This window comes from Podarcis gaigeae, assembly GCF_964106915.1.
Source record: "Podarcis gaigeae genome assembly, chromosome: 15".
Lineage (NCBI taxonomy): Eukaryota > Metazoa > Chordata > Lepidosauria > Squamata > Lacertidae > Podarcis > Podarcis gaigeae.
In genome coordinates this window covers 44943683-45077925 of record NC_139692.1, presented here as the reverse complement: position 1 = coordinate 45077925, position 134243 = coordinate 44943683, and the positions used below count along the sequence as shown (strand labels likewise).

The 134243-nt window shown below is 53.7% G+C and overlaps 3 protein-coding genes and 2 long non-coding RNA genes across 5 annotated transcripts; 1 reads left to right on the top strand and 4 right to left on the bottom strand.

Moving 5' to 3' along the window:
* Window positions 1–590: 590 nt before the first annotated feature.
* LOC310832965 lies at window positions 591–6548 on the bottom strand. Its single transcript, XR_014558486.1, has 2 exons — window positions 6010–6548; window positions 591–1889 (listed from the first exon to the last, which is right to left on the bottom strand). It is a non-coding gene; the product is annotated as an uncharacterized lncRNA (long non-coding RNA).
* A 5107-nt stretch (window positions 6549–11655) lies between these two features.
* OVCA2 (OVCA2 serine hydrolase domain containing) lies at window positions 11656–15120 on the bottom strand. The gene is made up of 2 exons (XM_083714220.1): window positions 14728–15120; window positions 11656–12792 (listed from the first exon to the last, which is right to left on the bottom strand). Exons 1-2 carry the CDS (start codon window positions 14894–14896, stop codon window positions 12290–12292), a joined length of 672 nt encoding a protein of 223 aa, XP_083570346.1. The 5' UTR covers window positions 14897–15120; the 3' UTR covers window positions 11656–12289.
* Window positions 15121–16212: 1092 nt separating this feature from the next.
* LOC310832456 lies at window positions 16213–18791 on the bottom strand. The gene is made up of 2 exons (XR_014558311.1): window positions 18664–18791; window positions 16213–16541 (listed from the first exon to the last, which is right to left on the bottom strand). It is a non-coding gene; the product is annotated as an uncharacterized lncRNA (long non-coding RNA).
* A 3716-nt stretch (window positions 18792–22507) lies between these two features.
* DPH1 (diphthamide biosynthesis 1) lies at window positions 22508–59629 on the bottom strand. The gene is made up of 12 exons (XM_083715214.1): window positions 59532–59629; window positions 55596–55748; window positions 53155–53218; window positions 47148–47269; window positions 44098–44252; window positions 39503–39624; window positions 33666–33734; window positions 30432–30588; window positions 28498–28598; window positions 27546–27624; window positions 26790–26924; window positions 22508–23441 (listed from the first exon to the last, which is right to left on the bottom strand). Exons 1-12 carry the CDS (start codon window positions 59587–59589, stop codon window positions 23328–23330), a joined length of 1329 nt encoding a protein of 442 aa, XP_083571340.1. The 5' UTR covers window positions 59590–59629; the 3' UTR covers window positions 22508–23327.
* Window positions 59630–72382: 12753 nt separating this feature from the next.
* On the top strand, window positions 72383–133778 carry RTN4RL1 (reticulon 4 receptor like 1). Its single transcript, XM_083715213.1, has 2 exons — window positions 72383–72854; window positions 130568–133778. The coding sequence occupies exons 1-2, from the start codon at window positions 72842–72844 to the stop codon at window positions 131884–131886; spliced, it is 1332 nt and encodes a 443-aa protein (XP_083571339.1). The 5' UTR covers window positions 72383–72841; the 3' UTR covers window positions 131887–133778.
* The last annotated feature ends 465 nt before the right edge of the window (window positions 133779–134243 follow it).

Below are 134243 nucleotides of genomic sequence, written 5' to 3'. Positions count from 1 at the left end.
TTGGCCCGATCTGGCAGCAGCAACTGGTGCCCTGCATGTGTGTATGGGCTGTCAAACAGGTCAAGTGCTGCAGGCACAACTTCCAAATGCACTGCTTTTAATGTACACATTAAAAGATGTGTGGGAATGTTCAGGGAGGCAGGAGAGGATATATTGTTTATTAATATCCTTCCTAACTTTGTGCTAGCAAGTTCCTTTACTTAGCAGAGTTTACATTCCTCTTTTACATACACAGCAGATAGCTGGTTGCAGGCTCGTGTGAGCCTCTCACTATTTTATACAATTCAGTATTGAACTGTATATTCCTGAACAAAAAAATTCCTTCCAGTAGCACCTTAAAGACCAACTAAGTTAGTTCTTGGTATGAGCTTTCGTGTGCATGCACACTTCTTCAGATACACACTTCTTCAGATAAGTGTGCATGCACACGAAAGCTCATGCCAAGAACTAACTTAGTTGGTCTTTAAGGTGCTACTGGAAGGAATTTTTTTGTTTTGACTATGGCAGACCAACACAGCTACCTATCTGTAACTGTATATTCCTGGTAAGTTCGCTTTTACCCCTCTTAAAAGAATAAAGACACGACAATCTTATTTAAAGTCAATAAAAGATGTTTACTCACATCAGTTCACGGTTGAATTCCTGAAGGCAGGCTTGGTTACAAATATATACATGTGCATCTACCCCATATGGGAGATTTGATCCCAATGCTTCTGCTAGCTGAGAAGCTGGTCCAGCGACAGAGGAAGTGAAAAAGAGAGAGAGTGGCAGCATGCCTTGTCCTTCTGTTACCTGGACAGGTAAGGTCACGCCCACCTCTAGCAACATGCAAGGGAAGGATGCTCCAGCCAGGAGGAAACAGGAAGTTTTCGACTGGCTGGACCAAACATTCCCCTGCATGTCTTCTCTAGGAAAACAAGGAATGTTGTGTTTGACTGCTCTCAGTGGATTACTGCTCACAAGATGCGCATGTGTGGACAAGGCCCTGCAGGACCAGAGCAGAGGCTCATCTCACCCAGAGAGAGGGATAAAGTTTTCCTCCTAACACTAGAACTTGCAGACACCTAGTGGAGCTGAATGTTGGATGGATAAAAGACAGTCCTTCAAGCAGCGCTGGAACTGGCTCCCATGAGAGGGAGGCATGGCCTGGTCTCCCCACACAGGAGGAGCTTGTGTGCAGATTCTGGATGACACTGCACATAAACTCTTACTGTTTGGGGAATGCCAGGGGCTTCTGGGTGGCTGCTCCCTCCGGTGCCAGGCAGAAATCCACAAGAGGCAGGGAAGGTGCCCATGTGCTCCCTGCCAGGGGCAGGACGGATCCAGAACATCCTAGAATCTGCAGGCTGCTGCAGGAGGGAGGCAACGCCCCTCAACCCACGAACAGCAAATCTATTTTTTTTAAAAATATTTTTATTGAGTTTTCCATATTTAATTACATCTAATTACACAAATCAATAACATAAAGCATTGCTCAGACAGAGCATCGACTTCCTTCCCTCACTCTTTCTGACTTCCAAGCATCTTTTAATAAATTCTTGCATTTCTATAACTACTTTTCTACCTTAAATCTTCTTCTTTTTTATAAAAATTACCACCTTATATGTAAATTGGTTCCTTATTTTCACATTACAAGGAATTTCAATTCAAACCTACAAACGTTTTCAAATGTTTACAGTTTTCTTTCCTATAGAATATAAATTTGCTCCAGTCCTTCTGAAACAGTTCATCTTGCCAATTCCGGATCTTCCCCGTCAGCTTTGCCATCTCCACATATTCTACCATCTTTATTTGCCAATCTTCCAGTGTAGGAAGTTCCTGCTGCTTCCATTTCATCCTTCCATCAGTTGGTACCCTTGACCCTCAGGCCCCTGGGCAGGTTGCAACAACTAAAACACAACAGTTTCAAACAACTTACATTCACAGAAAGGAGGTGGATCAAGAATGAGGATTCGGGACAGATAAAATAAAGGACTTCTTCACACAAGGCTTAGTTAAACTGTGGAACTCTCTTGTGCAGGAGGCAGTGATGCCCACCAACCTAGATGGCTTTAGCAGAGAATTAGACAAAGTTTACTAGCCACAATGGCTCAGCTTTGCCTCCACAGTCAGAGGCAGCGATGTTTCTGAATGGCACTTGCTGGAAATCACGGGATGGGAGAGGGCTCTTGTGTTCAAATCCTGTTTGCTGGTTTCCCATTGGGGCACCTTTTTGGCCGCTGTGAGAAGAGGCAACCGGACTGAATGGGCCACTGGCCTAATCCAGCAAGGTCTCATTATGTTCGGATGGTACTAATGCGCAAGTTGGGTGGCCCTCTGTCACGGATGCTTTAGCTGAGATTCCGACATTGCAGGGGGCTGGACCCCCTTCCAACGCTGCAATTCCAATATTCTAAGTTGCTCTTCTAATAGCTCACTGAGAGGGAGCCCCGCAAAGGACCTTAAGGTCTACAAATGACAACATTTTGGAGGTCCCAAGGTGGTTAGATTGGTCGCAACTAGGGCCAGGGCCTTTTCAGTACTGGCCCTGACTTGGTGGAATGCTCTGCCACAAAAGACTAGGGCCCTGTGCATAGGGCCCCTCAACATTTCCCTTTTTGTAAGGGAAATTCCCTTATTCCAAATAGGATTCCTCACAAGAAAAGGGAAAAGTTGACAGCTATGGGCCCTGTGGGACTTGACGGCTTTGCGCAGGGCCTGCGAGACAGAGCTGTTCCACCTGGCCTTTGGTTTGGACTCAGTCTGACCCTTATGTTTCCCTCCCTTTATGGTTTTGATGAGGCTGCATTTTAAATTGCATTTTAACCTGTGTTTTAAATTGGGTTTCCCACCCACCCCATTATGTTTCTACTCTAATTTTACTGTTGTTAGCAACCCTGAGCCCGGCTCTGGCCGGGGAGGGCAGGGTATAAATAAATTTATTTTTATTATTAAACCCAGGAGCCAGAATCAGCCCTCCACTCCACTCTACCTGGCCCTCAGCAAAAGAACACTCTCCCCATCTGAGATTCAAAGCAGCTGGTATTCAGAAGCATTGCTGCCCCCCAGCCACGCCCCCTCCCTCCATGACACGCCCCTTGCTGGCCTCACTCTGCACCTTCCTGGCCAAAAGCCTTTCCTTGACCTCTGACCCTGCCTCTTTTCATGCCTGGAAGGAGGATGGAAAGAGGAAGGGGTGAGTATAATTGCTCCAGCTCCTTTTGCCTCTGGCATGCGGCCCCAGAAGGGAATGCTGCCCTCGATTCGGGGCCTTTAAGAGATCAAGGAAGTGTAGGAGGGAAAGGGCTAGCCAGCAATTTGGTCCTGGGAAGTGGAGAGCCCTGGCACAGCTGGACACATCTTTGGACATGGGCAGGCAGCCATCCAACAGGTAGGCTTCCTCTTCGCCAGGCTGCTTCCATCCTGAGAACTCTGTTTAGTTTCAGGAGGGCAAATCTTTCTTTCCGTTTAATCCAGCGCAGCATTCTGCCTCCGACAGGGGACAGCTGATGAAAACATGAAAGGGACGTGTCTCAGAGTCATCGGGCCCTAAATTTATGATTCTGTTGACTTATCATGAGCCTGGAGTAGAGGAGACGGCAGGTGACCCGAGAGCCACCTGAAGGGAGAAGGAAGGGAGCTTGTATTCTGTTGCTCCAGAGGGCAGGACCCCAAACCAAGGGATTCAAATGGCAAGAAAAGCGATTCCGACCAAACGTTAGGAAGAACTGTCTAAGAGCTGTTTTGGCAGTGGAACGGTCTACGTACCTGGAGAGAGAGTCTGGAAGGCCACCTGCAATGGATCCTTCCTTTGTGATTCCTGCATTGCAGGGGGTGGGACTAGATCTGACCCCTAGGGTCCCAAATCTATTATCACATTGGCGGGTGCAAACACACATGCCTGCCCTCTCCCTTGCTTTGGAGGGAAGGGGTGCCCCAGGGGAGAACCCTAGCCTGAGAATCCCAATTCCCTGGGTTTGAGGAACTCACCCCTGCCCTCATGTTCCTGCAGAAGGCCCCTTGGCCCGTAGGGTTAAGACACACAAATCCCACTGGCTTGCCTTTTTCAGGGGTTTCAGAAAGAACCCAGCCAAACAACAACAACACTGGAAGTGTGTGTGTGTGTGTGTCAGGGCGCATGTGCTGAACTCAACCCCAACTCTCCCCCACTGGACTAAGCTTCCCTTCTATCCGTGATGGAGGAATTATCCTGCATGGTGGTTTAAACTGGGACAAGCGTCAAGTCTCGCCAATGAGTGGGCCGGCCGAGGAAGATGCTTGTCAAGTTGTGAGTTGTCCTGTTCTCTGGGGCAGACGGTGATGGGGTGAGTGTTGGGGGGTGGGGAGTGAGAAGGGAGTCAAAACGCTCCCCGCCACCTCCCTTCTCTTCTTCCCTCTCTCTCTCTCTCTCTCTCTGTGTTTGAGTGACACATCCAGCCTCAGCATCTGGAAGCGATTTCTCCATCCTGCGGATTGTGCCAGCTCTGGGCTGCACAAGAGGGTCTGGCCTGGCCCTGGGAACACGCTGTTCCCGGAGCAGGAAGTGCCTTTGACTCTCAGTCACTGAACTGAGCCGCCGCCAGGAAGCCGAGGGGGCTGCTGCTGCAGCAGCGTTGCACAGTCTGAGTCAGGGCAGATCCTCTCTTCAAGTGGCGGCAAGACTGCTACCAAGGCACGCTTCCTGGGGCCGCCCCCTGGCTGCTGTTCCAGCCACCCTAGGAAGGGCTGGGGCAACCTGCCTCCCCCTTTCCCCACTGAGCCAGGCCCAAGGGGAGCTATCCCTATCGAATCATAGAATTGTAGAATTGGAAGGGACCCCCAAGGATCATCTATTCCAACCCCTTGCGATGCAGGAATCCCTCGTCTCCTGCAAGGAAGGGGGTGCAAGAGAGACACAGTTTGCTCTCGGTTTATGCTCTGTGGGACTTTGACGTTGTGAAATCACAACGTGGCAACAGGGGCATTGGAAGAGCAGATGACTGCTGCTGGATTGGGTGGGGGGCATCTCCTAGGACTAACCAGATGCCCCCCAAAATAAGCTCATATGCCAACCCACCCCCCTGCCACTAATCTTCAACTCCCCCGCCAAAACTTATGCCACCTGTTAGTCACTTTATTTCATTTATTGTTGACTTTAAGACATTCCCAGTTTCTGACTAAGCTTCTTCCAACCAAAACAAAGTCCAGTCATCAGCCTGTGCTGCCCCACCCCCCGCTGCCCCCTGTCCCTGTGGAGAATCAGTGCTGAATCAGCCTCTGAATCTGAAATCTTCAGTTCAGCTCAGGCTCCTTGGTTCTTGAAAGGCACTCTGCACATGCCTCAAAACCATTCAGAGCACCCCAAAGGGAGAGAGCTTCTGTGTTTTAACCAGGACAGGGGAGATCTGGGTTCGAATCTCCGTTCTTGTCACAAAGCTTCCTGGGTAAGATGATGCTCCCGCCCCCCAGCCTAGCCTACTTTGCATGGGTGGTTTTTTTTGGGGGGGGGGTAAATAGCTTGGGAGAGAATCATGAAAACTGCCTTGAGATGCTTGAGAGAAAGACAGGATATAAAGGCAGTAGGATTAAAGAACCCAGAAAGTTACAAGAGGATTAAAATTGGGTCCTACCGTCAGTTGAAATGAAGGCCCAATGAGGATGGGGGGTCCTGCCCTCTCCCCAACGGCAGCCTCAAGAGGACCCTCCCCGCTGGATTATTCACCCCCTCCCATGTCTCACTGATCCCACACCTCCTTTTTCTGCTACTCACGCAAGGGATTTTTTTGCGGGGATTGAGAAAGAGGGACCCACATATTTGTGGGGAGCGATGCGCCCTCTCCTTTCCCGTACTGGCTGAGTTTTGATGGTGGCGGGTCGGGAGGGACGGGGGTGTTTGAAGTGAACCCTAGAAGTTCTTTCGGAAGTAGAGGAAGGACCCCGTCCAGGCTGCGCCTCTGAGCATGTGCAGAGGGGCCCTCCACGGGGAGCCCAGCCCACCCGGCAAAGTGGAATGTGGGGGGGTGTTCCAAGAGAGCTGCACCCCGTTTTTACCTGGCACGGCGCGCTCCTCTCTCCCTCGACGGCTCCCGGGAGGACTGCGCGCCCGACGGCACCGCCAGCTGGGGCTGCTGGGGCCTCTCGCGGGGCGGGCGGAGGCGTCAGCCACTTGCGCAAGCCGGGCTTGGCTTGGCCGGGACGACCCGGGGCTGATCCTGACGCCGAGCAGCGGCGCCAGCCAAGCTTCAGGGCCGGCCGCCCCGTCGGTGGCCGCTCACCGCGCCAGCAGGGGGCGCCCTTGGCACGGCCGCCGCCGCTCCACCCACATCCCTTCACAGGCGCGGGTGGGAGGTTGCCTGCATGGGCTGCCCAAGAAGGAGGCGCTCTGCACATGCCCAGGGGGCGCGGGAACATCGGCCCAGAATTCCAAACCGGAAGGGTTGGGCAGAGCCGGGTGGTATCACCTGGGGCCTTTTCTGCGCTCAACACGTGTCGTGATGGTGGCGTGCAGACGACGCTCTCCGCGTGCGCGGCGAAGCCCGAGAGGCCAGATCCTTCGTGTCTCCCTTCCTAGCCAGTCCTGCCTCAATGTGAACTAGACTAACTCCGCCCCGCCAACATAAGGGGGGGTAGGAAAACGGCGCCCCGCTCCGCTCTGTCTGGAGATGATATGGCGCATGGAATCTGGGAACTAACCCTGCCCCTAAAAAGAAAGTAATATTCTTATGGTGAAAGGGACTGGTTTTAAATAGAAAGGTCGGAAGCAGCCTTAAAATCAGGCCCTTGATCCAGCGGGTTTGTATTGCCTGCACTGACCGGCAGCGACTCTCCAGGGGGTTCTGAAGAGCTCCTTAGTTTAGCTTTAATGAAGGCATTAAAGAAAATAAAAAATGGGAATCAAATACAGGGGTCAGCAAACTTTTTCAGCAGGGGGCCGGTCCACTGTTCCTCATACCTTGTGGGGGGCCGGACTATATTTTTTGGGGGGTGGGGGAATGAACGAATTCCTATGCCCCACAAATAACCCAGAGATGCATGTTAAATAAAAGGACACATTCTACTCATGTAAAAACACGCTGATTCCAGAACCGTCCGCGGGCCAGATTGAGAAGGCGATTGGGCCGGATCCGGCCCTCGGGCCTTAGTTTGCCTACCCATAGACACTGTGAACTCCTTGGTGGACCGGAGAGGTGGGTACAAAGTTAAATGCACGGAGGAAGACACTCCCCCCAATATACCTCGTTGTCGCCCCTGTCCCTGGATTTACAACCTGATTTTTATTTGTTTTCCAATCACAGGAGCCCAGCCAGGGAGAGGATTCCTCTGCCAGGGGCAGCTGGGAGCAAGAGCTGCCTGTTTATGCCACGGACTCCACCCTGCTGGGCTCCGGGGACTCAAAGGGAACGCGGTCCGCTTTTTCTTTTTGCAAGCGGCAAAAGGGCAGCCAATTTCTCTCTTTGCAGCTGGCTGGCTGCAGCGCGTGTCAGTTATGGGTGGGGTGGGGGGTTACACAGCCCTGTAGCCCCACACTGCTTATGGGGCATCTGGTCGGCCACTGCAAGAACAGGACGCTAGACTGGATGGGCCCCCTTTTGGCCTGATCCAGCAGCCAGGCTCTTCCTATGTTCTCATGGAGCCTCCAGGTCCAGAGACAGTCTATCTGGACCCCCAGGTTCTTTGGGGCATTTGGCTGCTGTGGGAGCAGGAGGCTGGGCTAAGTGTGTTCCCTGTGACCTGCTCCGGCTGCTGGGCTTTTCTTCCGGGTAGGGAAATGGGCAAGAAGGAAGCCCCTCAAGTCTTGGGCTACTGAAAGGCCAGCTCTGGAGCCCCAGCCCCACTTGACAGTCCCTCCCTCTCTCCCAGGTTTTATGAACCAGATTGTGGCGACTGCTCCTCCTGGTCTAGCAGGGGTTTCTGTGGAAAGCCTCCCTCAAAAGCAGCTGGCGTGACTCCAGAGATCTGGATGAGGCTGTCCCACCTGAGGCTGCCGGGAGCTCGGGGCCACCATTGGGGCCTTGCAGAGCTCACTGCCAGCCAAGAGGCTTTAAGTTGCCACGGCAAAAGGTCCTCTTCTTTGCTGTGGCCGCCCACAGATTGTGCTCATCCCAGGAGGCCTCTCTCCTGTTTACGAGGAAAAAGCCGAGGATGAGTAAGAGGAGCGAAGCACAGCGGCTGGGGAGGGGAAAAGCAAAGGCAGCTTGGCTCCGGGAGAGGAGGGCTGGGAGCCAAGGCAGCCTCACCAAGCAGGCCGCAAACTGATCGCCCACAGCCACGGAGACAGGCTGCAGGTGCCCGAGGGGAGGAGGCCGCAGCTCAACTAGGGAACTCCCTGCCACAGGAGGCAGGGGCGGGTGGACCACTTCACGGTGGGGGTGAAGGTTATCAACAGCAACCGGCCAAGATGGCTGTGCTCTGCCTTTGGTGGGGACAGAACTCTGCTGAATGGGCTAATGATCTGATTAGGTATAAGGGAGCTTCCCAAGCTATTTATCTCTGCCCCTTTATTTGGAACAATGAGGACTAGAATCTTGCTTTCTTTTTAGGGAGAGACCATAGCTCAATGGCAGAGCACCTGTTTGGCATGCAGAAGGCACCAGGTTCAATCCCCAACAGCATGTCCAGGTAGGGCTGGGACTAGGAGACTCCCTATATGAAACCCTGGAAAGGTGCTGCCAGTCAGTGTAAACAACAGTGAGCTAGATGGCCCCAAGGTCTGACTCGGTACAAAGGCAGCTTCGCTCAGGGGCAGAGCACCTGCTTGGCATGCAGAAGGTTATGGGTTCTGTTCCTAGTGCCATTTCCAGGCAGGGCTGGGAAGTGTTCCCTTCCTGAAACCCTGGAGAGCTGCTGCCAGCCAGTGTGGAGAACAATGAGATGGCCTAAGGCAGTTTCCGCTGTTTCTATGAAGCTGCCCAGCTGTAATTTCAGGTGGGGAAGCAGCAGCTTCTCAGCCGGCAGAGTAAGTGCTCCCAATAGGAACAAAGAAAGGTGCCTTACAGCTAAGTCAGGTCACTGGCCCATCTAGCTCAGTATTGTCGACACTGACTTACAGCAGCTCTTACAGGCAGGGAACATTTCCCCAGCCCCACCTGGGGGTGCCACTGGGCCCTGGGCCTTGTTCCTTCTGCATGCAAAGCAGGAGTTCAGCTGCCCTGGAGCCTTTGCTCCTTAGAAGAAAGCAGGATTCCAGTCCTCATGAAGGAAGGGCTAATTGAAATCGGAAGCTGCCTTCCAGAGTCAGGCAGCTGGCCCATCTGGATCACACTCCTTCACACTGACCGGCAGTGACTTTTCAGGGTCTCCTGATGGTATTCCTTCCGGGAGACGTGGGAAAGTGAACCTGGGGGCCTTCTGCATGCCAGGCAGGTGCTCTCCGTCTGGGCTACAGGCCTTCCTCATACCCTCATCAGTGCCCAAATGCTCCATGCCCACAAAAGGACCCCCTCCCCAAAAGGAACACCTCACTGTCGAGTAATCTGCTCTTCCTTCTTTCCTCCCTTCTTTCTGCACTGGGGACCCCTTTCCCCTTCTCACGCCCCCCCCCCCACTTGCCCTAGTCAAGACAGCAAGTCGGTCCCAGGGCAATGGCACCCCACCCTCCTCCCACAAAGACAGGGCCCTTCTGCTGGCAACCCCCCCCCCCCAGCACCATCGCAGAAGCCCAGCGCCATCCCAGCGCCTCTCGACCAAAGCCTGTCGCCATGGAGAGGAAGAGGAGCCCCCTGCGGAGTAGCAGAGCGGGTGAGTCAGGCTCTGCAGAGCAGCAGCAGCAACAGCAGCAGCCTTTTCGCAAACAGAAAAACAGCTGCCAAGCGCCTGGCAGTGAGGCGGCCTGCAGCCCTCCTCTTCCTCCTGGGTCCCTCGGAGCGCCTCCCCCACCCCCACTCCAGACCAAGACCCAGCCGTGAGATGGGGGGCTCACAAGACAGAGCCCTTTCCTAGCCCTGTCCAGCTTTTCCTGCCGTCTTCACTAGCCAAGTTGACTCCAGCAGGTGCTCCAAGGAAGGAGCCCTCAGCGGCTGGTTCCTTGCAGCTTGGCTGCCTTCTCATCCCTGCCTGTGGAGAGCAAGTCAGATGGAAAGAGAGAGAGATCTGCAGGGAAGCAGGCAGGGAAAGGCCTTCGCGGGGGACATGGCTGCCCTCTAGCGCCTAAGGAAAAATTACAAAATGCTTCCTGGAGCCTTGATGGTCCTTAAACCGTCAGGCCAGGGGCCTGCGCCACCCAGCATCCTGTTCTCCCATCAGCCAGCCAGTTGCGGGACTGAGTGCAAGAGCAAGTCTCCACACTTGAGGTTTGCAGGAAGTGGCTGAGAGAGGCATTTATGGCCACCAGCAGTGGAAGGGGCCATCGTGGCGAGGAACCTCCTCCATGAATTTCTCTGATCCTTTATCAGAACAGCAGAAAAAGCCCTGCTGCAGCAGGTGGACCAGGCCAAAGTAGAGCCTTCTAGTCCAGCACCTTCTTCTCACAGGGACCAAGCAGATGCCCCCGTGGGAAGCGGCAAGCAGGGCTCTTTGTTGCTGTTGTTGAGTCGTTTAGTCATGTCTGTAACATGGTGTAACATGGGGATTGTTGTTGTTTAGTCATGTCCGACTCTTCGTGACCCCCTGGACCAGAGCACGCCAGGCACTCCTGTCTTCCACTGCCTCCCGCAGTTTGGTCAAACTCATGCTGGTAGCTTCAAGAACACTGTCCCACCACCTCGTCCTCTGTCGTCCCCTTCTCCTTCTGCCCTCCATCTTTCCCAACATCAGGGTCTTTTCCAGGGAGTCTTCTCTTCTCATGAGGTGGCCAAAGTCTTGGAGTCTCAGCTTCAGGATCTGTCCGTTCAGGGAGCACTCAGGGCTGATTTCCTTCAGAATGGATGTGTTTGATCTTCTTGCAGTCCATGGGACTCTCAAGAGTCTCCTCCAGCACCATAATTCAAAAGCATCAATTCTTTGGCAATCAGCCTTCTTTATAGTTCAGCTCTCACTTCCATACATCACTACTGGGAAAACCAGAGCTTTAACTATACGGACCTTTGTCGGCAAGGTGATGTCTCTGCTGGGCTCTTTAATGCAGGCCAAACTGGTCGCCACAACGGCCTCTGTGTGCGTGGGAATTAATGACACACTATGGGAAGAGAGCACTGCCCAGGCTCCAACGCCTCCCTGTCCATCCTGTGGCTCAGAGGCTTCCACTGGGCAGCTGCAGGGGGACTAGGGCGCAAAGAAAAGATGACAGCTATTTAAACTCTAATCCCTGCTCCAAGGCCCAGAAAAGTAGCTCGGAGCAAAAGCCCCTGCAGTCTAAAAGACGCCAAAGGTTGAAGAAAGGAGAGGGGGACGCCAAAGGATTCGGAAAAGCTGGAAATAAAAGACCTCACTCAATTATTCCTGTCCTGAGAGGGAAGGCTCACTTCAGCAAGGACACCAATGCAGGCCACAGCCAAGATGGTGCCACCCTCAAAAGAGGCCTCTTCCTCACTGGAGAAAGAAAAAACGGGGACAATATCTTAAGGTAAGAATTTTCTTAACAACAAGAAGCTGCAAAGGAGCACTTTCAAAACACTTTGGAAGAACTAAGGCTTCCAATGGAAACTGACAGAGCTTAACGCAAGGCCTGACTCTTTAACAGAAAACACAACCGCAACAAAATAACCCATGACAAAAAGATCAAAGAATTACAACAAGAAAATACAGATATACACAACAAGCTTGGAGATGCAGAAAATTAAAACAGGAGAATTTATGTTTTTGGTTTTCTGAAGAGGGAGTGGAAGAAAACGATCCTGCACCATTTATTGCCATGTGGCTTAAATCGTTGCTTCTAGAACTCACAATCTCCGATGGTTTTGAACGGCCACATTGAATGCTTTGCCCATTTCAGGAAGAAGGAGGGAGTGTGGAACAAACTGAGGAACCTAATATCCATAACTTCTAACTTACAGGGGGCAGCTGCAGGCGGACCCAGGGGGATGCCCTCAGGACAGTGCTTAGTTGAAGAGGCCTCAGCAATTCTTGCCCACCCCACTGATGTCCTGCATGCTTTAACTGCCAGCCTCAAGGGCAGCTGACGCTCTCTCCCATGAAAACCCCAGAAAACCCCTGTAGGGGAAGAATAAAGAGCTCTTTTTTAATAATTTTCAACACAGGGACAGACAAGATTTTCAGATCTGACAAGTCCCAGTTTACCCATCCCTCAAGGCAGTGGTTGCAAAACTAATAGGATTATCGGGCCATCACGCTGCAGTGACCAAGCAGGCCAAGAGCTGCCCCTTAAACCTTCATCCGCCGGAAGTCCCACTCCGGCCAAGCCCCAAAGCAGCCTGGGCACTGGACCCCATTGCAGTCACTTTACAAACTGATCCAAGAATTCCAGATAGGCTTTCTTTTGGGGTGCGGAGGCTGGGACAAAGTGGCCCCCTGTGTGAATGAGGGTGACGGGCTCCACAAAGCAGGAGGCAAGCTGCCTGCTCATCTCAGCTGAGATGACCCGATCCGTCTCGCCCAGGACGTGCAGGCTGGGCACCGCAATGGGTTCCTGGTAGTAGCCCTGGTGGGGGGTGGCCTGGCTCTTGAAGCCAGCCACCACGATGGCGAAGTCAAAGGGAAAGCGGGGGTCTCCGCGCTGCTTCAGGGCACAAATGATGCCCACCAACGCTGCTCCCTGGCTGAAGCCCAGGAGGCCGTCGATGGGGCCCTGCTCCGCAAAGGCCTTGGCAATGCTGTCTAGGGACTCCTCCAGCCCTTTGCAGGAAGACGCTTCTTCCAGGGCGCTGAATGTCCCTTCCTGGGGGTTGGAGAACCACCAGCCCTTTGAGTCAGCTTCTAGAGCACCTGAGGCAGCTTCCCCTGCAATGGAAAGGGGTTGGGGTTAGCAAGAATGTCAAGAGAGACCAGCAGCCCTGCAGATGAGGGACAACTCATCGGAACACTCTTCATTAATTCCCTCTCTTGCAGCATAACAAATCTTAACCTTAGATGTTGTGGCTATCCCATGAATCTCAAAATATTGGAAGATTCCAGACGGATAAAATTAAGGACTGTACACAGCGCAGACTGTGGAACTCGATCACAAAGGAGGCAGCAATGGCCGGCCACCGACAAAGTTGGTTTTGAAAGAGGATTAGACACATTAAAGGAGGAGGGGACTGCTGATGACTGCTAGCCACAGTGGTCTCCATAGTCAGAGGCAGTGATGCTTCTGAATGCCAGTTTTCTGGAAACAGAGGAGGGAAGAGTTGCTCTTGTGCTTGAATCCTGCTGGAGGGTTTCCCTTTGGGGCAGGAACAGCAGGCTGGGCAAGATGGGCCATGGGCCTGATCCAGCAGGCCTTTCTTAGGCTCCTAGAGCCTAATAAATCTGCAAGTCTTTAACCTGGCGCCCTCCAGGGGTTGTTGGACTACAAATCCCATCAGCCTCTAAACCAGCAGAGGACAGGCAAAGGCTTCATGCAGGTGTAATTGCAAGACTTGTTTTTTACTGCAACTGTCTCCATTTTTTCTCACTGGTCCCTGACCTTTCTGCTAACAATCACTCATGAAGTGTTGTTGCTTTCAGAGGGTGAGAAATATGAGTATGTACAAATGTTCATGATCAAACCATACAGTGACTAATGTGTTTTTGTACAGGGATAGGAAACGAGGGCCCACGCCACAGACCTGCCACTCAAATGCAAACCATAACTTGTTCCTCCCACCTCAGAACAGATTTTCTCTCAGTAATTCTTACAATCAGCCTGTGGGTAGACCACTAATGGTAGGGTCTCCATCCCTGCCGGGGAAACAGAAAGGACTCGCTTAAGGCAACAAGGACTTTACCAACCGCAATGTATTTTACAGGCTTCACTGGGATTTTTGCCATGGGTTTGGAAACCAGGGTTTTGCTGGAGCTTTTTCTTAACCGGAGAGGCCAGGGATTCAACCTGGGACTTTCTTCCAGCAAAGCAGCTGATCTGCCCCTACACTCCAGTTCCTTCCCCTAACAAACACACCTGAGCCTGCTCAATGCGGGATCTGTGGCTGAGAACAGATGGAGAAACCGAAGAAGAGCCCTACAGCAGCTGGATTAGGCGGGGGGGGGGCATCTAGTGCAGCCTCCTGTTGCCACAGTGGCCAACCAGATGCCCCCAAGGGAAGCCCACAAAGCAGCAGGACGGGGGGGGGGGAGCAGCTGCTGCACACCACATCAACATCGTCATTAAACTAGAGAAGGGTTTCCCAAACTTGGGTCTCCAGCTGTTTGGGGACTACAGTTCCCACCATCCCTGAGCACTGGTTCCGCTAGCTGGGGGGGTGGGAGATGTAGTCCAAAAACTGCTGGAGAAAGCCTGTTTGGGAAACTCAAAGGTCTCCTTCCTGGCAGGTCAGGAGGACACCCTAAGAGGCTGCAGGGTCCGGCCCAAGAGGGGCCCATCCTGCCCAGCCTCCTCTTCTCACGGTGGCCGATGCACCCCCGGCAAACGGGATACGAGCCCCAGAGCCAGCCTCCCCTCCTGGGGTTCCCAGTCCCTGGCCTTGGGAGCCACGCTGGCCCCTCGGAGCCCGTCCTCGCTGGCCCGGCAAATTTCTTTTTAAAAAAAAAATTCACAAAATGGATTAACGAGATTTTCTCCTGATTAGTTGCCCCTCTGGGGGGCGGAAGAGGTTTTTTGAGGTGGGGGAATCGCACTCTGCACATGCTCAGAGGAACACCCGACACCCAATGAGCCTGGCCAATGGCAGGGCTCTCCTGGAGTGACGTCAGGGGAGGCGGACCGTGACGTCACAGGGAGGCACCGCCCCTCACCTGACGGGAGAGGCGCGTCCACCGAATGGGGCGCGTTCACGTACAGGAGCTCCGCGCGCCCGCGGAGGGCCTTGCGCAGGGACCCGGTTCGCGCGCGGAAGATGTCCGCGCTCTGCCGGTATCCATGGAGACAGAGCAGCCGCAACCCGCCGCCCCCGCGGGAGGACATGCCGCATCCGGGTATCTGCGCCAGGTGGGAAGCAGAACGAGGGAAGCCGGAAGCGACGCTCCTCTTTGCAGCGTCTATGGTTAGGAGGCCGGAAACGCCCTTCTCGTACCGTAGAGCTAGCAAAGATGTAGAGTGAACTCTATTCGGGGTCTGGAGAGGTGAATTCCGGGCTCGCTCATGGAAATCTGGCTCTCAGGTCTGATTCCATGTCTGCGCGTAACACTTAAGATGCCTGCTCCCCCCTGCGTCTGCCAGGGGAGGAAAGAGCAAGCGATAGGAGGCTCACGACAGCCCTGCAAGGTAGGACACCAGAGGCGGGTAGGATTCCCAAGCAAAAAAACAGTGGCCTTAAATTCATCGCCTGCCCCAACCTCCTCTTTCTGTGCAAAAATAAAGAGAGCAATCCTGCCACGGTCTTTTTAAATCTCACACGGAGGACCCTTTCCCTCCACTGCCTTGCCTACTAACAGTGAATGCTTACTCACAAGTAAGCCCCACTGAGTAATACAGGTCTTGCTCCCAGGTAAGTGTGCATGTTTCGGATGGCAGCCTTAAGCTACTTCTTTACTTTGGGATTTCTAAGGCAGATCTCAAATTATTTAGGGGAATGGAAATTAATTTCACATTAAGGCAGCTGGGAGACCCTGTACAGATTTGGGCAACTGAACAGCCTTTTTTGTGGCATTTTCAGACCCTCCCAAGTGTCCCTATTTTCCAGGTACAGCCCCGGATTCACAGAAGCCACCCTGGTTTCTGATTTGATCCCAGAGTGTCCTTCTTTTCCCTAGGATGCCCTTATCTTCATCTGCGAGAGCTTGGAGAGTATGGAGATGTGACCCCTGAACCAAAGAAATGAATAACTATACAACCTTTAATGTTTTATTATGTTTTTATATATGTTGTAAGCTGCCCAGAGTGGCTGGAGCAACCCAGGTAGATGGGTGGGATACAAATAATAAAAAGATGGTGATGGAACAAACTCTCTCCACTGTGCAGCAGTCGCGTTTCAGTTTTGACTGCATTTTTGAGTGTATTTTGTAAAGAGGGACTCCTGTCCCAAACAGGCTGCATAGCAGAGGGGCCTGGCTCTCCTCTTGCACCCACAGCCAGGCGTTTGGGGACCTTACCCCTTCTCAAGGGTAGTGGAGGCATTACAAGTGTTAACAGAGAAATCTGAGGGCTCCCTTGGACAAAAAACAAGGACACCAGCCAGGAATACCAAAGCAAAACAGCAGCCAGGAGGCTTGGTCTTGATTGAAGACTGTCACGACAGGACTCCCACCTGCCACCAGGTGGAACAAGATAGAAGCCCCAAACAAAAGAGAACTCAAACTTTTATTAGCTACTAATCCCCATGTTTGAGTGCTCACTGAAAGGACAGATCGTGAAGCTGAGACTCCAGTACTTTGGCCACCTCATGAGAAGAGAAGACTCCCTGGAAAAGACCCTGATGTTGGGAAAGATGGTGGGCACAAGGAGAAGGGGACGACAGAGGACAAGATGGTTGGACAGTGTTCTCGAAGCTACTAACAGGAGTTTGACCAAACTGTGGGAGGCAGTGGAAGACAGAAGTGCCTGGTGTGCTCTGGTCCAGGGGGTTACGAAGAGTCGGACACGACTAAACAACAACAACAATCCCCATGTTCTGGGAAATGATATATAATGAACTGAAAAAGGTATTTAAATATACCTTTCTGAAGAAACCAGAGGCCTTTCTCTTGGGTATTGTCGGCCAATTGGTGCCAAAGAAGGATAGAACATTTTTTATGTATGCTACAACAGCAGCAAGAATACTCATCGCAAAGTATTGGAAAACACAAGACCTATCCACCTTGGAAGAATGGCAGATGAAGGTGATAGACTATATGGGACTGGCAGAAATGACTGGCAGAATCCGAGACCAGGGGAGAGAGACAGTGGAAGAAGATTGGAAGAAATTTAAGGACTATTTTAAGAAACATTGCAAAATTAATGAATGTTAGAATGACGTTGGTTTAGAAATTATGTGGTTTCCAGCTGCCGATCCCGCCCAATTCCTCATGGGCTATCCCTCCTGGCAACCTCCTACCTATCGTCAATCTCAGGAAAAGGGGCCCTACTGAACGCCCGCGCCGTGCGGTGCCAGATCGGGTGGATAGAGTTTCGAACCGAAAATCCCCCTTGCTTTTGGAAGCGGGCTCACGCACGATACACGTGTTACGTGGCACCGACCAGTGCGGCTGGGATTGGATAGAAAGCAAGACCACTTCCTGCCCCCTAGCAAGGACGCTCGGGAAGTTCGGAAAAAGAACTCCAACCCCTTGCTTTCAACTGGGATACCCGTTGCGGAGAGTCGGCTATCTTTCAAGTCGGGTCTCTCCGTCTTACTTTCGGGCTCCCAATTGGTGCGGCTGGCTGGAGAAATATAGAGAAAGAGATAGAGCTCAGAACCCCCCTTTTGGGTCGAGCAGCAGTCCACGGTCTCTCTCACCAATTGGACCAAGAGACAGGCGAGAAGGAGCAATAGAGAGGAGGGCAGAGAATTCAGTTGCCAGGAGATTTCCACCCCTTTCCCACCAGTGTACTGGGTTTTTCCTTTCTCTTATACTCACGCGTCTTCTATGATGATCCCAGGATGAATAAGCCGGCTGGATCCCTCTTTGCTCCCCGGCTGAACTCCTGGGGCTTTTGATTACCGCCCGGAAGATGGCCGGGGGTCCAAAGGATCTTCCCAGGCAAAATGGCCTGGTGCCGGCTGAAGATTTCGGGGGCCCCGGTCAGCAACGCGGGAGAACCGCATGCCCCACGTTGGGCGCCAACTGTTACGGCAAAAATCTGGGTGCGAGGCTGCTCTGCCACCCAGCTCATCGGACTAAGTCCGTGGGTCCCTGCGGAGGAAAATGAGCTCAGCCGGAGACAGGAGCAAACTGCAGAAGATCCAAGTTTATTGCGCAACAGGTTCAAGGCGAGATTGAACAGTGAGAAAGGGGTGACATGAGTTTTTGAAACTCCCTCCATGTCCCAGAATACAGTGCAAAACACGTCATGAATACATTAAAGAGAGGTTTGGTTACACAGATTACATCATGAATATATTAAAGGGAGGTTGGGTTACACAGATTAACATATGGAGGAGGGAGGTGGGAATATGCAGAGCTACACCGGATTAACATAAGGAGGAGGGAAGGGGGAATATGCAGAGCTGGAGATATGCACAGATAAACACTTCCTGGGGATGAGAAAACAATAGTCCCAAATATGCATAGTCTGCCACCTGACATTGTCTGGAGGAAAGGCTGATCAGAGCAATTTGAAAGGATTAGGGTCTTGACACCTTGCTTGAGGGATTATGCTGGACAGGGGAGGTGTGATGGAGTCCTAGAGTAATTGAGCAAACTGGCACGCTGATTTTCTATGAATTTTATAGATTTTAGTCCCTTTTGACATTGACAATTGGAATAAATGGATATATTGTAGCGAAGAAGAAGGTAAAGAAGACATGCCCCCCCCTTTCCGTATCAAATGGATAAGTAAAAAGAAAAGTTAAAAATTAAATGAAAATTAAGGGAAAGGATTTGCTGAATTAATAAATTAGAAATTGGAATACAGAAAGGGGAGGTATGAGGAAGTCGGGGAAGTAAGTTATAAGAAAATAAGGGATTGAAATTATACTTGTTTTTACTTTTGTCTGTTAGTATTATTGTTTGTATAACTGTTTGTTTTGTTTTTATATAATTTTTGAAACTTTAATAAAAATCTTTTTTAAAAAAAAACAATCCCCATGTTACACCCCCCCCAAACTACATCACTCATACATCACGGTTACATCATGAAAGGGGAGGTCTGGTGGCAGAAATCTGAGCATCCTGGACCCTGCCCCATGGTTCCCCTTGCCCTCCACCAAACACCCATCATCAAGTGTTTGTTTCTTGTGGCTGATTAGCTGTTCTCCCTGTGCAAAGGTCAGAGGGGGCAGGGTTTCTGTTGAGGCAGGTGATTAGCTGTGGGAGGAGCTTATCAGAGCTTGCAGGGCAGCGGCGCGTGCCTAGTGGCGTGCGCAGTTTGATCCATCTTTTAGATTTAGGGGAGCTAGTCTCAAACGTTTGTTGGGGGAGACCTAGGTTTTTTTTGGGTGGAGTTATTTGTCCTGTCTTCACGCTTCTTATGATGGAGGACCGCTGTAGCCACCCCCAACGACACATTCTCAAGATGGAGGGTGAGGGAACAGCTGCAGTCGCCTGCGGTTCCTGCGCAATGTTTGCCATCTTGCCAAAGGTTGTAGGCAGCTTTACCTGCAGCAATTGCATGTTGATTTCCCTCTTAAAAGACAAAGTCCAGCAACTGGAGGAATGTGTAGCTACGCTCCAAAGAATTAGAGAGCTGGAGCTCTTCTTGGAAGCAACAGAGCACACCGTCTCCACCAAGGAGGAGACAGGGGACTCCCCTGAGAAGGAGGCTAGTTCACCAACACAGGAGCCAGATATATGGAGAAACATGACTCAAAGAAGTAGGAGGCCCAGGGTTCGCTCTGATTGTTTAGAAATACACAATCGCTTTGAGGTCCTCTCCCCTAGCATGGAAGATGAAGAGCAGACTCCATTTGAGGATCTCTCCCTCATTACAGTCGATCAGGTATATGAAGACGAGCAGCAAAGTCAGTCCTCAGGGAATGTGCAGGCGACCTTGGAACGGACAGCTCACGGAAGAACCCCGACCAGACCTAAGAGGAGGCGTGTAGTGGTGATAGGGGATTCCCTACTGAGGGGAACAGAAGCAGTGATCTGTGGGCCTGACAAGATGTCTCGGGAAGTGTGCTGTCTGCCTGGGGCTAAGATCCAAGATGTAACTGAACGACTACAAGGAATCATAAAACCCACTGACAAATACCCCTTCCTCTTGGTTCATGTGGGAACCAATGACACTGCAAGCAATAGCCTCCAGAAGATCAAAAGAGATTACGAGGCTCTGGGCAGGAAATTGAAGCAATTAAATGCACAAATTGTCATCTCATCTGTCCTCCCAGTTGAACGACGTGGCCCAGGGAGAGAGGGAAAAATAGTGGAAGTGAACAACTGGCTTCGCAAATGGTGTAAACAGGAACGGTTTGGATACTTAGATCACGAACTGCAGTTTCTTGAAGATGGACTTCTGGCAAGCGATGGGCTGCACCTCACAACGGTTGGGAGGAATGTTTTTGCCAAAAATCTCAGAAACCTCATCAGGAGGGCTTTAAACTGACTAATGTGGGGGAGGGAGACAGTGCTCCTGAAGGTAGGAGTCTATCAATTGATGAAGATGATCATCCAAATGTCATAGACCAAATGGAGCAAACAGCATGCAGACCTAGTGGTGGGAGGAAAAAATCCTTAAATAAGAGACACGGGGGAATGATTAATGGATTTCAATGTCTGTACACTAATGCACAAAGCATGGGAAATAAACAAGATGAGCTTGAGCTCTTGGTACAGCAAACTAAATATGACATAATAGGCATCACTGAAACCTGGTGGGATAAGTCCCACGATTGGAATGTAACAATGGAGGGATACAATCTATTTCAGAGAAACAGACCAGACAACAAAGGAGGAGGAGTGGCGTTATATGTCAGGGATGTGTATACCTGTGAAGAGATCCAAGATTTAGAACCTCAAAGCCAAAGTGAGAGCATTTGGGTCAAAATTAAGGGAGAGAAGAATAACAGGGACCTCATTGTGGGAGTTTACTATAGATCCCCAAGCCAAACGGAGGACATAGATGATGCCTTCCTGGAACAGATGGCCAAGCATGCAAAAGGAAGGGAGATAGCAGTAATGGGGGACTTCAATTACCCAGATATTTGTTGGATGTCAAACTCAGCCAAGAGCATAAGGTCAAACAGATTCCCCCCTGGCCTTGCAGACAACTTCACTGTCCAGAAAGTAGGAGAAGCAACAAGAGGAACAGCCATTTTAGATCTGGTCCTAAGCAATGTTGATGACCTGGTTAGTGGGGTAGAAGTGGAAGGATCATTAGGCGCGAGTGATCATGCTCTTCTGAAGTTCACTATACAGCGGAAAGGAGCAGCCAAGCATACTAGGACTCAATTTCTTGACTTTAAGAAAGCAGACTTCATAAAACTTAGGGAAGTGCTGGGTGAGATCCCATGGACAGTAATACTAAAAGGAAAGGGAGTTCATGATGGATGGGAGTTTGTTAAGAGGGAGATAGTAAAAGCACAACTTCAGGCAATACCAATGAGACGGAAACATGGAAGGTGCCTAAAGAAGCCAGGGTGGCTATCTAAAGAACTTTTAACTGAGTTAAGATTAAAAAAGGATGTGTACAAAAATGGAAAAGGGGGGAAACCACCAAAGAGGAATTCAAACAAATAGCCAGCACGTGTAGACACAAAGTCAGAAAAGCTAAAGCACAGAATGAACTCAGGCTTGCTAGAGAGGTTAAAAGCAACAAAAACGGCTTTTATGGGTATGTTCGTAGCAAAAGGAAGAACAAAGAAACAGTGGGGTCACTCAGAGGGGAAGATGGTGAAATGGAATTTGCTGCCAATGAGTGTGGTGGAGTCTCCTTCTTTGGAGGTCTTTAAGCAGAGGCTTGACAACCATATGTCAGGAGTGCTCTGATGGTGTTTCCTGCTTGGCAGGGGGTTGGACTCGATGGCCCTTGTGGTCTCTTCCAACTCTATGATTCTATTCTAAGTGTAACAAAAACGATATTCACATTTCCCTGTTTCCCAGCCAAGTTCATCACACCTTTTTGTCTTCATCTGGGTTTGGTATTTCTGGAATGGCTACCTGTCTGGCACTCAGGTATCAGGATGCCAGGGATTATCACTCAGGCAGAGGGGCTGCTGAGTAGCTGAGATCATATGTCTATATGAATTTCTGAAGTTTTCCCAGTGAGCCAGTACACAGATGCATTTATCAGTGAATTCTTGCATTTAGTGTCGTGCAGCAAAGGCCCTTTGAAAAGATAGGAAGAAACTGTGATGAAGTGTTTTGTGGGAACAAATCACAAAGTTACAAAAGTGATTGTGCTGATTTTGGTAGTGGGCTGCATGTACATGATATCTGCTGGAGGGGCACCCCCCCAACCTATACATAAATTCCTGCAACACAAGCATCCCACCCCAGCAGTTTCTCCCAAGACATGTTCCTGGATTATTTTTATGACTGATTTCATTTCTATACCGCTTCATATTTGTAAGAAAAAGTTCTCAACCTGCATTAAAATACCATACAGAACATTCCAAAATAGAACTTGACAGAAGAAAATCATATATAGAACATACATTTAAAACAACATAATTAACGGGAAACAGCAATATTATCTTAAAAGACGTCAAAATAAAACATTATAAAGGAAGGTCAAGGATGGAATACACATTTAAAGCAGTGCAAAAGGGAAGAGAATATTGTCATAAACATGGATTGACAGTAACTAGAGATAGATGAAACACTCCCTCCATTTCTTAGTGCAAGGGCTTCAGAGCTGGAAGTTTGGGGATAAACCAGGGTTTCTCAAATCTTTGGGGGCCGCTAGCACCTTGGTTCCATAAACTCACCCCAGTGCCCCCTGCCCTATCCTATAAACAATAGCAGTTTGCATGACCCACTACAGAAGATAACAAAATGAAAACGGCAATGATTTATTGTACATTTGTTTCAAAAAAATAAACATAGGCAAAAATAAATATATGCTCCACTCTAATCATGGAGCTGAAAAAAGAATGTGCATCAAAGAATATTGCATGAAAAATAGAAATATATGTATATTTGGAAACATTTTTAATGAATACCAGGCAGAAAGTGTTGTCTTCCAGGAGAAACACGTGAAAACTATTTTACACATTCTAATGATGGAAAACATAAGGGAGAAGGAAATTTATAGCGTATGGTTTTTACTCGCCAAACAGGCACAAAGTTTCACCTACTACAGACGTACGGTAACCAGTTTATTAGAAAACCGATAGCTATTACCAATAATTGGCCATCTTGGGATGACGCAGAATTGTAAAGGCAAAGAAACACCCCCAAAGGAAAACAGCTTCGAAAGTGGTAAGAGCAGTAAACCTGTAAAAACGAAGCGAGGAAAAAGTTTCACTCGAGCTTCTAGTCTGGTCAATCGTAAAACACTGGCGCATTTAGCTCAGAGGGGCCTTCCTCCTGCGCCCCCTGCCGCCCCCTTCCTCTTAGCACCCCTAGGTGATCCCACCGCCCCCCAGGAGTTAGTCCCATGCATTTGGGGAGCCACTGGGCTAGACTTTGGCCCCCACACTGCAGGGCAGCAACGGCCGCTTGCCCCCTTGGACGTGCATCCTCTGGGCTTGGCTAGTGTTTGTGCCCCAGAGTGCCAGCCCTGCTGTTCCTCAGGGGTGCTGCCAAGCCGGTTCTGTGCCCGACAGCTCAGTGTGGTCCCAGGACCCGCCTGAACCCCCCAGGTCTGGTGCGGAGCCTCAAGGCTGAGGGCTGGGCAGCGGCACCTCTTCCTTCTCCTCCTCCTCCTCTCGGCAGTCGCAGCGCTCACAGGCATTCTTCTCGGGCTGGAGCGTGGCCTTGGCCGGAATCACCTGCAAGAATTGGGCAATGCCTGAGAAGCTGAAGGGGCCGTGGCAAGGTCCCAGCCTTCATGGTTTTGAGCTGAGGGCGGGTCTAAACAGGAACACGGGAAGCTGCCTTGTCAGAGAGTACAGAGTCACTCTAAAAAGAAATGCAAGGTTCCAGTCCTCAGGGTTGATTTCAGTAGGAACTCAGGAAGGTCCCTTTTACTGACTATTAAGTACAGTGGTACCTCAGTTTAAGAACAGCCCTGTTTACGAACTATTCGGTATAAGAACTATGCAAAACTGGTAGTGTTCCGGTTAGCAAACTTTACCTCGGTCTACGAACGGAATCTGAACGGTGGAAGGGCACCAACGATGGGAGGCCTCATTAGGAAAAGCGCACCTCGGTTTAAGAACGACTTTGGTTTAAGAACGGACTTGTGGCACAGATTAAGTTCGTAAACCGAGGTACCACTGTACTGCTAGATCCAGCATACATTTTGGAAAGCTATTTTTCTGGTATGTATCTGGTATATATCAGGGCCCTGCGGGACTTGACATCTTTCAGCAGGGCCTGCAAGACAGAGCTGTTCCACCAGGCCTTTGGCCAGGGCACAGTCTGACCCCCTCCTTCTGCAATGCTCATAGAACTCTAGCCCATAGAATTGATTTTAGAATGAATGGATTTTAGAATGTATTTCAATTAATCGATTATTTTTTATGTAAACTGTGTTATTTTTACTGTTGTTAGCCGCTCTGAGGCTGGCTTTGGCTGGGGAGGGTGGTATATAAATAAATTATTATTATTATTATTATTATTATTATTATTATTATTATTATTATTTTATTAAGATCATCATAACCAAATTTTGCATGGTGCTTCCCAAGACCAAGGATCAGCCTTTCGTCTGTGTTTGGATACCATCGGACACCATCAGACTAAGACCTGGGAGACCCCAGGCTCCCTAATCCCTTCCCTCGACCATGACACTCACTGGGTGACTTTGGGGGCTGGTCGCTGCCTCTCAGCCAAGCCGGCCTCGAAGTGTTGTGGTGGGGAGTATACAAGGAGGGCAGAACTGGTTACACATCACCACGAGCTCCTTGGGAGGAAAAGGTGGCATATAAATGCAATTCAACGCATTTTGATCCAAGATGGGGGGCCGGATCTCTCGCAATTTAGCCACTGATTTTGCAAGACTGCACTGATTGTGGGAGAGGGTGTTCTTAGACTTCCTGAGCAACATCAGGAATGAGGTTAGGTAAAAGGTAAAGAGACCCCTGCCCATTAGGTCCAGTCGTGGCCGACTCTGGGGTTGCGGCGCTCATCTCGCTTTATTGTCCGAGGGAGCCAGCGTGTAGCTTCCGGGTCATGTGGCCAGCAGGACTAAGCCTCTTCTGGTGAGCCAGAGCAGAACATGGAAATGCCGTTTACCTTCCCGCCACTGCAGTACCTATTTATCTACTTGCACTTTGACGTGCTTTCGAACTGCTAGGTTGGCAGGAGCAGGGACTGAGCAATGGGAGCTCACCCCGTCGCGGGAATTCAAACCGCCGACCTTCTGATCAGCAAGTCCTAGGCTCTGTGGTTTAAGCCACAGCGCCACCCGTGTCCCTAGGAATGAGGCTGCTAGCTATTAAATAGAATCACAGAATCAAAGCATAGTAGAGTTGGATGTGATCCCAATCTCATCTAGTCCAACCTTTCTGAGCCGCCCTGAGATCTTATAAATCTAATAATATATAAAGTAACCCCCCTGCAATGCAGGGATCACAGCCAGAGAACTCCTGACAGGGGGCCATCAAACCTCTGCTTAGATTGCCCATTGCACATGAAGCGGTCATGGTAGAAGCCAGATCTGGTGTTAGCAGGGAAGGTGAATAGAACAGAAAAAACTGATCCAAGAACCGTGAGGATCTAGGACTCCTGGGTCCTCTCTCTGGCTGCGCCTTCGCTGCACTAATGCAACTCCTACTATATGGAAAACACTTCACCCAAAGCGAGAGGCCTCCCACCCTGACTGGCCGCTAGGGGGAGACACCACCCTGCAAGTGAAGCGCAGAGAGCCGAGTGCGAGAACCTAGGAAAGGAACCGCAGAAATGGGGCTTCCTTCTGCAGGTTCAGCTCAGCAAGCAGGACAAGGGACCTGAGGCCTGTGTGTCCCAGTTAAGAAGCCACAGGCGTCACCCCAAGGGAAAGAGAGGGATCTTGATAGACAAATAGAAAGGGCAGGGCTACTGACTGCCATGGTCCATCTAGCCCAGTGTTGCCTACACTGACTGGCAGCAGCTCTGCAGGGTTTCAGGCAGGGAGTGTTTCTTCCAGCCCTCTCTGGAGATGCCGCAAGTGGGGACTGAACCTGGGACCTTCTGCACTCAAAGCAGGTGCTCTTTGCCACTGACCGAGCCGTCCCCTCAAGAGCGTGGAGAGCGGCTGCCAGCCAGAGCAGACAGTGCTTGGAGACTGAACTACAATACAGAAATTGGGGGGGGGGGATCCAACCCTGAGCTGTGAACCAGGAAGTCCCAGTTCAAATGCTATGAGCTCTTTGGGTCTCCATTCAGCCCCCTGCTCCCCCCTGAAATTTGGGGGATAAAGAGAATAATGCTGACCTCCTGCTCTTGTAAGGGGTGGGGAACCTTACGTGGCCCCCACGCCTCTCTCTCTGGCCCCCAAAGTCCCCCCCCCCCAGGCTGCACCCTCCTCCAGTGGTCTGGCCCAGCTGCAAAGGTGCCCCGTGCTTCTTGCCTAGCCTGCGGGAGGAGAGGCGGAGGGCAGAGAAAACAGCCGGCTCCTGTCCAAGGATAAAGAGGGCTATATGCTGCCCCCCCTTTGCTTCTTGCCCCGCCCACCCCTGGGGTGCGGCCCTCAGGAAGCTCTGCAAGGCAATGCGGCCCTCCGAGCGGAAACGCTTCCCCACCAGGGATTCCAGTTTCGAAACGAGCACGAAAGCACTTTGCCGCTGGTTATTACTGTGAATTACTATGAATTGACTGAATTGCATCAATTGTTTTGATGAGTCCGTTGCTGTTTGCTTTATTTATTTATATGCTGCTGCGTTTGATATTATAGAGATCGCAATGCCTTTTTTTTTTTAACTAATGCTGTTGCTTCGCGCTCAACATTTGCTGCTGGAAAAGCAGAATACAGATCCCCAGTCAGATCAAATGATGAGAATCGGGAGGCCTTCAAAAGCCCCACTTCCTGCATTGCACGGGGCTGGAATAGAGGACCCTTTGAGGTCCCTTCCAACACTATGAAACAGAAGTGCCAGAGTGCAAGGGCTCCCGTGCCCGGGAAGGTGCCCAGGAGGAACCCCTGCGCCACTCCCCGTCCGCATGCAAAGCCCCCCAAGGGCTGCCGCGCCCCTCACCTCCTTCTCCCGGCTCCCCCTCTGCGGCTGGCGGTTGCTGCTGTGGTTCACCGTCCAAGGCCCCAGCGACTGGCTGGCGTAGAAATCCATGGGGTAGGTCTCTTGCCACTGAACCTGTTGCAGAGCCACGGCGGCCTGTAAAGAGGGGGGAATAAAAGAGGGCAAGGGAGGGCGGGGTCAAGATCCTGGTGGCTCCAGACCCTTCCCTGACTGGAGGGGGATAATAATAATAATAATAATAATAATAATAATAATAATAATAATAATAATAATTTATTTATACTCCGCCCATCTGGCTGAGTTTCCCCAGCCACTCTGGGCAGCTTCCAACAAACTATTAAAATACTGTAATGCACCAAACATTAAAAGCTTCCCTAAACAGGGCTGCCTTCAGATGTCTTCTAAAAGTCTGGTAGTTGTATCTGGTGGGAGGGAGTTCCACAGGGCGGGCGCCACTACCAAGAAGGCCCTCTGCCTGGTTCCCTGTAACTTGGCTTCTCACAGTGAGGGAACCGCCAGAAGGCCCTCGGCGCTGGACCTCAGTGCTGAACGATGGAGGTGGAGACGCTCCTTCAGGTATACTGGACTGAGGCCGTTTAGGGCTTTCAAGGTCAGCACCAACACTTTGAATTGTGCTCGGAAACGTACTGAATCCTGTTGTGGTTTGGGCTGCGGGTTCAAGGCCCAGGGAATGATGGGAGGCGGGAGTCCAGCCACCTCAGATTAGGAGGAAGGCGGACGCTGTCGTTGGCTCACCTCGTAGGGCGTGAGGAGAGGTCTTCCGAAGGCCTCCCCCCAGTCGATGGAGAGCCTGGGACAAGCCACCTGGACCCACCTGCAGGAAGGAAGAGGAAGAGCGGCTGTAGGGCAACAGGGCAGGGCGCCGGCTCAGCATGCAGAAGGACCAGCCTCAATCCCCAGGAAGAAAAGGTCCCAAATAGGCCAAATCCGCCCAGCTAGGAAGGCGAGACCTTAGGCCAGCCACAGTCTCTCAGCTTCTCCTACCTCGCAGGGCTGCTGGGAGGACGAAAGGCCCAGCAAAGATTTGCCTCTTCCAAGCCTGCTTTGGGTTCATTTGCTGCTGGGATTTCCTCTATGTTTTATTGAATGCTTGCTCTGTATTTTGCTCCATTGCGTATGGAGCTCATGTTATTGGAAAGGCAAGATTACATCTTGTAATTCTTTCAGAAAAGGCAAGTGCCTGTTTGTTTGTTTTTTGACTGATAACTTCATTGTTTTATTCCTTTCTGAGGTTTCGGGGGGTTTATTTCACAGTCAAGCAGGATTTGGATTTTTTTAATGAAATAAATAAGCAAACAAATCTTTGCTTGCCTGGTGGACTAGAACCTTGGCTTTGCTTTTAAAAACAGAAAAGAAGCTTGCCCAATGCCAGGGTCCTGCCCCCACAGTTCTGGGCACAGCGGCTGAAATGCCCCAACAAACAATGAAATGGGGGAAGAGGAGGCCTCAGGTGTCCCAGTGTGGTGCAGGGGTCAGAGTGTCAGACAAGACCTGGGAGAGACCAGGGTTCGAATCCTTCCACTTAGCCATCAAGCTCACCGGGTGTCCTTGGGGGCCAGTCGCTGCCTCTCTCACCCTCACAGGGTTGTTATGGGGATTAAATGAAGAGGGAGAGCAGAACCAAGAATGCCACAGAGGGGAGAAGAAGGGGGGTGTCTTCTGACCCACGGCTCCCATTGATACTCACGCCTCAACATTGGGGAACAGCTGCAGTTTGCCAGGGAAAATCTCCGAGAGCAGGAGGCGGATGTAGGGGCGCCCCAAGGACCGGAGGGTGGACTCCAAGTGCTGCAGATGGGGGGGGCACGGAGAGAAGAGAGGTTGGGACCCAAGACAGAGCCTTAATGGTGGTGGCACCAAACATGTCCCCCCTGCAAGGAAGGTCCACCAGGCTCCTTCTCTCTTTGTCTGCGGAAAAACTTTCTATTCCAGCATGCTTTTCCTTTACAGTCGTACCTTGGAAGTCAAACAGAATCCGTTTCGGAAGTCCGTTTGGCATCTGAAATGTTCGACTTCCAAAGCGTGGCTTCCGATTGGAAGCTCCTGCAGCCAATCGGAAGCAGCGGAACCTGTGTCAAACGTTCGGGTTCCAAAAATAGTTTGCAAACCGGAACAGTCACTTCCAGTTTTCGATTGTTTGGGAGTCGGAACATTAGGCTCCCAAGGTGTTCGGAAGCCGAGGTAAGACTGTATTTTAAATACACCACTTATTTACCATCGTCGCGAAGTGGCTTATTTTAGCTGAAGGATCCGGTTAACGGCCCTCCTGAAAGGGCCCCCTGAGTCCAGCGCCCTGACCGTGGCCAACCAGGAACTCCAAAGGGACCTGAGCACTTGACCAACTCTCCACTGTTTGTTCCCCATTGCTTGATACACAGAGGTAGACTGCCCCTGGGTGTGGAGGTTCTGCTATCACAGCAGGCCTCCGATTGGACCTGTCTGTCTAGTCCAGCTTCCTGCCTTTACCATGGCATTCAGAAGCATCACGGCCTCTGACACCTGCCCTCTGCCCCCTCCCCCCCAGCTAAGAATGTAATAAGAACTCTGTAGGAGGACAGGAGCTGGCCAGGGGGGAATGGAGGCTGGGGAAGGACAGGACTTGATCTCTGTCGCTGGAGGGCTCCTTCGCACACGCTGGTTCTATGGTTCTGTTGATTTATTCCTTGCCCTCCACCCTAAGATGCCAGGGCAGGTGGCAGCATTAACAACAACCCTGAAACAACACTTTAAAACAACTTAAAAAGGTAAAAGGACCCCTGACCATGAGGTCCAGTCATGGCCGACTCTGGGGTTGCGGCGCTCATCTCGCTTTATTGGCCGAGGGAGCCGGTGTACAGCTTCCGGGTCATGTGGCCAGCATGACTAAGCCGCTTCTGGCGAACCAGAGCAGCGCACGGAAATGCCATTTACCTTCTCACCAAAGTGGTACCTATTTATCTACTTGCACTTTGACGCGCTTTAGAACTGCTAGGTTGGCAGGAGCAGGGACTGAGCAACGGGAGCTCACCCCATCGCGGGGATTCGAACCGCCGACCTTCTGATCGGCAAGTCCTAGGCTCAGTGGTTTAACCCACAGCGCCACCCGCATCCCTTTTAAAACAACTTACAATGGCAGAAAACAGGTGGGCCCTAAAAATATACACCTTGTGTGTCAAAAGCCAGAACAAAGAGGGGCACCTTCGACATTCTCCAAAAGCTGGACAATGAAGGCACCAGACGCACCCCAGTCAGCAGGGAGTTCCACAGCTCATTTTATTCCTAAAAGTATTGGCATACTGCTCTATCATACAAAAGTAAAATAAAAATAAAACCCACGTCAAAGTGGTTTATAAAAAGATAAAACCATACATGAGAACCACAACATATTGGAAGTTTTGCAGCCTCCCTGGGCGGCTCTGCCTGGCTGCGCCATATCCTCGAACTCAGGTCCTGTCTCAGTTTCCCTGGGCGGAGAGGGGAGAAGCAGCAAATGCAGGAACCAGCCTGCTGCACCCAAGGGAGAAATCCAGACACATTGCTCCACCCATGTTTGCTCCTGGTGCCGCCCATTATTCCCCCCCCCAGCCTGGAATCATCCCCCCCTCCACCGCCAGAGGAGGGACAAGGCAGGGAGCAACTCACTTCCAGGATGGCCGGGGACCCCTGGCGCCCCAACGTCCCCAGGATGAGGCCCCACTTTCCAGCGCGAGACGCCTCCCGGACGGCTTCCTTCCGCGTCTTCTGCATGCGCTCGTGGCCGTAGTGCTCCTGCGAGAAGACCTTGCTGTAGGGGTCGTACCTGCAGAGAGGGGGAAGGGGAGGGATCAGAGGCTGGTGGGGAGGGACCCCCACCTTGGGAGAAAGGAAAGACACAGGCCCTGAACTCAGGTAGGCAGCACCTCCCACCAACGGCACCCCCACCCATGCGCTTCCCACAGGGGCCAAGCGCAGAACATGGCGTCCTCTATGCACACCTGAAGCTGCCTGATGCGGAGTCAGGCCTTGGGGTCTGGCTGGCTCAGGGCTGCCCACACTGACTGGCAGCAGCAGCAGCACTCCAAGATGTCAGACAGGAGGTTTCTCCCATCGGAAGATGCCCCTGGGACTGAACCTGGGACTTTTCTGTGGGCAAAGCTCTGCCACTGAGCCCAGGCCCCTTTTCCTTCAAAAAAACAAAAGAGCCAAAACGCTAGTCCTCATGATTCAAGGGGCTGCTTCAATAGGAAGCTGCCTTTTGTCTGGAACAAACAGCTGGAGAATTGCTGGTGCTGCGCTCAGGTCCTGTCACCCGCTGGGTCTCTGCTACCCCCCTTTGGCCCAACACTGCAGGGCTCTTCTGACGTCCTTTGGGCTCTGCACGTGCTCTAAAAGGCAGCACGGCTCCATGGTTAGTGCGCTGGACCAGGACCTGGGAGAACAGGGTTGAAATCCCCACTTGGCTATGAAGCTCACAGGGTGACCTTGGGCCAGTCACCATCTCTTAACCTAGCCTCCCTTGCAGGGTTGTAATAATAATAATAATAATAATAATAATAATAATAATAATAATAATAATTTATTTATATCCTGCCCTCCCCAGCCGAAGCCGGGCTCAGAGTGGCTAACAACAATAGTGAGATTGTAGTGAGGTTGAAATGGGAGGAGGAAAACCATGAGGTTCTTGGAAAACAAAGGTGGTATATTATTATTATTATTATTATTAATAACAACAATAACAATAACAATAATAATAGCAGCACATCCGTCTAGCTTTTATCACATCTTTGGAATGGGAGGCAGTTGTACTAAAGGAATGGGGCTGCACCAGGTGGGGGATTTTGTGTGTGTGTTGGGGGGGAGCACCCCCCCGTTTTCCGCCGCCCAGCAGAGCACCCACTACAGTTTACCCCTCTCCCATTCGAAATCTAAACATTTTGACAAGCACCTCCAGAAACGTGGGTCTCCCATTACGCCCCCCCCTCCCCGGCCGCCCTTCTTCTGGAGGCAGAGCGGGGCCATAAAACGAGGCGATGATGAGCCCTGCTCAGAACCGATGAAATATCCGCCGCTCTGCTGGGACCCGGCCTGCCCACCGCCCAAATCTGAATTCCTGAGCAGGTCGTTTGTTAGCGGCAGGCAGGGGGGGACGGCAGCTTTATGGGGCAGAGAGGCGGCCCAGCCCAGGCGCAGCTTGATTAAAATTCCCTCTGCCAAGCCGGGTAACAAATCACCCGTTTTCCAGGGAAGCGGCGATGGGGAGAGAGAGCGCAGCGGAGCGTGGCCGCCTGCGGAAATCAGGCCTTTCCTGCTGGGGGGGGGGGCAGGGAGAGGCTTGCCCATGGCTACTGGCCAAGATGGCTAGCTGCAAGGGCAGGAGGAAGGACGGGATGAGCCGCTGGCCCGATCCTTTAGGCTCTTACGTAGGAGGAGAGGGTGGCCCATGGCTACTAGCCAGAAGTCACAGCAACCGGCCTTGCTGTCTCCAGCGGAGGAGGCAGGAGCACAGCCCTCGTGGCCAGAAAGCAGAAAGAAAACAGGGAGCCAAGCGCACACACGTAGGCCGACTTTGCTGCAAGCAGGATCTGACCCTTGCACTGGGCTGTGGAAGAAGCGACCGCCTTCGGGAAACCCGCACAGTTCCGGTTGCCACAACTCAAAAAGGATATCATGGATTTGGAAAAGGTTCTGAGTAGGGCCACCCAAATGGCCCTGAAGATGGAGAGACTCGGCTGTAGCGTTTTGGGGACTTTTTAGTATGGGGGAAAGGTGAGTTGGAGGCAGCGTGACAGAAGGTTTTATAAAATTGTTCTCTCCCTCTCCTAACGCCGTAACTTGTGCATGTCCAATGAAGCTGAGTGTTGGTCAGGTATAAGGAAGAACTTTGTTAGACTGTGGAACTCCCTTCCACTGGAGGTACGTGACGGCCACCAACCTGGATTGCTTAAAAAGAGGCTTGGACAAATTCAGGGAGAAGGAGAGGGCTACTAGCCAGGATCGCTCTGCCCTGCCCTCTTCTGGAGACCAGTTTCTGGAAACCACAGGAGGGGGAGAGTTGCTCTTGTGTTCGAATCCTGCTTGCAGGTTTCCCTTTGGGGCATCTAGTTGCTGTCCCAGGTGGGCCACTGACCTGATTCAGTCGGCTCCTTTTCTGTTCCCTCCCCACAAGCAAACTCCCTCTTCCAGAGCAGAAGGTGGACGTCTGCCTTCCTGTTTGCCTTCTGGTAATCACTGTTTGCTGTCCTTCCTGCTCAGCCCAACCTTGAATTCCCAGGCCGGCCTTTAACGAGATTGTTCCGCCCGTTTAGCGGGAAATCAGCCCGCGTGGAGGGGCTGTGCTGGGGTCCTAAGGAGAGCGGATGGCGAGGGGCTGGGGTGGGAGCAGGCAGCAGGTGTTGGGGGGCCCAGGGTTGAAGAGGGTGAAGGGTGGGGCGCACAGGACTGGGGGTTTTGGTCTATGACGTGCCTGGCCGGGGCTGATGAGAGTTGTAGAGCCAGGTCCTCTGGGCTGACCACCTCCTAATCAGGCCAGCCCAACGTCTGCTCCTAAAGCCCCTGGAAATTAAAGTTTCCGTAACAAGGCAGGCACTTTTACAGGAGTGGAGAACCACACGGCTGGGATGAATGTGGCCCTCAAGGCTTTTTTGGCTCCCAAGATGCTTTTCCCAGGTCACGCCTCCTACCTAGGCATGCCTTCTATACTCAAGTCGCACCTCCCTCCTTTGCCACACACCCTGTAGGCCATGCCTCCCCTAGCCACACCCTCTATAGGTCACGCCTCCTCCCAAGCCACACCTCCTATCTCCAGGCCACACCTCCTCCCTAGCCACACCTCCTATCTCCAGGCCACACCTCCCTCCCCAGCCCCTGCCTGGACCCCCCTGCCCCCCCCTCCAATACCTGTAGGCAGGAATCCCTGGGTTGGCGATCATGATGGACTCCAGGTGGAAACGGCCGTCTCCCAGGTAACTGGAAATGGAAAGGAAAGGAAAGGTAAGGGCGGGCTGCGGCTCAGTGCAGGAGGGCCTGCTTGGCATGGAGAAGAGTCCTGGGTCCAACTGCCAAGGGCATCTCCAGGCAGGGCTAGGAAGACCCTGCCTAAAACCCCGGAGAGTCGTTGCCAGCCTCTGCCCAAGGGAGCTTCCTGCTGAAGCAAACCCTTTGCTTAGAATCATGAGGACTAGAATGCTGCACTCTCTGTTTAGGTGGCCCAGTAGTCTGACTTGGTGGTGGCCAGTCAAAGGGGGGGGGCGGATCCCAGAGCTCCACAGAGCCAATGGCCGTCTTCTGCCCCAGACCCCCAAGAAGGGAGGGGGGTCTGAAAACAAGCCCCTCTGGGTACCCACTGTCTCCAGCAAGCCGAAGTGGGTCCACCATTTGTTCTGAAGGAAAGCAAGGGCAGTGGCCCATCTAGTCCGTCATCCTGTTCTCACATGGCCACCCAGATGCCCCAATGCAAAGCTCCCAAGCAGGATTTGAACCCAAGAGCCCTGTTCCCTTGTGTGGTTTCCAGTAACTGGGATCCAGAAGCATTTCTGAGCAGAGCCCTTCTGGTAGGGAGCCCTCCAGAGCTCTTTCTGCCTCCATCCAATCCTCTTCCAAAGCCATCCAAGGCGGTGGTCCTCCCAGCCTCCTGTGGCAGGGAGTTCCACAGTTTAACTGCGCTGTGCAAAAAAGGGACTTTCTCTTATCTGTCTCGAATCTTCCAAAAGGAGCCTCGCTTGCACCAATCTGGCTTTCTCAAGAGGCCCCCCTCCATGCTGCTCAGGCTGCTTTCCTCAAGACTCTCTCGCTGCTCCTGCTAACGCTGCATTTTCATTTTTAAAAATGGATCGTGCTTTTCCGTTTGCTTTTACACCTTGATGTTTTCGTTGTGCAAAAACATATCTTTTTTTTTTTTAAGGCAAGCAAGGAACTTTAGTATAAACACGTAAACACAATCTGGCTCTTTGTTACTGCGTCCTGTTTGTTTTGCCAGCAAAACGTTCTTTCCAAAGGCAACGGGGGACGCAGGTGGGTAGACTTCTTCTGAACGTGGAGGTACCATTTCGCGCCAATGAAGCAAGACCCTTTTACTCTCCAGAATGGACTTTTGAATTTTTATATCAAACAGGGAGGGGCAGCCTGTCGAAAACACACACGGACCCCACCTCCAAGATGGTGGTGGATTTCAACTCCCCGCAGCCAGGAGGACCAATGGTTAGGGACGGTGGGAGGTGGAGTTCTGAGAGATGAGGCCAAAGGGGGCCCACCTGGTCCAGTGTCCTGTTCTCACAGGGGCTCAATGCCCCATAGGTAAAGGTAAAGGTACCCCTGCCCGTACGGGCCAGTCTTGCCAGACTCTGGGGTTGGTGCACCCATCTCACTCAAGAGGCCGGGGTCCAGCGCTGTCCGGAGACACTTCCGGGTCACGTGGCCAGCGTGACATCACTGCTCTGGCCAGAGCCAGAGCCAGAGCCGCACACGGAAACGCCGTTTACCTTCCCGCTAATAAGCGGTCCCTATTTATCTACTTGCACCCGGAGGTGCTTTCGAACTGCTAGGTTGGCAGGCGCTGGGACCGAACAACGGGAGCGCACCCCGCCGCAGGGATTCGAACCGCCGACCTTTCGATCGGCAAGCCCTAGGCACTGAGGCTTTTACCCACAGCGCCACCTGCGTCCCTACTCAATGCCCCATAGCACCTTGGAATTGAGATAGACTGCCCCTGCACCTGGAGGTTCCATAAGAACACCAGAAGAGCCAAAACGGGTCCAATCCAGCCCAGCATCCTGCTCCCCCAGGGGCCAGCGAATGCTGCCAGTCAGAACAGGTGCGGCTGAGCTACATGGAGCTGGCTGTGCGCAATTATGGCAGCTTCTTTTGTCCCTGCTTAAATCACGCTTTTATTTGGGACCATGAGGACTAGATTCTTGGGTCCTTTTCTTTAAGAAAAGGGACACAGCTTAGGAGGCAGAAGGTTCCCGGTTTGACCCCCGCTGGCATCTCCAGGTAGGCCTGGCAGAGAACCCACTCCAAAACCCCAGAGAGCCTATGCTGCCAGTCAGTGCAGACAGCGCTGAGTTGGATAGTCCTCCCTGTGCCAGATTCTCCACCCTGTTTCCTCCCCAGGACCCGCACCCAGCACCCCCGTCCCCAACAAGAGTGCCCCCGGGAGAACCAGGACGGGTCCTTAGCGAGGGAGACGTCTTCGCTTCCCGTTGTAATCAGATTCCGAGTCAGCAATTACATCTCAAACTCTTTCGTTCGGCTGCCCTAATGGAGTGAGGGGTCGGAAAATGAATCCGGACAGAAAACCTGACTAGATTTTTGCCTTTAATTGTGGAATGACATTTCGGAGGATCAAAGCTAATTTGCCTGCTTTCTTTGAAAGCTTCCGCCCAAGAGACGGGCAAAATAATTACTGAGCCTGAGCTGGTCGCGGCAGCAGCGCCCAGGGCAGGGGAGGGGGCCGAGGCGAGGAGGGTCTGTCGCCCCTTCAAACCCCCATTTGCAGAACGAGGGAGAAGCCCTCCAAAGCCTCAGAGGGTGAGGAGTCAAAAGCAGGTGGAAGGTCTGCGAAAGGGAAGGGATGGATCTGCGGAACTCATGGCCACTGGGTGCTGCTCTTCTCTCGGGAAACTGCAGTGTGGCACAGCAGCCAGCCAGAGGGTGGCTGACCTGTCACTCTCCAGATATTGCTGAACGCCCCTGCTCCGAATGGCCCCCTAGCCTGTGGGGCCGCTGGTGAGAAATGAAGGGAGCTGGGAGCTCACAGATTAGCCACCCCTGGGCTCAAGCGCCCGGCTCAAAAGCAACATTTCAGTGGCTGACTGCAGAGCCTGCGGCTGTCTCTCAGCCTGGTCTACCTCACAGGGTTGTCGAGAAGATAAAACGAGGAAAGGGGAGAACCTTGATTTCCTTGGAGACGAGATAAAAACCAAATAATACATAAAATACATTTTACAAACGTGGCAAGAGACAGAAAAATCCTTCTCCCATCCAACCCGGGGATGGAGTTAAAGAACTTCCACCTGTCGGCCGATAAACTGTCCCGAGAGGTCGCCACAAAGGTTAAATTCTGCACGACTGACCCTTTGCAAAAACGGACCCCCTGCAGGCATCACCAACATGGCGCTCTCCTGATGGGACCACAACTCCCATCAGCCACTGCCAGGACAGGGGGTGCTTCCCATCAGACACAGAGCAAGGCAATCCATGCTGGCAGGGCCTGATGGGAGTTGTAGTCTACAGCCAAGAGTCGCCTCTGTCGCCTCACCCGACAAAAGCAGGCGGCCCCCAGGAAACTGCTCACCAGGGAATATGGCCCCCGGTGGTAAAAGGTGAGCCCTCCGACCAGAAGAAACAGAGGCTTTGGCACGCTGTGGGGTCCAGAAGGAGCCAGAGCTACTCATCGCTCTCCAGATCCTGAGACGTAACCCTCCAAGTGGCCGTTGGCGGGACGAGGTCCCGCTCCGGCGAGCACCATCCATCAACGCCGGAGACTCCACACTGGTGTTCTAATAGTTGACGTGCCAAATTTAATTAAATTTGGAGGGACGCTGGATGGATCCAGACCGCTGCGTCTGGTCTGGCAGCCTCTCTCCAGGGATTTGGGGAGGGGTCATTCCCAGCCCCACCCAAAAGATGTCAAACAGAGACCCCCTTTTGCCCCCCAGAGTCTCAGGGTGTCTTATAAGACCCCGAAGCACCTCTCCTCCTCAAAGATGCCCCTCGGATGCTGCTCTGCACTTGGCTAGAGCAGAGACACAACGGGGAACCTCCCCGGAGGACGGGCCCGCCCTGTGGTGCCAGCCTCAAGAGCAAGCAGCCTAATGGTGCCCGATACTTAGAGGCAAGCCTCTGCCTGTTGGTGGAAGGCAGCCACCAGGACAGAACTGTGAATCACACAGGGGTACAGCAGGCAGCCTCCTCTGCCTCCGCATCTCCTCTTGCTGCTGCTGCTGGAGTCCCAGCCTGCCCTGACTCACGAGGCAATCTAGTCACTGGTCCCCAGGGAGTTCAGCTTTCAGGGGGCTGGACTAGAGGACCTTGGGGGGTCCCTTCCAACCCCACAATTCCGTACATCTCTGAACTCCTAGGAAGGTGGCCCCAACCTGGCTGTGTTTGTGAACAGGACTATCCCAAACCTATCCAGCTCCCCTGGGAGGAGGGGAAACTGGGGAAGGTTGGCCACGGTGGCAGCAAAAACCCTCCATCGTTTTGGTTGGGGGCTGGCCAGAAAAGCCCCCTCCCCTCCCTGCCCACCCCCTCTCCTCCCAGAGTGGGGGGGGGGCGTTATTTATTTCCCTCTGTCTCCCTGCTGCGCCGTTCACAGCGCATTAAGCATTTCCATTACCTCTCATAATTAGGTGTGCGGGAGGCAGGGGCCGGCTAATTCGCTGTCCTTAAAGAAAATTAATGGGGTTGCCGCATCAGGCCCAGAGTCGTCTGTCTTCCCCCAAAGTGCCAAGTTCTCTCCCCCCTCTATCTCTCTCTGGCCCCACATCTGGGGGGCAAAGTCCCACCCAGGCCTTCCACAGACAGGAGTCGGTCCAGGACCAAAAGGTGGATGGCAGAAGCAGCCAGAACTTCTCAAAAACTTCCGTCCAGATTTCCAGAGGTCACACGGGGGTTCTGTGGGGTTCTGCAGGCCGAGAAGGCACCACAGTCTCTGGGCACGGGGCTTGCAAATATGCCCCCCTCCACCCCACTGATACCTGGCCCCTGGGACCTTCCCCGGCCCCCACCCATAGGACATTACTGCCACCAGCCAAGCTTTGTGAAGCGGCATTCTTGAAGCTCCCAACCCAAAGGGCAAGGGCAAGGCACTCTGCGTCTGCTCAGAGGGCCCCTTTTCTTTTGTCCCTTCAGCTTGGAGTTGAGTCAGGGCAGGAAACCTGAGCCCCCAATCCCATTACGGATGCTGTGGGAGGTTAACCCAGATCAATTCCCCCAGATGAACTATCCCACATGATTTCTGGGTCCTGCGAGATTCTCCATAGCACAAAAACGGAAGAACCTGCAAGATTAATCTCTTGAATTACGGCACGAAAACTGCATGGAACTTGGCTATTGTCCAGAAAATAGCCTGTAATGTCTGAGTCACAAAAGGAAAAGAACCCGTGCAAGGTTTTTGGTCAGCAGACAACCGGCAAAACTCACTTGCCTACACAGTCATACCTTGGTTTTTGAACAGCTTAGTTCTCGAACGTTTTGGCTCCCGAACGTCGCAAACTCGGAAGTGACTGTTCCGGTTTGCAAACTATTTTTGGAAGCCGAATGTCCCATGGGGCTTCCGATTGGGTGCAGGGGCTTCCAAACATTTTGGAAGTTGAACGGACTTTCGGAATGGATTCTGTTCGAATTCCAAAGGTACGACTGACCGGAAAAGGGACGGAGGAACAGGACCCTTTGAGGACCCAGATACGGCTAGGCTCACCTGCATAACAGAGACACAGCTCAAGGCTGACTTTTCGCATTTGTGTGTGACTTTTTGCTGAGCATTATTGCAGTCTGTAAAACGTGGTCCGTGATACCGTTGATCTTGCCAAACCATAGGTACATGCATCTTCCTCTGGCCCAGATGCAACGAAACATGTCTCTCCTGCATCGGTCTCTAGAGCCACAGCAGGTGCTGCAACCCTCCAGCGATTTTACTTCAGCCCCAAAGGCACCCATGTCCACTGTGTCCCAACACATCTATCTAGCCAAGAGCCCCGATCCCAAGCAAGGCCCACGCAAGGGGTCCTACTCACACGATGGCATCCGTGGCCTGGGCCAGGCGGGGGGCTGTGCACCCCAGCAGCTCCCCGGGTGAGAGAGGCTTGCACTGTGGGGTGCAGATGGAGTAGTCGGCTTGGAGCGCCTGCCGGGCAGCCTGTCAAGGGGGCGGGAGGAAGGAGGACACAGAAACACAGGGGCTGAGATTAATAACAGTTGTTCTCACCGGTGTCACTACATATACAACCCAACTTAAGGAATTTCACAATATAAAATCAACACACCAAACCTCCTATCAATGCAGAGATATTGTCAAAGGAAGAGACCTCAAATTATTATCTTGGCAGCTCAAATAGTTGCTTGTGACTCAACAGAAAACAGCCCAAAATCTGACACTGGGAGCTTGGTACCACCAGTTTTGGAACAGAGCAATAATGGAGGAAATAATGGATTTTGACGAGGACTAGAGCTTCCCGGCACCTTTAATATGGCTTGTCCTTCCGCTCTTACAAATGCAGGAGAATGATCCTTTTCAAGGCGACCCTCATTCCAAGGCTGCCAAATCTGGAACCAAACTGGATCATCAGATAAATGCTGGCACTCTTTACTTGGACTTCCTCATTTTAAGCCGCCTGCAACTGTACACATTCTCCCTGCCTGTTTTATGGCTTTGTTTCCCATCATTCCAATTTTGTCCGTTGCCCTAACCGTTCTCTCCTTTTATATACGTTATAAAAATCAAAAGAAAAGGGACTTGACCAGGAACACACACACACACCCCAAAGACGAGCAGAATCCTAAAATTACTTTTGAGAGCTCCAGTTCCCCAAAGCTGGATAAACAGCCATCTTCCTGACCGAGAAAGAGAGGTGCTCTGGAGGCTCAGCACCACCCTGGATGGGAGCTGGGCACACGACTGTCACGTTGTGTGACGACGAAGGCTCCCCCCGTCACCCCTGGGAACCGGGCTGGGCCACGTGGGGCTTGGCAAGGCATCAATTAAAAGGGCAGGAGCTGCGCCTGCCTCCTTAACGCTCCAATGCTGCCGTGTTCAGACGGCTCCGGCGCCCGGCGCCCATCCATCTCTGCCCACCCAGGCGCTCTGCAGGCCCTGCTGGGACCCCTCCCTGCCTGCCACCCGCTTTGTGACGCTCGCTCGGGCTGTCTTGGGTGACAGTAACAGAGTGGCTGCCAAACGGGGATGTGGTGAGAGACGCGGCAGACAGGAGCTCAGACTGCCATCTCAGGATGTTAGAGAGCTCGCCGATCCAGCCAGTTAAAAAACGGGTTTCGGAGAAAGCAGGGAGGAGAATCATATGAATGTAGTTGGATGGGACCCCCCAGGGTCATCCAGTCCAGCCCCCTGCAATTAAGGAATCGCAGCTGAAGCATCCCTGGCAGGTAGCCGTCCAGCTTCTGGTTAAAAACCTCCAAGGGGGGTGTTATGGAAATTACAGGGGGGTCCCCACATCTTTAAAGTTGTTCAATGTTACAAATATTATGCCTAAATGTATCCTTTCAACTTGACAGCTCAGGGAAGTTACCTAGCTTTAACAATCATATAAAATCAACTCCTTTGCCAGTTCCCTCCATTTCAACACTATTTTGTCCTTGGAAAAAACAACTCTTTCCCCTTCCACCTCCCCAAGAGAGGACATGTATACACACCTCCTACCCCAGGAAGTGACCAGAGGTGGCAATTGCTGAGCTGATTGTTGGCCAAGGAAAGCCTAATCCCGTCCCCTGACTTGCCAAGGGGTCCAGGCATGCAAAGGAAGTTCTATTGTACTTTGGGTGGTGGGACTTCAGAGGTCTTTGCCTATGCTAATCTCATACCTGGGTCTTGCCCTGACATGTCTGCTAATGCTAATTTTGAACCAAGGACTTGTCTGGACCTGTTTGCCAAGGTTGAACTAGTGTAACCCCTGCCTGTTGTTGTTTAGTCGTGTCCGACTCTTCGTGACCCCTGGACCAGAGCACGCCAGGCACTCCTGTCCTCCACTGCCTCCCGCAGTTTGGTCAAACTCATGCTGGTAGCTTCCAGAACATTGTCCCACCATCTCGTCCTCTGTCGTCCGCTTCTCCTTGTGCCCTCCATCTTTCCCAACATCAGGGTCTTTTCCAGGGAGTCTTCTCTTCTCATGAGGTGGCCAAAGTATTGGAGCCTCAGATTCACGATCTGTCCTTCCAGTGAGCACTCAGGGCTGATTTCCTTCAGAATGGAGAGGTTTGATCTTCTTGCAGTCCATGGGACTCTCCAGAGTCTCTTCCAGCACGATAATTCAAAAGCATCAATTCTTCGGCGATCAGCCTTCTTTATGGTCCAGCTCTCACTTCCATACATCACTACTGGGAAAACCATAGCTTGAACTTGTTACGGAAGGGGGGGGGCATGTCTTCCTCACCTTCTTCTTCGCTACAATATATCAATTTATTTCCAATTGTCAATGTCGAAAGGCACTAAAATCTATAAAATTCATAGAAAATCAGCGTGCCAGTTTGCTCAATTACTCTAGGACTCCATCACACCTCCCCTGTCCAGCATAATCCCTCAAGCAAGGTGTCAAGACCCTAATCCTTTCAAATTGCTCTGATCAGCCTTTCCTCCAGACAATGTCAGGTGGCAGACTATGCATATTTGGGACTATTGTTTTCTCATCCCCAGGAAGTGTTTATCTGTGCATATCTCCAGCTCTGCATATTCCCCCCTCCCTCCTCATGTTAATCCGGTGTAGCTCTGCATATTCCCCCCTCCCTCCTCCATATGTTAATCTGTGTAACCCAACCTCCCTTTAATATATTCATGATGTAATCTGTGTAACCAAACCTCTCTTTAATGTATTCATGACGTGTTTTGCACTGTATTCTGGGACATGGAGGGAGTTTCAAAAACTCATGTCACCCCTTTCTCACTATTCAATCTCGCCTTGAACCTGTTGCGCAATAAACTTGGATCTTCTGCAGTTTGCTCCTGTCTCCGGCTGAGCTCATTTTCCTCCGCAGGGACCCACGGACTTAGTCCGATGAGCTGGGTGGCAGAGCAGCCTCATACGGACCTTTGTTGGCAAGGTGATGTCTCTACTTTTTAAGATGCTGTCTAGGTTTGTCTGCTGTCTAGGTTTGTCCCTGCCTACCTCTCCCCTTTTGTGACATGTCAGTGATGTAGCAATGATGCTGTACGAACTGTATTCCGGGATATGGTGGGAAAGTTTTAAAAGTCTTTGTCAGCCCATCCTCGGGGTTCAAATTTCCTCTTTGAACTTATTGCGCAATAAACTTTGGGCTACAGCTCTTTGCTCCGGTTGGTGGCTGGACTCCTTCCTTTATTCCGCAGGGACCCAAGGGCTCTGCCCGAACAGCTGGGCAACTGAGCAGCCTCACACCTAGTTTTTTCCATAACACTGGGGAAAAGGCTTCCCTGGTATGGCTCTTCAGGGTCTCCACAAAGCACAGACGGCCCCCCTGTACCCTGAAATTCCAGCACCATGCAAGGCAGGTGACGCACAGAGCCATCTTCAAATATCGGAAGGGAGATGGAACAAGGCTGGTTCCTGCCGCTCTGTGAGGGAGGACCTGAACCAATGGATTCAAATCACAAGAAAGGAGATGCCAACTCAACATCAGGAAGAACTTTCTGACAGTCAGAGCCGCTCGCGAGTGGGACAGTCTCCCTCGGGAGATGGTGGCCTCTCCTTCCTTGAAGGTTTTAAAGCAGAGATTGGATGGCCCTCTGTCAGGGATGCTTTAGCAAAGATTCCTTGACTGCAGGGGGCTGGACTAGATGACTTTAGGGTACCATTCTAGGATTCTACAATCTAGTCCAGGAATCAGGAAACTTTTTCAGCAGGGGGCCGGTCCACTGTCCCTCAGACCTTGTGGGGGGCCAGACTATATTGGGGGGGGGGAATGAACGAATTCCTATGCCCCACAAATAACCCAGAGGTGCATTTAAAATAAAAGCACACATTCTACTCATGTAAAAACATGCTGATTCCCAGACCGTCCGTGGGCCAGATTTAGAAGGCGATTGGGCCGGATCCAGACCCCGGGCCTTAGTTTGCCTACCCATGATCTAGCCGTCTTCCTTTCCTCAATGGGAAGCCCCCAAGCAGGGCCTGGGCACAGCAGCAGCCCTCTTGCCCTTGTGATTCCCAGTATAGAGGTACCTCAGGTTAAGTACTTAATTCATTCCGGAGGTCCGTTCTTAACCTGCAACTGTTCTTAACCTGAAGCACCACTTTAGCTAATGGGGCCTCCCGCTGCCGCCGTGCCACCGGAGCACAATTTCTGTTCTCATCCTGAAGCAAAGTTCTTAACCTGAAGCACGATTTCTGGGTTAGCAGAGTATGTAACCTGAAGCGTATGTAACCTGAAGCGTATGTAACCCGAGGTACCACTGTATCTGGTGCTCGGGGACATCCTCCCTCCCACAGTGCTGACACAGCCTAGCCCTGGTGGCTAGAAGCCACGGACATCCTCACTCTCCTCCATGAATAAAGAGGAGCCCACCTTTCAAGCCACCAGTGGCTCCTGCAGAGGAGAGTTCCACAGTTTAACAATACGCTTCTGAAGGATATGCAGGCAAGACTCCCAGCACACACAATATTGTGATTTATTTCCCTATTCTTACCTGCAGCGCCGAGACGAACTGGACGGTGCTGACGAGGGCCAGCACGGCCCCCGCAGGGAAGTTGAAGCGCAAGGTCTCCACAAAGTGTGCCGTGTCAATCTTGATGTCCACAAAGACGTAGAGCATCTTAACTCCCTGTGTGGAGTCGATGGGAACTGGAGGGAGAGGGCAGAGAAAATGACAGGGCATATTTTGGGGGGGGGGGGGCACCAGGGAGAGAAGCACGCTGATCCTCCATCCAATAGATTTCAGGTCTCACCCCATTAAGATAAATTTTCTTACTCAGCAGCAAACCCCACCAACCCAAGGTGGGGAGATCCCACACTGCCACAATCGCAACATGCTCAAATGCTGCATGAAGAAAGTGGCAAAGTGGGACTTCCCTTCTGCCCAATCCCAGCAAAATGCAAAAGACAAGAACCTCCATCAGGTTTCTAGTCCATATGAGGTGCAGGGAGAGCCAAGCAGAGCAGGAAAGTAGCTCTGGCTACCCAGCCACCGCTGCAAAGAGCACATCCACACAGACGCTGACTCTGGCCCCTTTGCAGGTCGAAACACAAAGCAGAAAAGCATAATAATGAAGAATGAATTGCTGGCTGCGATTCCCGTGCTGCAGGGGGCTGCACCCTTGGGGTCCCTTCAATCTCTACAATTCTATGATTCTGTGAGTCCTTAATGCATTTAATGGTTCTACCAAGGGAGATGCTGGCATAAAGACACCAGATTGCCAAGAGAGGGGACTCCCCACAACTCAAGGAACTGGGTGTTCCACACCTTCCAGGAAGAGACGGATTCTCCTCCCCAAACTGTGCACCGCACAAAGGGATTTCGTTCCAGAAGGAGCACCTCCCATTGCTCCTCTGCATGAGTGGCTGTTCTGCGACGGAAAGCCATTTCCGCCCCTGTCCTTGCAGCGGGTGCGACTTCAGCATCCCTCCCAACATGACAGAATTGTCTGCCCTCCGAGGAGGCTGAAAAATCACCACCTCCTGAGGGAGGAGACACCTCCACTGTCTCCACGTGCAAAATCCCCTAGAACTTTTTTTGGGGGGGAGCGGTTGTCCCTCCTGGCCCCCCGTCTTAGCCAAAGGAACGGGAGCCCACTCAAAAAATTAAGCACAGAGAAACAAGCCATGCCAAAGCTGCGCCTCCACCTGCCATGTATTCTTTATCTGCACTTCCTGCATTGCAGGGGGTTGGGCTAGATGACCTCTGGGGGTGCCTTCCAACTCTGCAATTCGCCAAGGAGGCTTTTCCGAGCAGCGGTTTGGGTGCTTCACTTTGGATGGCTTTTCAACCTCACTGCCAGAGAGAGGGGGGGGAAGGAGAGACGGACGGCATGCGGCGTCAATTAAACCTCTCCTAAACGGAACTCGGGACTTGGCTGCCGCACGTCTGCCTGCCTGCAACACCCCTGCGGTGCTGGCGCTCTAGGGCCACCAGCTCAGGGAAGGGGGAGGGGCTGCATTGCCAGCCCCCCCATCCCACTACCCTGCCTGCTAACTGTGAGAAGCCCCCAGGGGACACAGGCTGCCCTTTAGGGGTACCACTTGGCAAGGGTGGGGTGTCCCTGCATAATGCAACACCCCCCAGGCTTGCCTTGCTCCTCTTGGCGCACTGAAAATCGGGGGGGGGGGCAGAGAGGGAGGTGTGTGTGTGTGTGCAGAATACAGACTGCTCCTCCTTCTGCGAAGGCCGTCCCTGACCTGGAAAAGACAGAGGGTTGCGATGGGGGGGAGAGAAGCCAGGAAAAGCGGGAATAAAATAGGTAAGAGAGATTCCTCCCCACTTCCAATCCGCCTGTGCCGGGGGGCTCTTACAGCCTCCTCCTCATCCACCTGCTTCTCCCCACCCCTCCAATGATCTCCCACCCCCCACTCCATCACTGTGCCCCCCCCATGCACACACCCAGCAACAGCCCTAGCAACAATGCCAAAAAAAATCAGAGAGCTGGGCCAGAGGGAGGAGAGAGGATGAAGGCTCAGGGAAGCTCCACCCCCCTCCCTCCAGGGCCATAATTCCGCAGATCCACCTTAAAAGCTAACATGGCCCCTTTTTTCCTTTTCTGTCTCTCCCTCCCTCCCTCCCTCTCCCTCCCTCCCCCTTTCCTTTCCTTTCCCTGTTATTTTGAGCCGGATTCCATCCTGGGCGGACTTCAAAGTTAGCAGCATCTGGGACAGCAGCGCTGCAGTTGCCATAGCAACAGCATCCAGAGAACCGTTTCCGCCTAGGGAGATGCAAGGCAGCAGCAGCAGCAGCAGCCAGCCCTCTTTTCGGGTTTCCTGGCCTCCCCTCCCCCACCCAGCCAAGCCTTCCTCCTCTTCCTCCTCCAGTGCAGCAAACCCCCCACCCCAAAATACTCTCCATGGGGCAAAGCGGGGCCACAACCCGTGCCCAGAAGCTCCCGAAATCAAGGACGTTGTGAAAGAAAAGGAAAAACAGGAGAGGAAAGGAGGCAGGCAGGACAGAAATAATTCTGCCCCGAGACTCCAGAGTTCCCTTTATGCTCAAAGGCTGCCTTTCCTCCAAGGAGCTCAAGGGGGCGCCCAAGGACCTCCTGCCCACCACTCCCGGGTTTGTCCTCACTGCAACCCTGTGAGGAAGGCCAGGCGAAAAGGAAGGAAGGAAGGAGGGAGGGAGGGAGGGAGGAAGGGAGGAGGCCCACCCAAGGTGACCTACCCTGCAAACTACAGTCATACCTCGGGTTACGAACACTGCAGGTTGTGCATTTTCGGGCTGCGGACCGCGCCACACCCGGATGTACCGGAACGGGTTACTTCCGGGTTTTGGCGCCTGCACATGCGCAGGAACACAAAATGTCACGCGCATGCGCAGAAACGCCAAATCGCGTCACGCACGTGCACCGTGGGTTGTGAACCCTGCGGGTTGTAAACATGCCTCCTGCAAGGATCACGTTCTCAACCCAAGATAATGACTGTACAAGGCCGAATGGAGATGTGAACCCCCAGTCTCCCCAGTCTGGCACTCTTTAACTGCCACACCACGACTAGACCTCCAATTCCCGGGCGGAGAGACTGCCTCCTTCGTACCCAGGCAGCTGTGGCCGTAGTGGACCAGGAAGTCGGCTCCCAGCGCCCGGGCGGTGAAGTCGTCCACGCAGCAGGCCCCGTAAGTCACATCGCCCATCACCACGGCCTCGGCCTCTGTGAACCTGCAAGAGAGGAGAGGAGAGGAGGTGGGCTGAGGAAAGAGGGAGCCGCTCAGCCCCACTTCCCAGCTTTGGGGCCCAGCCAGGTGCTGCTGGGGAAGAGCGGCAGGGGCAGCGCTGGACTGGAGAAGACCCGGATGAATCCCCACACGCTCAAGCCAGTCGCCATCTTCTGGCCTCAGTTCTCCCAGACGGGAAATGGGAACAGGCACATCTTAACAACACCAGAAGAGTCCATGGCCCATCTGGCCCAGTATTGTGACAGATGCCTCAAATGCGAAAGCCGCAAGCAGGATGTAAGCACAAGAGCTCCTTCTCCTCCTGCGGTTTCGGCATTAATGGTTTCAGGCCACACAGGCAGAGTGTCGCCATCCTGGCTAGTCGCCCATCGACAGGCGTCTCCTCCTTCATGAGTTTACCCAATCCCCTTTCACAGCCATCCAGGTTGGCAGCAATCATGGTGTCTCCTGTGGGAGTGAGTTCCACAGGTTAACTCTGTGCTGGGTGAAGAAGCCTTTTGATCTATCCTGAATCTTCCAACGGTCAGCTTCGCTGGATGCCCATGAGTCCCAACTTCCTTTCTGGGAGCTTCTTGAAAGGGCAGCAAAGATCCGGATGTATTGTGACTCCTCCATTGCAGGGGGTCAGACTACATGACCTCTGGGGGTCCTGTCCAACTCAGTAATTCTAGGATTTTTTAAGGAAGAGGCCACTGGGGCAGCAAGTTAGGAGGAAGCTGCACCTGTGGCAAGATGGTCAAAGGCACCTCCGCAGCCACCCCACATCCCATAGGGGAGGCAACCCTACCCTCTCCCTCTGCCAGCTGGAAGACCCCCGGCAGGCTGCCCCCTCCCTCCGCTGCCCCAGCAGCCAGGCCACTCCGGAGATGTCAACATGATTAAACTGGAGTGTGCTAATCCACCTCCTCAATTGGGGAAAGCTGTTTGCAATTCAGGGGATTAGGCGCTCATCAGAAAATGAGGCTGCGCTTCTCCGAGGCAGAAGATGCAGGAGGGAGAGAGAAGCAGAAGGGAGGCAGGCAGAACACCCAGACCCACAGCCGGCCCCACAGCACCAGAAAGGGGGCAGACCCACACAGAGAAAAAGCCCAGGACAGGAAGGCGCATCCTTGCTCCGGCTAGAGCAGGGACCACGGCCTGCAGGAGATCTCGCTCCCCTGGATGGAGTGGGACAACCATACTGCTCACCAGCAGCAGGAGTCGACCAATTGGGGGGGGGGACTGACGCTGTGGGGCAGGAGGTTCCCCACCTGTGTGACGACTGGTCTTCCCATTCCACAGACGGGGAAAACCGAGGCCAAGAAAACACGGCAACAAGGAAGCGGCAGAGATGGGGCGTGAAGTTGCAGGGAGAGTTTTAAGGGACCAAAATGATCATCGGAGGCAATCCCACACTGCTTGTGGGAACGCTGGTGGCCGAGCAGGACCGGCAGAGCTTTTAGTTGCTAAGGATTCCTAAATGGAACCTCCATGGGCAGAGCCAGTCTACCTTGGCATGCGGGAGAACAAGAGCGGGAGGAGGCTGCTGCTCTCAGGTCCTGCTTGCCGTGGGTTCCCTTTGGTCGGCCACAGAGGGGTTTCTTCACGCAGCACACGGATAACCTGTGGAACTCCCTCCCACCGGATGTCCACCCACCTAGATGGCTCGAAAAGCTAATTAGAAAAATCCATGGAGGAGGAAGGAGGAGAGGGCTCTCAGGTCCTGCTGATGGCTTCCCACTGGGGCATCTGGCTGGCCAGGGTGGGATCTGGTGGGCCCCACCTTGGCCCAATCCAGCTGCGGCCAGCTGCTCTTCTGATGCCCCTCGCCCCCTTCACCCAGCACAAAATCTGCGGTTATCTGGGCGCTGCAGGGGAAGGAAGCCAGCTGGATGCACCAACGTTGCACGCGAGGGCGCGGAGGCCCTGATCCTCCTGCCCCTGCAAGAACCTGGCCGTCTCCCCCTGCACCCGCCAAGGCAGGCAGCACCCGGCAGGCCAGGGACTCCGCCGTTGGCGGCGGCTGCAGCTGCCAGTGCTCCCGCCGCCCCTACGGAGCGGACGCCTCACAGTTCAGCTCCACCGGTTCTTCTCCCGTCAAAATGTCACACGATAAACAGATCATTAACTCTGATTGGAGAAGGCCGCAGGGCACTATTCTGCTAACAGCCTCCCTCCTTCCTTTCTGCCTTCCTTCCCAGGGCGAAAGGCAGGCAGCGGCAGCAGCAAAAGGGGGGGAAGGGGCTGCGGTGAGGGGGGGCAGAAGTGCCGCATTTGGGGCTGTGGTGGGGATCCAATGAGGAGTAGCACCTGGGAGGCGTCAAATCCCCCCCCCCCCGCTCAGCCTTTGTGAAGCTCACCTGGCCCCGCTCAGCCTGACCTACCTGGCAGGGTTGTTGTGGGGACCAGGTTTGCTGGGAAGAACCCTGCCTGCCACTTTGGGGAAAACGGCGGGATATAAATGCAATTGATGATAATGATCAATTGCAGGGAGAGGTGTGTGATCTGCTGGGGGGGGGGCAAGGAGAGGTCTTTCAGCTCAGGCAGCGACTGGAGGGGTGTCGTGTGTTGGGGGGGCTGACAGACAAAGCGGGAGAGAGATTTAGCGGCTGGGCCACGCAGGTGCCAGACTCCACCTGCGAGAAGGCTGCGAAGGCTGCGAATTTGGAAAGCCGAAAATAGCAGCCGAACTCTGCAGCCCCGCCTGAGATCTATGCAAATCCAGCAGGACGTCGTGAGGAGGGGGAGCGAAGGAAGGGAAAGGCACAGAGAGGTGGCCAAACCCGCCTCCGATCCCACAGCTTTGGCCAGCAGTTGCCCTTCTGTGACCGTCTAGAGGGCGAGTCCCTTGCTGCTTCTTGGAATCGCAGAATTCTGCAGTTGGAAGGGACCCCCAAGGCTCATCCATCCAGCTCAGGAAGCCTCCGTAGAGCTCAGTTCCTGCCTGTGAGGACAGACGACTGGGCTCTTCTGATTATGAAACCTCCCAGTTCAGGGGCAGTCTATCTCGATTCTTGTTTTCCAAGGGGTATTTGGCCCCTGTGAGATCAAGACGACTGGACTGATCCAGCAGGCTTATGCCCTTATGGAGGGACGGAGAGGTGAGAACGGCTCCCAGCCCCCCATGCCAACTCCGTGGGCACCTTGGCATGCGAGATGCGCGTCTCGGCCTCCTTTGATCCTCCTTATCTCCCCGTCCTGGCTTGTTCTGCGAGTGGGGAGAGAGGGCTTTAAAGTTTCTGCCAGAGAAGCTCCTTTCATGCCCAAGATCTCTGCCAAGACCGGAGACTTGCGCACGCCGCGCTGTTCCTGGCGAGTTGGCCTGGCGCACTCTGCTTAACTTTCGCCCGCCCTCCCCAGCAGACAAGCAGCCGGTTCCAAGGGCGACTTATCCGGGAAAGAGACATCGAGTACCCGCCCCAACGAAGCACCACGTTCGAATCCTGTGTTGGGTTTGGGCTGTGGCACTTACTCAGCAAGGTGGGCGGCTCTGCCGAGCTGAGAAGATCTGAGTGGGCGGCACCCACCTCACCATGATATCACCCCCTCTTTCCACGCACCCACACGTCCTCCCCCTCCCCCCCTTTATGGCCTCCTGAATATTTCACTCAGAGTAATCTCTGGAAGAGAGGTTTCATATGAAAGGCAGGAGCGGCACAAGAGCCCAGGAGGGGATTTGGGGAGGGGGGGTGAGAGATACAGTAGAGAGAAAATGCGGCCGCCAGGATGCTCTCTCGCATGGCAATCACCGCAGGAAGCCAGGCGGATCCGAGGCCGAGTCTGGACGCTGCTTTGGCAGAACGGCTACGTCCGTTCTCCCCACGCCACTCCCAGAAAGGCTTTTCAGGGCAGGCTGGAGGAGGGGGCTAAGAATGGCTACTAGCCGGGATGATGGCTCTGCTCTGCCGCCGAAGGCCAGGGATGCTTTGGGGTACCTGTTGATGCAAACTGCAGGAGGGGAGGGGTCTCTGGTGCCCCTGCTTGAGGGCATCACGGGGAGGGGGAACAGGAGGCTGGACTCAATGGGGCCCAATCCGGCTGCCAGGTTCTTCCGATGGTCTCAAGAGGGAGGCGGGGAAGAGGACGGAGGTTTGTGTCTTGCCGGTTTGGGTTTTCCCCTCATTTAAGAGCGGCAATGAGGGGCATATAAAAGGACCATTTGCAATCTCTGGGAAACAGAAAGGTTGGGTCAAGGGAAACATGCGGGCAAAACCTGGCAGGCGCCCCGGGGTTTCTGCATCCAGACCAACGGAAGCCACGCCTGGGCAGAGCAACCAGGCTGTCCCGTCCAGATGTTCCGAACTGCAACTCCCATCAGCCCCCAGCTCTCCTGCAGCCGTGATGGAGGGAATTGCAGTCCAGAACGCCCAAGGGGCGCCAGGGCGACAAAGGCTCCTTTGCAAGGCTGGCTGAGAGCAAGAGGCTTGGGGGCCAGAGGAAGGGCATCCTGGGGGTGGATGCGACCATCTCCCCTTCCTGGTCCCTGGCGCCTGGGTGGTAGAGTGCCTTTAAAGCTGGAGGTTCCACCAAAGCACTTGGCTGCAGATAAGGCCTCACTTCTAGGAGAAGGGCAGCAGCCCTGAGCAAAGCACAGGACCAGTGGCATTTGCAAGAGGGCAGCCCCCTGGTTGGGGCAATTTGGCCCTGCGATGTGGGCCCCCAGCCCCCCCTCCTCCTCCTTCCCCCCCTCCTCCTCCTCCTCTGCCTGCAGCACCAAGGATCAGAGGCAGCTGCTGCCAGGGAAAGTCATGCTTCAGGTTTCATTCAGATAAAAGGATCGCCATAATCAGCTGCCTTTGAAGTCGGAGACATGAAAGCGGCCCCATGCTGGGAGGGAGGCCAGCTCCCTTAAAGGGCCAGCAGCACACCAGCCCGGGACTGGCTGCAGCTGCAGCAGGAAAGGAAAAGGGACCTACCCCCCCCCCTCCTTAAAACAAGACCAGCCGCAGCATTGGGCCAAAGGGGGGCCATCTAGTCTACCCTCCTGTCCTCACAGGGCCCCTAAGGGACCCCCCTGAGCAGGACATGGAGGCAACAGCGACTCCCCCACCCCCAAAACCCCAAAGAGCTGCTGCCAGCCAGTGCAGACAGCACTGAGCAAGATGGGACAATAACCACCTCAGCCTCCTCCATTACTGTTCAAGCCAGCCCCTCACTTAGAATAAGGAGGACTAGAGTACTGATAGGGTGGTTCAGTGGCAGAGCCCCTGCTGTGCGTGCCAGGCTCCTGAAGGTTCAATCCTGGAGAGCCGTGGCTGCCGGTCCGTGCGGACAATACTGCGCTAGATGGGCAAAAGCCTGACTCAGCAGAAGGCAGTTTTCTCTACGTTCAGGAAGAAGGGCTATATTTTCAATTGAAATAATAAAAAAAAATTGGCAGCCCTGCAAAGGAGTCTAGGACGCCCTGAGGCTCTGCAATAAGGAGCAGATCCTGTCAGCTCCCTGTCTGACCCTCAAACCACCCAGGCCAGGCGCAGAAGTGGCCACCCGTAGGAAGGGACCTGACACCTGCAGTCGGGCCACTGGCTCATCTAGCTCTGTACGGCCAGCACTGGCTGGCAGCAGCAGCTTTCCGGGGCCTTCCCCTAAAAAGGACGTTTCTAGTCCCTCGCGGCTCTGCAGAAAGGGCTGATCTAAGCAGCAGCAGAGGAAGATGCTACCTACTCAACCAGATTGAGGCTCAGTGCTGTCTGCACTGACTGGCAGCCCCAGCTCTCCAGCCCCTCCTTACTCTGAGCAAACCATTTATACCAGGATGCATTATTCTTGCCCCCTCCCACTCATGCCAAGCGCACCCTCTCAGGGTCCAGCCCACCCATTCACCCTCTGCCCTGCTCTCAATCCCCGCCAGTGGCCAGTCAACGTTTGACCTCTTTTTCCCCTACTCACCTCTCAATGATGTCTGCCAGGGTGCAGGCGAACATGAGGAGGCCTTCGGGCATCTGCAGCGCCACTGAGAGAAAGAAGGACGGGACACATGTCACAGAAAGCTCATTTCCTCCTCCCTCCTCCTCCATTTTCCTTTTGTGCTGCGTCTTCTCATATTGCAACCCCGACGGGGCAGCGACTATCTTTTGCATTTGCGATTTCAAAGCAGTTCCGTGGGCCTTTTTCTGACAGAACAGCAGGATAAAAATATTCTCAAAGCTGGGGGCCTTGGACCTCCACATTTCCGGCGAAATTCTCACCTCACACCCCTGCACAGAAGACTGGAAGGGGACTTCTGAGCAACCAGAGAGGAGGCAGTGCCCCTTCTCCCCCAGACCCATCACGGCACACCGGGGTGAGGTGGAACAACCTCTGGGCATGCCTTGAGGCCAACCCAGGAACGCTCCCTTTGCAGGGTCCTTGCACGAAGCATTATGGGATGGCTGCATCTGCAATGCCTGTGACTGAAACTGGCCCGGCTGCCGCTAAGGTGGGAAGAGGACCCAGGAAGTCAAGGGGCTACTCCAGCTGGACAAGACCTTTCAACCCAAGGCAGCGTGGCTAAGTGGTTAGAGTGCTGGGCTAGAACCCGGAAAAGACCAGGGTTCAAATACCCTCTTGGCCATGAAGCTCACTGCTTCTCAACTGGGTTGCTGTGAGGATGAAACGAGGAGAAGTATGCAGGCCACCTTGAGCTCCTTGGGGGGAAAAGTTGGGATACAAATGCAATAGAATAAACTTCATCTGGATTTTCCATTCATTCACAGGCAGCAGGATCAGGCCCAAGAGGGGCCCATCTCGTCCGGCATCCTCTTCTCACAGTGGTCAAGCAGATGGCCCAAAAGGAAGCCCACAAAGAAGACCTGAGCGGAACCTCTGGTATTCAGAGGTAGACTGTCCCTGGGCATGGAGGTTCTGCCACCACAACAGACCTCTCCATAGGAAGAGCCTGATGAATCAGGCACATTAAGTCTTCTGTTCTCACAATGGCCGAGCAGGTGCCACCAAGGGAAGCCCGCAAGCAGGACCTGAGTGCAAGAGCCCTCTGCCCTCCTGCGGAGGCAGAGAATATCCATTGGGGGTCGTGGCCTCTCCTCCTCCATGAATCTGCCCAATCCTCTTTTAAGTTGGTGGCTCCTGCGGAGGCGAGTTCCACAGGTTAACCACACGCTGTGGGAAGAAGCCCTTCCTTCTGTCTGCCCTGAACCTTCCATCCCCGCTCCCCATCTCTCCCAACGTGGGGCGCGCCTGGCTAACTGCCCTCCAGAGGCCCCTCCCCACTCCACCCCCCCCAGCCGCGCAAGCAGAGGCCTGGTTCCGCCTGGCAGAGCTCCCAGGCCCCTCGGCAGCTGACGCTGCCTTGTCCGATCCCATTATCACCCTGACGCAGAGGCTGATCATCGGGCCGACGTGACTCTTGCTCGGGCAACGGCTGCACGCAGCCGGCTCGTCTTGGCACGGATGGCACCAGTCAGCAGCCGCTGTGCCAGCCCCTTCCCCACCCCCCGGGCAGCCACCGCACACACAAGCCAAGGTCTGCCACCCTGGTCCCCCCCCCCAAAACAGGGCTTCCCCATGAGGATGCAGGCTGCACGGCTGGGGGAATGTGAGAGCATCAAGAGCCTGGCTGCAGGATCAGGCCAGGGGGGTCCCATCCAGCCTGGCCTTCCCCCTTCACATACTGAATCCGGCTCTCAGCTCTCCTCTCCGCCTCCTTGTGTGCCCCTCCCAGAGCTCCTACGCCCAGTGATTCAACAGGGAACCCTGGGAACCGTAGTTCTGTGCAAGGTCTCTGAACAACTAGGCACCCTGAGCAAACTACAGCTCCCAGGACTCCCTGGGGGAAGCCGTGGCTGCCTTACAAGCAACATCAGAATTTTCTGGTGTCCATGTGGCCTGGGGGACGGAGTGGAAAGCCCCGGTTTCCTCCAAAGAATCCCGGGAGCTGTAGTTTGTCAAGGGTGCTGAGAGCTGCAAGTCCCGAGTTCCTTGTGAAGGGGGATGTGGGAATTGTAGCTCTGAGAGGACAGAGGGGTCTTCCAACACCTCTCAGGACCCTGAACAAAACTACAGCTCCCAGAAGCCTCTGGGGGGAGCCACAAGTGTTTAAAGCAGCATAGTGGTGCTTTAACTGCCTGAGTTGGCTCCGCCCATCATTGACTCTGGCTCCGCCCACCCCAGGCTCCCTGCCTCCTGCTTCACCAGCCGCCATGGGCTCAGAGGGTGGGGGGCTCCAGGGCCCAAACCTCTCCAACAGCCCAAATCAGACGAGAGCCCTGAGCTCAGCCAAGGAAGGAGAGCAGGAGACGACTGCAGGGGGTTGTTCTAGATGACCCTTGGGGGTCCCCTTCCAACTCCATAGTCTTGCCATTCCCCCCCCCCCCCCCGGCCAGGACACTCACCACGCTTCGCCCCGGCCTGCCGGATCCGCCACACCGTCTTGTGGACCTCAAAGTTGTAGTTGCTGGGGAGGGACGCCACGGCTGCCTGGAGCTCAGGGTCCGAGAGAATCTCCTGGGGGATCTGGTGAGCCACCCGGCGGGGTATTCGGCGGGCTGCAGTAGGAGGAGGAGAGAATCAGCAGCTGGGTCAGGATCCAGGAACCACCACGGCTTCTCTGCTTCCTCCCCTCAGGAAGGGTGGAAGTGAGGGAAAGGCACTCTGCACATGGTTAGAGGTCTCCTGCCCGCTTCATGCGTTCCAGGGTTGAGAGCAAGAGCCCAGGTGGGCGACCAGAGGGCCAGAGCAGCTCTTCTCAATCAGGTCAAGGGGACATCAGGCAGGGCAGAGAGGCAGCAATCTCCTCAACCCCAGCCATTATTCGTGGGTTGTTATTTAGTGCATCTAAGAAAAATTGTACAGTGGTACTTCGGGTTAAATATGCTTCAGGTTACATACGCTTCAGGTTACAGACTCTGCTAACCCAGAAATAGTACCTCAGGTTAAGAAATTTGCTTCAGGATGAGAACAGAAATCGCGTGTCGGCGGCACGGCAGCAGCGGGAGGCCTCATTAGCTAAAGTGGTACTTCAGGTTAAGAACAGTTTCAGGTTAAGAACAGACCTCTGGAATGAATTAAGTACATAACCAGACGTACCACTGTATTCTGCTTGACTGTAATAAATTCTTTATGCAGTTGTTGCTTCTATGCTGGTATTCAGAGGCTGACTGGCCCTGAAGCAGCACTAGAAACCCAAATATATACAGTGGTACCTTGGTTTACGAACTTAATCTGTTCTGGAAGTCCGTTCTTAAACCGAAACCGTTCTTAAACCGAGGCGCGCTTTCCCTAATGAGGCCTCCCGTCGCCGGTGCCCTTCCACCATTCAGCTTCTGTTCTTAGACTGAGGTAAAGTTCGCAAACCAGGACACTATTTCCGGTTTTGCGGAGTTCGTATACCAAATAGTTCGTGAACAGGGCTGTTCTTAAACCAAGGTACCACTGTAATCTAGTCACCAAATGGCACCTTAAACCTAGGCTGCAGTCCTACAATTGAATTTCTAGGCACCATTTTTTCCTTTTCTTTTTTGCGATGGAGTTTCTATGATTATCATTATCATCATTACTATTTTCATTTCTATACAGTTTAAAGAACAAATCTCAGAGGGGTTTACGACACATTAAAACATGAAACAAAACGAATCCAGCTTCAAGGAAAATCTTCCAGATCCTTCTCTAAATGGCACTTTGCCTTCCCCAGTCGCCAACCAAAAAATCCAGAGATCTCCACGTGGTCACAACTGGAAATGCAGCAGCCTCAAAATGCGCCTGGCCCTGGGCTAATTTCTAGCACTGCCCTGAACCTGTAGGTTCCTTTAACCCACCAGGCCAGAGAGCCGATATATTCCATCACAAAAGAGAACTGTAAAGTTGTAAGGGACACCTGAGAGTCATCTAGTCCCACCTCCTGCAATGTAGGAATCACAGTGAAAGACTCCTTGACAGGTGCCAATCCAACCTCTGTTGAAAAACCTCCAAGGAAGAAGAACCCGCCACTTTCCACCTTCCAAGGTAAAGGTTAAAGGGACCCCTGACCGTTAGGTCCCGTAGTGGCTGACTCTGAGGTTGTGGCGCTCATCTCGCTCTATAGGCCGAGGGAACCGGCGTACAGCTTCCGGGTCATGTGGCCAGCAGGACTAAGCCGCTTCTGGCGAACCAGAGCAGCGCATGGGAACGCCGTTTACCTTCCTGCCAGAACGGTACCTATTTATCTACTTGCACTTTGACGTGCTTTCAAACTGCTAGGTTGGCAGGAGCAGGGACCAAGCAACGGGAGCTCACCCCGGCGCGGAGATTCGAACCGCCGACCTTCTGATCAGCAAGACCTAGGCTTTGTGGTTTAACCCACAGTGCTACCCACGTCCCCTCCACCTTTCAAGGAAAGGGGAAATTTAGTCAATAAGATCCAGGAGGGAGAAACTCTGGCAAGTTTAGGGGAAATGAAAGATTAAGAGAAAGCATGGGTGGGGGGCATGCTCACCTTCCCTCTCAAGATGGGGGCTCCCCTAGGACAGGGAGCAGAGATCTTCCCTCCTGAACACACACACACCATGCTAGTATTTTGGGCAGATGAGGCAAGTGTGCCAGTTGGGGACGTAGGGTGAAATCTGAGTCACCTTTTAGCAGGGTGCTTGGCACCCTCCCACGGTGGCAGGGTGTGTGTAGATGGAGCTGCCCAGAAAGGGCTGGTGGGCATCGATTGCTTCAGCTGAATACCAACGTCAGAAAGGGCGATCTGCTATTCTTCTATTCTTCCCCCCCCCCAAAAAAAAAGACGCCCCCTCTTTTTAACACAAACGCCATCCTGTGAATCAGCAAAGCGACAAGAGTTCTCAGAGAACACAACTTGGCAAAGAGTTATTTGGGATGGGGGGGTGGAGAGGTGACAGAAAGTAGTTTGAGGGGGGCTATTTATGCTCCTGCATGAATGTGCCCCCCTGCTCCCCCCAAAACACACCCCAATAGGCGGTGGCTACTGTAGGAAGGAGCAGAGCGAAAATGAATCACCGGAGGTCTTGCCTACTCACCAGGGAGAGGCAAGAGAACCAGCAGAGGAGCACACATTGCGGGGCTGAGGCAGAAGGGCGTGGTTCTCTGCAAGAGCAGCTGCTTGGCATGCAGAAGGTTCAATCCCCAATAGCATCTCAAGGCTCTTGGAGAGTCACTGCCAATCATCATATGATGCTGAACTCGAGAAGCCAATGGCCTGATTCAGGAGAAGGCAGCTTCTGACCTTCCTTTTTTCAGTCCGAACAATGAGGACTGGAACCTTGCTTTATTTTTAGGGGACTAGCCGTAGCTCACTGCAGAAGTGTGTGTTTTGCATGCAGAAGGTCCCAGGCTCAGTCACCAACAACAGGATGTAAGAAGAGCCCTGGAGGATCAGGCCCAAGGGGGCCCACCTAGTCCAGCCTCCTGTCTCCCAGCGGTCAATGGGAAACCAGCAAGCAGGACTTGAGCCCAAGAGCCCTTCTCCCTCCTGTGGTTTCCAGCAACTGGGATTCAAAAGCATTGCATCTGGGAGCAGGGTGCTGCAAAGAGCTTTTGAGGGCCTCACCCTGCAAGGCAATTGCTTTTTGGTTCTTAATTTGGGGCCAGGGCAATTGGGGACCAGCAGCGCTTTTAATCTGAGAAGCAGGAAGTAGCATGCACAAGAGTAATCTCCCTCTCTCTTTCTTGTCTCCCCATATTGTCCTCACAGCAACCCTGCAAGGATGGTCAGGCTGAGAGATCCCTTAGGAAGCACCACAGCCAAGAGTCCAGCCCTCCAGAGCAGTGATGGCCAAACTTGGCCCCTCCAGCTGTTTTGGGACTACAATTCCCATCACTCCTGACCACTGGTCCTGTTAGCTAGGGATGATGGGAATTGTAGTTCCAAAACAGCTGGAGGGCCTGCTCTAAAGTGTTCCTTCCAACTTTTCAATTTAAAGTAGACGAAATCTGCAGCGAGGCTGAAACGGACCTCAGCACCCTGCTGGATCAAGTCAGAGGCCTATCAAATTCAGCCTCCACCTCCTCCCCACATCTCACTCGGGGATGCCTACGGCCCTCGCTCTTCCTTCCGCTCAACAACTGATATTCAGAGGTAGACTACCTCGGGCCAAGGGGGCTCTACAGGTGGCTTTTCTCCCCCGCCCCCACGGCAGTGCCCGACTCCCTCCTGCAAGGACCACGCAGGGGAAAAAGCCCCACATATTGGCACCTCCAGATTTTTGTGAAGGGGGGCAGATAGAACATAACAGCAACAGTAAATAAGAACAATAAATAAAGGCAGAGCCCCCTCTCCACGCCTCTTGCGCGTGCCCGCTGCGCCCGCTCCGGAGCGACTCCGAATTCACCTGGCGCCGGATCAGTAGTGGGACCTTTCGCCTCCCTCGCTCCTCCTGGATCCGCCATGGCTGCAAAACCCACGTGGAGCCCAGAAAGGCAGCGCCAGTGGAGCGCCGGTCACGCGAGCCAGGCAGGAGCGAGCCGCCCCCGAGCGCATCGATGGGCAGCGAAGAAAGGCAGCGCCCAGCCCGAAGCCCAGTTGGTGGGGCTGCAGGGAGCCCTTTCGTGTGGGTGCCGGGGCTCAGCCGGCCCCAGCACCTGTTTCCCGTGGCTCCTCATTATTACTATTAGCATTTATGACATTGTAGATCAGAAGGCAGCGAGAAAAGGCGACGAGGGTGCCCTTGAGCGCGTGCAGAGTGCACAGAAACTGCAGGCGCAGAGTCTTCACGCTTCGCGGGTGAGCGGGGCTTCAAAACCAGAGGGCGAAATTTCGAAATAGGCCGTTCTTAGCTCCGGAACCTTTTTAAGGAAATTGAGGGTGTTTTGCCACAAAAATGCCATTCGCTGACCTCAACTGCAAAGAGTCAAGGGAGACGACCCTGCCCCACTTCTGCCCGCCCCGTCAAGGCTGTGTGTGCCCCTGATGTGGAAGGCACTCTGTACATGCCCCAAAGCACTGCCTCCACTTTTCAAAGCCAGTACTGTATGCATCAGTATAGAATGCCACAGGGCTGGCCTGAAACCAAATGCCTCCGTGCTCCATTTAACTGCATTTGTAGCCCATTTCACGACTTTGATGCACGATTCGAAATGCATGATTTATTTCCCTGTCCCGTAAGATGATAAATTTGCACGCACAGACCTGCAAATCTGTATTTATCCATGCCATATACGAACTGTGTGCATTTCATCTGGGAGTAAACAGGTAGCTGGACAGATCAGTGCAGTGTTTTGGGGGTGCTGGACCTTGGGGGCCCCTCTGGAAAATGGCCACTCAGAGAGCAGCAAAGTGGGCCCCCATCAGCCCCTGGACCAGCGTAGGCATGCCAGCGCCCCCCCCCCCCCCAAAGGCTGGCACGGCTCCCTCTCACTTCCATCCTTTCCTCCATGGAGTCAGAGCGCAGCCTCCAGTAGCTTCCTGTAGTCTCCATGAATTTGTCTGTCCCTCTTTTAAAGCCGCCTAGGTGTTTGGAGCCGTCCCTGCTTCCTGTGGAAGTGAGTTCCATAGATTCACTGTGCACTGCATGAAGAAGTCCTTTCTTTTATCTGCCCTGGACATGGAAGTCTATTTATTTCACCTGAGAAAACCAATCCAACCCCACCACCCCTTCATCAGTCCTCTGAGCCCAGGACAAACTTAAGAACAGAAGACACCAGAAGAGCCTGGGGCAGGATCAGGTCAAAGGGGGCCCATGTGGTCCGGCATCCTGTTCCTAGATGCCCCAAAGAGAAGCCCACAAGCAGGAAACGAGCACAACATCCTCATCGTCCGCTATTCAGAGGTAGACTATCCCCGGGCATGGAGGTTCTGCTATCACAATAGACTTCCATATAAAAAGAGCCTGTTGGATCAGGCTCAAGGGGGCTCATCTAGTCCAGCCTCCTGTTTCCACTGTGGCCACCCAAATGCCCCGAAGGGAAGCCCGTGAACGAGTCCTGAGTGCGACAGCAACTCTCCCCTCCTGCGGTTTCCAGCAGCTGGCTTTCAGAGACTTGGTGCCTCTGAAGCAGCCCTCCTTCCTCACCCCACAAAGAGCCTTGTCTGTCCTGTGAAACTGAAGGTTTCCCAGGTGCCCTTGAGGATCTTGGTTGGAGATGCATCCTGCCTTGCTACTTGACAGACCAGGCTCCCCACACGCTGGACCTCCAGGATCTCCCCGCTCTCTGATGCTCACAAAGAACCACACAGGTGAGCAGCAAAACTGCCAGATGTCATATGATGGGTGCAAAGAGCGGCGCTGGTTTCAGGCATGCTAGAGAGCTAGAGTTGCTGCCTCACAGGGTGGTTGTGGGAATTAAATGAAGACTAGGCACCTGGGAGAGACCTGGGTTCAAATCCCCCACTCACCGCGTGTGACCATGGGCCCATCATTGCCACTCAGCCTCGCCTGCCTCACAAGGCTGGTGTGGGGATTCCACAAGGAAGCAGAGAACTTTGTATGTCGCCTTGAGCTCCTTGGAGAAAAAGACGGGCTAGAAATGCAATAAGAAATGTGACTCCCTTTTTCTGCATAGGTCAGGTAGAGCTTGGAAGGTTCTGGGAACACCTTGGAGGAACGGACAGCAAGAGGAAATCTCCCCAACTGTGAAGCTGGGAAGGTCCCATTTGGAGGGGGGCACAAGAACAACAACAACAACAACAACAACAAATAAATAAATAAATACATAAAATAATAATAATAATAATAATAATAATAATAATAATAATAATAATAATAATAATACAGTCATATCTCGGGTTACAGAAACTTCAGGTTGCGTTTTTTCAGGTTACAGACCTGTCGAAACCCGGAAGTACCAGAAGGGGTTACTTCCAGGTTTTGGCGGTCGCAAATGCGCAGAAGTGCTAAATTGTGCTTTGCACATGTGCAGAAGCACCGGATCGCAACCCGTGCATGTGCAGACGTGCCGCTGCGGGTTGCGAACGTGCATCCTGCATGGATCACGTTCGCAACCCGAGTGTCCACTGTAGTAATAATAATAATAATAATAATAATAATAATAATAATAATAATAATTTATTATTAATACCCCGCCCATCTGGCTGGGTTTCCCCAGCCACTCTGGGCGGCTTCCAACAAAAGATTACAAATACATATTGCATGTTCCAAAAATGGCAGGTGGTGTGACAGTGGGGGGCTGCTGTGCTGGGCCTTCCAACCCCACAAACCCCAAAGGTGTAGGTCATAGCAGGGATGGGGGAAGAGATTGGGTATGAAACCCTTCCTTGGCTGCCTTTCTCGTCCATGCAATTCCCTCTTGCTGTCAGTTCCTCCAGGGGTTTCCCAGCACCTTCCGAGCTTTGCCTGACCTTTGCAGAAAAAGGGAGTCGCATCTTCTCTCTTTCTCCGTCTGGATTTGGCAAACCTCTGACCTGCCTCCTCTCTGCCTTTTTAAAACAAGAACAAAATTAATCCGAATCTCTTTGAAATCTTTCCTTTAAAAAGGGCCCGCAAGTTGATCAGAGATTGTTTATTTTCTCAACCCCCTTGGGAAACCAGAGAGAGAGGAGGGGGTGGCCGGTCCTGCCCCTTGGGGTTCCCTCCGGAGAGCCAGGATTGGCCCAGCGCCTGCTGCTGCCGTGCACCACAGAGCCAGGTGGTTCTCCCTGGGGGACTTTTGCCATGGCGCCCCGCTGCCCTGCCTTGCCTGCTCCTGCCTGCGAAGGCACACCAGCCCTTGAAAGCACGGAATTTACCCTGGGAGCTGTACTTTGCCCATCACGCGACTACGATTCCTAGAACCTTATAACAAGCTACAGTTCCCAGGATTCTTTGGGGGAAAGGATGTGCTCTGAAGATCCTAGGTTCAAATTCCCCCCTCACTGGGTGTAACCTTGGGCCAGCCACTGCCTCTCAACATGACCTACCTTGCAGGGTCGTTGTCATGGGGATTAAAGGAATAGGGATGGGGAAACGTGTTGGCCACTTTGAGGTCCTTGTGGGCGGGGGGGGGGAGGTGGGGCATTAAATGCAGTACAGTCATACCTCTGGTTGAATACACTTCAGGTGGAGCGCTTTCAGGTTGCGCTCTGCAGTGACCCAGTAGTAATGGAGCGCGTTACTCGCGCATGCGCAGACAGTCAAAATGACATCATGCGTGGAAGCGGCGAATTGCGACACGCACAGATGTGCAGTCGCGGGTTGTGTTCGTATCCCATTCGTATCCTGAGGTACCACTGTACAGTGGTACCTCGGGTTAAGAACTTACAGTAATTCGTTCTGGAGGTCCGTTCTTAACCTGAAACTGTTCTTAACCTGAAGCACCACTTTAGCTAATGGGGCCTCCTGCTGCTGCCGGAGCACAATTTCTGTTCTCATCCTGAAGCAAAGTTATTAACTGGAGGTACAATTTCTGGGTTAGCAGAGTCTGTAACCTGAAGCGTCTGTAACCTGAAGCATATGTAACCCGAGGTACCACTGTACATAAATAAATAGCCCAGCACCTGGTTCTCAAAGTGCCCAACATGATGCCCCAGTAGGAAGGCCATAAAAGCAGTCCCAGGGGGCAGCTGCTTCCCAGAGACAGGGAACAGGGTGGGAGGTGGGGAGGAGGAAGACCCTGAACCAATGGATTCAGATGGCTAGAAAGAATATTTTGACTAAACTCCAGGAAGAACTTTCTGAGGGTCAGAGCTGTTTGACTGTGGAAAGGTCTCCTTCGTAAGAAGGTGGACTTTCCTTCCTTGGAGGTTTCTAAGCAGAGCCTGGATGCTTCGGCTGGGATTCCTGGATTTTCAGGGGGTTGGACTAGATGACCCTCGGGGTCCCTTCTGACTATGCAGAGGACACCTGCTGCTCCAGGAGTCAGTCTACGGCCACTGCAGGCTCCCGCACATGCCGACCCTCAATCTTCGAGCTCCTCTTCCCTCCTTCCTCCTCCTCTGAGCCCAAGGACCAAGCCCCATCGCACGTTCTTCCCCAGCATCACAGAGCCTCCGATTCCACCGCCACGTTTGGATTCCTGTTCTCTGACATTTTATTACACGCTAATTAAATTAGACCCTCTTTCCCCCACACGCAGGCTGAGCGACAGATGCTCAGCCCCCTCCGCGCATGGCTTCTTACTCAGCGCCTGAGTAATCCTCTCGCCTCCCTCCCGCTGGTCAGATGCGGCCACAAGTGGGCTACGGCCCCACCTTGGAAGAGGGAGGGTCCCACCAAGTGTAGCGGGTCTCTCTCTCTCTCCCCACCTTGGAGAAAGGTGTCTCGATTCCAGGAGAGCAGGAATAATAATAATAATAATAATAATAATAATAATAATAATAATAATAAATTTTTATTTATACCCCGCCCTTCCCGGTTTAGAAAACCAGGCTCAGGGTGGCTAACAACAAATTTAAAACACTTAATTGATGCATCAAAAAACAGCATGAAACATGGGTAAGAATAAATTCAGAATTCAAAAATCAATTTAGGGGGGAAATCCATCCAATAAACATTAGATGATCACCAGGGCTAGCTGGCTAAATTAGTCCTATTTGGGCCAGCAAGGAGACCAGGGGAGAATTAGCTGTGGGATCCCAGAGCGGGTAATCTTCATAAAAAGGGGAGAGGAAGGGAAGGAATGGGAATAAAAGATCAGGCCTGCTCTGGTGCTTTTGCCTACGTTGCCAACTTCCCTGGGGAAGAGTGTCACTAGGCTCACAGCACATAAAGGAGAGCCCTGCAGCAGCTCAAAGGTCAGCTCAAAGGAATGGAGGGTCACCTGGTCCAGCCTCCTGTCCTCACGGTGGCCAAATGCCACAAAGAACCTAGGAATCGAGATAGACTGCCTCTGGAACTGGAGGTTCCATAAGAACATCAGAAGAGCCTGGCTGCTGGATCAGGCCAAAGAAGGCCCATCGTAGTCCAGCATCCTGCTCTCACAGTGACAGCAGCAACACTCTCTTCACTTGGGATTCCCAGCGTATAGTCTCTGGAGGTGGAAGGGAGTCATTTTGGCTAGTGGCCACTCAGAGCCTCCTCCTCCTTGCTTGGCATGGGGGTCCCTGAGGAGGCTTCCAGAGCCTCCCAGATACGTAGCCAATGATATCCTGAGCTTGACTCACCCCGAGAAGGCTTCAGCACAAAGTGTTGGTGCTGACCTTTAAAGCCCTAATCAGCCTCAAAGGCCCAGTATAGCTGAAGGAGCGTCTCCACCCCCATCGTTCTGCCTGGACACTGAGGTCCAGCTCTGAGGGCCTTCTGGCGGTTCCCTCATTGCGAGAAGCAAAGCTACAGGGAAACAGGCAGAGGGCCTTCTCGGTGGTGGTGCCCGCCCTGTGGAATGTCCTCCCATCAGATGTCAAGGAAATAAGTAGCTATCTTATTTTTAAAAGACATCTGAAGGCAGCCCTGTTTAGGGAAGTTTTAAATGTCTGATGCTGTATTGTTTTTAACACTCTATTGGGAGCCGCCCAGAGTGGCTGGTGAAACTCAACCAGATGGGCGGGGTATAAATTAATAATAATAATAATAATAATAATAATAATAATAATAATAATAATACAGTAATCCTACATTGCAGGGGGTTGGACTAGATGACCCCTGAGGTTATTCCCATGATTCTGTGAGAACAGCTTCCTCTCCTACGTGGGTCTCCAGGCCTGAGGCAGCCTGTTCCGCAGGGCTGAACTGGCAGAGGGGGTTGGCAGCCAGTTCTCTGTGCCAGTCAATTCCTTGTCCTGGCTGAGAGGAGAGATCTTCCCCTAGGAAGCAGCCTGGTCTGCGGAGGGGCCCTGATTCAGGAGTGTCACCAGCATGGTCTACAGTGCGTAAGGCCATTTAAGATGATGAATATTGTTGCAGTGGGTTAGCAGTGGGCCTCATTACCACACCTCTTCCCTTAACACGATGCTATGCGTGCATTTCAGAGGATACCCTGCTTTCCCACAAAGCGCACTGAAGGTGACCGTCAGCCAGTCAATGGCTCTCGGCCGAGCCCACCTCCCAGGGTTCTTATGGGGAGTGAATGGAGAAGGAGAGGAATAACGTACCGCGTGCCCCACTTAGAGCTTCTTGGAGAAAAAGGTGGGATAGGAACGCAATAAACAAATAAAAACCTGTCCTTTTAGAATGAAGCAAGATTCTAGTCCTCAAGTTCTGGCTGATTTAAATGGGGCCTTATATCATCCAGCTCAGAATCGCCCGTGACTCATTGCAGCAACTCTCTGGGGAGTCAGACGAGGAACGTTCCCAGCGCTACCTGCCTTGCAGGGGGCTGGACTGAATGATCCTCAGGGTCCCTTCTTCCAGCTCTACCATGCTTTAACTCTACCTGGGGATGCTGTTGGGCATTCAGCCTTGTGCCTTCTGCATGCCAAGCAGGGGCTCTCCCTTTCCTCCAGAGTCAGCATCCGAGGCAGAAAAGACCTCCTTCCTCCGAGGAGGGGGAAACAGAAAACAAAACAGTGTGTGCCTCTGACTGCAATCTGCTTGGCCCAGACCCCAAAGAAGAACAGAAGGGAGGATTCGTCATGTCCCCACTGCAGCGGAGAGGAGCTGAGACGCCACCGGCAAGCGCCATCCCTCTCCCCAATTCACCCCTGTTGTTCTTGTGCAGCACCCTCCGCGCAGGAAACAGGGGGGCAGAGAGCTCCTTGCGGGCAGAGACCTGCCCTTTTCTCCCCTTGTGCTAGGCTGTAAATAGCACAGCACATCGATGAGCCTGGTTCTAAGAAGAACCTGCTGGATCAGGCCAGTGGCCCACCAATAATAATAATAATAATAATAATAATAATAATAATAGATTTTATTTATTCCCCACCCTCCCCAGCCAAGACCGGGCTCAGGGCGGCTAAGTACAACATTAAAATGCAGCCTCATTTCAGTAGAAACTCAAATCAAAAACTTTATAGGGATGTAAACATCAAATCTTCACCAAGGCCAACTATCCAGACTGGTCCTACATGGGCCAGAAAAAAAGCCAGGGAAGTCCCCAAATAGGAGTTCCATCACAGAAGGGGAAAGGAAAAAGGTAAGAGCGGGAGGGGATCAAGTTGATTCCAAGCCAAAGGCCAGGCGGAACAAGTCTGTCTTGCAGGCCCTGCGGAAAGAGGTCAGATCCTGCAGGGCCCTGGTCTCAGGAGGCAGAGCATTCCACCAGGCCGGAGCCACAGTTGAAAAGGCCCTGGCTCTGGCTGAGGCTAATCTGGCTTCCTTAGGGCCCGGGACCTCTAGGGTGTTGCTATTTATGGCCCTTAAGGTCCTCCGTGGGGCAGACTGGGAGAGGCGGTCCCGTAAGTCTCTTGTTCTCCCAGTGGCCGACCAGGTACCTCCTTGGGAAGCCCCAAAGCAGAATCCAAGCGCAAGAGCAACTCTCCCCTCCGGCAGTTTCCAGCAACTGCTACTGCCTCCAACTGCAGAAACAGAGCAGAGCCATTGGGGCTGGCAGCCATCGACAGCTCCTCTCTTCCCCCGCGGATTTCTCCGAGTTGGTGGCCATCCCTCGCTCCTGTGGGAGGGAGTTCCACAGTTTAACTCCATGCTGCATTAAGAGAGAACTTTTTTGGCCTGTCCCAACCTTCGGCTTCTTTGGACGTCCTTGAGTTGTCATGTTATGAGAGAGGGAGAAAAACTTCTCTCTATCCACTTGTTCATAATTATAATGCACATCGCTGAAAAAGTGGATAGAGGAAATCTTCTGTCCTGTCCCTTCTTTACAACAGGGCTGGCAAATCCACAGCCTGCAGGTCCTAATGGCCCCCCAGATGAACTGAGTGCGCCCTGCACAAATCCCCCTGACGCCTGTCACACATTTGGAGTGGGGGGGGGTGTTAATTGGTTGCTTTTTTCCTGGAAAGGTTTTTGTAAAATTACAGACCGCACCAAGGGAAGAGAACACAGATCTCTGCCTGCAAGGAGCAAGCAATCCATTTTTGAGTGAAAGGCCAGCAGAAGAATAGAACAGAGGGCAGGGAAACAGTGGGTCACTCTTAGCAGCAAATGTGCAGCAGCACCAACGGAAATTGGGAATTGTAGCTGTGGGAGGGGTAAACTACAGTTTCCAGCATGTGATTTAAACATAGGGCATGTCCTCAGCCCAGGACCCTTTAAATTGCAGTGGGGCATTAAGGTTATTTTTTGACGGCGTGGGGAGGTTGTGCCCCACAGCTTTGCAGAAGAGGTGAGTGATTTGAGGAGGGGGGTTAAGGGAGAGAAAATCCAGACATAAGAGCCAGTGGTGGCATAGTGGTTAGAGTCCTGGACTTCGGCCTGGGAGTCCTGGGTTCAGATCCTCCCTCGTCTGTGAATCTCACTAGGTGTGCCCTTGGGGTCCAGCCACTGCCTTCCTCGGCCTCAACTCCCTCACAGGGTCGTTGTGGGGATTAGATGGTAATGGGGGGAGAGTCATGTAGGGTCCTTGGAGGAAAAAGGTGGGATATAAATGCAAGAATAAATAAATAAATAAAGCGTGCATCGCAGGGGGTTGGTGTCCCTCCCAGCTCTACAAACCCATGAAATTGGGGCAGCGTCAAACCAGGCTGGTCCAGCCCAGGCGCTAATCAGCTGGGTTGGGGAAGCGGGAGGCTCCTCCTGCCTCTTTCGCGCCAAGCCAGCAAACAAACAATCTGCAACCCGCCCCCCCCCCCCCACCGCGAGGCTCCGAAGGCTCAGTACCTAAATCCGCGTGTAAACACCGGGAGCCACTCCAGTCTCTGCCCGCCCCCCTCCCCGTAGCGAGGTGAGCGATCGGCACCAGCGCGGCTCACGCTCCGCGCGCTGGAAAGAGCCCCAGATGGATGGAGTCCGGAGGGGCGGGCAGGATGGAGCCCCTCAAGCCCCACCTCACCCCGTCTCTGGGCAGTGCAAGAGCGTCTGGGCCAGCGGGAGGAGGGGCGATAGTCAAACGCAGGCCCAGCTTGCCGAGCCAGGGATCCTGGATCGGGATGGAGAAAAAGGAAGTCTTTCTTCACGCAGTGGATCTGTGGAACTCGCTTCCGCAGGAGGCGGCGATGGGCAGCAACTTGGATGGCTTGGCTTTAAAAGGGAATTGGACAAGTTCATGGAGGAAAAGGCTCTCGATGACTCCTAGGCACCATGGCTCTGTTCTCCCTCCACGCTCGGAGGCAGGAATGCTTTTCTGCCTCTCAGTCATAGGCGGGAGGGTTGTGTTCAGATCCTGCTCGCGGGCTCCCCATGGGGGCATCTGGTTGGCCACTGCGAGAACAGGAGGCTGGACTGGACGGGCCACTGGCCTGATCCAGCAGACGCTTCTTGGGTTTTGGTGACTGCAGAAGGCCTATGAGACGCCTTCCGGAAGAGCATAAGCAAGGCCTGAACATCGCAGCCCCTCCCCAGCAAAGGCAGACTGCCTTGGGCCCTGGAGGCTCCACGCAGCCTCGGATCTCGGCCCTATCCATGGAAGACCATCTCGGTCGTCCCCATTTGCACCCCTTCCAGCTCGTCCATATCGTCCCTAAATTGTGGTGCCCAAAACTGGATCCGGGACTCCAGGTGCGAGGGTTGGCCAAGGCAAAATAGAGCAGTACAATGAACATCCCGTGATTTGGAGCAGCAGAAAACAAGCTCGACCCATCTTCCAATGAAGCGCCCTTCAAATATTTGTAGATGGCTCCCATCAGCTGTGAATTGCATTCCCTGGTCCCCCGCCCCGAAGACGTTCCAGCGACGATTTCAGAAATGTGACCCTGCTGCTCCTTTGCTTGAAAGCACAACCCGCGTGCGTGCGTTTAAAGTGTCAAAACTGTCCACACCTCCTCAATTTAGCGCGTAGACTCGGAGCGAAGAGACTTAATCACTCCGCGTGCGCGCGTGCGACCGGGTGGAGGAGTCCGGGTGTGATTCAATTACGTGCAAAAAAGGAGGAGGGGGAATCTGGCCCGGTCAGACGTTCCGAGGCGATGACTCCGAGCGACGAAAGGAGATGCGTGAAGAAGAGGCTTGAGAGGTGGGCAGAGCAGAGGAGGGAGCGGCTGTTCTAGGGAGCAGATGGTAGCTGGGTGCCCAGGCAGCGAAAGGGAGAGAGAAGAAGGCGCTTTCTGGGAGGCGAGTGGCGGCAGAAGAGGCGGGGAGGGGTGACCCCTCCTGGAGACCGCCCCGCCCCAGCCAGTTCAGTATCAGACTCGAATATGAGCCAAATATTTATTGACTTGCGCACTGAAGAGCACCAGCCATCCATTAACTCGCCAGGCCCTCCATCTACCAGCCGCCTATAGCTCACGATAGAGCTTCCACATCCAAAGGCAGTCTATCGCCAAATGCCAGGACTCATCCGTTCGTTCCACTCAAATCCCACCTTTTTCTTGCAAGGCACTCAAGATGGTGTGTGCCCAGTTCTTCCTCCTCTCCACTTGATCCCCACGGCAACTCTGGGAGGGAGGTTACTGGGCCCACCCCCAGTGAGCTTCAGGGCTGAGTGGGGATTCGAACTGGGGTCTCTCCCATGTCTTAAGCAACCACTCTAACCACTACCTCACGCTGCCTGCCATCTCCATACCCAGTTTGTCCCTGGTGCGGCTGTTGGCAGGAGGACTTGAAAGTGCTCCTGGGGTTTGATCAAGGGATTATGTTATTTTATTGCATTTACAGCCCATCTCTCCTCGCCGCATCCCCGCTCCAATGAGTTCAATATGATATACTGTATATGGTTCTCCCCTTCCTCAGTCAATCCACACAACAACCCTGTGAGGGAGGTCAGGCTGAGAGGCGGTGGCCAGCCCAAGGTCACAGCCAGCAAGTCTGATGGCCGAGTGGAAGGGATTTGAAATCTGGTCTCTCCCAGGTCCTGTGCCAGGACACTAACCACTATGCCACGCTGCCTCCCAGACTGAAGCCCCAGAGCTGAAAGTGCTTGCTGCCTCCTCCCGCAGCCCCGGACCTGACAAATAAGTGTAAGTGTCCCCAATGCAAACAGAACAGATCGGCGAGGTGTAGACGGGTGTCCTGGCCAAGAGGGAACTGGGAATTCTGAATCCTGACCCTTGAGAACATAAGGAGGCGAATCAGGCCAAAGCGTAGCATCGTGACCTCACCGTGGCCAACCAGGTGCCCCGTTCGCGATTCCCAGAGACCGGGATGGAAAGGCATTTACTGCCTCCGACAGGGGAGGGAGAATACAGCCATCGCGGCTAGTAGTCGCTGCCGAGAGCCTCCTCCTCCTCCATTTGCCTAACCCTCTGGTGAAGCTGTCTTCGCTGGTCGCCTCCTGCGAGGAGGAGTTCCGCAGTCTGAGACCTCAACTCTCCTGCCTAGCAGGGTTGTCGGAAAGATTCCTGACCTGGCCTGCTGCACGAGCCCCTTTCTTGGCTGGACCAGGCGGCACTCTTGATCTCTCCAGCCACGGGGCTTCTCCTGTATCAACGTACAAAGAGGTGCAAAGTGCTCCCCGCCCGGTCAAGGGGCGCCCTAACCCCTAACTTCTTCTGCCCCCTCTCCAAAATGGAGGGGCGGGGCAGAGCCTGGCCTGCGGTGTGGGGTCACTTTGGGGAGCCACAGGACACCTTCCTCTCCCCGCCGCGGTGCGCAAAGCGCTCTTAGCCTCCCCCGGGCAAAGAGAAGGGGGCGAGAAGCAAGGGGGTCGCCCTAGCTGGCGGGTCTTGGGACAAAGGAGCCTCCACGTGGCAGCGGAGGGCGTGGCGGCGGCGAGGGAGGGTCCGCGCAACTCCAGCTGGTTGCCATGGAGATAAGGAGGGAGAGGGGCTCGCCGTCGCGTTGCCATGGCGGCCGCGGCTGTCTGTCAACTCGCCGCGCCTGCTTCTCCCTCTCCCCTGTCCGGGCTCACAACCCCCTTCCCTCAACCCGTCCCTGGCAGGGAAAAAGTGGGCCGGGGTCCCCTCTCCGCCGCTGAGAGAGATTCAGGGGACCCGCATCGCGTTCCTCCACCTCCCTAGCCCCGTCGGGGTCTTTGTCCCACCAGGGAAAGGCGAGCGCGCCGCGCCTGGGCTCTCTCTGCCGGCCGTCCAGGGGCGCCCCGGTGGTCCTCCGGGTCTTGCCCTCCCCTCAGGGCGCAGAATTAAGCATGGTAGAGATTATATCGGGTGGGGGGCGCTCCCCGTTTCCCGGCCAGGCCCCCTTTTCCGAAGCGAAGTCTCCCTCCCTCCCTGCGTGCGGGCTCCGCCTGTCCCTCCGTGGGGAGCTGTCGGGAGGGGCGCCGCCGCCAAGACTTTCATAAATTTTCGATGCGAAGCGGGAGGGAGGGAGAGCGGGGGGGAGGGAGGGAGGAGGCGGGGAAGGAGGCGGAGGGGGACCTGGCCCTGCCCAGCCCGAGCCCAGCCCAGCCCTGCCTAGCCGTCGCTGCTGCGGGGAAGAGAGGCGAGGCGAGCTGGGGCGCAGCAGCGCGACGCCCTTTGGAGGCGCAAACCCGAGCGGGTGGAGAGGGGGCTCTGCGCGTTAAAGAGGGAGGCAGGAGGAGGAGGAGGAGGAGGAGGCAGCGCGGCCAGCCCGGAGGGGGCGGCTCCCCCCCCTAAAAGCGCCGAGCCGAGCGGAGCCGAGCCGGCAGCGAGCAACCAGGCGCGCAACGGAGAAGGAGAGTCGTCCGACCGCTTCGCCTGCCTTCTCTGCCTGTCTGCCTGCCTGCCGGGGAAACGCTGCCGCCGGCCGCGCGATGCGGCTGCCTGGAGCTCCCGCGAGCCCCGCTCGGATTATCTGCCGCCGTCGCAGTCGCCGCCCGCTGTGAGCGCCGCTCCGGGATCCGCCGCCGCGGCGCCTCCAAGATGATCCGCAAAGGTGAGTCCGCAGAGCCCGCGAAGGAAGCGAGGGACGCAGGCGGCCGTCGCCAAACTTTGCCGCGCTGTCCGGGGGCTGCAGGACCCAGCCGGGGAGCGCAGGCCGACAAACTTTCCTGGCCCCTCCGGGGGGAAGTGGGGACGTCGGGGCTCCTTCCCGTGGGTCCCCGGAGTCGCGCCCGGACGAGAGCAGTGAGCCGCACGCTCCGCTCGGCTTCTCGGGGTACCTGGGGGGGGGGGAGTAATGTGGCAAAGAGTAAAGAGGGGCGAGGCGGCGGGGAGGGCAGAGCAGTCTCTCCAAAGGGCTGTGGCAGGGGGTCCCCGTCGAACTGGGGAGGGTCAGGTGGTATCCGGCCTGGAAGGTCCGGATCGCTGGGCTGAGTCGCCACTTGGGCTTGGGCGGCGCTGCAGGGAAGGAGTCGACGGGGCGGGGGGGGGTCAAGAAGATCGGAGCGCCCAACGGGGTGGGGAGAGGCCGGTCCCTCCCGGCTTCTTCGGGTGTAAGGACGGTTTCTTTTGCTTCGTGATCCGCAGTCGCATTCTGGTTCGCGCGCCCCGCTGCCGCCTTCATCTGGGGCTCCCTCGACGGGTCGGGGCTGCTGGGACCTGGCAAGCTCTCCGCGCGCGCTGTCAAGTCAAAGTATGGGGGGGGCGTGGGGTCTCCCCCTTACCAAATGCGCCCAACTTTGCTGGCCCAATCTTGGGATGTCGCTCTGAGACCGACTTGTGTGCGTGCGCGCCCGCGCGCCCTAGGGTGATGGGGGTCTCAGGGGCGGGCTTGATCCGTGGGGCTGAGCGCGGATCTTTTCTCGGGACCCGAAGTGGGGCAGGGCGGAGGGGAGCGAGTAGCTGGTGCGCTCGGCTCTAATCTTTATGCGACGGCGGTGGGGTCACAGTCGTGGCGGTGTCTCTAAAATCGGCTCAGGAGGTGGGATGGGGAGGCAGATCCCGTGCCTGGGCTCAGGCGCCTGGTCTTGTCACGGCAGCATCTGGCAAAGCGATGCCACAGAGGCCCCACGCAAGGAAGAAGGAAAGAAGGATGAGGCCTCGCCCTCCCTCCTTCCCACTCTCCCTTCCCACCCCCACCCCCGCTTTCTGCCCCAGTTTCCGAAGCTTAATCCGTGCCAAAGCAACTGCCCTCCTTCCGGACCGCGAGTCAGGGCCCAGCACCTATTTTTTAAAGGAGCACAGCTTCCTGAGCATGCACAGAGCGCCCCTGAAGCCCGTTAGCCAGAATCAGCAGACCCCTTAATAGAGGGGGGGAGGGAGACTTTGATGTGGGGGTCAAGAGGTCAGTTTAGGACCACCTCTCCCCCATTCGGAAGTTGACCACTGGGGGCGGGGCGAGGAAGTTTTTTGGGCGGCGAGGCGACTTGGCTAAGTTGCCCCGCGATGAATTCTTGCGAGTCTCGAAGCTGTCTTTCATTTCGATCTATCTGTACGTCAGCCACGCGGAGGAAATGCAGAAAAGAGCCAGCCCGGCCCGCGCTTCTCTGCCGAGCTAATATCGCTGCCCTGAATAATTCAGCAGCCGGGCCCGCTTCAGGCCACGCCCCCCACTCCCACCCACCCAGAGGAGAAGGACCCCGGCCCCCTCTTGGCACCGGCGGCGGCCTCGCTGGTTCTGGGCCCCGGAAGGAGCAGGTCTGCTTTGGAGGGAGAGCAGCTCAGCCCGGGACCCCTCCGAGAGGTCTCCAGCAACTGCCTCCAGGCACATATTTACATCTCATTTGCATATAGTCGAAACAAAATAAAAAAAATCCTTCCAGTTGCACCTTAGAGACCAACTAAGTTTGTTATTGGTATGAGCTTTCGTGTGCATGCACACTTTTTCAGATACACAAAAGCTCATGCCAATAACTAACTTAGATGGTTTATAAGGTGCTACTGGAAGGAATTTTTAAATTTTTATTTATTTTATTTTTATTTTATTACCGCAGACCAACACAGCTACCTACCTGTAACCATTTGCATATAGTCATCTTTGCATATTTAGGCGGCCATTCAGAGGGACAGTCAGGAGGGAAGCAAAGTTGAGGTTGTTGTGAGTAGATGTATGTGTGTACCTGGGGATATAAACACAGGCACATATATTCTCTCATATACACAGAGATTTAATATTATCTAAATATATCTCACATACGTATAAAACCAACTTTGTTTCATGCAACCCACTTAGGTGTTTTTTTTTAATCGATTAACATGCCACTTAATCTTGCCAAATATTTGTTTGATTTATTTATTTCATAAACTGCTTGGGAGGGTTGTTGTTTTTTTAAAAAATAATAATATCAAGGGCTATATATGTTTTATTAAATCAATCAATCAACCAACCAATCAATCAATCAATCAATCAATACTATATCTCATTAAGAGACCTGCAAGAAGACAACCCTCAAAGCAGTTATCTAAAGGAATAATGTAAGGAAGAAGGTTCAGGAGATCATAGGGATGGGGCCAAGGACTTGAGGCTAGCCCTCCCCGCTAAACACCCCTGAATGGCAGGATCTGTAGGCAGATCTGGAGAAGCCTCTGAAGATCCCAAGGGCCTGAACCAGGCGGCCACCACTAGCCCCCCTTGGCTGTGTTCTCCCTCCACGGCTGGAGGCAATATGCTGGGAACCCCAAGTGGGGAGAGCAGCTGGGCTTCCCTTTGGGGCCTCTGGTGGGCCACTGTGAGGACAGGAGGCAGGACTAGGGGTGCATTTTTTAGCTTGGTCCAGCACGGCCGGCAGAGCTGTTTTTCTGATGCATGCCCTGGTCCCAGCACAAAGGGCAGAACATGGACCCCTGGGCCACAAACACCCCTTTCCTAGATCCTGACCTTCTGTTGGATGAGGCTACTGGAAAGCATTCACATCATCTTGTTCTCATCCTGAAGCAAAGTTCTTAACCCGAGGTACTATTTCTGGGTTAGAGGAGTCTGTAACCTGAAGCGTAAGTGACCCGAGGTACCACTGTATAAATTTTACCAGGTAAATAAATCTGGCCAGGACTGGGGTTGAGCTGTGGAACTCCCTGCCACAGGAAGCAGTGTCGGCATGGCCACCAACTTAGAAGATGAGCAAGGCTAATGATAAGGATATCAGTGGCTATGCTCCTGACAACCAGCTGCTAGAAAGCACAGGAGCGGAGAGGGATCTCTTGCTCAGATCCTGCTTGCTGGTTTCCCACTGGGGGGGGCAACTGGTTGGCCACTGGGAGGGGAGGGCGCAGGACTAGATGGCCCACTGGCCTGATCCGGCAGGTTCTTCCTGTGTTCTTAAGGCCCCCTCCCCTCACTAACCGAGTCAACCATTTGCACATCTGAGGTTGTTTTGCACATTGTGCTTATTTTTCACGGTTTTCTAAGTTGCTTTGAGGTTTTGTGGGGGAAAGAGACATGATGATGAGAACTCACAGCAACCAGCAGAGCCACAGAGGGATGATGGGAATTGTAGTTCAGCCGGAGCTGGATTCTGGCCAAGGCTGCTTTGTTGGGTGAAGTGGCAGACCCCCGTCCTGGGAACGGCAGCCCCGTTCAAAGGGGCCAAACCCCCAAGGTGGGGGGAGGGCATGCTGTAGCACTGCTGAAGCAGCCTCCTCCAGCAGGACTGGCTCTCCTGCCTCTGTGAAAGGGCTGCAGCCACAGAGTTAAGACTGGGGTCCCCACTTCTGTTCTGGAGGAGGGTGGGGCAATTCTGGAGGTCCCTGGGGGACCCACCATACCCCAAAGCTTTTTTAACCCTATTCTGAGTCTCTTTAGAATCCAGTGCCTGAGCTTGTCTCAGGACACATATTATAGGACCTGGGGTGGGGGCAGGCAGGGACCTTTTCAATCCAGGGGCCGCATTCCATCCCGGGCAACCTTATGAGGGCCACTTTTGACATTGGACTAGATGCCCCATTGCATCCTTTCCAGCTTTAAAATTCTATGATTTGATGGTGGGCGGAGCCAAAAACAAAAGTGGGCAGGGCAAGGAATGTGAATGGTTCGCTGGTGTCTACACTCTCCAAGCCTCTCTCTCTCCACCCTCCATCAAGGCAGCCCAGAGGCAAGTGCAGAGTTCAAGGACACATTTGCAGCCTTGCACAAGCACTCAAGGATGGTGTGAGGCAGAGCCAGTGAGGGGCGTGGCCTGAGGAAAGCCTCAGGGAAGGCGGAGGGGGCTCCCAGTCTGAGGGCCCCCCTCCCCTTGTAGGATCACAGGAGTGTCTTGCAGTTCCTTGGCCTGAGCTGCCAAGGCAGGATCACCCTCAGCCCATGGCAGCTGCTCCTTTCACCCAAGATGCCACTTAGAGTACAGAGCAAATGGCTCTGGATGGCTCGGGCTAGTGAGCCAAATCACATGTAGCTATGGGAGGTGGCGCAGGTGCATTTTTGTGGGGGTAACAGGCTCCTTAGCCACTCTGAAACACCTTCTCAGATCCCTTCCAGGTTCCCTTGCATGAGATGTCAGGATGCTGAGATGCTGCCTAGAAGGGTCTGTGTGCGGTCCTGGCAGCTAGAGAGGGAGACTTCCAAATTCCTGCCCCTTTCCCTTTGACCTCTGTGCTGACCTGTCCTTTGAAGGCCAAGGAAGGTGTCTTGGCTGCATCCCTTCCCCTTCCGCCTCTCCTCTCACACTTTTGAGGTCCTCCTGGAGAGCAGAGCTTCTTTGCCCCTCCAGCTGGTTAGTGATCCAGGGCGATAGAATCCTGCCCAGTGCACTTCCCTCAATAAACACCAGCTTCCTAACTCTCTCAGACTTCAGAGGTGTTCTCCAAAGACCCATTTCACCCAAGTTTACCTCTGCTGCTGCGTACACGCTCCGGAAGCCAACTGGAGATTCCTTTGGCATTCCCAGTTCCCAGAGCACCAGGGAGGTCCAGTTCTTACACCAGGGATAGTCAGTGGGCTGGGCTGTGGGGAGCAGCCCTCCCCACTCCAGCAACCCCATCCATTCTTTTAAAATCAAGGTGCACTTGACATTTTGAAGACTGTGCCACTTGCAAAGGAAAGGGGCTTAATTTCAAAAGATGAATATGGAAACGGGGGAACCTACACCCCCCCCACCCTAAGAACAGGCCAACCAGATCAGATCAAGGGATGCAGACAATTCAGGAGGGTTGCTGCTTTGGTTTAAGGCTTCCCCAGGTGGTGGGGGGCATAAATAAAAGTTTAAGGCATGGGGATAGGAGAGGTCACAAATGACAGTCTCTCCAAAAGAGTGGAATTAGTGAGGAGATGAAAGGAGCCCCAGACTCCTAGCAGTAGAAAAATGGCAAGAAATGAGATCCTGGTGGAACATTAGGAAGAAATTTCTAAGCCATTTGATGGGGGGAATGGATGATCTTGGAAGGTGGCAGACTCAGGTGGTCTCCTGTCAGAGATTTTTTTAGCCATGGCTCCTGCATTGCCCCTTCCAACTCTACAGTTCGATGATTCGATGGAAGAGGAAGCTCAACATGTCCTACCAAAGAAATGAGACCTTCCCGATGCAGGAAAAGAAAACATGTGTCCAGAGATGTCACAGATGGATGGTGAGGCATCTTGGGGCTTTGGCAGAGGAGACGGAGCCTAAATATTTAAATAAATAAACCGGCGAATGGATTGAGGAAAAGCAGAATTGGTGCCAGAAGGCGCTGACCAGAGCAAGAATAGGCTTTCCTCCAGCCAAGTTGGGGTAGAGAGCCAGCGGTAGATAATTGGCACCAGGGGAGCTGGGTTCAAGTCTTGCCTCTGCAATGGATTTGTTTTCCAGACTTGGGAAAGTCACTCATTTCTGGCTCTCATGGAAATGATACTTTTTTTCTTCTTCTTTTTTTGGAAGCGGAAAACCTTTATTTGAATCTGTGGCAGGGACGTAGTTCTGGTCTCTGCACTCCAGAAAGGAGATTGTAGAGCTGGAGGAGGTTCAGAAAAGGGCCGCCAAAATGATCAAGGGGATGGAATGACTCGCTCCCCTATGAAGAAAAGTTGCAGCATTTGGGACTTTTCAGTTTACAGAAAGGACAAGTAAGAGGGGCCACAATAGAGGCTTATAAGGCCTGCAAGGCCTGGAGAAAGTGGACAGAGAAGTGTTTTTCTACCTTTCTACGAACACATGAACTTGTGGATATCTAATGTTGGGAGATTCAGGACAAACCAGAAAAAAAAGCCCTTCACGCAGCGAAGAGTTAAACTCTGGAACTCCCTGCCACTGGAGGCAGTGACGGGCCCCCAACCTGGAAGGCTTCAGAAAGAGGATTAGACAAATTCATGGAGGAGAGGGCTATGGCGGGCTACTGGCCAGGATGAGCTATTGCTCTGCCTCCACAGTCAGAGGCAGCGATGCTTCTGCAATACCACTTTCTGTGAATCTCAGGTAGGAGAGCACTGCTGTTGTGATCAGGCCTTTCTTGCAAGCAGCCCATTTGCGGGGGACAGGATCTGGTTGGCTACTGTGAAAACAGGATGCTAGACTAGAAGTCTGCCCCTTGCTCCCTTGTGCTGATCTTGCTCTTCCTCTCTCTTCCGCACCTCTCTTTATCCCCGATGCGAAACTGGAATCCCAGGCTTGTCCCCCCAGCAGGTCCCTCGCTCACTTTGAGGGCTGCAAAGACAAGGAAGGCCCTTACATTATTTATTTGTGGCATTTCGGTGTTTCCCCGAAGCCAGGTTACATCAGAAGTTGAAATGCAAAGTAACACACACATAACAAAGGCGGGATAAAGATATGGCAACAGAGAGACTAAGCCAGGCTGCGCTGAGTGAGTTGGAAATGAGAGTTGGGTGTTTGAGTACACATACTGGCCTATTAGCCACCTCACGCCCAGTTGGGGAAGGTTCCATCCGCCATCTTGATTCAAAATGGTGTCACAATTTCATCAAAAGCCAGGTGAAATGTGATCTTGAATTGCAGGTTGTTGGGCTAGATCAGGGGTCAGCAAACTTTTTCAGCAGGGGGCCGGTCCACTGTCCCTCAGACCTTGTGGGGGGGCTGGACTATATATTTTTTTTGGGGGGGGGAACGAATTCCCAGGCCCCACAAATTCCCCAGAGATGCATTTTAAATAAAAGCACAATTCTACTCATGTAAAAACACGCTGACTCCCAGACTGTCCGCGGGCCAGATTGAGAAGGTAAATGGGCCGCATCCAGCCCCCGGGCCTTAGTTTGCCTATCTATGGGCTGGACGACCTCAGTCGGTGGAGCAGGAAACTCTCGATCTCGGGGTTGTGGGTTTGGGCAAAAGACTCCTGCATTGCAAGGGGTTGGACTAGATGACCCTGGTGCTCCCTTCCCACTTGACAGTTCTATGACTCTGTGACCCTTGGGATTCCTCCCAGTTCTATGATTCTGTGTTCAGGGAACATTTGGCTCTGAGGTCTCAGAAGGTGCCCAAGTGCAGGCAGAAAAACCTGAGCCTTCCAAAATATACAGCAGGGGGGAAGAAGGGGGCTGGGTGAAACCAGAGGTGTTTGTGATGTGATAGAAATAAAGTGTGCTGGGTGTGCGTGTTAATCCTGGCCAACTCATCCCTGTTACTGCTGCTGCTGCTCCCGGTCTCCTCATTTCTCCTCTCATCCCTCTGTTTTGACCAGCGGGAGAAGCCTCTTTCCCCACATCCCCCCTTTCGTGTGAGACCCACTTGGTGGGAATAAGGAAACAGGGAGTTTTCCTCTTATTTAGCACAGCACCCACCACATGGAGCTCCCTGCTCTGTAGGAGTCGTCTCTCACCCTTCCCTTAGTGGTCTTGCCCTATCTTTCCAATATTTGGGGTGGGAGGGCCATAGCTCAGTGGTACAGAGCACCTGCTTTGCATGCAGAAGGTCCCAGGTTCAATCCCTGATAGCATCTCCAGGCGACAGGAGCGAGCCAGCATTCAATCACACTGAGCAAGCTGGAGTTAACTCTTTATTAGCAAGACAGTGTCTGCAGAGGAGTGTCCATCCTATGAGCACAGCAATTCTTCACTAGGTCTTGCCCCCCAGGAAGCAGTTGCAGAGGCTGAAGGCCCCGCCTCCCCACAGCTAAATTCCCTCCTGCAAGCAATCTGAGACTGTGCCTGCTTGCAGCCAACCTCTCCTCCACCTTTTTCATGCCTCTCCTGGTTCTGGGAGACCAAGTGGGAGGCGAGTGTGTCGCAGCAGGAGCAGGAGACACCTGTGACTCTTTACCAGCCAGACTCATCTCTGCCTCTTGGCTTCCTTCCTCTCCTGCTTCAGCTTCTGCCTCTGATTCTGAACTGCTCTCTGCCACAGACTCTCCCAGCTCACTAAGATCTGTTCTGCTTCAGCTTCCAACACCTCCTTCTCCCAGCCCTCTCCCTCTGACCGCTCATTGTTGTCCCATCCCCACTCCCCGGGCTCTGAACCTTGTTCCCTTGGGGTTTCCCCAGCCGGTTCCTCCCACCAATCCTCTGCATCCAACCAGTCCATGACCCCAGATAGGGCTGGGAGACAGTCCCTGCCTGAAACCCTGCAGAGCCATTACTGCTGGCCGGTGTGGACGACACTGAGCCTGAAAGGCCCTTGGCAGATGTCAGCCTCTGGTCAGCCAAAGGGAGGGCTCTAGATGAACTCATGGTTTGGCTTGGAATTAAGGCAGCTTTCTTTTCTTCCTCTGTGTAAACATCCCAGTATGAGGTGCCTTGCAGGCTCCTTGCTTGTGGGGAGAAAATAAACACCTGAATCTGTTGATTGACCTGGGTCTGCCTCTGGGGGGAATCACAGCGCTGCCTGGGAGCTGACAAGACCCCCTGGGAAGAGCAGCTTTTGGGGAGAGCTGGGTTGATCTGAGAGCTCTTTTTAAGAACATCAGAAGAGAGCCCGGCTGGATCAGGCCAGTGGCCCAACTGGACCAGCACCCTCTTTTCAGAGTGGCCAACCAGATGCCTCAGGAGCTGCTGCTTTCTCCTTGTCTGGAGGCATTTAAGCAGAGCTCTTCTGGTTCCTTCTGCAATGCCCAGCCAGACGGCTGCTGCCAGGGACAGAACGGGGCAGGAAAGTGAGGTGCAGGTGTGGATCACAGCCCCAGGACACCCCACGTCACCCCACCTTATCTTTATTGGGCTCAAACTAAACACCCGGTACTCTGGGAATGAGGCCTTGTCCTCCTTGCCAGCCCCCCTGGGGTGTCGTCACCTCCTTCAAACGGGACAGCAGATGGAAATAACCCCAGACCCAGAGGAGAGCTAGTTAGCGGCTGCCTCTAATCCAGATTAAGGGGCTTGCAAATCGAGAGCAAGTCCTCTGATCGGGAGATGCCTGCAAGACGTGTAATTCCGTTCACATGGCAAATTAATCCAGATTAACTCCCCCCCCCCCAACCCTGGTGTGGAGAAGGGCCACTTCTCTTAGCCCTGGCTGGTGATAGCCTAGTTTGATAGCCTTGGGGGCTCACGGGGTGAGGGGGCTTTGTCAGTGTTTGCTGCCGTGCGAGTGTGTTGAGGGGGTATTCTTGTTGGTGCCCCCTTGCCGTGAGGGACTGTGCCACCCCAGGGTGGGGAGGGAGCAGGCAGGAAGCAAGGCAGGCCGGGGAGCTCCTGGAGCGACAGACTCTGACCCGGCAGAGCCGTGTGGGGAGAGGAAGGTCGCTTCAAGGTCAAGGCATATGGCAAGGTGGTTGTGCGGGAGCGGGGGGGGGCTGCAGGAACCCCAGCAGAGACGGTGTGTCTTCCCCCCCACACGCCTCTATTGCTTTGCTAAAAGGGTTCACTTGGCAGCTGGGCAAGAGAATTGAATTAAGTTATTTGCACTTAGTTGCTCTTCTAATGCAGGGAAGGGAGCCTGCAGGGAGAGTCAGAGGGAGGGGCAGGAGGGGGTGGGCACAGAGCTGGCCTGGGCTTGAGGGCCCCCCCCCCCACAAAAAAGGCCTTCTCTTTCTGCTCTCCAGGAACTGTGAACCTGCTTCTGCAAGGTAGGCAGCAGCACCTGGGCTCTGCAGAAATAAATGTCAGCTCTAGCATTTGACAAGAGCCGCAGGGTGCAGATCCAGGGGTGTGTGACTGTGGTTTTGCCTGTGCTGCTATGCATGACCCCTGAGCTCCCAGGCCATGTCCCACCACTGGAGGCCATCAAACTGTACAGTAGGAAGGGACTGCCAAGGGAAATCTAGTCTACCCCAGCAACGCTGTGTGTTCAGAGCTGTGTACGTGTGTCACCCACTCCTCTAAGCCAGTGGCTCCCTAATCTCCACTATTTATGTGTTGCCTTTGTAGCCCTCTGATTTCTCAAGGTAGCGTGCCTCGCTCTCCCCTCATTTGAGCGCCACAACAACCCTGCGAGGTGGGTGAGGCTGAGAGGCAGTGCCTGTTTTCCAAGGTCATCCAAGGGGATTTGACGCCTGGTCTCTCCCAGGCCTTTGCTACTTGGGTGCAGGCAGCCAGAGACCAACTGGCAGCTTCTCAACACCCCAAGGCAGCCACTCTTCCTGGGGGACGAGGACAGGGCAGAGAGAGGGGGGGCAGTGGCGGCAGCAGCGGGGTTTCTTCTGGGACTGTCTAGGACAGCCTTTCTCAACCTTGGGTCCCCAGATGCTGTTGAACTACAACTCCCATCACCACTAGCTAGCAAGGCCAGAGTTCAGGGATGATGGGAGTTGCAGTCCAACAACATCTGGGGAGCCACAGGTTCAGAACCTCTGGTCTAGGACTTGGAAGCCTGTTCTGGGAGACTTCCCTCCTGAACAACAACAGCAACAGGAAATGAAAAGCTCTCTGCACATGCTCTCTTTTTACATCACCTGGGACCAGGGCTTGGTATTGAAGGTAGAGATTCTGAGGCCCAGTTAGCTGGTCTGAGAGGGGTCCCTGAAGGGATTCCCTTTGTGAGGAAACATTGGGGAGAAAGGCAGGAGATAGGGGCAGTCAGGCCACCCCCTGACCTTAGGTGGGGGCACACTGGTGGTTGTGGGAGACAGTTAATTCAGTTTATTTTTTAACTGCAAACCATCCCGATTCATGCTTTCGAAAAAACGCAACCTGAAACTCGCCCGCCCTTCAGAAATCTGCACTTCTCTGAATTTTGCAACACAGTTCTCCATACAGAAATGCATGCACTGGGTTTAAGTGTGCATATAAATGAATATATCAGTGAAAGTAACATGCCAAAAGGGGCAGGGTATTAGAGAAAATTGCTCTGCAGAAATGTGTTTGTGAGGAGGAATTTGACTAAGATGCTGAGGAATTTTCAGGAAGCTTTTTTTTAATTAAAAAAATTGTATTGCAGATTGCTGCGGAAATGTAAGAGAGTTGAATTTAAGATTAGGAGTGAGATTAGCGTGAGAAATTGAAATGGAGCCCTCCCTCCCTTGGCATTTGGCTTGCGGGTGGGGAAGCCTCTTCTTCCTGTCTTCTGGATAATGGACAGCCTTGTCATTGCAGCCCCTTCCTCTTAGCCTTTACTAAGACCATCCTCTCTCTCCTCTGGCCCAGAGAGCTCAGGGAATAGCCCTGATGATCTGCTTCGGAGGGGCCAGCGTGTGGGGCGCTCCACTGCCCTCTTTTATCCTCACAACAAGCCTGTGAGGTGGGCTAGGCTAGGCTGAGAGGCTGTGACTGATGCAAAGTCAGCCAGGGAGCTTAGGAGCGTAGGAAGCTGCCCTATACTGAGTCAGGCCACCGAGTCTGGCTTAGTATTGCCTACACTGACTGGCAGAAGCACCCCGGGACTCTGGGGAAAGGGTCTCCCTCAGCCCTTCTCTGGGAGATGTCGCTGGAGGTTGAACTCAGGACCTTCTGCATGCCAAGTAGGGTTCTCCCACAGAGCTGGAGCTTTCCCCTTAGAAATATAGACTATAAGAACACAATCTCTCCCTCAGGAAGTGGCAGACTGTCCTTCCTTGGAGGTTTTTAAGCAGAGGTTGATGGCCATCTGTCTTGGATGCTTTAGCTGAGATTCCTACATTGCAGTGGGTTGGACTAGATGGCCTTTGGGTATCCCTTCCGACTCCACTTCTCACAGAGTCCCCAAAGGGAAAACCCCAAGCAGAGCCTGAGGGAAGCAGCAGCTCTCCCCACCAGCGATTCTCAGCAACCAGCATTCAGAGGCGGTGGCTGAGATGGGATTTGAACCCAGGTCTTCCAAGTCCTAGTCCAACACCCTAACCACTGCGCCACGCTGCCTCCTGGTGGTCTTACCACAGCCTCCCGTCTAGTGATTCTGCTCTTTCCTTCAATCAGCTCCAAGGGCTCCTTTTCCGTCTCCACAGCCAGCGTAGCGATTGTAGTAGTACTAAACGGGGGCGTTTCTCTGATGCTGGATTTGAATGATGGCCTTGTGTCGGGTCCTTATTCCCTGTTTTGTTTGGCAAATTTATTGTTTCTATTTTTAGTGGATCTTATCGTGGATGCGTGGCGTTGCTCTCTGGGCAAGGTGCTCTGAATAATTCACTGCCCCAACCCCTTGAAAGGTGACTAATGAGCAAATCACCTATTGCACATCTTGGGGCCCAGGAACTGTAGAGTTGTAAGGGGTTCCAAGGGTCCTCTAGTCCACCCCCCTGCAGTGCAGGAATCTGTGCCCCACCCATAGCGGAGAGGGGCTTTTGCCAGCCTCCTCCTCTCCAATGCAGAGGAGCACATTTGAGTTTCAGCTCCAGAACGCAGCAGGCGGGCTATGGGAGTCCAAGTCTTTTTACAGGGACGTGTTTTTTGGGGGGGTCTTCCACCCCATTTTTAACATTTCAGGCTGTTTCTCAATTTGCAGCTGCTCCATGTCAGAGTAGACACTACTATGCTAAATGCATTAATGGCCTCCTGACTCAACAGAGGTTTGGTTGGTTAGAGAATCATTGGATTGGAAGGGACCCCAGGGGTCATCTATTCCAACCCCCTGCAATGCAACCTTTTAGGGGCCACATGCCAGCAGTGGGCAGGGCCAGAGAAAACAGTGGGCAAGCAACAGATGCAGATCTTGCCTTTGTACAGTAGCCTGGTTTCGAGTCGCTCTCCTCTATCCAGGCCAAGCAAAGAGGCACTATTAAAAGCCGGACTCAAAGAGGTTGTGAAGAAGGGCTGTGGTCCCAGGAAGAATCCCAAGGGCCAGGCAGAGAGGCATGGAGGGCCACATCTGGGAATTTGGGGGCCGGTGATCCCTGTGGTGGACTTGGCCTCCGATGGAAGACTTTCCTCCAAGCCAGTAAGAAAGCAAAGACTCTCTTTGTGAACTCTCCTCACTCGGAGGGTACCAGCAAAGTTGGGTGCAAGAGCTGGTTTAGGATGCCAGGCTTTTCTGTAATCCCACCCAGACCCCCAGCACAGCTGCCCCCAAACAACCCCACCCAGAGGGGTCTGTGCAAACAGAGGAGGGAGGGAACAACCTCCTTCTCTTCCTCATATTGGTTCAGCTCTCCTCCTTTTTCTATTTGTGATTTCCAACCCCCCCCCCCAAAGCCCGCATGAAAATCCATATGCAAATCTCTGTGTGCATTTCACTTGCCGTACAGCAAACCTCGTACGACACATTTTTGCACTTCCTTTCCTTTGAGTGCACCCCGTTTCCCTAACAGATGCTTTTTTGGGTGTGCAAGTTTTGGGGTGGAGACCAGATGCATGGCAGAACTCAGGGGAATGTTGGGTTTGGAAGGACAACAACCATGTCCCAGCCTTGGCTCAAGAAGTGCAGCTGAGGTCAATGTTTAATGAAAATGGAACACACTTCTCTCCTGTCCAGAGGGGCTGGGTTATCTTTTTGGGGGGAGAGCACTGGCCAGCTGGGGAAATGATGTCACGACAACAGTGACAGAGGCCTGGAGCCAGGCAACTGGGGAACCTGGTGAAGCCCATGGAAGGAGCTGGACCACAGCAGAAAGAGGGCAGGAAAAGCAGGGGAGGGAGAGATGAAGGCTTGAGGGAGAAGGGGCTGCCCTTGGAGATGAACTGCAGAGGCTCCCTGATGAACACAGGAAAGCTTCAGTGCACATCTTTGGGAAAGGATTTTCCAAAGGACTGTGTTACTATCATGGATTTCCCCTCCTCCACGTCCCAAATTCAAGCAAGCTTCCCTTTGGACTTTGGAGGGGCTCTCTGGGCGGGCAGGCACTGTTGGGGTCTGCGTGTGAGCATGCTTTGCCAAGGACCCAAAGACTGGACAGATTCATGGAGGAGAGGGCTATTGATGGCTCCTAAGCCACGATGGCTCCGCTCTGTCTTCCACTGCTGGAAGCAGCAATGCTTTGGAACACCAGTAGCTGGAAGCTGCAGGAAGGGAGAGGGCTGTTTTGTGTTCGAATCCTGATTGTGGGCTTCCCAGAAGACGCATCTGGTTGGCCACTGTGGCTCTTGGTCTGGACCAAGAGCCCGACTCCTTTGTACACCTCCCTTCCGTCCATCTTGCCTGGGACTGGCAGTGCCGATCCAGCTGGACCAAAGGCTTAGCGTCGTCTCGAGGTGGCGCCTAAGCAACAACCCCCCAAGCTGCACTCTGCTGGTCCCTCAACGTCTGGGGTGGGAGACAGCCTTGTCTGCTGGAATTTTGATAAAGGAAGGCAGGGCTGAGATTATATTGCTCATTTCCAAGCATTGAGAGACTCCGGGGTTCCAGCGCTTCCACAGGGAACAGCGGAGATTGTGGTGTCTTTAGCATATAGAATCATAGAAATGTAGAGTTGAAGGGGGCACAAGGATAATCTAGTCCAACCCCCTGCAGTGCAGGAATCTTTCACCCAACATGAGATTTGAACCCATGTCCCTGAGCATGTCCCTCATGCTCTACCAATTGAGCAATTGGTTTTATTAGGTATGGTTTTATTGACATGTCTGTACAACCTAAGGCTAAGATGGAGGGACTCACAGCCATCTGGCTTCTGCCTTCATCCTTCTCCCTGTTCAGCTCTCTCTAGCTGAGAGAATAGCTCACTACCTGGCTGTTGTCCTACTAAATCACATCCACGTTTCTGAGCACAATTCAAAGTGTTGGTGCTGACCTTTAAAGCCCTAAACGGCCTTGGTCCTGTATACCTGAAGGAGCATCTCCACCCCCATTGTTCATCCCGGACACTGAGGTCCAGCGCTGAGGGCCTTCTGGTGGTTCCATTACTGCAAGAAGCAAGATTACAGGGAACCAGGCAGAGGGCCTTCTCGGTGGTGGCGCCCACCCTGTGGAACACCCTTCCGTCAGATGTCAAGGCAATAAACAACTGTTTTACTTTTAGAAGACATCTGAAGACAGCCCTGTTTAGGGAAGTTTTTAACGTCTGATGCTGTATTGTTTTTAATATTTGGCTGGAAGCTGCCCAGAGTGGCTGGGGAAACCCAGCCAGATGGGCGGGGTATAAATAATACATTATTATTATATTATTATTATCCAGGTGAGGTGGGATGGAGGGCCCACCCATCAGCCTGCCATTAGGAAGCTTACCCCTTCAGCCGCACAGCCCTTGCCTAGACAAAAGGTGGCCCCAAGGATGGAAATCCGCCTGGCTAGTTGAAGAATGGGGTCCTCTGTTAGGTCTTAACCCTAGCTGGGTAGAAGGCTCCAGGAATTAGAGGGGACTCGGGAATCAGGCAGACGGAAGCACCCCGCCAAAAAATCCCTCACAACAATATAAATAAATGAGCTTTGGATACAAGTGTGCTGCAAATACTTGAAAGGTGCACACACACACCCCTCTCCCCAGACACACTCCCTGCCTGCCTTCCTGGACCCCCTGTGCTCGCCTGCCTGTTTGGGTTGCTGGGCAGGCTTTGATGCCTGTTAATGAGACTCTCCCCTTAAACGGGCTTCACTCTGGTGTGAATTTAATGCTGATCCAATTTGCTGACAGCAGCAAAAGCCACGGGGGCAGAAAATGCACATGAGGAGGAGAGAAGGGGGGGCTAGTTCAATCTGCAAAGGTGCCCCCAAGGATAAAGGTCGGGAGCAAGGGGCAGAGAGGTCGGCTCCTGGCCACAGGGTGGGGGGCTCTGCAATTGGGGTGTGTCCATCTTCACGTGGCCTAGAGCTGGCTGGGGAGCAGGGAACAGAAGGGGGGACGGATGTCTAGTGCCATTCCTGGGGAAGATGAAGAGTGCCTTGGACCAAGCCAAACCTTTGGGTGCATCTGGCTCTGTGTTGTCTACACCAGCTGGCAGCAGCAAAAGAAGCTGGCATAGTGATGCAAAGTCAGTTCCATCTAACTCAGCTTTGCCTACACTGACTGGCAGCCTTGGCTCACTGGCGTTTCGGACAGAGGAGTCTTTCCCAACCCTAGCTTTCTTTCCCAAACAATAAACTAAGGTCCCAGGTCTCATGGTTATGGAATAAAGAACTGATTTCAGTAGGAAAGGAGGAAGCTGATGGACCCAGTGTTAGAAAGGTACCGTAGATACAGTATATCAGCTAGGCGCCAAATGGCTCCTTAAACCAGGGTTACAGTTGCCAAAACGGAATGCCTTGTTGCCATTTTGGGGGCAGACAGCTCGAAAGTTGTATGTTTCAGTGTGACTTTTTGGTTCCTGAAATTCATTCTGATTCTGCAGATAAAATATCATGGATAGAATCCTACAGGTTGTGTTGTGAGAGTGCAAAAACAGTCCAGATCCAAGGATCTCCAGGCAGGCACCTCCAGATGGTGGAGACTTCAGGTGTCATCCTGGCGCCCAGGCATCTTCACGTGGTCACAAGCAGCTGATAGCCAGGGCCAAAATGCTCCTGGCAAATTTCAAATGCTGATTTGAACCCGGGACCTTCTGCATGCAAAGACTCAATGACCTTTGAGGTCCCTTTGTAACTCTGTGGTTCTGAACTTGGGATGAGAGGTGTGTGCGCTGGGGATTGTGAGCTAACCTTGTTGGCATTGAGGTTTTGCAGAGAACAGTCACAGACTGGGGGTCTCTGGCCCCCTCGTGAGCCTCCCTTTGGGGGCACCTGGCTGGCCACTGTGGGAAGGGATGCTGGACTAGAGGGACCCCTTTTGGCCTGATCCTGCAGCTGCCAGGCTCTGCTGAGGTTCTTATCTTCAGCACCACACCTGATGCCTTTTATTTATTTATCCATCTCACATCCTTCCTCATCCTGCTTCTGCCCCTTTGGCCTGATCCTGCCGCCTTGAGGCTCTGATGTTTGCATTTCACGGCTATTTCCACCCACCTCCCATGCCCAGGTGTGCACATATACCTGCCAAACATCACCTACATGGCTGTGATGACAAGGGGACTGGGGTCCATAGACAAAAGCTCATGATGACGCAACAAATCTGTTGGCCTCTAAGGTGCCACAAGTCTCCTCTGTGCTGCTTTTTCTGCAACAGACCAAGAGGGCTGTGAACCCCACTGGAAACGGGGGTGTGTCTTGCCTTTTGCTCTCCTTGATGCACTGCAGTCCCTCTTCCCTCTGTCTCCCACTGGTTTGGAGTGGAGGGCAGGGGTGAAACTGGGCTTTATTTCACCCAAGTCAAAGACCCAGTTTGGCACACTCCCAATGCACACACACACAGAGGCTCTGGAGGCTTCACCCGGGGCAAAAAAACCAGATCGCCCCCTCCTTCCAGCTACAGCATTGGTGGAGGGTCTGGAGGAAGTGGGAGACTCAGCAAGCCCAGGGCTGTATCCAGCCCCATCCTTTAGCTTAGGTGCCCAGCCGATTGGGATTTCAGCATCCAATTTTAAAAGCCACACACACAGACACAGAGGGAGGTGCAGGCCCTCCACTGCCAGGGCTTGTGCCTCGTGTGCCGCTCTCTTATTTTTTAAATAATTGAGAGTAATAAATATGTATTCCTCCTTCCTTCTTCCTCCCACCCTCCGCAGCTTGTCAGCTCCCAGCGCCTCTCCTCTGATCAGGCCGCATCTTTCCTTGAGTGCAAAAAAAGTGGGGGGGGGGGAGAAAGGGGAAAAAATCCTTTAAGCAAAAAAGGATTAAAGCTGGGAAAGTAGGGCTCTTATTGCCAGCGACTGAGGCCTCTTCTGGAAGGAGCCGCCCTCCGAGGTTGGGGAAGGAGGCAGCCAGGGGCGGGGAGGCGAGGTTTCTTGGCCAAGGCCACTGATGGAGATGGGGGGGGGCCAGGAATCGGTGTAAAGAGAGAGGCCCAGCCATGAAGCCCACTTCTTGTACAGTGGTACCTCAGGTTAAGAACTTAATTCATTCTGGAGGTCCATTCTTAACCTGAAACCGTTCTTAACCTGAGATACCACTTTAGCTAATGCGGCCTCCTGCTGCCGCCGGAGCACGATTTCTGTTCTCATCCTGAAGCAAAGTTCTTAACCCGAGGTACTATTTCTGTAACCTGAGGTACCACTGTACTCTTGTTTGTCTCTGTGTTGCAGTAAAGAGGACAGGCTCCCTCCCTGCTTTCTAGCCCAGCTTGTGAGAAGAGGGACCAGAAATGCAGCCTTGGTCAACCTGGTGCCCTTCAGATGCTTTGCACTACGGCTCTCTCTTTTTTAAAAAAATAATATTTATTAAAGTTTTAAAGGTTACAAAAAGCAAAAGTAAAAACACCATATTAAACAAAAGCAAGTCAACACATCACAATGAGTAAAAAAGAAAAGAAAAAAAAAGAAGGAAGAAAAAAGAAAGACAAAAAAAATAAAAAACACATCAACTCTTCCCATAACTTATCTTTCATTAGCTTGTTTCCTTGACCTCCTCACACCTCCCTTTTTTGTATTCTAGTTCGGTTAACTATTTCAGCAAATCCTTTCCATCTTTTCCAATTTTTGTGCTGTAATTTATATTAATATAATGTAACTTTACTTTCCCTCCTTTCACCAATTACCAGTCTGTTTTTTCCTAAACCTTTATAACATTTCTGCTAAAACCACATAACTTCATTCCAACATCTTTCTAACATTCATTAATTTTACAATGTTTCTGTAGATAGTCTTTAAATTTCTTCCTATCTTCCTCCACCGACTCTTCTCCCTGGTCTCGGATTCTGCCGGTCATTTCCGCCAATTCCATGTAGTCCACTACGGCTCTCAACAGCCCCTGAGGTGCCAGAGGGCATCAGGTTGCCAAAGGCTGTGGCAGACCCTTCTGTATCGCCTTGGCGGTTGGTTTAGCAAGGCTTAATAATCCCAAGGGCCAGGTCATGACTCCATTGGGAGGGGGGAAGCAGCCGCCTCCTCTTGGCGCTGGGTGCTCGCAGCACCCATTGGCTGAACCTGCAAAAGGGACCGAGGCCCCTGGGGCACTCTGGATCCTGCCCGACTCCCTCAGCCCTGCAGGAGACAGCATGGCCAATGGCCCAGTGATGGCAGTAATGGGAGCCCAGGAAGTTCTGGAGGAGTTGCAATCTTGAGGGGGTGGGTGCCACCTTCCTGGCCCCCGTGGTTTTGCAGATCTCCAGGGAGGCTGTGGAAAAGAGGCCCTGTCCCAAACCCTGGAGAGCCACGGCTGCCAAGTCCGTGTGGACGAAACTGAGCCAGGTGGACCCAATGGCCTGGCTCAGTCTAAGGCAGCTTCCTGGCTCTGGGGGCATCCCTTGGGGGCACTGTGTGGGGACAGGATTCTGAACGAGGTGGCTTGATCCAGCAAAGCCAGGCTCTGCTTTGTTTCTTATGATTCCTAAACAGAACCTCCATGGGCAGACGGAGTCTACCTGGGAACAATGAACAGAAACAGGGGAAGGCTGTGCTCTCAGATCCTGCTGGTGGGGTTTCCTCTGGGGCAACTGGGCAGTCCCTGGGGCAAGAGGATGCTGGGATAGGCAGGTAGGGCACCCTCTTGCACCTGTGCCTCTGGAAGCCCTACGAATGTGGCTGATGACAGCCCCTGCTTGCAGTCTGGTGTTTTCTTTTGGAGGTACCCCCCCCCTCTGTCCAGCGCCTGTTGCTGTTTTAATCCAGCTGGCTTCCATCCTTTATTTGGGCAGTGGGGGGGGGAGTTTAGGGTTGCTTTTAGCTTTAAATGTTTTATGACTGTCTCCATCGCTGCTCTTGTCTTTGAGCTCCGCGTTTATCGCAGAGTGCTTCCAGGGCCATTTGGCAGAGAGCACGGCTTATAAATAAATCCCCCGGTAGCCAATTCTGAATGGGGATAGAGTGTACCCACTGGTGCCTCCACGGAGAGGGAGGGGGGACAGGCAAGAGAGCCCACTGGGGGCCATTTAGTCCAGAGAAAAGGGAGCAAGAGAGACAGCAGGATGGAAGTTTGCAAAAGGAAGCCTGGCGTGAAGAAAGTGGCCAGAGAAAAGTTTTCCTCCCTCTCTCATCACTCTGGACCTCGTGGGCATCCAATGAAGCTGCATGTTGGGAGATTCAGGACAGATAGGGCCATAGAACTGTAGAGCTGGAAGGGGACCCCAGGGGTCATCTATCCCAACCCGCTGCAATGCAGGAATCTTTGCTAAAGCATCCCTGACAGATGACCACCCAGCCTCTGCTTAAAACCTCAAATGAAAGAGAGTTCACCACCTTTGGAGGGGATCCAATCCACTGCCGAACAGCCATTACCATGAGAAAATTCTTTCTAATGTTTAGTTGGAATCTCCTTTCTTACACATAAAGTAGACAGAAGAACGGACTTCTTCACACAGCCCAGAGTTGAACTATGGAACTTACTGCTGCAAGAGGCAATGGCTGGAGTGGCTTTATTTTATTTTATACATTTTAATTGATTTTTTAACATATCAGTTCCAACAGTCATACAACATATCTTCTCTTCTTATACAATATTTTAGACGTCCGTCAACACCTCTGATGATTTCGCCTTCTTTATCACTTGGCTGGACTGGCTTTAAAAGAGGACCGGGCAAATTCAGGGAGGAGGGGAGGGCAATGAGGGCTACCAGCCACGTTGGCCATGCGCTGCCTCCTCAGTCAGAGGCAGTATGCTGGGGAGCATGAGTGGGGAGAGGGCTGCTGTTGTGCCCGGGGGGGGCTGCTGAGGGGCTTCCCTTGGGGCATGTGCTGTCCCCTGTGAGACCTGGAGGCTGGGCTGACCCAGCAAGCTCCTCTTCTGACAAGGCAGAGACGCTGGCCTGTCCATCTGCAGCAGACTCCCTGGGGAGCCCTGGGAAGAGGGTGCTCAGCGCTCCTTCCTCTCCCGCACGAAGCGCTTTTTGAGTTCTGCTTAGGCTGCATTCCGCCTGGCTGCTGCCTCTGCCGCTCCTCCTCCTCCTCCCGCTGCCCTTTACACCAAGGGAGGCATGCACAAGAACAGAGACGATCTGCACGCTCTCTCCCTCTCTTGCTGCAGTTGCTCCTTCCCCACCTGCGCAGATGGATCCGCCTAGACAGATCAGCACTCCTGGGTGACGCTGCCGCTTCCTCCAGGCCTGGCTGGGCCTGGCACCCGCCGCCTGCCTGATGAATGAGCCCACGAGGAGCCCTTGCCATCCCACTGGAGGGCGGGCTCAGAGTCTCCCTGGGGAGGCCAACTCAGCCGGGGTATCAAGTCAAGCAAGTGTGCTGCGGAGAAAGGGGGGGCGTGCGTTTGGCTATTTTTAGCCCCTCCACCGTATTCCCAGGCCAGCTGCACTCTAAATAGATCCAGCCGCATCCATGGAGCTTCTTCAGCCCCCTCCCCAAATCCTACACACGGCAAGGCTGAGGAGGGGGCTCCTTTCCCTCTGGAATCATTGGCCCGGGGTTTCATGCATGCATTTCTTTCGTGAACGTCTTAACAGCTTTATATCCCTCCCGCCTTTCACCCTTGTGAGCCTGATGAATCGCACTCTTATTGGCGCATGGGAAACATATGCCATGAGACATTTGTTAGGCTTCCAGGTGCCACAAGGCGCTCTCTGCTGCTTCCTTGTGACTCTGGGGCAGCGCTGAGCCTGGGAAGCAGACGGATCCGGAGGGGAGCAGGGGATGATGGCCATGATAGTCCTGTGCAATTGACACACACACACACCCAGCTGTCACCCAGAAGTGGGCAGGGACACTAATGGGCTTAAAGTTAGCAGAAGGGAGATTGACCTTTAAGATTGCAAGAAGCAGCGAGAGCAGGACAGATAGATGCAAGGACTTATTCGTGCAGCGCAAAGTGGAACTATGGAACTCCCTGCTGCAGGAAGCTATGATGGCCACCCACTGGGATGGTTCTCTAAAAGAGACAAACTCCTGGAGGAAGAGAGGACCATCAATGGCTCTGGTCTGCCTCCTCAGGAATGCTTCTCAGTTGCTGGAAACCACAGGAGAGGAGAGAGCTGTTGTGCTGGGTTCTCGTTCGAGGGTTCCCTGCAGGTGTTTGGTTGGCTGCTGGGAGAAGAGGAGGCTGCTCTAGATGGGCCCCCTTTGGCCTGATCCTGCAGGCTCTTCTTCTTCTTCTTCTTCTTCGGCTCTGACACTTTTCCATCATAGGACCAAGGAGGGAGGCAGTAAGGCTTCCGAATGCCAGTCGCCCGGACTCTCAAGTGGGAAAAGTGGATGTTGTCCTCAGGTTCTGCTTGTGGGCATCTGGGCAGCCACTGTGAGGGCAGGTGCTGGGCACCCTCTGGCCTCATCCAGACCTTCTGATGTTCTTTAGTTTGGCCAAGATTGCACGGCGGCCACCACATACATTTTCTTTAATGCCACTTTATGTTTTATGATAATGGCGGTCTGGAATGACTCATAATAAATGCAACTGAGACCATCTCCATTCAGCGCCCAGAAAAGCCCCCCTTTTCTACGTTGCTGGTGGATCAATGGTCTGCCTTGCTGCTCAGTTGCTTCCTGCGTTGCTCCAGCCTGGATGAGGGAGCCTCTGCTTTGCAGGGAAAGGGCCATTGGAGCTCAGCAGCAGAGCACCTGCTTGGCATGTAGAAGGAGATCCTTGGCAGCATCTCCAGGCCCAGCTTGGAAGGACTCCTTGCCTGAGACCCTGGAGAGCTGCTGCCAGTCAGTGTAGACAAGACTGAACTAGATAGGCTAAGGCAGCTGGGGGGGGTGTATTTTTAAATGGGGCTTGGTTGTGAGAATGCTGTGTGCCTATAGCTCATGTCAAGAGGAGACTGCAGGAGCAGGGAGCTTTCTTGCTGTCCCACTTGGGGGCTTCCCATAATGGGCCCCTGGTTGGCCTCATAAGGACAAGAGACTGTGCTCAATAGGACTGCAGCCCGATCCAGCGGGGCTCTTCTAATGGAGGTTTGTTGCAAAAGCAGAGCCTCCATGTCCAGGGACAGTCTACCTTTGAATGCCAAATAGGGGTAACTGGACAGTTGTCGTTTCATTCAGTCCATGCCTTTCAGCTTCCCATTTTAGGGATCTTGTCAGACAATATGAGTACAGAATGGTGGCTTTGATGAGCCATGGGTTTGATCCAGCAAGCGCCTTTGATGTTGGCTGTTAAGGGTCCTCCCATGTCCTTCATCACCCCAAGAAATACAAAAGCAAAAGGCTGGAGGGAGAAGCCCACCCTGAGCCCCAGGACCTGGGCTCTCCTGGAAATGGGGTTGCAGCTGGGGTGGCAGATTGGGTGAGGGGGCCCAGGCTTGCGGAGGGAGGCTGTGCCAGAACTGCCCCCCTCCCTGGCAGGCTGGTCAGTGCAGGAGGGTCTCCTCCTCTTCCTCCTGGCATCTCTTCCTGGCCCACCTGCCTGAGCAGGCGCAGCCCCTCCTTGCCAGCGCTCGGCTCTCTCCGAGATCGATAGAGCCAAGAAGCAGCATGAGAAAACAAGGTGAATATTTCATAGGATCCAGGGAGGCTCCCCTCCCCCTCTGGCCGCCTGTCTCCCTCCACGGCCAGCTGCTCATGGCTCCAGCAGCAGCTCCTCTGCGGCATGGAGGCAGGAGGGATCCGCTGGCCAGGGTGGGGTCAGCCCTACCAGCTGGGCCTTGGCAAGAGGACCCCGGGGTCCCACAAGCATCGTCACCCCATGACTGTTGGGCTTCTCCACCACCAGCACCTCACGTCTCTCTGTGTCCCCTAACCCTAACCTGGATGGCTTTAAAAAAGGGTTCGACAAATTCATGGCTATTGAGGGCTGGTAGCCACAATGGCATACCCTCCAACATTTCTCCGATGAAATTAGGGACGTCCTAATGGCGCTGTGGGTTAAACCACAGAGCCTAGGGCTTGCCGATCAGAAGGTCGGCGGTTCGAATCCCCGCTACAGGGTGAGCTCCCGTTGCTCGGACCCTGCTCCTGCCAACCTAGCAGTTCAAAAGCACGTAAAAGTGCAAGTAGATAAATGCTCCAGCGGGAAGGTAAACGGCATTTCCGTGTGCTGCTCTGGCTCGCCAGAAGCGGCTTAGTCCTGCTGGCCACATGACCCGGAAGCTGTATGCGGTTCCCTCGACCAGTAAAGCGAGATGAGCGCCACAATCCCAGAGTCGGCCATGACTGGACCTAATGGTCAGGGGTCCCTTTACCTTTACCTTTAATCCATGATGATGATGATGGTGATGGTGACGACGATGATGATACAGTAGTAGTAGTAGTAGTAGTAATAATAATAGTAATAGTAGTAGTAGTAGTAGTAGTAGTAGTAGTAGTAGTGTTATTTATACCCCACCCATCTGACTGGGTTGCCACAGCTAGTATATAAAAACACAGTAAAACATTAAACATTTTTAAAAAAACTCCCCTCTACAGGGCTGCCTTCAGATATCTCCTAAAGGTTGCACAGTTCCTTATCTCCTTGGCTCGGGGGACACATAACTCTGTACGCTCCAACATTTCTCTGATGAAAGTAGGAGCAGGAGCTTTCTCTCTTTCACAGTGAGCCCTAGATCAAGAGGAACCGATGGGTGGGAGAGGATGGGGCAGCCCCACACCACCCACCCAACGCCCAGTGAACACCCACAACTTCCCCCAAAGACTCCTGGGAACTTATCTCAGTGTGCCAGGACCTCCACCTCTGTGAGTGAGGAAATTGCAGGGCTTCAGAATGGATGGGACAGACCTGCCCTAGATCTTGTGGGGCTGGAGGACGTGGCAGAGAAGGGGGACTCTTTCCTCTCCCTTGAGGTTTGGGAGCATGGAAGATGCAGGTTGAGAGGTGGCTGATCCCTGGAAATCTGCAGCCCGGCCGCAGTCTGGAGCAGTGGAAGTTTTTGCAGCTGCATTGTGTGTTGGGGGGGGGAGGGGCACAAGACTGTTGACATGTTTTTTTGAAACAATTTCAGATCCGATATCTTTGCCAGATTGAGTTTGTAACCAGCTTTATTGTTTAAGCCCTGCTGGGATTTCATCAAAGGCGTCTGCTGTTTACCCAAAGACATTTCATTGGAGAAAACAGCAAACAGGCCTGACGCTCCATCTGATTTCACGTTTATTCCACCCCCCTTTTTTTCCTGGGGAATTCGGGAGCCGGTGAAATGGCGGGGGTGTGATAAGGCAAGAGAGCAACGTGGCGAAACCCCCCACCCACCCGACGTGGCTCCGTGGGGACTTCCAGGCTGTGCCAGTGCGCAATAGCCTTGTCTCTGAAAGTATTTTTTGTTGCTCTGTTTACTGCATTTGTATCCCACCTTTTCCTCCAAGGGGCTCAAAGGGGCATGCGTGGTTCTCCCCCTCCTTGTTTAATCCCCCACCCCAACCCTGCGAGGTAGGCGAGGCTGAGAAAGGCAGCAACTGGCCCAACCAAGGTCACACTCCATGTGGATTCGAACTCAGGTCTCTCCCAAGTCCTAGCCCAACACTCCGACCACTGCGCCACACTGTCCCTGGCCCAGGTGCAAAGGAGGGAGCCCAAGCAGGGCGTGAGAGGGACGGTCTTTTTCTGCTGCTGCTCCCTAGCTGTCTAAGGTAGGCTGGCTCTGTCCATGGAAGCTCTGCTTAGACCAAAGGAGGGACATCCCACCCAGCCGCCTGTCTGCCCAGTGTCCATCCAGCTGCCCCAATAGCAAGCAGGGCCCGGGAACCAGAGCAACGCTCGCCCCACTTGCGATTCTCCCAGAGGCGCTCACTGCCTCTGACAAGTGGAGACCCAACTCATTCTCTGGGTTGGGTTTTGCTTGTGCAAAGGTGGAAGTGATATCTAATAAAGCGAATTGCTCTCGCACCTTTGCTGTGCGGCTGCCTCAGCACTGGAAGGGGAGCTTTGCAGTTTGGGGCGATGACTCACCAGCCAGCCCCCTACCTCCCCCCATCCCACCCCCTGCTCATCTTGGGGCACCTGACGACATTGCCCTGCAAACCCTCTCCGCCACACGCCTCCTGGGCGAACGTGGCTGGCTTGTCTCCTCCATCTATCACACCTGCGCTGTGACAATGTAATTTTTATCTCTGGTTGTTTATTTCTCAGATGGAACTACTTGTAAATTCCGGGAAGAATATATCTCTCTGCGTGTGACACAACCAGCACAAGCCGATTAATCTGGCCTTTTAGGAGTGGAACGGGGAGACAGGGCAGAGGTGGGGAGTGGTGGCGCCAGGAGGGGGGGCTGCCTGGCAGAAGCAGGACCAATTGCACCCCCACCCCAGTTTCCAGCATAAATGTGCTTGAATGTGTGACGGAGCAGCCAGGCCAGGTTGGAGCAGGAACCCTGACAGAGAAAAGTCTGCTTTTTACCCAGTGAAGCCACAGTCCCATCTAGGTCACTACAGACTGCACTGATGGGCAGCGGGGGGTATCTCTGCCCGGCCCTACCGGGCCTTCTGCATGCCAAGCAGGTGCTCTGCTGCTGAGCTACACTCCTTCCTCTAAAGCATCTCCGGTCTTCGTGGTTCTGAATCAAGGGCTAGTTTTAAATAGGGGCATTGGAAGCTGCCTTCTGCTGTCTCAGACCCTTGGTCCATCTTGCTCAGTGCTGTCTACACTGGCTGGCAGCAGCTCTCCAGGGCTTCCAGCAGGGAGTTTCTCCCAGCCCCACCTGGAGAGGCCATTAGAGTTTGAACCCGGGGCCACCTTCTTGCAAGGCATCCGCTCTGTCACTAAACTATGGTTCTTCTCATTGCTTTAGGAACTCAGCTGCTGGCCTCATTCGCCGCCCTGCCCGAAAAACACCCTTTTGGCCCAGCCCCAAATCACCCACCTTCTCAAAGCACTTTTTTGCACCCCAGGTGCTGTGAGAGCATCCAGAGCCATTGTGAGAAAGGTGCCTTAGAATAAAAAGCTGTGAGGTTGGGGGCTGAGATCCTCTTGCCCTGAAGGCAGCTTCTCTATTGTTGGGTGGACATTTTCAAGGTCGAGTCTTTGCAGGAGCCAGCCCCAACTAGGCCTTGGTAACCCGAGGGCTGTTCCTTTGATCCAGGACTCTGCACACGCTCTTTAGTGCTTTGGCTATTTCATGGACTCCTAGAAGGGGTCCCGAGGGCCATCTAGCCCAACCCCCTACAATGCAGGAATCTTTTACCCAACATGGGATTCAAACCCATGACCCTGAGAAGAAGAGTCGTGCTCTGCTGACTGAGCTATCCAATTGCCCTTGAATGATCACAGCTACCCTGTGACACTTGATGTCAGAGAACAGGGGGTTTAAACTTCTCTCACCCCGACCCCAATTGTAGTCCACCATTGTCCTTCCACTGGACTGCTTCTCCCTCTCTTTCTCTGTCTCTTTCTCTCCCCCTCTTTCTCCTTCCTTTCTTTCTCTCTCTCTCTTTGCTAAACAATAATCCCCCCACATTCTGAGGCAGGGAAGAAGAGCCAAATTCTGTGACCTGATTAAGCAGATTTGCCCAGGCAGGCAAGCCGGGTCTGTCTAATTCCTACTGGCGGGGGGAGGTTTGGCGGGGGGAGAGAGAGAAGAAGCAGTGAGTCAGAGCCCTGGGACCCTCTGGCAGGACTGGCATGGCATTCTGCCTGTCACACACAAACACACCGTGCTGCCTGGGATATTCCACCGTGCAAAACACCAGCGCCAACTGGGGGTCCCTTGCTGGGTCCCAATAGGGGACACCCAACAAGAGCCTCTTTAGCCCGCTCCTATTTGGTCTCCCTCCTTCCACCCTGCTAGTCTCCCTGGGCCTATCCTGTTAGCCAGGGCACTGACGGAGAACCTCCAAGTCCAGGGGCAGGCTACCTTGGAATGCCAGCTGGGGAGGGACAGGCGTCAGGAGTGGGGCTGTGCCTTGGTGTCCTGCTTGGAGACGCAATGCTAGTCTAAATGAACCCACTTAGTTCTCATCCCCAGGAAGGCTCCCGTTAGGACTCTGTGGGAGGGATGAGCTGTTTAGGGCATGGGTAGGCAACCTAAGGCCCGGGGGCTGGATCCGGCCCAATCGCCTTCTCAATCCAGCCCACGGACGGTCCGGGAATCAGTGTGTTTTTACATGAGTACATTGTGCCCTTTTATTTAAAATGCATCTCTGGGTTATTTGTGAGGCATAGGAATTTCTTCATTCCCTCCCCTCCAAAATAGAGTCCGGCCCCCCACAAGGTCTAAGGGACAGTGGACTGGCCCCCTGCTGAAAAAGTTTGCTGATCCCTGGTTTAGGGCATGTAGGAATCTTCCCCTTTGCCCCTCCCTCTGCCCCTGAGTTCCCCTTTCTTTCCTCCCTTGCTAGGTGGTCAGTCTTGCTGCTCCTCCTGGACCCAAGGAAGGGGTCAGACCCCTTGGTAGGAGGCTCCCCCCACCCCCAACTCAAGCATTACCTTGAGTGTAAAGGTTGGATTCAAATGTCAGGAAAGGAGATTCCGACTAAACATTGGAAATAACTTCCAGACAGGCCAGGGCTGGCTGGGACGGTGGTGGGCTCTCCTTCCTTGGAGACTTTAAAGCAGACAGGTTATTTGGCTGTGATTCTTCCATTGCAAGGGGTTGGACTATATTGCCTTTGGTGGTCCCTTACAACTCTACAGTTTATATGATTCTGTGAATGTGAAGAAGGCTCCTGTGTGACCCGAAAGCTGGCACCCCCTTCAGCAGTTTGCCCCCTGTGGCTTTTCGAAGAGTGTTCAGGGGGTCAGATGCCGCCCCTTTGCATCCCCCCTCGCCCCTGTATTCAGAACAGTGCAGTGGCAGGTGGTGGCGCAGGCCCCTTTGGACCCCCGCTGAGCTTCTGTGCTGAGCTGTGGCTGCTGCGGCTGCATCTTTGGGAGGTTTATGCAAATGCGGATTTGGGCCTCCCTCTTCCTGCTCTGGCCTGCGCCATGGCCCAGATACGGAAAGTGCTGAGCCGACACTTGCGCTGGGGGGGGGGGGCGGGCAGTGTGGCCGCCACTCCAGCCAGCCATCTGCAAGGCTCTCTCGGGCTGGGGGAGGGCGGGGAGGAGGAGGAGGAGGGTTGGGGGGGTGCAAGAGAGACCGCTATGCACCCAACAGCTTGAGGGATCGTGCTAGGTGGCAGGACCCCCCCCCACCCGAAAACCCCTGGCCTGCCAAGTGCATCTTCCTAACGGAGGCACCTTTTCCTCCTCCCCCAAGTCTGCTTATTCACAGACAGCACCAAATGTCCACACGTACACACACACACACTTTCTGCAGGGTGCCACTGACACCCGGTGCGTCATGATCCAGAGAAAGAGGAGCTTGGTGGAGAGAGAGAAGCCGCCTGTGATATGTTGAGCTTACTCTGAGATGTGCTAATGGCTTGCAGGAGGGAGGCAAGGAGGCCTTCTCCTGCCAAGTTTCCTATGGTGAAGGGCACAGAGCATATGCTTGGCATGTAGAAAGCCCCAGGTCCAATCCCCAGTGGCAGCTCCAGGCAGGGTGGTAAAACGACTCTCCGCCTGAAATCCCAGGGAGCCTCTGCTGCTGGCCCGTGCAGACACTATTGAGCTAGCTGAGTGAGTAGTCTGCAACAGGATGGGGTTAGGACATGGGTAGGCAAACTAAGGCCCGGGGGCCAGATCCGGCCCAGTCGCCTTCTCAATCCAGCCCACGGACGGTCGGGAATCAGTGTGTTTTACATGAGTAGAATGTGTCCTTTTATTTAACATGCATCTCTGGGTTATTTGTGGGGCATAGGAATTTGTTCATATTTTTTCCCAAAATATAGTCCGGCCTCCCTCCCACAAGGTCTGAGGGACAGTGGACCGGCCCCCTGCTGAAAACATTTGCAGACCCCTGGCGTTGGATTGCATGCAGAAGGTGCCTGGCTCAATCGCCCACGGCATCTCCAGGGAGGTCTGGTAGGGAGCCCTGCCTGAAACCGTAGCTGCCAGTCAGTGCCAACAATCCTGAGCAAAATGGACCGATGATGGTGGCCCTGTGGTCAAGGTCTCCTACCTGGGAGGCAGGTGGCGGAGGAGAGAAGGGAGGAGAAGCGGGATCCTGACCAGACCAGCCTCCCCAGAAGAAAGAAGGCACCCGTTTGTGCATCTCTGGATGAGGCCCTCCTCTACCTCCCCTGGTTGCTGCATGTTAGCGGATGGGCCCAGCCATGTGGGGTGTCTGGGGCTCAGAGCCATCATTCTGGGCTTGTATGCCTGAGAATGCAGGAGGCAGAGACTGGCTGGCAACACTGCTCCCTACACACACCCTTCCACCTCTCCATCCCTCCATCCATCTATCCATCCCTCCAGGCCTCCTAAAAGCCTTGCTATAGTTGCCAGAAGAGGTGGGGAAGCTGCAGAGAGAGAGGAGGTGACCCTCTTGAGAGAAGGGGCAGAACATTCCTCTGGAAGATAACTTGGTGTTCTTCCAAACCCTTTTATTGTCTCAAACTTCCCCAGCACAGTTAAACTCCTCTGGCTGCAGCCTGTCTTCTGGGGGGGGGGGGGGAGATCGCTCTGGTCCCAGGGCAGGGAAGGGAGGGGCCCCCTGGCTGAGGCACACCCTCAAGTGTTGCTGCTGCCTCATTTGAGCTGCACGCATGATTCATTGGCAGATCGCTCTCTCCATCCACTTTGGATCACAGGGCAGTTTGCAATACAATCAATGAAGCAATAAAAAAAGAATACTAGCCATAAAACCATTAACAGCAAAGCGTTCGATAAAAACCAGGCGCTCGCTCTTCCTCGGGTCAGGGCAGCAAGGCTTAATTTTGCAAAGCTTCTCGTCTGATTGTTGTGCGCTCTGTTTGGGCTCCTGGAGCCAGGGACGGGGGCAGAAAGGGGTTCCGCGCGCATTTGGTGCAAACAGGAAAAAACGGGCACTTCCCCAAAGAGGAAGCAAAGGGCATCCAAGGATCCTTCGAAATTCACAGCTCCGAATTTTGCAATGCACTCTTCCCACGGAAGCAGGCGCGCAAAAATTTGGATATTAGTGGAAAATAACGGACCACAATTCAGACCTGCTAGGCAAGAATTGCTGGCGACAATCCATATATTAGGCAAGATGGCATACAAAAATGTGTATATCTGGAGAAAGGTGTGCAAATGTTCAAGAAGAACACAAATGTACATGGAGAGGGAGCAAATTTGTGAGAACAGGATTCTGGACCCGGCGGAACTGACCCAGCTTCAGGGACTCTTCTGGCTGTAGCCCCCCTGCCCTGAGCTGCCCCACATACGGTGTGTGTCTGTGTGACCCTGGCCAGCCCCTTTTCCTTTTTCACATGAGGGGGGGATATTCCAACCCGGTGCACAAAAAGCGAGCCTCCCTCCCTTAATGGCCATTTCAGGCCTCCGCTGTTTCTCAACCCAGTTCCCGGGCAGTGAGTCATCCTCCCTGGTTGCTGTGCTCAATGAGTTCCACCCTGGAATTGGGTCCCTGTGGCTGGCGGGGCTGCCCTCTGCCTCCTGCCCCACAGAAAGGCCTGTCTGCCAGCGCAGTCACAAGTCACTCAACCCAAACTCAAGTGCTTAGCAGGGGGCGAAACACTCCTCCTGCTGCTGCTGCTTTTTGTGTCTGCTGCTAATTCATGGGGAGATAATAAGAAGGCTCTGGGTGTGTGGGTGTGGGTGTGTGTTTTGCGTGAGGAAAAAGGGCTGGATCAGACAATGCCTGCACGGGGCTGCAGAATGCCTGGCCCGGAATTGGATCCTCCTTGATTGTCTCTCCTCTTCCCTCCTCAAATGGAAGCTGAGTCTATCATCTCTGGCCAAATGAGAGGCTGCCTCTCTCTCTCTCTCTCTCTCTCTCCTCCACACCAGGGAGGAAGAGGCAGCGAAGAGAGGGAGGGAAAATCACAGGTTATTTTTCCACACTTCTGAAAAAACGAGGCATTCTGAGCGAGGCCAGGCTGAATAGGGCTAGGAAATTGCCTCGCAGGCCTGCTCTCTGCAGGGACGGCCTCTTTCGCGGCCCACAAGTATTTGGAAACCTAATTGTGCGTTTGCGCCGGCCACTGTTTTCGTTTCCCCCCGCGCCGGTCTCAGAGGTGGGCTTTGAAGATTGCTGTCGCTCCGTAATGGCTTTCCTTTATCTTGAGCAAACTCCGCACACCTGCGAGGCGGAGCTCCTCGAGAGAAATGGGGCCAGAAATTGGCTCTCAGTTTAATAAACCTGCAAACGGGAGAGAGGCAGAGCGGGTTGAGTGGCAGGTGCAGGGGGGGGGAATAGGAGGGGGCGCTGGCGCTGCCATTGGCTTGCAATTGATCAGCTTCCCAAGAATGCTTCCCCTCTGACTTCCAAAAATCCTGCCCAGGATGGGATTTATGGACCAAGTCTTTTGGGCTCGGCCCCAGGCCCTTCCCTAGCTTTGCAGCTGTGAGAACACTGGTCCATCTAGCTCAGTATCGGCTACACTGACTGGCAGCAGCCCTCCAGGGTCTCAGGCAGAGATGCTGTGAGCGAATGAACCGCAGGAGCCGCAGTTGGGGGCTGCTGCCAGATGGACCTTATGAGCCCACCTACTTCAAGGGGGCCAGGTGGGGGGGAGGTCTCAGCCCGGCTTGGACTGGCAGCCCTCTCCTCGGCCTCTTCCCCGAAGGAGCCCAGAGCCTCTTTGCCGCTCCTTGCCGGCTTCCGGCTGCGGCACTTAATGCCGCCACGCTCGGCTGCCTCAGGCCGCCTCTCTGGTGTCAAGAGGCTTCTCTGCTTCTCCATCCCCCCAGCAAAACCCCGTGGCTCCTTGATGAACCACTGCATGCAAAATCCCTTTACAGTGAGCAGAGAGGAGAGGCCGGGGCTCGGGGCTGCTCTGCGCTGGCCGTGCGCAGAAGGAGACAGGGCGAGGTTGGGCCTTGTCTCCTCCCTCCTGCCAGGGCTCAGAGAAGCTGCTATTTTTTTCCCCATGGCTCTGAGGTCTCAATGCATTCAGACGGCATCCCGTTGGCAGAGGAAGGGAAAACGCTCTGGTTCTGGGGAGCCTGTGCTGTGACGGGTCTGGCTGGCCCCAATTCGCAAGGATGCTCACCATGCATGAAGAGTAAGGGTCCGGTCAGCTGTTCCAAGCATCGGAGGTTCCAGTTGTAAACAGTGGAACTCCCCGCTGCAGGGGGCTGTGAGGGCCACCAGCTTGGATGGCTTTAAAAGAGGACTGGAGAAATTCATGAAGGAGGAGAGGGTTTTCATTTTTTTATATACATTTTAATTGGTTTTTTTTTTAACATATCATATCAAACAATCATATAACATAACTTCTTATCTTGTACAATATTTTAGACTTCCGTGAACACCTCTGATGATTTTTCATTCATAATTACTTATTCTGCATTTCTTAATTTCTCTATTACTCTTAATTATCATTCACTAATAATTCTCCTCCTAGTCTTTATTGCAATATTTCACATAGTCCTCCTTACAAAACTTCTTGCAATCCTACTAGCATAATCTGTTCATTACAATCACTTTTCAAATAGTTCATATATTTACTCCAGTCTTCTAAGAATCTCTGGCCCCGCAGGTTTCAAACCCTTCCTGTTAATTTATCTAATTCTGCATAGTCCATCAATTTCATCTGCCATTCTTCTTTCATTGGTAATTCTTCTTGCTTCCATTTTTGTGCCAGTGGAGGAGAGGGTTTTCAATGGCAACTAGTAGTGATGGCTCAGAGGCAGCCATGCTTCTGAATACCAGTTGCTGGAAACCACTGGTAAGGGAAAGAGAGCTCTTGCACTCGGATCCTTTTGCAGGAGAGGCATATGGCTGGCCCCTGAGACTAGAGGGGCCACTTGCCGGTTTCCCTATCAGAACCATGGCCCACCTTATGCCCCCAAGGAAAACCCACCCCCAGGATCTGAGCACAAGAACAACTCTCCTGTTGTTCCCCCATAACTTCATGCTCATGCAGAGGTACACTGTCCCTGCACATGGAGGTTCTGCTATCACAACAGACCGTCAGCATAAGAAGAGCCTGGTGGCTGCACCAGGCAAAGTCCAACCTCCTGTCCTCACAGTGGCCACCCAGATGCCCCCAAGATGTGGATAGCTCTGTGGGTGGAGCATGAAGGTCTTACTTTCAGGGGTTTGAGCCCCACATGGGACAGACGATTCCTGCATTGCAGGGGATTGGACCAGGTGATCCTTGTGGTCCCTTGCAACGGTATAATTCTGCGCGAGGGACCGAGCCCAAGAGCCCCCCTCGGAAGCATCTCTGGAGGCAGAGTGGAGCCACCGCCAGGCCTCTCCTCCTCCGTGAATCTGCTGCTTCCCTCCAGCTCCACCTGCCGAACAATGGGCCCCTCGGCGCTCCTCCTTTGTGCTGCCTCTTCATCTCACCCTCTCCCACCAGAACCCTTTTCACCAGAACCCGCTCACGGCTGCCGGCATTGTGGGCGCTTTTATATATAGCCCCAACGCGCCGCGTCCTCGTCGTCGAGCGTCCTCCAAGTGGCTCGTTGAAGTTTTCCGCGCCGCTCATCACCATGGCATCCAAACACCCGGCAGGGCTGAACAAGGGCCCGGATCCCATTCCGGAGGCACTCGGCCCCTCGCTCCACCCACCCCCTCTCCCTCAGTCCCAGCCTCTCATTGTCACCCAGGCAGCTTCTTCTGGGGGTTCCTGCCTATGCCTGGGTACTTTGCAGGCTCTTCAGAGACAGCAACCCTCCCCCGCCCCAATCTATGCTCCCCTTTCAGCTTCTGTCAGCTCTGCCTCCCTTCTTCCCTCCTTCCCTCGCTCTTTCTCATCTCAGGAAGGATTTCCTCCTTCTGCCAGGCAGCCAAGCCCCGTGCCAAACAGCTCTTGCTGTTAAGCCAATTTCCCTAATGGCTCAGGTAGAATCTACTACCTCTCTTGTGTAGTAGTTTAAATTCAGGGCGGGCAACTCCCCGTCTTCCTTCCCTGAGCTGCCTTTAAATATTTGGAAACTGAGCTGCCTTTAAATATTTGGGAAACATGCGGGGGGGGGAGGGTTGGTAGTTTGAGATTCCTGAGATTTCCTTTCCTCAAGATGTGTGCCTGCTCACTCAGCTGGCCGTGGAGAAACAAAAAACAGGCCTGTGGCCGTGAGATGCCAGGGGGGGGGGGGCTGCCAGGGGTGGCGGCTTTGGGTGGTCCCTGCAGTGGTGACCTGGTTCACAACACCCACGTTTCTCTGGGCCAGGAAGGGATCCACTGGCAGGAAGGGAAATCCCTCCACCCTCAGGAAACACCCCACTTTAGGGCTGGCCCTACCATCAGACCGTCAAGCAGTTTCCTTGGGTGTCAGATGCCAGGAAGCCCCAGCCTAGATAGCTTTAAAAGAGGACGGGACGAATTCATGGAGGAGAAGAGGGCTAGCAATGGCTCCTAGCCAGGATGGCTCTGCCCTGACTCCACTGATGGAGGCAGCGATGCTTCTGACTGCAGTGGTAAAGGTAAAGGGACCCCTGACCATTAGGTCCAGTCGTTGGCAACTCTGGGGTTGAGCGCCGGCGTACAGCTTCCGGGTCATGTGGCCAGCATGACTAAGCCACTTCTGGAGAACCAGAGCAGCGCACGGAAACGCCGTTTACCTTCCCGCCGGAGCGGTACCTATTTATCTACTTGCACTTTGATGTGCTTTTGAACTGCTAGGTGGGCAGGAGCAGGGACCGAGCAACGGGAGCTCACCCCGTCGCGGGGATTCGAACCGCTGACCCTGCTCAGCAAGCGCCACCCAAATCCAGAATAGATTGGTACCTCGGGTTAAGAACTTAATTTGTTCTGGAGGTCCGTTCTTAACCTGAAACTGTTTTTAACCTGAGGTACCACTTTAGCTAATGGGGCCTCCCGCTGCCACCGCCACATGATTTCTGTTCTCATCCTGAAGCAAAGTTCTTAACCCGAGGTACTATTTCTGGGTTAGCGGAGTCTGTAACCTGAAGCGTCTGTAACCTGAGGTACCACTTACCAGCTTCTGGAAGCCAAAAGAAAGGAGAGCTCAGATCATGCATGCAGATATCAAGAGAGACATCTTGCTGGCCACTGGGAGAACTGGGTGGGCCACTGGTCTCATCCGGCAGACGTGCCTTATGTTCTGTGGGGAGGCCTCACGGAATGAGGGGCGGAGGAAGCCGCTTGGGTGCCCAGGGGCGGGGCAAGCTGTCCATAAGGGTGGGGCACACCACGGGGCCTCTGGAGTCTGCCTGCCGCCCTCCCACTCAGCCACCCTACAGCTGGGGGGGAGGCAGCGGGTGGACCATTTGGGCAGCGCGGAGCCTGCATGCACCCAAGCCACCATCTCTCCCAGGAGAGACACGTGACTCGGGTGCGCTGCAGGCGTCAGTGGTGAGTGCCGCCCGACATTTTGTCACCACCCTCCGTGGTGACACCCGGGGCAGCCCGCACTCACCGCACCCCCCTTCCTCTGCCCCTAGCTACATAACAAGAACGCGATAGGAAGGGACTACAGGGGGCCTGTCTAGTCCAGCCTCTTGGTCTCACAGTGACTGAACAGTTGCCCATGGCAAACCCACAAGCCGGATCCGAGCACAATAGCATACCCTCCAATATTTCTCTGATGAAAATAGGCATGTCCCATTCCATAATGATATTTTTACTATTTATACCCCACACATCTTACTGCATTGCCCCAGCCACTCTGGGCAGCTTCCAACACATATAAAAACATAATAAAACATTAAACATTAAAAAAAATTCCCTATACAGGATTGCCTTCAGACAGCTCGGGGGTCAGCTAACTCCACACCCTCCAACATTTCTCCAGTGAAAACAGGGACATCCTAAGGAAAAGCAGGACGTTCTGGGATCAAATCAGAAACTGAGACAGCTTCTCTAAATCAGGGATGTCCCTGGAAAATGGGGACACTGGGAGGGTCTGCAATAGCCCTCTTTTCAAGCCTTCTACGTTGGAGGCCATCCCTGCCTCCTGTGGGAGGGAGTTCCACAGTCCAACTGTGCATTGCGTCCTTCTGTGGGAGAGTGGCGCTGGGTCGGCTGCACCCCCAGGACTGTGTCTGCTCTGCTCCACGGCCAGAATTGGCCCACAGGCGATACACTCCCCATGCTGCCTGGGTGGTTGGAAGCGAACCTCCAGGCTACAAAGGGACTCCCCCCCCCCCCACACACTAAGGAGTGGGGCATTCGTCCCTCCCCTTTCCAGGGGGACAGAGATGGCTGCTCCAGCCCCGCTCCCCCGCTCCCCAGGGCGGCTGGTAATGGAGCGTCCCTCGGGCGCTTGACTCCATTAAGTGTGAATCAGACAGCCTGGACAGGGCAAATTGATCTGCTGTGCAGCCGCCCCTCCAGATTGAGAGCGGCTCTTATCTGTGCTGCCGGGGCCTCTGTGATCGGATTAGGGGCTCCTAATGGGCCAGGGCCCTGGTGCTGTCGCTGGGCTGGCAGTGGAGCTGTCAGGACGGGCGGAGGGTGCAGACGCCTGCCTGTAATCGAATCAGCGGCTGGCAGGGCCTCTCGCCTGGCTGGGCACTGGGCCGTGTGGGGGCCGGACAACAGGCAGGCAGGCAGAGGGGAGGTGATGCCATGCAGGGCTAAACCAGCAGGGCTTGGTGTGGCCACGGGGAAGCTGCCCTCTGCTCCTGGGCTCCAGCTCTCAGAGACTCTCCTCTCAGAGACTGACCTGCCAGTCCCGCCTCAAGGTCATTGAGTTCTGCTGGGAAGGGGCTTCTTGCATCTTGGTCCTGGGCTACATTAGAGGCTACTGGATCAGGCCAATGGGGGGCCCTCTAGACCAGCATCCTGTTCTCACAGGGACCAACCAGATGCCCATTGTGCGAAAGAGCAACTCTCCCCTCCTGGGGTTTCCAGGCAGAGCAATAGGCATCCTGGCTGGTAGACATCCATCGACCTCTCCCATTCTGTTTCAAAAGGGCCATCAGGGAAGGCAGGCAAAAGCCCTTCTTTGCTCTGAGATTGTGGAGAGCTGCTGCCAGTCAGAGAAGTGAGCGCTCACAGAATTGTAGGGTTGGGAGGGTCCCCCAACAGCCATCTAGTCCAGCCCCTTGCAATGCTGATCTAGGCAGACTCTGTGCAGGCCGCCCTGAGGTCCGTGATGGGTAGCTCTGTTGGTGAGAGCGTGGTGCTGTTAACACCAAGGTTGCAGGTTCGATCCTCGTAAGGCACAGCTGCATATTCCTGCATTGCAGGGGGTTGGACTAGATGACCCTCAGGGTCCCTTCCAGCTCTACAGGTCTATGATTCCATGGCATTTGTGTCCCCGCTGCTTCAAACGCATCCCCAACAGATGTCTGTTCATCTGAAGGAGCAGCAGGCCACCTCGCCCTCCCCCAGAGCCCAGCTTCTCTTTCTCTCTCTCATTTAGGAAAGATCTCCTCATGTTTAATTGAAGCCTCCCTCCCTGTGGCTCCAGGATTTCGTGTCCAAGCTGCACGACACAGGCCAACGCGCCTCAGCTGCTTCTGAGATCCTTCCCCATCTCTCCAGGCGTCAGCGAACATCTCCGTCGCTCCTCGCCTGACAAACGCGGTTCCTTGAAGCCTCTCCGCAGACGATTTGTCTCACTCAGCTTCACAGGCGCCCGTCTCTTTCCCCCGCTTGCTGCCAGGAGCCGGGAGGAAGCCCCGACTTCCACAGGCAGGCTTGCCTGCCCCCCACACTCTTAAAAATATATATTTTACAAATCATCGTCATTATTCCACCTGTTCCAAGGAGCTCAGGAGTGCGAGGTTCTCTCGCCCTTCCCGTTTTATCCCCACAACAGCCCTGCAAAGCAGTTCAGGTCCAGAGAAGGTGACTGTGACTGGCCCAAGGTCATAGAAGGATAGGATTAGAAGGGACCCCTGCGGGTCATCTAGTCTAACCCCCTGCAATGCAGGAATCGCAACCCACAGCCTTAGCCTTTTCCGCTGCAGCCTCACCTGTCTGGCTCATTCTTATTTATTACATATTCATCTGAGGACCACAGGGCAGTTTACTGTATCCTGCAAACACTGTCCAACTGGGTGCTTGCCAGAAACCCTTGGTCCTCCCCAGAGGAGCTAGGGGCCTGCCACACTGCGGCCTCCATTTCTGAGTCCGCTTCCGTAATATTTTAGAGAGGAGGGCTTGTCCGCAGCTCCATCTTGCACTCTGGCACGTGCTGGCTCTCCTTTCCCCACCCCCACCCCGGCCGCCCCCTCCTCCTCCCTGTTCTCTCCCAGTGCTGAACTGCCTTTTCAGGCGGGCCTGCCATCTCTGTGGCAGCCGCTTGCTTTGATCTCATGGTCTTCCCATCCAGCATATTAAAAGTTGCAATTAGCAGCATGTTCACGGATGAGCTTGCTCTGGCGGGAGGGAGAGGCTCCCCAGGAAAGCTGAAAGGTTATTCCAATAAGCGGCTACCCTTGCCGAGAGGAAGAACTTGCCAGGGGAGATGGGATGTAGGGGGATGTCTGCCATGTCCAAGGGGTGGGCCGGCTGGCCAGAAGGGTGCTGGCCCCAGGAGGAGAAGGAGGAAGCTGTAATCCTTTTCTTGGGGGTGGTGGGACCCCCTTGCAAGCAGACACACCAAGTGTTGAGTAGCATCTTCTTGGTCACTGTGAGACAGGATGCTGGGCAAGGTGGACCACTGGTCTGATCCACCAGGCTCTTACGTTGTGACTCAGTGGGCCAAGTGGAGGATAAGTCTTAGCGGAGACCCACAGGGCCCCCCATCCTTCACCCCACCCTCCGGGAAATGATGTAGCTCAGGGGCAAAGAGCACCTGCTTGGCATTCAGAAGGTCCCAGGTTCCATCCCTGCTGGCTTCTCCAGGTAGGGCTGGGAATGCAGACCCTCCCAGTGTCCCTATTTTCCAGGGACATCCCTGATTTAGAGAAGAATCAGTTTCTGATTTGATCCCAGAATGTCCCGCTTTCCCTTAGGATGTCTCTATTTTCATTGGATAAATGTTGGAGGGTATGGAGTTATCCGCCCCCTCAGCCGTCTGAAGGCAATCCTGTATAGGGAAGTTTTTTTAATGTTTAATGTTTTATTGTGTTTTTACATATGTTGGAAGCTGACCAGAGTGGCTGGGGCAATGCAGTAAGATGTGTGGGGTATAAATAGTAAAATTATCATTATGGAATGGTACATCCCTATTTTCACCGGAGAAATGTTGGAGGGTATGGGAATGTTGCCCATCTGACACCTTGAACACCTGTTGCTGCCAGTCAGTGCTGACAATACTAAGCCGTCTGGTTTGGTATAGTTTTCTCTGCTCCTAGGAAACAGAATTCCTGGGTCCAACACAAACTTTCTGGCTTCCAAAATTTCCCCATGCGCTACCTACCTGTATCCCAGTCATATGGACTAGCTGCTTTAAAAACTCTGGCTGAACAGCAAAGCCCATGTGATGAGCTTGCAGAAATGTGAGCGAGTGGCAGACAGGGCCTTCATGGTGGTGGCTGCTCCCAGGTTTTGGCACTCCCTCCTTAGATAGACCCGACTGGCTTCCTCCTTGCTGTCCTTCCTGCGGCAGATGAAAAGTGCTGATTCCAGAAAGGGTTTTGGGGAACTGGCTGCTTGTTTGTTTTTTAAAGGAAAGGTCTCTGAACAGTGTGCTCTGCTGCCTTTTGCATTTTATCTGCAGTTTCATAGACCTGTTTTTACACCAAATTGATGCCTTTATCATTTCAAATGAATGTTAGCTTTCTGTGCATTACCTGTTTTTAATTTTTGTGAGCTGCATTGCATCCCCAGTTCTGGAGGAAAGGTGGGGTATAGATTATGGAATTGTAGAATTGTAGTGTAAGAAGGGACCCGAAAGGGCCATTTAGTCCAACCCCCTGCAGTGCAACAATAATAATAACCGATAATGAAAGGAGGGTGGGCTTGGCACAGGGACATCCTGCAGCAGCAGCAAGTGCCGCCCACTGGGCTTGCTGGCCAGCCTCCGCCTCACGGCTGCCATGGCTCTGGAGCGCCAGCCCTGCAAGGCCTCCTGGGTTCACGCCAGGCTCGTCACAAAGCGCCGACTCTTCTGACGGTGTCTGGGCCTGATAAAAGGCCCTTGAAAGGGGCCGCACAAAGCCCAGCCACGCTTCAGAAGGGGAGACGTGACCACAGATGCTGCCGGCAGGATAAATGCTATCAGGAGCCATCAGATGGCGAGTCGGCCCCCTTCCCCGCCCCCCACTTCCAAGGTTCAGCGCTGGCTGGCCCCTCCTCTGTCCCTGACAAGGCCTTTCAAAGGCTCCCGCAGCCACAGCACCTCTGGAGATGGAGGGGCGCATGTCTCCTCCCTCCGCTTTTAATTAGCTGCGCCTGCCCTTTCTCTCTCTGCCAGGGCCAAACCCCCCCTCCCTCCCTGCCCAGCTCGCTTTCCATCACTTCTTAATTTCCTGGAAACTTTTGCTAGATGGACTTGAAGCAACAGCAGCAGCAACAGCTGGGCAGCTGCCCAAGGAGAGCCAAGAGCCACAGGTTGAACCAGCCCCACAATCAGAGGCTGGTCACTATGTGGGGGGCTGCTGTGTCCCCACCCCAAATAACAGGTTTAGGGCTGCTCAGTTTGCTTAGTTTTTACCACCCTGCACAGAGGGGCTCTTTGATATCCTGGGTCCCTTAAGTGGCACAGAGTTAAACTGTGGAACTCCCTCCCACTGGATGGCTTTAAAAGAGGATTGGACAAATTCATGGAGAAGGAGGAGGGGTCTACCAAGGGCTACTAGCCAGGATGAGCTATTGCTCTGCCTCCACAGTCAGAGGCAGGAAATTATTCTGAATCCCAGTTCCTGGAAACCTGGGGAGGGGAGGGGAGAGGGCTGGACTAGATGGGTCTCTGGCCTGATCCAGCAGCCTCTGCTTAGGTTCTCAGGGTATAGAGAGGGTTGCAGCATTGGCAAAAGATTCCTGGTTCATCCCCACCACTCCTACCCCTGCTTTCTTCAAGTAGGGCTAGGGAAAATATCCTATCTGAAAAGCCCCAGAGAGCCGCTGCCAGCCAGGGTTGACAGTACTGAGCTACATGGACCAATGGCCAGACTCAGTATGGCAGTTTCCAAGGTTCCCATTTAGAATCATAGAATTTTAGAGTTGGAAGGGACCCCCAAGGGTCATCCAGTCCAACCCCCTGCAATGCAGGAATCTCAACAAAAGCATCCAAGACAGAGGGCCATCCAACCTCTGCTCAAAAATCTCCAAAGAAGGAGCTGTTCCACTATCAAACAGCTCTTACTGTTGAGTCAGAATCTCTTTTCTTGGAGCTTGAAGCCATGGATTCGAGTCCTACATTCCATAGCAGGAGAAAACAGGCTTGCCTCATCTTCCCTGTGACAGCCCTTGAGATATTTGGCTATCCTATCTCCTTTCAGTCTCCTCTTCTCCAGGCTAAACATCCCCAGCTCCTTCAACCGTTCATTACCAGGCTTGGCTTCTAGACCCTTGACCATTTCAGCCAGCCCTTTGTGCAGAATCAGGGGGACTGGAATCTCAACTTTATTTTTAAGGGAAGAGCCGCGGCTCAGTGGCACAGAGCACCTGCTTGGCATGCAGAAGGTGCCAGGTCCAATCCCTGACAGCATCTCTGGCTAGGGCTGGGGGAGATTTCCCTGTCTGAAATCCCAGAGAGTCATTGCTGCCTGTCCGTGTAGACAACAGGGGTGGGTGAGACCCCGCTGCCTGAAACCCTAGGTGGGCCAGCGCTCTAAGGCAGGCTCCTATGTTCCTATTCAATTTAGCTTTTATTCAAATGCATGAGGGCTAGCACCTTGCTTTGTTTTTAGGGAGAGGTTTTAGCTCACTGGCAGAGCCTTCGCTTTGCATGCAGGGGCTCCCTGTTTCAGTCCCTAATAACATCTCCAGGTAACGTTGGGGGAAAGACCGAAACCTTGCAGAGGCGTTGCTGCCAGTCAGTGTGGACAATACAGAGTTAGTGGTCTGACTCTGTATAAAACAGCTTCTTATGCTCTGCACCAGCGGCGGCTGCTGCTGCTTCTGCTGTTGTTGTTGTTGTTCCTAGAGAAGCCTCTTGAGGAGAGAAGGAAGGAGGAGGGAAGGAAATTTCTGCCCACGAATTGCTGCACTCCTAGGTGCCCAGAAGGCAACAGAGATCCTTTGAGACAGGAGATCCCCTGAGGCCAAGAGGCAGGTCTGAGCATCTTGCTCCTCCAAAGGGAGAGGTGCCTCCTGCCCCCCCTTGCAAGACCCCTCTGGAAAAAAGCAGGAAGGGGGAGAGGCCCAGCCTATTTGGGTCCAGGCAAGGAGTCCTGGGCTGGAGTGTCCCCAGTGGCTCTGCTTGGAGGCTTCCAGCATGCAGGGAGACCCACCAGCTCTTCAGCAGGGAGTCATTCCCGTTATCCGACTGTTCCTGCAGTTCCACCTGCATCAGAATGGCCACTGGCTGCAGCAGGATCAGGCCAAATAGGACACATACACCCCAGTCCAGCCTCCGGTTCTCACAGTGGCCAAATGCCCCAAAGAATCTGGACCAGAGGTTTTTCTGGCTTGGAGCTGATGGGAGTTGTAGTCTGAAACACAGCTGTGCTCCCAAGGGCTGATGGGAGTTGTAGTCTAAAAATATCAGGAAGGCACCAGTTTGGCAAAGGCTACCACATGCCACGTAGCATCAGCCACCAAATCGTCTTGCATCAGGAACCAGTCCCAAGTTTCTCGGGGTGCGACTAAAGTGAGTTGCATTTCTGGCACTGGGTGGGAGTACAAGATCTGAGGCCTGTTTGTTCATTTATTGTTATTTTTATTTATCTCAAAAGATTTACCTCCCACATCTCTATTCAGAAAGCCTCCAAGGCAATGTGCACATTTAATAAGAATGTAAAATGATTTTTTTTCTTTACAAAAATGTAATCCATAATACAGTTTCTTTAAAAATGACATACATAACAAGTAAACAGAATAAGAAATGGAGCCCCCCCCCCCCTGGTTCTCGCCTGCTCAGAAGTCATCCCTGCTGGGTGTTTGGTGAGGCTTTGTTACTCCTGGGTAGATGCACCAGAAGTCAAGCAGTCAAATGCTGGGTTATTTTCAAAGGCTTAAGATTTTTTTAAAAATAAAAAGCCATTGCTCAGAGCCCAAGAGCCATTCAGTTTCACTCCAGGGGCTCTTCCTGGTGGAGAGTATTCCCCAAACGGGGCTACACCCAAAAAGGCCCTGCCCTGCTCACCGCCAGCCGAGTATTTCTGCAGAGCAGAGAGATGACAGAGGAGACAAAGCCTCGATTGAGGGAGTTGGGGATGTTTAGCCTGGAGAAGAGGAGATTAAAGGTGACCACATCAAGTCTCCTCTCAATATAGTGGTACCTTGGTTTTCGAACAGAATGCATTCTGGGAGGCTGTTGGAAAACCAAAGCGCGACTTCCTATTGGCCGCAGGAGCATCCTGCAGCCATTGGAAGCCGCGCTGGACGTTTGGCTTCCGAAAAAGTTCAAAAACCGGAACACTCCCTTCCGGGTTTCGATCGCTTTGGAGCCGATTTGTTCAGGTACCAAGGTGTTCGGCTTCCAAGGTACGACTGTACCTCAAGGTCTCTCACATGGAAGAGGGAGCATGCTTGTTTTCTGCTGCTCCAGAGGGGAGGACCTGAACCGAAGGATTTAATCTTCAAGAAACTAAACATTAGGAAGAACTTTCTGATGGTTTGACAGCAGAACGGACTCCCTCGGGATGTGCTGGTCTCCTTTTCCTTGGAGGTTTTTAAGCAGAGGTTGGGTGGCCACCTGTCAGGGGTATTTTAGCCATGATTCCTGCATTGCAGGGGGCTGGGCTGGATTTCCCCTTCCCTTCCCTAAAAGAAACCAAGATTCCAGTCCTCTTGGTTCTGAATGGAGGCCAATTTGCAGCGGGTCTTGCCCTGACAGCCGGCCCATCTGGCTCAGTACCGTCCACACTAAAGGAGAAGGGGCTCTGCAGGGTTTCGGGAGGGAGCCTTTCTCTCAGCGTCCCTGGGGGCATTCTGCATGCCAAGCATGTGCTCCACCCACTGAGCTGCAGACCCTTTCGAAAGAGCAGAGATGGGGAGAGGAGGCAAGAGGTGGGGCTGGGCAGGGCTTTTTTCTGTCAGATGTAGCAGGAGAGCAGAGCTCTTGGAGGCAGATGCTCTCCCCCCCCCCGGGGGGCCAAGGCAGACCGCTGCCCCCTGCTATGAAGGCCCACATCCTCTCGGCTGCAGCCTCTGCCGGGGTGGGAGCAGGAGCGAGCGGATGAACCTGCCGGAAGAGCCATTACTCTCCTTCCGTGCACATTCCCCAATGGCTGCTTAGACAGCCAGGTGGATCGGTGCTAATTTGTTTTTGAGGAGCAGGCATCTTCTGGCTCTCATAAGAGCACCTGGCCTTGTGGGGGCTGGGTTCTCAGGCAGCTTGAGGGGGCAAAGGAGGCTACTGGCTGACCCTGCCCCACCTGCCCCCAGCCAGCCATCAGGAAAGATGTGATGGGGGGAGGCTCTGCTCCCAACCCCCCCCCCCAGCCCCGCATAGATGCCTGTAAGATGCTTCCTCTTGCTGGCAGCGCTGGGGACGGCTGGCTCCTTGCATTAGCTCCCTTTCAATGTCAGAGGCGGTTAAGGCCCTGGGTGTTTCTGCCTGCCCATGCCAGTGGCAGCCTGTTGCTGGCCCTTCTGAGAGAGGGACAGCAGCTCAGCAGGGAAGGACGTCTGCTTTGCATGCAGAAGGTCCCAGATTCAACCCCCAACGGCATCTCCAGCAAGGGCTGGAGGAGACAATGTTGTGCCTGGAAATCTGGAGTTCTGCTGCTGCCAGTCAGTGTGGACAGTACTAGGTGGGCCAAGGTTTTGGCAAGGTAGAACTTCTCGGTGTGTGCATTTTTATCAAAGGCTGCAGGCCACCCTGTGCAACCCTACTGTCTGCGCACAAGCCATAGGTCTAAAGCACATGGTTTCTCCAAAGAACCCCGAGAACCACAGTTTGTCATGGGGGCTGCTGCTCTGAGAGGGGTAAATGACGGGGGCTGGAGAAGGATCTTTCCTACCACTTGAACTCCTGGACCTCCAGTGAAGCTGACATCCCTGTTCAGGGAAGTTTTTAATGTGTGACATTTTAATGTATTTTTAATCTTTGTTGGAAGCCACCCAGAGTGGCTGGGGAAACCCAGACAGATGGGCGGGGTACAAATTTATTATTATTATTATTATTATTATTATTATTATTATTATTATTATTACTGGAAGATTCAGGAGAGATAAAAGGAAGGACATATTAATGCACCACTGTGTTAAACTATGGAACTCCCTCCCACAGGAGGCAGGGATGGCCACTAAATTGGATGGCTTTGAAAGAGGCTTAGATGAATTTATGGAGGGGGGGGCTATTGATGACTCTGCTCTGCCTCCACAGTTGGATCTGAATCCCAGTTGCTGGAAACCACATGAGGGCAGAGATGCTCTTGTGCTCAGATCTTGTTTGGAGGTTTCCCACTGGGGCATCTGGTTTCATAGAGTTGGAAGGGACCTTGAGGGTCATCTAGTCCAACCCCCTGCAGTGCAGGAAAATGCAGCTGCCCCTTAGGGGATTAAACCCGCAACCTTGGCGTTATCAGCATCCCGCTCTAACCAACTGCTCTATCAGCCGCTGTGAGACTAGGATGCTGGACCAGATGGGCCCCTGGCCTCATCCCGCAGGCTCGCCTTATATTCTTATGAAGCTGCATGCTTGCCTTAAATGCACCACAGTCCTTCCACGTGCAGAGCAGGGCTGGGCTACCTGTCCATCGACCTTTCCGACTCTCGCAAAGGTCCCAGGCCGGCCGACAGGAGGCCAGGGTGGGCCAGGAGCTGCGGAAATGGAGTCGAGGCTCCTCCTCTGACTCGCCCGGTGTCCCCTTCCTGGCGCCCCGATGTCCCCGAGCGGAGCAAGGAGGGAGATGGTCTCCTGCGGAAGCGCCTCTCCTTGGTAACTTCATCCTTGAGATTGAAAGCATGCGGTTGGCGGGGGGGGGGGGAGAGAGCTGGTGGCGAGGAAAGAAAGGCCTGGGAAGAAATCGCCCCAGCCAACTGACACGCCCTCCCATTCCCCCCCCCCCCCAGGAAGGCCAAGCCCGGAGTGCAGGCTAATCCGTCCACCGGCGTTCATTTGTCTGGGTCCAAGGAAGGGCCCCGAGGGGAGGTCCTGGGCCAGGCGAGAGGAAGCTTGAGTTTCAGCCTGCGCTATTGATTTTCCCCATTATTACAGTATGGGATTTATGGCTGGCTTTAAAACTGCAATAAGTGGCAAGCTGAAGCGGGTGGGGGCGGGAGGAGCCTCAGGACGACCTTGGGAAGACGGCGCCCCCTCCCTGTCCTTCTCCCCACACCAACTCTCCTTGCTTCCTCCCAGCGGGGTGGGACGCAGGATGAGGCCCCCGCACTCCAGATCCCTCGCCGCTGGCAAGGGGGAGCTTTGGCATTCGGCAAGAGAGAGGGTCCCGTTCTTCACCCACCCAGAGTCCTGAGGCAGCCTGGAGCGCATCTGTGGGGCATCTGTGACTGCCAACCAGAATGGCCCCGTTCTCCATCGGTGGAGGCAGTAAGGTCCTGCTTGCCGGTTTTTCGTTTTGGGCACCTGGCTGGCCACTGTGAGAGCAGGATCCTGAGCTAGATGGACCACTGGCCTGATCCTGCAGGCTCTTCTGAGGGTCTTATGTCTGTCTCCTGGTCTTGCTCAAAGCACTGCCTGCCTGGAGCTGGGCTGGTGTGGCATGTTGTTGTTTAGTCGTTTAGTCCTGTCCGACTCTTCGTGACCCCATAGACCAGAGCACTCCAGGCACTCCTGTCTTCCACTGCCTCCTTCGAGAACACTGTCCAACCATCTCGTCCTCTGCCGTCCCCTTCTCCTTGTGCCCTCCATCTTTCCCAACATCAGGGTCTTTTTCAGGGAGTCTTCTCTTCTCCTGAGGTGGCCAAAGTCTTGGAGCCTCAGCTTCAGGATCTGTCCTTCCAGTGAGCACTCAGGGCTGATTTCCTTCAGAATGGAGAGGTTTGATCTTCTTGCAGTCCGTGGGACTCTCAAGAGTCTCTTCCAGCACCAGAATTCAAAAGCATCCATTCTTTGGCGATCAGCCTTCTTTATGGTCCAGCTCTCACTTCCATACATCACTACTGGGAAAACCAGAGCTTTAACTATACGGACCTTTGTCGGCAAGGTGATGTCTCTGCTTTTTAAGATGCTGACATATGTGGCATAGCGGCTTATTATTATTTAATTATTATTTATACCCCGCCCATCTGGCTGAGTTTCCCCAGCTTATAGACCTCAAGCCAGGAAGGGTCCCACGTTCAAACCTTGCTGCCCAACACCAAATCACAAAACAGCCACATGCCCAGCCTCAGCACCCCCTGTCTGTGCTATTGAAGGTGGGGGGGGGCTAATCCTGGCAGCCTAAGAATTGCTTTCCACCTTGACTGCCTTCCTCTGAAGCAACACACCTTCCAGAAAGAGCAGCGCCCATAACTGGGCATGGATGTTGCAGGTGTGCAGAATGGCACTTGGGTGCCTCAAGATTCGGGAGCATGTATCAACCTCTTCTTAATATAATTATTTAATAAAATGTACACACTGCTTGATTATTAAAAAACAAAAACAACCTCAAAGCTATTTACCAAAAGGATTTTAAAAAACCAAAATTACCAGTAAAAAGAATTGACCACAATAATTTAAGACCTTTGAAAAGTTTACCATAGACAAAAAACAGATCAAAACTTGCATCAGCTTTCCGGACAGGCTTGTCTAAACAAAAGTTATTTTTTAAGGAGGAGCCAAAAAGAGTGCAGAAAGGCACCTTATTATTCACTCCATGTTTATGCCACTTTATATTTTTAAGGAAAAAATCTCAAAGCGGTTTAGAATGCATTAAAACATCCAAGTATACATTCAAGGCAACATAATTGACAGGAAACCAAAATATCATCTTAAAGATTTCAAAATAAAATGTTGCAAAGGAGGTCAACTACAGAATGCACATTTAACACAGCAAAGTTAACAAAAAAAATTCAAATGAAAACATTACCAAAGGAAGTCAAGTATAAAATGTGCATTTAAAGCAGCATACTTAGCAAGAGAATGAAATATTCTCAATCAGCAGGGAGTTCCATAGTGTAGGGGCTGCCACACTAATTGATCAAGTTCTTACAAATGTGGAAGAGGCGTCTTGGGGGTTCTGCCAATCAAAGTGGCCAAATGGTCAGGTGTGGGACAAAGCGATCCTGCAAGCAAGCTGGTCCCAAGTTGTTAAAAGCTTTGTATACTAATAGTAACTCCTTGGACTTGACCTAGTAGCGAATCCTCAACCAGTGAGGATCTCTGAGCACAGGGGCTGATAAGGCCTCATCCTGTCTGCTCTCGTGCTGCACATCCTGCACCAATGGCAGCCCCCGGACCAACCTCTGACTTTTGCGCGTCCAGAACATGGCCTATGGTACAAAGGTTAAGGGTCACCTCCATGGCTGCTCCCTCCCTTGTCTCTGGCATGGTGCTCCTGGAATGGGGTGAAAGGGGCTCCCCGCTCCTCCGACCCATTATCCATACTGGGGAAGGGGGGGAGGGGGGAAAGGTGGTCCCTGCCCTCACAGGCAAACCCAGAACAGCCTTTCTCCTGGAAAGGGAATCCCTGGATTCCAAGGCTATTCAGACTCAGTTGGGCAAAAGGGGGGTTCCCCCCCCCACCACGGCCATTAAATAGTCCTGATGTTTCCCCCGGGACAAACAAGGCAAGTAGGCTGGTGGCCCCAGAGCCCCCCTTCTGCCTTTAAGGTCATAATTGCCATTAAAGCCACAGCTTGCCTAACCAAATTATGCAAAGACAAAATTATCTCCCGTGATTTTTATGTTCCAGAAACTGCCGGGGCGATTACTGGGGGATTGGAAGCAGCTGTCACTCTATCAGAAACTATAATTCCAAACAGCTGGGATCTGTCAGTTATTTATGACGCCGCTTTGCGAGGCGAGAGGGAAGGAGGGAGGAGGGCGCATAGGCTCCACATCTTCAGGCCACACGGAGACCCCGGACTCTGGCAGGCAGATTCCAGGCAGCTGGGGGGGGGGGTCCTCCTTCCCCAATCAGGCAGCAGGAGCAGCTTGGGGCCAATGCAGAGATACCCCTACTAGGTAAAGGTAAAGGGGCCCCTGACCATTAGGTCCAGTCGTGGCTGACTCTGGGGTTGCAGCGCTCATCTCGCTTTACTGGCCAAGGGAGCCAGCGTACAGCTTCCGGGTCATGTGGCCAGCAGGACTAAGCCGCTTCTGGAAACGCCGTTTACCTTCCCGCCAGAGCGGTACCTATTTATCTACTTGCACTTTGAGGTGCTTTCGAACTGCTAGGTTGGCAGGAGCAGGGACTGAGCAACCGGAGCTCACCCCGTCGCGGGGATTCGAACCGCTGACCTTCTGATCAGCAAGTCCTAGGCTCCGTGGTTTAACCCACAGCGCCACCCGCGTCCCATATACCCCTACTAGGATCCCCCAAACAGAAGGCTGGCAGCATTAGGGAAACAGGTGAGTAAGAAGAACGCAGAATGCGGGCAGAGGAGAGTTTCTCTCCTCTCATAACACTAGAACAATGGGGCATCCAATGAAACTGTATGTGGGAAGATTCAGGAGAGACCAAAGGAAGGACTTGTTCACAAAGGGCAGTGTTCATCTGTGGAACTCATACCTGCAGGAAGTAGTGATAGCCGCCAACCTAGATGGCTTTAAAAGAGGTTGGGACAAATTTGTGGAGGAGGATAGCACTATCTGTGGCTGCTACCCATGAGGGCTCTGCTCTGCCGCCACCACTCTGGGCGGCTTCCAACAAAAGATTAAAAATACATCAAAACATCGGTCATTAAAAACTTCCCTAAACAGGGCTGCCTTCAGATGTCTTCTAAACATCAGATACCATATTTTTTGCTCTATAAGACTCACTTTTTACCTCCTAAAAAGTAAGGGAAATGTGTGTGCGTCTTATGGAGCGAATGCAGGCTGCGCAGCTATCCCAGAAGCCAGAACAGGAGGGATTAATGCTTTCACTGCTCAGCGATCCCTCTTGCTGTTCTGGCTTCTGAGATTCAGAATTTTTTTTCCTCTTGTTTTCCTCCTCCAAAAACTAGGTGCGTCTAGTGGTCTGGTGCGTCTTATAGAGTGAAAAATACGGTAGTTGTTTACTTCTTTGATATCTGAGGGGAGGGCGTTCCACAGGGCGGGCGCCACCACCAAGAAGGCCCTCCGCCTGGTTCCCTGTAACCTCTCTTCTCACAGGGACGGAACCGCCAGAAGGCCCTCAGAGCTGGACCTCAGCATCCGGGATGGATGATGGGGGTGGAGACGCTCCTTCTGGTCTTCAGGCCGAGACTGTTTAGGGCCTTAAAGATCAGCACCAACACTTTGAAATGTGCTCAGAAACGTACTGGGAGCCAATGTAGGTCTTTCAAGACCGGTGTTATGTGGTCTCGGCGGCCGCTCCCAGTCCCCAGTCTAGCTGTCGCATTCTGGATTAGTTGTAGTTTCCGGGTCACCTTCAAAGGTAGCCCCACGCAGAGCTCGTTGCAGTAGTCCAAGTGGGAGATAACCAGTGCATGCACCACTCCGGCGAGACAGTCTGCGGGCAGGAAGGGTCTTGTGCTCGCGTCTTGATTGCAGGTTTCCCAAAATGTGCACCTGGTTGGCCACTGTGAGAGCAGCTGGCTGGGCTGGATGAGCCCCTTTGGCCTGACCCAGCAGGCTCTTCTTCAGTTCTTCCCAGACCACCCATCCATCAGCTGAAATCTGTACAGATTTCACCTTGAGAGAACGTAAGAATTGTCCCGCATCTCGATCAGAGCCAAGTGGCCGGTCTGGTCCAGGCTCCTGCTCCCACAGGTGCCCCAAAGGGAAGCCCACAAGCTGGCAGGGCCTGAGCACAACACTCTCCCCTCCTGCGGAACCCAGCAACCGGTATTCAGAGGCCTCCAGCCGAGCTCCGAGATTCCCTCCTGGGGCTAAGGGGAGGTAGAAGGCTTCTTTCGTGAAAACGTGGGCTGCCAGCAGCTCTTAGAACCACTTGTTCAAAAAAACAGGATGTGTGTGTGAGTTTGTGGTGATATATTCACAGAGAGACTGACTAATCAGGGACATTTATTATTTATTTATTTATTTTTGATTGATTGATTGATTGCCTCTGCATCCCACCTTTCCCTCCAAGGAGCTCCAGGCGGTGTGCGTGGCTCTCCCCTTTCCCACAACAACCCTGTGAGGTAGGTTAGGCTGAGAGAGGCAGGGGCTGGCTCAATATCACAACCTATGAGCTCGATGGCCGAGTGGGGATTAATTGACGGGAAGGGTTTTCCCAAAGCCAATTAAACCTGATTGATTGATTGATTAATTGAGTTGACACCGCAGGCCCACTTACTCTGACTCCTCCCGCTAAGGAAAACGAGGGTGCCGATGGGGAGAGAGCGATGCTGAGCTTATGTCCCACCCAGGCAGGTCTGGGGAAGACCCCAGCCGTAGACCCTGCAGAGAGGTGGGGCGGGGGGGGAAGCATTGCTGCCAGCCAGTGCTGACAACACTGAGCTCAATGATGCCTACTAAGGCAGCTTTTGGAGTCTGTCGTGGGGCAGAGAGGCCCACCTGGCTGACTGGAGGCTGCACTAGCCCCCCAGCTGCCCCATGGGCGCCTTTGCCACTCTCTCTCAACCCCCCTGTTGTGCTGGAGCTCTGCCCAGCCCAAAGTGGCCAGGAGCGGCAAACTCTCTGCTGAGCTGTAAACAAGGCAGAGGCGGTTGCTGCTGCTGCTGCTGCCTGGCCTCTGCAGGGACAGCCCCATGGAGACCATCCCTAGAGCTGGGCCAGGTGCTTTTGAGGAGGGAGGGAGGAGCTGCATCTCCAAGGCCTGTGCCCAGCATCTCGCATGGGGAGAGCATAATCAGAAGAGGCTGCTGGATCAGGCCAAAGGGCCTCTGTCCAGTCCAGCCTCCTGTTCTCACAGTAGCCTCAACAGGAAGTCCACAAGCAGGACTTGAGGGCAACAGCATTCTCCCATTACCTGCCATCTGGAGGTAGACTGTTCCTGGGCATGGAGGTTCTGCTATCACAATAGACCTGCTGCATCAGCCCAGTGGCCTGTCTAGTCCAGCGTCCTGTCCTCACAGTGGCCAACCAGGTGCCCACTGTGGTTTCTAGCAACTCAACTGGTATTCAGAACCAGTGGCTGCCCCTGTGAGGGGCAGGTAGCACCAGCCCTGTGATGCAGGCCAAGCACCCCTATCTGCTCACAAGGTGGGCTTTCCTCCTCCTCCTCAGGCGGTTCATGAACTGCCCTGGCATGCTGCAGCTGGTTAAGGAGAAGGAGACCCCATTCCCTGCGCATGCATGCACGCATATGCACCCTACATCTGGGACTGCTGCTTTGGCCTTTCTGCAAACCCCTCATCGCCCAGATGCCCCTTCCCACGGCCTGAAAAGGAACCGTATGCTTCTGCATCTGTTCCTCCCGGTCAGGCTGGCCCCCCAGGAAGGAGAAAGAGCAAGGGAAGCAGGGTCCTCTCCCCCCCCCCACTGAGCACGTCCCTCTAGTAGAGTCTCCTAACGAGGGAGAGTCCTAACGAGGGAGGCGGCGCTCCTGGCTGTCCAGAGCCGGAGATAAATTATTTCAAGCATCCATTAAGCAATGCCTAATTAGTGCCCAATTAGAAGAGTCACGTGGGGTGCAATTCGGACAGGCTTGGGAGGCAGACCTGAGTGAGGAGGGGAAGCCGGGGGGGGGGGGGAGAGGGAGAGCAGGGTGCTGGGGGGAGGCACTGCACTCCGGGGGCAGGAAAAAAGGAGAGAGGATTTGTGCCTGGGGAGGAGGGGCAGCAGCAACACTGGCTCAAACCCCACAGAACCCAGAGACTGGCAGGGCAGCGTGGCATCTCTAGAATCTGCAGCCCTGTGCATGTGTTCCTGGGAGGGAGGAGAGACAGAGGAGAATCCAGCCCCTGCTTGGCATGCAGAAGACCCCAGTGCCAACCCCCCCCCAGGCACCTCCCATTTAAAAGGGTCAGGAGGCAGGAGACAAGGCTCCCCTCCTCTGCCTGAGATTCTGGAGAACTGATGGGGAGACAAAGAGAGCTCTCTACATCTTAAGGAAGGGCCCCAGCCCAGGAGCCGAGAACACGTGCTTCACATGCTGAAGGTGCCAGGCCCAAACCCCAGCAGCTTCCTGTTTCCCTCCTGAAAGCAGCCCCTTCATTCAGAACCGCAAGTCCCGAGTCCTAGTTTACTTTTAAGGAAAGGGCCCTAAACCAGTGCCAGAACAGCTGCTTGGCATGCAGAATGTGTCCCGGGCCACGAGGGCAGCCTCCACTGGCAGGTGGTAGGCAAGGCCTCTTCCTCTTTACTGGAGCCCCTGCCAGCCAGAGGAGACAATACTGGCCTAGCTGAACAAGCAGTTTGACGTGCTATGAGGCGGGCAAGGACCACTGCTCAGTTCCAAGAACAGCTGCTTGGCATGCAGAAGGCCCCCTGGTTCAATTGCTGGCATCTCTAGGTCGGGCTGGGGAAGATGCTGCCAGTCAGTGCAGGCATTCCTGAGCCAAAGGGACTGCTGAGACAGTTTCGCTGGTTCAAGACCAATTTCACCCTGTGTCTCGGTCTCCTCCTCCTCCTCTGCAGTTGCTTGTCTTAGGTACCAGAGATTCTGCAGGGACAGAGGCTGCTCCTCATTGCCAGGATACCTGGTCCCCCAGAGTCCTCCTCCGATAGCCAACTCTCAATTATCACCAAGCGCAGAGAAACAAGTAACGAAGGAGGAGTTGGCGTCTCAAAGATCTCAGCTTGCTTACCTGCTTAAAAAAAACATTTCAAGGTGGCAATCTTCTAGCCCTCATGGTGGCAGGGAAAACAAAAGTACAGGGAAGCCAGGAGAAGGAGGAGGAGGCTTGTTTCTGGCCACAGAAGAATAAATTATGTAAAATGATAAGCACATCAATGCGCATCGCGGTGGCCTACTTTGCATAACTTGCTCTGGATTTTCGGCTTCTCCTTGGCAGGGAATGTGGGTTTTTTAAAAGTGCGGCTTCGCTGTCTGTGCAGCCCTGGGCTGAGGGGGGGGGGAGGCAGAGGCGGAGGGATCCTGGGTGCAGAAGGAAGACACACACACACACACACCCAGCCGGAGGAGAGGAAGATGCCTGTGTCTTCGAAGGGGGGGCAGGCGGGGCGGTGTGTGAGCCAGACTTGCCTCTCCAAGATTGCCTTTCAGATCCACGCAGAGCAGGCCTGAAGGGCTGGGAGGAGGCGCTCTCACACCACCAAGTGCATCGCTTTCTGTGCCTGCTTGCACCAGAGCCGCGAATGCCTGATGCGGAAGGACAAGCTGCCTGCCTGCCTCTGCTCCCTGGAATCCAGGCGGAAAAAGAGGGCCTGCCCTCCTCCGTGAGAGGGAAACTGAGGCCTGGGACGGGCACTAGCTCCCTGGAGAACAGGAAGAAGCTGGCATGCTTTGCAAGGGTGCCACTGCAAGCATGTATCTTCCTGAAAGACTGTGCGGTGTAGTGGTTAGTGTCAGATGAGGGCCTGCCTCTCAGCCTGCCCTACCTCTCAGGGTTGTTGCAGGATTGAATGAGGAGGGGGAGAACCCCTCTTGTGCTTTCGGTAAGAAGAGGCTGCTGGGTTAGTCCCATGGCCCATCGGGTCCAGGCTCCTGTTCACACAGTGGCCAACCAGATGTCCATTATGAGAAAGCCCCAATCAGGATTCGAACTCTCCCCTCCTGTGGCCACGGGCATTCAGAAGGGCCGCTGCCTCTGACTTGTGCAGGCAGGGTGGAGTCATCAGGGCTAGGAACCATCAGTCCCCCTGCTCTCCCTCACGAATGTGTCCAATATCCTTTGAAAGGGTTGATTACAAGCTACAAGAATTGGTTGAAATGCTGCAGTTAAGAAATACCCTGAAAGGCAATTCAAAACAAAAAATTATGGAAAAGTGGGATAGATATAAAACATATGTTCAAAAATACAGTAAAGGTTCGCTATCTATGCTATCATTTGATTGACGTTGGAGTGAAACTGAGTTGAGAAATAAGACTAAGAGCACATATTGATATAGGAATGTATTAGATAATATGTAAAGAAATATACAATAATAAGAGTACATTCCTTTGTAAAAAAGGAATATACAACAGGAAAGACAGGAAGTCTAGTGTGTTGGTATGTATATGATTTGGGGGGGATTTGTTTTTGTTTTTTCTCTTTGTTTTTCTTTTTTGTTTCATTTTCTTTCTAGGTATATAAAATTTGTATATAATTTTTGTATACATGTTGGAAATTACAGTATATTATAGTAAGTCCTGTAATGTAATATGACAACGTTTACCGATGTAACGTAATAATGTTAAATAAATAAAATGCAAATTCAAAAAGATAAAAATAAATAAAGACATTTGGGTCGGTGGGCATCACTGCCTGCTGTGGGATGGAGTTCCACAGTTTAACTCTGTGCTGAGATTTACGGAAAAGCCCAGGGCATCCCACCCCCCCACCCCCCCACCCCTCTCTCTCTCTCTCTCTCTCTCTCTCTCTCACACACACACACACACACACACACACACACACACTCCCCCCATCCTTTTTAGCCTCTCAGGGACTCCCCTCAGCAGCAGCCCCAGAAAGTTTTCTGGGAGGCTTCACCTGGCTGTCATATATATATATATATGCGCGCGCACCACAAAATTTTAAAAACCCAAATGGCAATTAGGAGTGCACTGGAGCATCTTGAGCAGTCGGATGCTATGGCAACCCTGGTGCCACTTGGCAAAGGGCAGGGCATTAATATTTCAGAGCATAAATAATGAATGGCGGCAGGAGGGGGGGCTGCTCTGGCCTTGATCCCGTTTCTCCGGCAATATTCGGGAATGCAGTGCCCAAGAGGCCACTTGGAAAGAGGAGCTGTGGCTCGTGGGCACCCGTGGCAGGAGCTGCTGGGGGGCTGGGCAGGCTGGCCACGGGGCAGGGGGTGCCACAGAAGGGGAGGGGGGCTGGGCACGAAGCCAGGCTGGCAGGGGCGCTTCTTGCGGGGTGCCAGCCCTGCCACTCAGCCCAAAGATGTAAATTAACACCAGAACTTCCCTCCAGGATCAGGCCCATGGCCCATCTAGTCCAGCATCCTGTTCTCACAGAGGCCAAGCAAATACCCCAAAGCAGGATGTGAGCCTGAGAGCAAGTCTTGGCCCTGTGGGGTTTCCATACACTGTGAAGGAGGACTTCCTTCCACGTGTCCTGAGTCTTCGGCTTCACTGCATGTCCACAACTTCCGGTGGTATGAATGAACCCCCCAAAACTGCCATTTACCCCTTGCAGATCTACAACTCCCAGCACCCATAACAAACTGCAGTTCCTAGGATTGCGGGGGGAAGAGAGCCATGTGCTTTCAATTGTATTGTTTGCAGGCAGACAGAAGAGTTTCACAGGGCTGCAGGCTTAGTAAAGCATACACATACAGAGAAAGGCCTGCCTTGCCAAAACCTTGGCCCACTTAGTATTGTCCACACTGACTGGCAGCGGCTTTCCAGATTTTCAGGCACAAGTTTGCCCCTCCCAGCACCCCCCCCCCCGGAGATGCTGTTGAGGGGTTGAATCTGGGACCTTCTGCATGCCAAGCAGGGGCTCTGGCCCTTTTGTAGCTCAGTGGGGCACAGCCCACGGCCAGAGCTGACCGTAGAGGTTCTCCTTCTCTGCCTGGATATGCACTGCAAGCAGGTCGGGCCTTGGAAGATGGTGGACTCTCCTTCCTTGTTGATTTTTAAGCAGAGGTTGAATGGCCCTCTGTCATGGATGCTGAGATTCCTGCATTGCAGGGGTTGGGCTAGATGACCCTTAGGTTCCCTCCCGACGGCAGTTCTGTGTCTCTGATTGCAGAGTCCACCCTGTTGATGTCTCTCCTCCTCTCTCTCCTCTTGCAGGGAGCTGCCTGGAGCTCTCCCTGCTGCTTCTGCTGGCTCTGGAGCTCCCCTCTTCGGGCGGCTGCCCCACGGACTGCGTCTGCTACCCCTCCCCCATGACCGTCAGCTGCCAGTCCCACAACTTCCTCGCCATCCCGGAGGGCATCCCCGAGGACAGCGAGAGGGTCTTCCTGCAGAACAACCAGATCTCCCTGCTGCTGCGCGGCCACTTCAGCCCCTCGCTCGTCACCCTCTGGCTCTACTCCAACAACGTCACCTTCGTGGACCCAAACGCCTTCCGCGGCTTCTCCCACCTGGAGGAGCTGGACCTGGGCGACAACCCCAACCTGCAGGAGCTCTCGGCCAAGACCTTCCAGGGCCTCAGCCGCCTGCACGCCCTGCACCTCTACAAGTGCGGCCTCAGCTCCCTGCCCAGCGGCATCTTCTCCGGCCTCCACAACCTGCAGTACCTCTACCTGCAGGACAACCGGCTGGGCTACCTGCACGATGACCTCTTCGTCGACCTCGTCAACCTCAGCCACCTCTTCCTGCACGGCAACCGGCTCTGGAGCCTCCACCAGAACACCTTCCGGGGACTGGTCAACCTGGACCGGCTGCTCCTCCACCAGAACCAGCTGCAGAGCATCCACCGGGGAGCCTTCCACGACCTGCGGCGACTCACCTTGCTCTTCCTCTTCAACAACAGCCTCTCCGAGCTGCCGGGGGAGGCCCTGGCCCACCTGGAGGCCTTGGAGTACCTGCGCCTCAACAGCAACCCCTGGCACTGCGGCTGCCGGGCCCAGTCGCTCTGGGAGTGGCTGCGCCGCTTCCGGGGCTCCAGCTCCAGCGCCGTCTGCGAGTTCCCAGAGAAGCTGCGCGGCCTGGACCTGAAGGAGCTGACGGCGGACAGCTTCCGGGGCTGCGCGGCCTCCGAGTCGCTGCACCACCAGGTGAACGGGGTGCGCTTCCCGCCGTCGGCTGACAGGGCGCCCCCCGGAGACCACCCACCGCTCCACTCCTCCACGGAGAAGGGCAAAGGGCAGCAGCAGCGCCCCGGCTACCGGAAGCCCGGCAAGAACTGCACCAAGAGCCGTAACCGCACCACCAAGCCGGCCGGGCCCTGGAAGGAGAGCGAGGGGGCGGACTACGAACACAAGTCCCCCGGCCTGGGCCTGCTGCCCAAGCCAAAGGGGAAGTGCCATCGGACATCTCTGCAGCCCCCCAGCGGGGTCCAGCAGGCAGCAGGGGGCGGGGTGCGCGGGGCCGGGGCCAGGGCTGTGGGGGCCCTGCAGGCTGCCCTGCTGGCCGGGGTGCTGGCCTTGGCGGTGATCATCCGCTGACCGCGGAGGAGCCACGCTGAGCCGCCACTGGTCTCTGGAGCCCCAGCGCTGTGACTCCTCCTCCTCCCCCTTTTTTCTGCCTGGGGGTTTGGCAGCAGCAAGGTAGGCCCCCTCCTGGGCCTTCTCCAAGGCCCCCCGCCCATGGCCGGCAAGGGGGGATTGTAGGCGCGGACCGTGCAGGGCGGGCGAGCGGGCAGGCAGGCAGGCAGGCAGGCACTTCCTTCGCGCCCGCAGGATGGAATTACAAGCAATATCCCACACGCTCGCCACCAATGGCCCCAACAGAGCACCCACGGGAAGGAACTCCCCACCCCCGCCCCACCCTCCTCTCCTGAACCCAGGGCCCGGGAGCGAATCCTCAGTTAGCAACTACTGGACAACTGCTTTGCTCCCTGAGAAATCCTGCTGAATTGAGAGAAAGAGGGAGGTGCATATACCCCACCCTGCCAGGATTACAAAAATGGAGTCGCCGCTGCCGCCCCGTCAGGACCGCACCAACTAAGCCGATGTGATCCCTGCATTGCAATGGGTCGGACTAGATGACCCTTGGTATCCCTTCCAACTCTGCAGTTCTGTGATTCTGGGACAGAGGGCTAGCCTGGGCCATGGGGCTCCCCACCCCACACTGCCTGCGAGGCCCCCTTTCCGCTCCCCTTCTGCTCCAGGCCAAAGCAGGCAAGGAGCTTCTTGGAGGACAGATATCCAAGTTGCTGGGTGGCTCAGGATCCTCCCCTCCTGGGCAGGGCTGGGCAGCCACCAACAAGACCAAAGGAAAGGCCAGCCAGCAGCCGAGAGGTGGGAACTCTGAACAAACTTTCCAAGCAAAGGTGCAATTCTCTTCCCCGACCTTTTCTTTTTTGTAATGTCTGTGTTCACATATAAAATTTTAAAAAACCCAATGCACAAGTTTTCCCTCGGCCTTCAAGCTCCCTCGAGAGTCATGTCCCATGACAATGCTTATAAACTGAATTGAGGAGACTGCGCACAGGAGAGAAGGAACCAGGACCGATCCCACCCCGACCTGTGGAACTGAGGACTATGGCTGGGTCTGCAGGCAGGAGGGCTTTGGGTGGGCAGCTGGGAGAGACACCTCCCCGGAGTGGACAAGGCTTGGGGGGAGAGGGATGGGGGGGAGTTGGGGTGAGGGCAAGGGGGGGCCCACCAGGGACCAATTTACGTAGAAACGTAGCACACCAGGAATTGTAGTTTTGTGGATCTGTATGCAATATGAAAGAGAGAGAGAGAGAGAGAGAGAGAGAGAGAGAGAGAGAGAGAGAGAGAGGTGGGAGCCAGGAACATCCCCAATGCTTGCAAGTGAAATGCTCCAATTGCCAGGGAGGGAGGGGGTCTAGTTTTGGGTGGGTGTGTCCAGAATCAGTCAGTATAGCCCACACCCCAGGAGGTGGGGAGAGGGAGAGGAGAAGGAGAAGGAGGAGGAGGACTGCAGCATGTCCTCAACAGTGTTAGCCCCAGGTCCAAGGGTCTTGCTGGCATCCTTGGAGAGGACCCTCCTGGCAGCTCTTAGGGAAGGGGCCGGGAGGCAAGGCAGAGAACAAACACCATGTTTGGGACCATTTGCCCATGGCTTTTTTTAAAGAGTAAAATGAAAACAGCCATTTTTTAGGGGATAAGGCAGGGTCAGGGGATGGCCAAGCAGTGCTTGAGCGACAGAGAGGTCGGAGTGGGGGTTGGGTGGGGTGGGGGTCCTGCCTCTTAACCCTTTTGGCTGCCACCCTCTCTCTTCCTCCCTCCCTCCCTGGCTCCTGTTCTTAGCAGCCTAGCAGGCAGGGCACCCAGGCCTTGTTGAGAAGGGTGCACAGGGAGGGGGGTGGGAGCTGGTGGGAGTTGATTCGTGCCCCTTCCCCTTTCCAGCTGTGACCCCACTGTGCACGGGGCCCCCGGCCAGGATCATGGCCACGTTCTGTTGTTCTAAGTTGGGCCACTACCGGGGAGGCCCTGCCCTGGATGTGCAGGGAGGGGGGAATAAAGGAAACCGTCTGAAAACCAGCTGCTGTGGCCTCTTTCTCTCACTCTTTCCTTCCCCAGAAGTTGTGCATGCTCTCTAGCATGTACATCATGAGCTGTGTCAGGCAAGGATGTGCCAAATCACCAGCCCCGCCACCCCAGCAAGGAGGAGATGTTCCCACAAGGGCCAGGCTTCTCAGGAGAGGTGGCTGAGCCCCCTGGAATAACCAGTTTAGGGTTTTTCAAAGTCCAGGAACATAGGAAGGTGACTCATGAGAGTCAGACCTTCCATTGGTCCTGCTTGCTCACTGCTGTCAGTGGAAGAGAGCTTCTGCCCCCTGCAGGGTTTGATCCGTGGGTTAGCGGCCAGGGAGTGGGGGCAGGGGACACCA

Excerpts from the sequence above, each read along its gene's own strand:
- DPH1 (XM_083715214.1), bottom strand. The coding sequence starts at position 59,589 with ATGGCGGATCCAGGAGGAGCGAGGGAGGCGAAAGGTCCCACTACTGAT. Across the intron at positions 44,253-47,147 it reads CTACGGCCACAGCTGCCTGG|TTCCCATCGACTCCACACAG; the intron begins GTACGAAGGAGG and ends CTCTCCCTCCAG. Across the intron at positions 26,925-27,545 it reads CTCTCCTCACGCCCTACGAG|GCCGCCGTGGCTCTGCAACA; the intron begins GTGAGCCAACGA and ends CCCTCTTTACAG.
- OVCA2 (XM_083714220.1), bottom strand. The coding sequence starts at position 14,896 with ATGTCCTCCCGCGGGGGCGGCGGGTTGCGGCTGCTCTGTCTCCATGGA. Across the intron at positions 12,793-14,727 it reads GGACGCGCCTCTCCCGTCAG|GGGAAGCTGCCTCAGGTGCT; the intron begins GTGAGGGGCGGT and ends TTTCCATTGCAG.